This window comes from Lemur catta, chromosome 1 (assembly GCF_020740605.2).
Source record: "Lemur catta isolate mLemCat1 chromosome 1, mLemCat1.pri, whole genome shotgun sequence".
Lineage (NCBI taxonomy): Eukaryota > Metazoa > Chordata > Mammalia > Primates > Lemuridae > Lemur > Lemur catta.
In genome coordinates, this window is record NC_059128.1 from 42,502,338 (window position 1) to 42,646,516 (window position 144,179).

At 37.7% G+C, this 144,179-nt stretch overlaps 2 protein-coding genes across 4 annotated transcripts; one reads left to right on the plus strand and one right to left on the minus strand.

Moving 5' to 3' along the window:
- The first annotated feature begins 12,987 nt into the window (after positions 1 to 12,987).
- DDHD1 (DDHD domain containing 1) lies at positions 12,988 to 96,334 on the plus strand. Of its 3 annotated transcripts, none has more exons than XR_006738867.1 (13): positions 13,039 to 14,017; positions 40,571 to 40,744; positions 50,255 to 50,383; positions 51,461 to 51,608; positions 60,929 to 61,035; positions 65,544 to 65,650; positions 74,948 to 75,210; positions 76,674 to 76,749; positions 81,440 to 81,589; positions 83,738 to 83,990; positions 85,008 to 85,199; positions 87,708 to 87,901; positions 93,620 to 93,707. XR_006738867.1 is itself a non-coding variant. In XM_045566986.1 (13 exons), exons 1-13 carry the CDS (start codon positions 13,174 to 13,176, stop codon positions 93,799 to 93,801), a joined length of 2,709 nt encoding a protein of 902 aa, XP_045422942.1. In that variant the 5' UTR covers positions 13,039 to 13,173; the 3' UTR covers positions 93,802 to 96,334. The 3 variants fall into 3 exon arrangements, 2 of the variants coding, with proteins under 2 accessions (XP_045422946.1, XP_045422942.1); XM_045566986.1 differs by having other exon boundaries at positions 87,708 to 87,791; positions 93,620 to 96,334; XM_045566990.1 differs by lacking the exon at positions 87,708 to 87,901 and having other exon boundaries at positions 12,988 to 14,017; positions 93,620 to 96,334.
- Positions 96,335 to 143,043: 46,709 nt separating this feature from the next.
- On the minus strand, positions 143,044 to 143,653 carry LOC123649078 (60S ribosomal protein L17-like). Its single transcript, XM_045566998.1, has one exon. It carries the CDS (start codon positions 143,597 to 143,599, stop codon positions 143,045 to 143,047), a length of 555 nt encoding a protein of 184 aa, XP_045422954.1. The 5' UTR covers positions 143,600 to 143,653; the 3' UTR covers position 143,044.
- Positions 143,654 to 144,179: the final 526 nt, after the last annotated feature.

Sequence of the window (144,179 nt, forward strand, 5' to 3'; positions counted from 1 at the left end):
TTCGTGATTGTAGGCAGAGCAGTGACACTCTAAGGTTCAGTTGATAGATGTGGCTCAGGGTTGGGAAGAAGAATGGTCTTCCCTCCTCGATGCTCAGCGTAGCACTGCTTTGGCACCTGGATGGTAGAAACTTTGCAGGAATCAGAAGACAGCACCCATGGCAAGGCCACACCAATATCTGGAGGGAACCACACAATTAGCAAGGCAACAAAGAGTTTCCTTCAATACTTGGAGGCCAGGAAGGTCATATGGATAGAAACAGTGTTGCTAGACCAGAAGAAAAGGAGCATTGTGGGCTTGGATGATTATTGTAGTAGACAGACCAGATTGTGAGCAGATGTAAGCCATCCTTTTGGGGATTACAGGGCATATTTGAGAAATATTTGACTAGCAATCAAGCCAGTGGGGGCTCAAGTTATAACTGGAGCATTATAAAGTTAATATGACCTCATTTATATTTAGTGAAAAGCCTGACCATACCAGTTGCACACATTTTAAGAATACACATATGAAGACAATTCCTACCTTTGTTATGGGTATATGTCATACCAGGTAGGAAGGAAGTACCCTACGGAGGAAATATTTTAAAGCAGGTTGAGCTTTGTGATATCCTTTCCATCAAAATGAGAACAATGACAGAGGATAAGCCTTTGGTGGGACCATATAAACATGAGGATAATATCAGTACAGGTCATGGAGTGAAACAAATACCTAAATGTGCCCTGGTTCAACAACATGGACTGAGTGGCAATTGTGCGCAAGACCCTGTGCTAGATGCTGCGGAAGCTATCGAAGTGCTTACAGTGAAATTGATTTAAGGAAGGTCACATCTCTGATTATGAATAGGGACTTAAGCCCATTCTTTAAATATGTTATGATATGATCCTCTCAAAGAAGCTCATGGAAAATAACTTTCAATTTTTTTTCAAAATACATTATGCATCTGCAGTATCTAGATGACATTTTTTTTTTTTTAAGGAAAACATTCTCTTACCTTATTTTCACCTCAGCAAATGTTCTCATTTGGCACCTGACTGGCATTAAACCAAAGCCTCAGGCCAACAAAGCTGGGCCACTCACAAGCTTCGCATTTGTAGTTCTCAATGCCTGTGAGTTTCAGAGCACCTGTTCCTCTCTTCTGTCCCTTAGGAAGGCCTAAATATGTCTCAGGTGTGCTAATAGTGTCAGCCATAAGGTGGTGAAACTGCAATCTTTGCTGGGATAGAAAGCCAAGCAGCATCTGGCGAGCAGGGTTCTTTTCTCAGGTGGCAGATGGTAGGGCCCTAATTGTGCTCTTATTGAACATTCTTCTGTCTCTGCCTAGGCTGGGGTGAAGAAAGGGCCGTTCTCTCCCGTGGCCAGGGGAGGAGATACAAGCTCATTTACACTTTGTATCTCTAACAAAGATATCTAAATGAAGTCTGGTGTGGATCGATGAGCAGCGAGCTCTTAGATCAGCCCTGCTGGTGGGAGGAAATCATTGGGTCCTGTAGAAAGTCCTTTGCAGCCTTTGTACAGGAGCATTTTCCAAGTATCCATGGAAAATACTCAGACCCCATCAGGATATTTTACTTACATTCGGTTTCCAACTGTCAGAGAGTTCAGGACTGTTTGGCCTGGGGCCCTTCTTAGGATCTCAATTCAGGATGACCTACTCAAAACATGAAATAACAGGAAATATATTTTAAGGATTAAGGCTGCTCTTTTTAGCCCTGCTGAGGAAACAGTTTCAGATACTTTGGTACAGAGAAAACCGGGGACTCCATTGAGCAAAAGCTGGCGTTGCCTTCAGACCAAGACCTCTCCTCTGGTGCAGCACTAGCAGGGCCTGGGCTTGAAGGCCAGCACTCTAGCTATCCAGTGCTCCCTCTCAGGTCAAAGCCTCCAAGTCTGCTCCACCAGCTTCTGGCACAACAGTATCTCGAAGATGAATTTGAGGCTAAGGACCCTGAGGACCCAGAAAAGGTACAGCACCGCCAGCTGCTTCTATCTGTCCTGTTTAAGAGTCACACGGACAGAATGGCGATGAAGTAGGTGCTGAGCCAGCAAGTGATGAGAAAGGGCACGAACGTGTTCCTCCAGGAGAGGCCCTGGGCCAGGCTGTCTACATGCAGGGCCATCAGATGCACGGAGATCTCTAAGGTGACGAAGCCCAGCCACTGCACCAACTCCCCAGGGTGAGAAGAGCATCACCCCGGTTGAGCACAGGCTGACCTGGCTGAGCATGTCACCCATGGGGCTGCACCTCCTGTCTCTGCTGGCCTCTCCCAGAGCCTGCAGTCGCTACTGCAAACCAGAGGCAACCAGTGGCCCAGCCTGCCAGGGCCTGGGCCCCAGTGCACCGCTGATCCTCCACCCCAGCCCAGGACCCAGCACTGACTGCCCAAGGACACTCCTTGTTCGGATGCCACGCCCTTGGGTGAGTCCCTGATTTTTTTTTTTTTTTTTTTTTTTTAGATGGGGTTTCGCTATGTTGCCCAGGCTAGTGTGGAACTCCCGGGCTCAAACAATTCTCTCACCTCAGCGTCCCAAGTAGCTGGGACTAAGGCACACCACAAAGCCAGGCTCTAAATGATTACTGCTTTATGTTGTTTGGCTTTTTTAGTAATCTACATTTGCTACCTCCCTCCTCATTCTCTATTTTCTAGTTTTTCAAACTCCTTCGTGTCTGTGGGTCAGTAGGTACACAATTCTTTCTGCCTGAAATATTCTTCTGCACTCCACCCCCACTCCCCTTTTCAGTTACCTTCTATCCATCTTTCAGATCCTGGCTTAGGAATCTGCTATTGTTTGAATGTGTCCCCCAGATTTCATGTATTGGAAACAAGTCCCAAATTTACATGTTGATTGGAGGCAGGGCCTTTGGGAGATAATTAAGATTAGAGAAGGTCATCAGGGTGGGGCCCCACGATGGGACTGGTAGCTCTATAAGAAGAGTTACTGAGACCTGAGCTGACATGCATGCTCCTACCCTCTTGCCATGTGATGCCTTCCACTATGTTATGATGCAACAAAAAGACCCTCACAGAATGCCAGCACCATGTTCTTAGGCTTCCTGGCCTCCAGAGCCATGAACTAAATAAATTTTTCTTTATAAATAATTACCCAGTCTGTGGTATTCAGTTATAGCAAAAGAAACACAGTCTCTTTTTCTGGAAAGGCTTCTATAACTGAAGGTCCCCATTCTCACCCCCCAACAGATGAGCTGGACATCCACCTAACTGCTATAACAGCACCCTTCAAGGCCCTTCTCTTGGCTCCTTTCACACTTTACAACTGCATATTTAATTGTCTACCTTTCCTAGTAGACTGTAAGTTCTATTAGGGTCAGTCTATTACTGTCCCTAACAGAGTATAGTCAGGCCTCTGTATCCATGAGTTCTGCATCTGCAGAGTTAACCAACTGCAGATCAAAAATATAATTAGACCTATGATGGTCTGTACTGAACATGTATACTTTTTTTCTTGTCATTATTGCATAAAAATATAACAAGTATTTGTGTAGCTTTTTATATTGTATTAGGTTTTACAAGTAATCTAGAGATGATTTAAAGTATACAGGAGGTATGCATAGGTTATACGCAAACACTGTGCCATATTATGTAAGGGACTTGTATATCCCCATTCATGGATTTTGGTATCTGCAAAGGATCCTGGAACCTATGCCCCATGGGTACTGAGAGACTACTGTACTTGGCTCATACATAGTAGGTATTCAATACATATTTGTTCATTTGAGTTGATCTTTTGTCAGTTACCCCTAATAATTCATGACTCTTGAGAGAGAGGTCATTTCAGTTGTCCCTCATTTGACAAGTAGGAAAATATCGCCTGACCATTATTTGTAAGAGCTGAAAGATTCTACTGGGAATAAAATTGTATTTGTGTCTTTTTCCTCCCCAAGAATTATGTAATGAATTCTATGCTGTCACCTCTGATTTAGACTACTAAGTCATCAAATCAGAAAACTCCAAGAAACTTTCACTTTCCTTACAACTCATTAGTTCTAATGGGATTCTCATAGTTTTCGTAATCTTTGAAGGAGGTCAGAAATTCGTAGGCACCAAAGAATCTCATGGGTTCCCAGACTCCTCTAAACAAGATTTCAAAGTACATTGAAGAGTATGTTGGATTTTAGTTTTTAAAACCCTATGAATGGTGCCATGGGTATTAAGAAGGCCTGCAGTATTAAGTAGGGAAGAGCACAGTTGCAACAAGGACTGTGCGTGACCTAAAATGCAGGTCTGTGGACTCTCCAAGAAGTAGCATTAAGATGGAGCCAAAAAGTGTTTATGAACAGCTCTGGAGAAGAGGATAGTGATAATCACAGGCCCTTTGAGGACTAAGAGTGTGAGTCCCTTTCCCAGACCTCTGTGTGTATTAGCCAAGAGTTCTGAGAAGAACAAGATTAAGTAACTAAGGAATCACAGGGCTAGAAAGAAATGCAAATAAATAAGGTACTTTAGATGCTGAATCCCATTGATTCTAGTTTGTAAGACTTAAGAAAGAAAGAAAGAAAGAAAGAAAGAAAGAAAGAAAGAAAGAAAGAAAGAAAGAAAGAAAGAAAGAAAGAAAGAAAGAAAGAAAGAAAGAAAGAAAGAAGGAAGGAAGGAAGGAAGGAAGGAAGGAAGGAAGGAAGGAAGGAAGGAAAGAAAGAAGGAAAGAAAGAAGGAAAGAAAGAAAAAGAGACAGAAAAAAACCTTTTAAAATATAGGAAAGTCTTTTCTTGCATAACATGTTTGCTGCCAGCTGTGACAAGTGACAATCGTGGGTGGTACCACAAGGGCTTTCATACACATTATCTCATTTCGAGTTAAATAATCTTCACCACAACAAAGTGAGGCAAGTATGGTTATTATTCCCATGAAGCTGCTGGTGAATCTGAGGCTCAAAGCTCACACAGCCAGTCTTTGACAGGACTGAGAACTGAACCTAGCTCTGTCTGCAATCTACATGTGATTTCTATGGCACCTGTACATAATGATTTTATTCAAATATGCTAATTAGCTAAATAGATGTGGTCACACAAGGAGAAGGCTACTTGAAGAAGAGAAACCCCTAGAGCAGGTAGATGTGGTCAATATTAAATAATATTTTCCATTTTATTGTACTATTTTTAAAGCTATTTTTAAGTATACAAGTAACATACAAATGTATGCTCGTCATATAAATTTCAGATACAGAACTTTAGGTCTACCTCCCCACTACCCAGAAGTAACTATGTAGGGAGTTTGGAACTTATCCTTTCAGACTTTTACCAACAATTTACATGTAGGTAAACATACTCAAATATATACAAATATGTTTATGTATACACATGTATATGGTGGGTTTGTGTTTCTAACGTAAAAATAAGATCAAACCATCTGTAGCTTGCCATCTTCACTTAATAATTAATATGTCTAAGAGATCTTTCTGTGCCAGTACATTCTTTTTAACAGCTCTTTGCACAGTGTTCCATAGTCATAGATGTACAACAGGTTATTTAACCATTCTATTTTCTTTCTTATGTCAAGATATTATTTACAATAGGGTAGTTTTCTCTTTTTTTTTTCCAAAACAAAGATAATACAGTTTGGATTATATTGTTTATTACCTACATGTTTATCAGTAAGGGTTTAGGAATGATAATCTCTCTCCCATTGCACCCCCCAACCCAATTTTTTTTTTTTTTTTTTGAGACAGAGTCTTGCTCTGTTGCCTGGGCTAGAGTGCCATGGTGTCAGCCTAGCTCACAGCAACCTCAAACTCCTGGGCTCAAGCAATCCTTCTACCTCAGCCTCCCGAGTAGCTGGAACTACAGGCAGGCGCCACCATGCCTGGCTAATTTTTTCTATATATATTTTTAGTTGTGCGGTTAATTTCTTTCTATATTTTTAGTAGAGACGGGGTCTTGCTCTTGCTCAGGCTGGTCTCAAACTCCTGACCTCGAGCGATCCTTCTGCCTCGGCCTCCCAGAGTGCTAGGATTACAGGTGTGAGCCACCACGTCTGGCCCCCAAAAATGTTTTATAGAAAAACCTGGGACTTATTTGAGAAATTTCAGAAAAGAATATCTATAGCAAAGTATCACAATAACCTATTTATCCTTTAAAATTCTAAAGATGAAAATAAATAATTCCCTTTACTGAATAATGCTTTATTTCCTTGTTTACAAATAAAGAACAAATATTAATAACTAACTGTTTCATCTGATTGAGACTACGACTCACATAACTAATCTGCTGGAAAGCTCAGAACTTAATTGTGGCCCATCTCTACTTTGTAATATATGGGACTTCTAATCTCCATTTCCCCTTTTCTCCAATTTTCTCACTTATATTTGTTGTTTTGAATGTCTTTTTAGAAATCACTTTAAATTCTATTTGAATAAGTAAGAAGATGAACAGATAATTTGATGAATGGGTGAATAAATGGAAAGGGTTGAATGAGTCAAAAGGTACCCTTTTCTTGAAATGCCTTATCAAATATTATTTTTTGTTTGGTAATAAATCACTGCCTTTACTGTAGTAAACCTGTTACAAAAACTCCTTTATACCATATCCTTTTCTGTATTTGGAATATTGAACTATTATATATGTATTTATGATCTTTACATTCACTGTTTTCATTTAAATATATAAAAGTTCTCCAAGTAAAAAGTCACTCGGTGACTTTTTATATGTTCAACAAAGTAATTTAAACACCTATGCTTGCATATTCACATTCTCTGTCTGTAATGGGTTGAACAGCATCTCCCCCAAATTCATGTCCACCTAGAACTTCAGAATATTATCTTATTTGGAATAGAGTCTTTGGAGATATAATTACTTAAGATGTGGTGCTACCTACAGTGGGTCCTAAATCTAATGGCTGGTGTTCTTATAAGAAGAGGAGAGGACACAGAGACACAGGAGAAAAGGCCATGTGATGACAGAGGCAGAGATTGGACTAATGCAGCTACAAGCCAAGGAACACACTTGTAAGTGCTGGCAGCCACCAGAAGCTAGGAGAGAAGCATGGAATAGCTTTTCCCTCATTACTTTCAGGAAGACCCAATCCTGCTGAAACCGTGATTTCAGACTTCTAGCCTCCAGACCTGTGAGAGAGTAAGTTTCTATTGTTTTACGCCATGTGGTTTATGACAAATTTGTTATGGCAGCCCCAGGAAACTAATACACTGTTGCTCTATATCTTCCTTAAAATTATTTCAAGAGCACTCAAGGTTTATAATTTCTAACCTGAGAAGTATAGTACCATGAGTGATCAAAGTTTATGATTTTTAACTTGAGTAGAGTAATATAAATAATCAAATGAAGGACTGTGAACTCTCAGTACACAAAGAATGAGTTCCAAATGCAGGGCCATTGTTACTCATTTCTTATATTTAAAACACAGATTGCTTAATCTTGAAGATTAAATTTCTGAAGAACTTTGCTTTTTCACCATCCCATTTGAATTTATTAATGATATTATCCTAACAGCTGTCAAGTGTGGTTCAAAAACCCCATGGGAAAACTATGGAAGAGATTTGTGGGCTTGTGAGTCTAGAGTCATATTTTGTTCAAGCTGAAACCTTAAATTTGAAATGCTGACTTATGATGCAAGAATAAACATATTTTCTTAAGCAGCAGTTGCAAAAACAGAAATCGATTCTGCTGTTCAGTCCTTTAAACACTCAGCAAATTACCCAGAGTTGCACAAGTGGAAATCCTTATTGGAATACAGCTTCTCTTTTCTTTCCTTTTTAACTTGTTATATGAAAATCAGAATAAGATACACATATACAAGATGTTACCTCTAAATCTCTCAGCACAATATCATGATTATCAATTACTTTTATTGAAGGCTCATATGAGTTATATATTATACACTTTGTGAACAAATTCATACTTTCAGGCCGGGCGCGGTGGCTCATGCCTGTAATCCTAGCACTCTGGGAGGCCGAGGCGGGTGGATCGCTCGAGGTCAGGACTTTGAGACCAGCCTGAGCGAGACCCCATCTCTACTAAAAATAGAAAGAAATTATCTGGCCAACTAAAAATATATATAGAAAAAATTAGCTGGGCATGGTGGCACATGCCTGTAATCCCAGCTACTCGGGAGGCTGAGGCAGTAGGATCACTTAAGCCCAGGAGTTTGAGGTTGCTGTGAGCTAGGCTGACGCCACAGCACTCACTCTAGCCAGGCAACAGAGCGAGACTCTGTCTCAAAAAAAAAAAAAAAAACCAAATACATACTTTCAATTTACCTCTGGGGTGAGGTAGGAAAAAATCCTAGAGCACAGAAGTCATCAAATACATCTACAATGGATGTGTAATGTGGACCTCACAGCAGCCTATGGCTAAGGCCTAACTCACTTTTCTATAATGAAAGGGCAGGAATGTAGCCAAATCTTCTCTTTCTGATATAAACAAGCTGACGAGCATTTTGTGGCTGCCTCCACAGAGTATAGCATCAATATTGTATTGATTTGCATTTTCTTTCATTTGACTATGTACCTTCAACATCATTGACCTTTACTTCCAAAAGGAATATAAAAAATTTTTATGGGGTTTTGATTAGTATGGTTTTGTAAATAGGCCTCCTATAAATCTTTAAGTCAATGCATTTGATAATTCTAAATTAAGTGTGATTTCAGGTAAAACTAAACCATCTTTAAAATAGCACTGGACAATAAATATTTGTTGAATGAATAAATGGAAGGATGAATGACTTTATTCATTATGTATTCCTATATTATTTCTGCTCACCTAGCTTCCTTTGGATTGTAATTTGATGTCTCTATTGATCTGTCTTTAGGGAAAGAATGACGCCTGTGGTGGTGATACAGCTATACTGGCATTACGATTATATTCCTCACAGGAATTTCAAAGTTTGTATTACAGTTTTATTTAAAGATACCGCTAGGCTGTGAATGCTTCACTGTAGAGCCTAGCATAGTGCCTGAAGCTTTGCAGACAACTTAGATATGTATGTCCAATGACTGTCCCTGCTTCACTCTAGGTTGTTATTCTATTTAGTCAGTGCACCAAAGAACACACTCTCATTTTTAAGAAATGGGCCAAATAGTAATCCCAAAACTAATAAGTAAAATAAAATATAAAATGTAGTGGATGGCTTATCAAATGGGAGATGAAGCAGATGGGGGTATGGTTATCCTGCCCTTTTTTTTCATTCTAAATATATGTATATAATATATTTCATTCATCCATTATACACTTGGGTGAAGCTATTTCAAGTGAAGGTGTGGGGTGTTGGCTCAGAATAAATTACATGGCATAAAGCTATCCCTAATAATTTTTCACAGATGAAAACAGGTTAAAATGAACAACAGCGACAAGCTTGAAGGAAGAAGCAAAGGGAAAGATGGCATGAAATTCGCCCGTGTAACTTTTGAGAGGCATGGAAGGGAATATGTCCACTGTTACCAGATAGCCCTTGCCATATGTCTAATGGGGAAGGGAGGATGGTAGGACATGCAGATAAGTTCTTTCAGTGGTTTGTAGCACAAACCAGCTGGCTTTGCCTCTTTTTTTTTTCTCACACCAAGAACTCCCTCAGGCTTGGGTCCACATGCACCTGGTGGTTGCAGCAGCACCGCCCAGTAATGCTAGAAATCTGAATCAACCATACTTATTTGCCTGATGTGAAAGAGGCTGGTCTTGGGGGATCATTAAAATACAATAGAATGTTTTACATACAGCCACAGTAGTTCAGATGCTGCTGTGTCCATTGTACACGCTAATGATGTAGAGTGGTGGGGAGCCACCTGATTCCTGTTCCAGCAGGTGGGGATTGGAATAAGGGCCCCAACCCTTCCTCCTCGCCAGGATCATATGGCCTGAAAACATGCTTTAGAAAACAAAAGGAGAGTAGTAGCAGGAAGCATCACATAAAGCAAGACTTTTCAAAGCAGAAAAGAAAGTTGAAAAGAGCAACTTCATCAACTTGCCTTGATATGGCTAGGGAATTAAAAAAATGAAGTCATGTGAAATTAGATATTATGCTTTCAAATGTCTTTTATGGACTCAGCCTGGGCCCCACTACATGAGTCTGCCCTTCTAGCCCCAGCTCACTTCTAAAGGGTAAAAGCAATGTCAACTCCCAGAAATGCTGATTGATATCACCACTCATGAAGGTCTAGACCAAGATAATGAGGTCAGGAGAGAATCTAGGACTCCCTTCTCCTGATACCTGGATTATGCTGAGAATCAACATTTCCTTCAATAAAATTCATGCTATCTAAAAGAGTGTGGGGCTGGGTGCGGTGGCTCACGCCTGTAATCCTAGCACTCTGGGAGGCCAAGGTGGGAGGATCGCTCAAGGTCAGGAGTTCAAGACCAGCCTGAGCAAGAGTGAGACCCCCATCTCTACTAAAAATAGAAAGCAATTAGCCAAACAACTAAAAATATACAGAAAAAATGAGCCAGGCATGGTGGCCCATGCATGTAGTCCCAGCTACTTGGGAGGCTAAGGCAAGAGGATTGCTTGAGCCCAGGAGTTTGAGGTTCCTGTGAGCTAGGCTGACGCCATGGCACTCAAGCATGGGCAACAGAGCGAGACTCTGTCTCAAAAATAAATAAATAAAAATAGAAAGAAATTAGCTGGTCATGGTGGCACGCACCTGTAGTCCCAGCTACTTGGGAGGCTGAGGCAGGAGGATCACTTGAGCCCAGCAGTTTGAGGCTGCAGGGAGCCACAATGACACCACTGTCACGGGCAACAGAGTACCCGGGCAACAGAGTGAGACTCTATCTGAAAAAATAAAATAAAATAAAATGAAAGAGTGTGGCCTTACCCAATGAACCACAATAGGTAAATCCTCTCAACATAACCGAATAACCACAACACTTAAGCGATAGAAACATTCATTTAATAGAAGGCAGGGAGTATTTTTTAATAATATTCATTAATGGGAATTGTATAGTCTTTAAGAGTTAAAATTTGGTCAAAATAATCTAACTGGATAGCTATATGGTCAGGATATGTTCCATAAAAAAACACATAAAGGAATAAGGATATTTTAGATGTTATGATATTTCTTATTTTTAATTCTGTTTACAATATTTTTCACACTGTACTATAAAATATCTGTTTACTTGTCTGTGGGGGCTGGGCCTAGACGAAAGGATGGATGGATGGAAAGAACGTGAGTAGGGTGAATGAAGGGTCAGGCAAAAACACCTGCCCGAAGCTGCTTGTTTGCTGAGTGCAATGGTCAGCTGAAAACAGCTGACCTGTATGGAAGTTGTTAAAGAAATCAGCAAAGGGCCCTAACCTTTTGCACGTGTCCTTAGAAATAAATATGGGGAAGAACTTAGCTGAGGAGACCGTTTTTTCTTTCAGACTTTGGTCTCTCCCCTTTCCTGACAACACTATGTGTTTCGAGTAATTATTCATTACTTCACTACCAAGCTCAGGAGCAAAAAGCAGCCGCAACACTTGTCTGTATCCCCCCACTAGGCTGTAAGTTCCTTGAGGAAGGAACTTAGTCTCTCAAATTCTCTTTTTGTATTAGAAGTTAGCATAGAGGTGCCTGGCACATAGGTGGCTATGAAAACACTGTAGAACGAATGCTTTCATAGGTAGTAAATATATCAAAGCTTATACCCAATTTCATATTTTGGATATTGTCAGTAGAAATATTGGAGGAGAAATCGGGAAGTAGGTACTCAGAAAGCATTACAGAAAAGAGGGTTCTGATCTTAGATGCTCTGAGTCAGGACTGCAAGTATACAATTGGACAGGCTGTTCACTGCACAAGATTGTCCAGCTAAGGGTACAACACTGGAGCAGAAAATCCAGCCCATGCTCCACCTGCCAAGCCATGAAGCCCAAAACCACTCTGTATCTGCCTATAGGAAGCAATACCTTTTTTCAAATTTCTACAAAGGTGCTGTAAAAACTTGAGATGGTCCTAATTTAAATAATGATTTAGAGTAATCTCTGACAGGTTAGATCCCAGGAGCAAGAAAAATTGCCCTACCAATCTGATTCCACCACAAAGGGAATAAAAGAACGAAGATTATTCTTAAATTGAGAACACTGAGGTTGGAGGTTGTTTTTCTCTAGATTCTCAACGTTGTGGGATGAACTTATAAAATAAAAACTTTTTTTTTAAACAAAACCACATAAGGGAGCTTCAGTATTCAATTCGATCACAGAAAGTAAGTTACAGAATCAGCGATGCATAAAAACTGGAAGAAACCTCTAAGGTCACAGAAGTCCATTGCTAGCAGGAACTTTAGAGATCATCTGGTCCAATAATATTAATTTTGCAGAAGAGGAAACCAAAAAGATCAGGGCGATCTGCTCGTGGTTATTAAAGCTAAATCCAGAAGCTAGTTTGTTTTCTGGCTTTCAATCTAATAATCATCTTTCTACCACAGCTGGATGGCTGGATTTGCCGTCATTATAATTGACAAACATTGATTGGGCAGGAGAGGCTGACTTACAGACTTGGTTTCCACCAAGGGCCTTACAATGAAGTTGAGAAAACAGGAACTGTAAGTACGGAAAAGATAAGCAACAATATGAGATGGTTTATGAAGGGAGGTTTAGACTCGAGTTTCCGAGTGGGAGGAGTGACGCCAAGGTGAGTGTATTTTGGGTGGAGTGTCCTCACGTGGGCGACAATTCTGGAGGGACGAGAACCAGGTGGCAGAACGCAGGGGGGCCTAAGGCTCAGAAAAGCAATGTCAGGAGAATCCAACTTCCATGGGGCCCTCTCGACGTGTAGTTTAAGCTTCTGGGCTTATGACTCAAAATTGTAAGGATGAATGGAGGAAAGCCTCTTCACAGCCAGGCTCTGAAACCCGGAAGGGCCCGGGGCTGAGGCAGCCGAGCAGCAACAGCGGGACAGCGGGAAGGGGTTGAGGGGCCAAGGGCGCAGGGCGACCTGAGCCGACCCGTCTCTGGCTTCCGCGGCGGGGCGCGCGGCCGGAGGGGCGGGGCCGGGTCCAAGCGCCGCCTACGTGGGGCTGCGTGACAATGGGGCGGGCCGCGGGCCGCGGCTGCCGGCCTCTGGGGGTGGTGGAGCTGCAGCCGCCGCCGCCGCCGCCGCCGCATCACCTGTCCGGATTTGAAAGATTAAAAACTCCGGGTGGAGAGAGCGGCGGCGTTTAATGTGTGGCAGAAGCGCTGCGGGTCACGGGTTGGCGCGCGACCGGGCAGCTGGCGGGGTCTCTACACCATGAATTACCCGGGCCGCGGGTCGCCGCGCAGCCCGGAGCGTAACGGCCGAGGCGGCGGCGCTTGGGAGCTGGGCTCGGATGCAGGGCCGGCGTTCGGCGGCAGCGTCTGCTGCTTCGAGCACCTGCCGGGCGGGGACCCGGGCGACGGCGACGTGCCCCTGGCCCTGCTGCGCGGGGAGCCGGGGCTGCACTTGGCTTCGGGCGCCGAGGACCACAACCACCACCTGGCGCTGGACTCCTGTCTCAGTGACGAGAACTATGATTTCAGCTCGGCGGAGTCGGGCTCCTCGCTGCGCTACTACAGCGAGGGCGAGAGCGGCGGCGGCGGCAGCTCCTTGTCGCTGCACCCGCCGCAGCAGCAGCCGCTGGTCGCGACGAACTCCGGGGGTGGCGGGGCGGCGGGAGGGGGGACAGTGGAGCAGAGGAAGCGCACTCGGCCGGGCTGCCAGGCTGCCCGGCACCGCTACGAGGTAGTGACGGAGCTGGGCCCGGAGGAAGTGCGCTGGTTCTACAAGGAGGACAAGAAGACCTGGAAGCCCTTCATCGGCTACGATTCGCTCCGCATCGAGCTCGCTTTCCGGACCCTGCTGCAGGCCACGGGGGCCCGGCCCCAGGCCGAGGACCGGGACAGCGACCATGTGGGCGGCTCGGCGTCTCCCGCGGGTCCGGCCTCCAGTTCCGGGGAGGACGACGACGAGGACCGCGCCTGCGGCTTCTGCCCGCGCACGGCGGGGCACGAGCCCGAGCTGGTGGAGCTGGTGACTATCGAGCCAGTGTGCGTGCGGGGCGGCCTCTACGAGGTGGATGTGACCCAAGGAGAGTGCTACCCAGTGTACTGGAACCGTGAGTAGCAGGCCTGGGTTTGGGCGGGACGGGCTGCCCCTGCAGGGCTGAGACGCACCGGGGTGGGTTTGGGACCTGGCCTCCGCGGAGAGGGAGGCGCGTGAGGCCTGGGCTTTGGTGGGGCAGGGTGGAGATTGTGCGGGGAGCGCCGGCGGGTGAAGGGTAAACGAGCAGATGGCAAAACCCGAGCTGCTTGGGGTCAGGAGGAGTGGATACCGCAGGGGTAGCGCCTCCTGGGTGAGCGGCGCTGCTCCTATGCCCTGGAGCTGATCCAGGAACGGATCCCCAGCACGAAAGGTTCAATTTCGTGATCCTACCAAGCCTTGTCAACCTGGGGATCTGATTCGGTCTCATGTACCGCGAACTGCCTATGATTTAAATAGCAGCGCATCCCCTGGAGTGGTAAGGTTTGAGAGGATCTGCTCGAGAATCAACAGTTCGATCATGGACCCAGGAAAAGAAAATTAATCCCTGGCGGGAAGAGAAAGGAGATAGGTTACTCCCACTGGGTGTGTTCGAGAGAGGTGGAAAGCTCTGCATGAAGCAGTTCTGGCAAGTGGGTCTGCTCACACTCTATGGAATACTCGATTTTTTGTCTCTTAGGTCCTCATTTACATATTTTTGTTTTTGCCTCTTAACCTTGAAAAATTACTAGCCCTATTCCTCATCTTCCTCATCTTTAAATGGGGATAATTGTACTTATCTCATAGGGTTGTTGTGGAAAGTAAATGAGAAAATATACCTAAAGGGCTTGGAACTGTGTGTGCTTGGGCACTTAATAGTGATGTGAGTGTTAATATTTATTAGACAACAACACACAATTAGGTTTATAATTAAATTAGAATAAGCAGGAGGACAATCAGAAATATCTCCCATTACATGCAGCAAATATTACATATGTAATATATAGTAGACATTCAATAGTAACAGAAGCTGTTGGCCGCCAGTAGTTTGTAATATCAGTTTAATTTTCATGGCCCCAATGCCCTAACTCAAATGTCTTCATTGATTGTCACTCCCCCTAGGTTCTCTGTACATCTGCCTTGTATTATGTGTATGGATGACTTAGCTTCCTTTCTATTTGTTTAGAGGCTTATAGGCAGAGTCCATCACCTTTGTACTTTTAAGGCCTAGTGCAGTAGACGTACAATAACTAGGTATTGAATTATATCAGTGATTCTGATAATGTTAAAACATTCATATGTTAAGGATGAATTATTAAGGTAGCAATTCCAGTATGGGTCAAATCACCAAATAAAATAAGCATAGCAGGTAATTTAATTTCTTAATGCACTTTAAGATGACACTAAAGGCATTTGTTACTGTTTTTATAAGGTCAGATTCAGGTGGGATCTGTTAAATCACTCCTTTTGATTATAAACTCACAAAGGACAGGGTAATGTTTGTATTTGTTTAGTTCTTTCATATTTACTCAGTAGTTGTATGTTCATGACACAGTGCTCTTGTGAAGGCATGAGGAATGGTGGGGAAAAGGAAAATCCTTACTTTTCAGGAGCTTCCCACTTAGTATATTGTTCAAATGACTTAAACATCACTATAGAATTTTTTTTTTTAACTGAGGGTAGAAACACAAGGACTTATTGGAGCCAGAAAGTTGGATAAAAATGCAGGGCGTTCTTGGAGAGGGGACTGGAAACCAAGAGATAATTCTTAACCTTAGATTAAACTGAAGGATATTTGCCTAGAATACTGTGTACTTTTTTGATTTATGATAAAATTGCTAATGCTTGCATGGTGCTTCACTATTTACAAAGTGATTCTGATATCCATTATTTCACTGTGATAGCAAATTAATGCTAACATATGTATGAAGAAATGGGCTCAGTGAAATTAATGGACTTGTCCAATCACTCAGAAAGTGATCAAGCAGTTTATTAGTCTAGTGGGGAATCCACTGCCATGTCCAAAGAGCTTCTAACCCATCTAAGAGTGACAGTGTCAGGAAAGCTTCCCAGAAGATGTAAGACTGAGTCCTAAAGGATGAATCAGACAGAGGAAGCAGGGACATAGGGGAAAAGGCATTCCAGCCAGGAGGAGTAACATACATATATACAGGGGCATGAAACTGCATGGCGTTTTGAGGAAATGAGGCCTACACTCACAGGCACTGAGACACACAGGGTGAGTTTGGGCTTTGACCGCCGCAGAGATGGAGGTACACGAAGGCTGGTGTTTGGTCAGGAACAGGATGGAGATGTGAAAGAGGCACCTGCACATGAATGGTACATTTGGGAGAACAGCTGGAAAAGAAACAGGGTGAATGTGCAGTGCTAAGGAGTTTGGATTTTATCCTGTAACAGGGAACCAAACAATTGAAGGTTCTCTGTTACTTAGGTGTGGTTAGTGACAATGCAAAGGTTGAATTGGAGGGTTAGAAACAGAGTATCATTAGAATGCTAGTGTCATATATTAAGTGAGAAATGGTGAGGGCCTGTAAAAGTTAACATGAAGGTAATGTGAACATAGTCTTCTTAAATCTTTCCTAAAGCAGATAGCCATTAGGCCATTTATAGCTTGAAAATTAATTTTTATTAACTAGCATAAGAGTAATGCCTATTTTTATCTCTATTTTAGCATTTTCTAAATAGTTCTCTACAAGATACAATCCTTTGGATGTCCATGGTCCTCGTTTGAACTACAGTGAAAACCTAGTGGTGTTTTTTGTGGCATCCTGTAATTTACCATTTCTTACAAAATCTCGTGTGACTTTATTCTAATTGCTTCTTTAAGTTCTTTGTGTATTATACAAGTTTTCACACGTTGGGAGGTTTCTAATATGGTTTCTTCAGCGTTTTTCCAAATGGTAAAAACTCATACAAGACTGTGTAGCTTTTGGCCTTCCCCCCATTTTAACATTAACTTTTAAACCTTTCTGGAAACTTTCTAAATGGTTGTAATGAAAGGTTTAAAAAAACAAAAAAGTCTAATAAGTTCTTGCATAGCATGGTAGTAGGATTCCATTGGTCCTTTGGATTTTTGTTGCCTAATTTATCCTTTGCATCTGGGTGTCAAGGCCAACAAGTTAGCTATGCCTAGTTTAAAGGAAAGGTATTATTTTACTCTTCTTTTTAAACTTTACTAGCAGACCAAATTTGAACGAGTTTGGGGTACATGAATCAGAGAGGGAACAGAATTTATCTACTACAGCTAGAAAGCAAATATTACATATGAAAAAATTATTACTTGTAGGATATTTATTTTTGTTTTAATATATGTTTAGATATTATCCTGGCTAAATGTGGACATTTTAGATAAAAATTGATCATTACTAAGTGAACTCGTTCCTAGTGTTCTTCCTAAGCTGTTTGTATTTACTTCATAGGCTTGTTTTGAGGATTATTACATGTAACTTGCTTATACCAGTGGTTGACACATTGTACTAGGTAAGATACCTGTTAACTATGTCATGTGGATCTCAAAAAACTATACCCCTGATTTTTAAAAGCTCAAATAAAAGTGAATAAAGTTAAGCAGTGCAAAATTGAGTGCCCACAATTTGTTGTTATTGGCTTGTACCTCATCAGAGAGGAAAGAATGTTTGTAAAGAATATTGACAAGAAAGTGGCCAAAGAATTTAGTAATAGCTGATAGGAAGGCATATGGAACCTTCTAGAGATATTTCATGAGCTTAGAATAGTCTTATAACAATTCTAATGGCAGTGATGTGTGCAGTGTGCACTAGGAAGTATGCAATTTCCCTTCATTGACCAAATTAATAAAGTTATTGACCAAACTTTTATTTGAATATGTAATTTCTAGAAGTGGTTGTTAAATATAAATCACAGATTTCCCCTACTCTTACCCTATCTTCTGGTGTACTTATAAGGCCTACGTACATTATTATAATTTTAAACCATTTTCAGTTTCACGTACTTCAAAAATTAACTAGTTGTCTTCATGGTATATTGAAATGAAGGGAAAATTATATTCCCAATAAAATGATATTGAAAAATTAGAACTTGTCCCTTAATTATATGATGTTTATTAACTTTCCATAGATGTAAACCGTGTTATTCATAATAACAGTACTTTATGTGGAATAGGACATCATGGGAAAATAATGGAGCCCAAGGGAGTAAAAGGCACTGTTTCTTGATCAGTTTCTGCCTTCAGTAAAGCAGGAGGACAGGGAGTAGAGATGCCTGACCCTGAAAAAGTACTGGATACTTTTATCTTTTACTCTTTAACTGCATTATCCCCCACTAGCCCATACTGGAAAGCAGCCTTGGGCTGCATTGGAACCCTGACTGCTCAGGTTTACAGAACCATGGCAGTCTTCTGGAAACCCACCCAGCCCAGATCAAGTCTGCTTTAGGGTACATTTTTCAGTGACCTACTAAACAGCACAAGGATGGGAATAGCTAGTGACACCTATGGAGGGCAGGACTTAGCATTACCCGACAGAGGCATTTGGGGCTTTTCTTTCCCTTTGCAGTGTGCCATTAGTTTAAAAACTAATATCAATTATTGATTCCCCTTGTTTGTGCATGGCTCAAATGTAATAATGCATGTTGTGCTTTATATAAATGTTTAGGATAATCAATGGTGTTTTTCTTTCCATCTGTCTGTTAACCCCTTTTCTTTTCTTTACTATTTTGTTATAAAAGAGGCCTTTTGTACTCTTCTCTCTTTCAAATTTTATTTCCTGAGTCTTTTATCACCACACCACTCTTTATAGTTTGCATTTTGCTGAGATCTTTGATGTCTGGAACCTATAGTTGATCTTTTTTTGTAGAAAGCAAGAAAAAGCTGGATGTTGGTCAAGGAATCCTCTGAGAATTATGGACACTGGGGGAGGCTGTGGGTTAGGGAAGAGAGAGGGAAATGGGGAATGCATTTACAGGAAACCAAAGATGAAGATTATTGGCAGAAGAGATTGGGAAGTAGTAAGTACTTCTGGAATTCCTGATAACTGGGGAATCTGATTAGGACCTTTATCTTTTCATGAATGTGGTAGAATTTAAACTATGCATGTCATCAGGAAAAACTGTCAACACTAATAAAGGGTGTAAATGTACACAGTCCCTTCTTTTTTGCCACAATAGATTCCTAAAAGCTCAGTTAAAAAATAGAACAAGAAAAAACATTTTTTATAGCTGCTATACATAACCTACAGTTCTACTCTTTTGAGGCTGCGTTGGTAAAGGGAAATTGTGCGCACAAAAAAATGTTGAATCACTGTCAAATGAGTGGATTAATGGGATGAAAAGCATAATATAGATACTTTCTGATACACTGGGTTAGGAGACAAGTGAAATTCAAGGTAGTAAAAAATAGGAATTGCTTGTCAGAGAACTAAGGAAAAACAGTAGCAAAATAGATATGAGTACATAAAAGTAGTTTTATTTTATATATTGCTTTCCAGTTTTACCAGATTGTCAATGAGAATGACTTATATATTCATTAATGTTTATTCTAATGTCTTATTAGATTAAGCTATATCTAGATAATCTTTATAATCATTGTTCTTTTATGTTTAAATAAGCTCTGTTGAATGACTGTTGGGGGTCAGGCCAGGCTTTGAGAAATGACATTGTTATTGGTACTTCTATATCCCAAGGCCTCATATATCTGGTAATCTTAGAGGAGTATAAATTCCATGTGAGTGGATGGCTTCTCCAAATAGTTTAGAGTTAAGCTTTTATATGCTAGAATATAATTTTAACTGTGTGAATAGAGATGTCTCTGATATTACTGATTTTCCCTTTGGCTGCTTCTTAGTGGACTGTCCTCTGAACATTGATGCTTGATAGCCCTTGAGAAACATGATGTGAGACAAAGAACTAGATGAACTGTGCTAAAATTAAAAGATTTCTAAATCATATGCCATGGACTTTTCTGCTCAATAACTTTAGATGATGCACAGGGAACAGAGTTGGAATTACTTCTGAGCCTTAATATAGACAAATGCAATCCCACTCTTACCTTTTACTAATTATCAATTTTTGGTTCATATTTTATTGACCAAATCCACTATTTTCTTCTCATTCTATAGAACACCTTCTAGCTAGGCCCACAGCATCCGGTGTCTACCTAATTCACCCACTTAGACCTGCAGTAAAATTTGAATTTTAACATCTGATATGTATTTTAACATTAAGTACCCCCAAGTTTGTTTATAATTTGTAAAACAAAGACTTTGCTATGAAACAAAAGACACTCATAGGAAAAAGTGTACTTCAGAGTAAACCAGAAATTGTTGAACACCACCACTCAAACTGAGCAAAGCCCAGTGTGACTGCTCAAGCACTTACAAGGGCACTTACTCTTCCAATGTGGCTATCTCCTGCTGAAATGAACCCTTACTACCCTCACTAGTATGTGGCTAGCACTAAATGAGACCCGTGTACATGTCTGTAGGTTTATGAACAGATACTTGCTTTTGCTCAACATTGTCATTGTACAGCCAACCACTATTACACTTATTTAAGATTAGCACAAGTTACCCATTGTTCTGCTCCTTGCCTTTCACTGGAAAAAAATTGGGACCTTATGTTTTAGAATGTCTTTTTGGATATAGTTGCTGTTTATTCTTTAACCTGTTTACTGTTTTTAGCCTTTTATACTATTTTGTGTAAACTATGTTATCTATTACACATTTTTTTTTTTTTTGGTGGAAGAGAAAGCCGTAACTATTCCTCATCTATAGTGAATGCCCCTAATCCTGGAATACTGGATTGACTTATTCAGAATTCTGATTGCCTGGCAGGATTTAGTCTCTTATGGAAAGACCTGCATCCTGTCAAGAAGTATGACGGGCCACACATAAAGAGTGTACCTGGTTTATGATATTTATTTACAAATCACCTCTCACCCTACCACAGCTCATCAGTTTCATCTCTGCCAGCTCCCTTTCAGTGCTTACTAGTTTTTCTAGGGAGGCAACATTGCCTCGTGTTTAAGAATGTCAAGGACCACTGAAGCCAGACTGGGCCCAAATCCTAGCTCTGCCGTATACTAGCTGTGTGGCAACTTGAATTCTCTGTGCCTTAGTTTCTTTTGTAAAATGTGGATAACAGTATGTACCTCTTAGGATTATTTTAATAAATGAGTTAAAATATTTAAAGATCTTGAAATATCTTAGGATGAATAGTAAGCTCTATAAAACTGTTAGCTGCTACTATTTCTCCATTTTCCTGCCTCTTTTATCCTTCCAGATTTACAGTCCACTTGACATTCTTGGCTCTCCTGTTTCAATTTGTAGTCTCTTTCTTGACATGGCATTTTCTTGGCCTGTTATCTTGGTAAAAAACTCTAAAATAGGCACAACTCAAGAGCCCCTTAACTGTTGCCTGCCCTCATGAGAAGCCATGATGTTTGCTGGGTCTCTTGGCCTCAGAAAGATCTGTGCTGTCTTGAGTCTTCCTGGCTTGGACGTCAGAGAAGTGCACCAGTCATTCTCTTACAAATCTACTTCAGTGGGAAAGGAGGAATTCTTTCCCATAAAAGCATTCTAGGCAGAGTGTAGTGGCTCAGGCCTGTAATCCTAGCACTTTGGGAGGTTGAGGCAGGAGGATCGTTTGAGGTCACGAGTTTGAGACCAGCCTGAGCACGAGTGAGACCCCCATCTCTACAAAAAATAGAAAAATTAACCAGGCTTGGTGGTGTGTGCCTGTAGTCCCAGCTACTTGAGAGACTGAGGTAGGAGGATCAGTGGAGCCCAGGAGTATGAAGTTACAGTGAGCTATGATGATGCCACTGCACTTTAGGCCAGCAGAGTAAGATCTTGTCTAAAAAAAAAAAAAAAATGTCAAATTCTTGAGGATCTCCTTCTTTTTCAGTATGCATCTCCTGTCACTAAATGTGGGAGATACTGACTTTGCCGCCCAGCTCATTTAGAACATTTCTACCAACTACCAGAGTTTTTGAAACAATAGAGAACTTTACAGTTTTCTAAAAGACAGCTCAGTTTTCAGTTGGTGCATAGCCAGTAGTGTTCTTGGTTTTCTGCCATGTTGGCAAGAAAAAAAGGCCCACAATTATTCTTATGGTGAAGGAGACCTCAGCATAAAAACTGAGAGAGATTCCTCTTAATTGATCTACAGTTGAACCAGCAGTGTTAGGGATGGCAGCTAGGTTCTGGCACCTAGTGTAAGCTCTGACTTGAAATAATCTTGAATCTACCCTTAGTCAAGGGATTTGAGGCAGCCATCCCTTATCCAGCATTGTCAGTAAAAGCCACGTGGGCTCAGAGAACAGGTATTTGTCATCAAATTCTCTTAATTTGAATTCTTGATTTACCATAGCTGTGTGACTTGGGGTAAGTTATAAACTCTCTATGGTCGAGTTTCTCCTATCATTCCTGCTTCACAGAATTATTATCACGATGATTATTGTTAAGATTTAGTTGACATACATATATGTAGAATGCTTAGCTGAGTACCTGGTTCAGTATGTATTAATATTAGCTATCATATCTAAGCCAGGCTGTTATATTTGCTCTTGAACTAGAAGCCTATCTTTTGGAAATTAAAATGTGTGTGGTAGACATGTTTTATTTGGGAGAAAAAAAGGGTGGAAAGCTATGGCTCCACCAACATTACTTCAACCTAAACATAATGACCATATATATATACACGTACTATATGTATTTCCATGTGCTCATCTTAAACCTGTTTAATTACCCTGAGGGTTCTGGGAATCACAGTGCAGTTTCATACTTTAGGACCTTATTCCTCCTCTGGGCTCTGAGGTTGAACAAAATGAAGACTTTTCCAGGTGAGATGAGGACAGTGGAATACTCTTCAGCCACTGATCACCTCTGCTGGATACCTTTGTCTCTGGAGTGGCATCCTATACTAGACCAGTAGTTTGCAGATTTCATTGAACCTAACAGTTGCTGGGAAGATTGTTAAAAATGCAGATTCTCATATCTTATCCCTGGAGATTTAACTTATTGGATCTATGCTGGTGACAGAGAATCTTCCTCTGTAATAGGTATCCCAAGAATATCTGATGGCAGGGGTTTGTAGGCCTCACTTTGGTAATGCTATTAGTTCATAAATCTACTACTCTGAATGGAGGGAAGCTGCCTGCTCTTAGTTGTCTTCACTTACACTCAGAATTACCAGTTCAGGCCGGGCACGGCGGCTCACACCTGTAATCCTAGCACTCTGGGAGGCTGAGGCAGGCGGATCCTTTGAGCTCAGGAGTTCGAGGACCAGCCTGAGCAAGAGCGAGACCCCAGTCTCTACTAAAAATAGAAAGAAATTATATGGACAACTAAAAATATATATAGAAAATATTAGCCGGGCATGGTGGCACATGCCTGTAGTCCCACCTACTCAGGAGGCTGAGGCAAGAGGATTGCTTGAGCCCAGGAGTTTGAGGTTGCTGTGAGCTAGGCTGATGCCATGGCACTCTAGCCTGGACAACAAAGTGAAACTCTGTCTCAAAAAAAAAAAAAAATTTACCAGTTCAGCCAGTTCAAAGTTATGTTTCAAGGGATTCTAGGAGAATATCCTTGAACCCACGGATTGGTATCTTTGTTTCATCTTTGTTGTTCTTTCTACCTACCTATTGCTGCTCTGTCCTTCCAATTTAAAACTTCTATATCCTATTGATATTCTGTCTTCTATCAATTATTAGAATGAAATCTCCAACTATGTGGATTCCTTTATTTATCCTTTTAATAAAAGTTCTATTGATTTTTGCTTCATGTATTTTGAAGTTCTGTTACTAGATGTGTATACATTTAGGATTATAGTATCCTTTTGATGAAATAATGCCTTTATCATTTTGAAATGTCCCTCTTTATCTCTGGTAATATTCCCTGTATTGAAATTTGCTTTGATACTAATAAGCCACTCTAGCTTCCTTTTGATTAGTATTTGCAATTTATATCTCTTCCTGTCCTTTTACTTTTAAACCTATGTATGTCTTTACCTAACTGTTGGGTCTTGCATTTTAAGATTCATCATGACAGTCTCTGCTTTTTAATTGGCATTTTAGACCATTTATATTTAACATGATTAATGGTGTTTAGTTTTTTTAAATGAACATCTTTCTAGTTATTTTTTATTTGTCCCATTTGTTCTTAGTTCTTTTTTCCTTCTTTTCTTGTCTTCTTTTGATTGAGTATTTTTTTATGATTCTCTTTTATCTTTATTATTAGCTTAAGGATACTTTTTCATATTTATCCTGGTTGGTGTTCTATGAGCATTTTAGATTCCAGTTACACATGTTAGATCATTTGATAATGTCCCCCAGTTTTTGGATACTCTTTTTTTTTCCTTTGTGTTTCAGTTTAGGTAATTTCTATTAACTTATTTTCAAGTTCACTGATTCTTTGCTCAGCTGTGTTGATTCTACTGATGAACTTATCAAAGGTATTCTTTATCTTTCTTACCATGTTGTTAATTTCTAACATTTTTATTTGATACTCTCTTGTAATTTCTATTTCCATACTGAAATTACTCATGTGATTATACATGTTGCCCACCTTTTCCACTAGAGCCTTTAGCATATTAATCATAGTTATTTTAAATTCTCTTTCTAATAGTTCTAGCATCTAGGCATCTCTGGTCTAGGTCTGTTTTGTTGTTGTTTTTGTCTCTTGACAGTATGGTTTTTTCCTTCTTCTTTGTATGTTTCATAGTTTTTTGCTAGGCCTTTCATGTGGGGAATTGACAATCTAATTGGGAGTTGAGCTGAGTTTGAGTTTCATCGTTGAATAGTTACAATCAGTGCATGATAGGCTTCAAATTTCCATAGCATTACCTTGTATTTAGGGTGAGGACTGATTTGCCAAGGGTTTTCCTCCTTATCTGCTTTACCCTTAGCTTTAGGTCTTCCCTTACTACTTCTATCTCAGAGAAGGTCTTTCTTCATGCTTTTATCCTCCCCCAGCAATAGATTAAGTACTATCTTAATGATGATGGTGTGGGTGCCAGTAGGGAAGGGACGTTCTCTGTTGTTCTGATTCAGCTTCATTCTTAGGCACAGTGTCTCTTAGTGATTCTGCCCCTACCCCAGCTATGGAAAACCTCATGGTGTAGGCCCAGGACAGTTTCCTGCTTCTACACCAAGGGTAGTTTTGGGTTTTTTTTTTGGTTTTTTTCTCTATTGCCTTTTTCCAGCTACTATGGATCTTTATCCGTTGCTTTCCTACTTGAAGCAGCTTAAGGCTTTTGTTTCTTAAGTGAGATGGGAAGGAAGGGTCCAGGCAAGGCTTCATTCAAATCTTTACCACACCTGCCACTGTTCCCCTCCCCTAACCATGCACAATGGAGGAGATACTTTTTCAGGTTTCTCACCCTTCCCCCAGTCTTTCTGATGATCTCCTGGTAAGATTTGTGGAGAAGAACCTGCAAGAGGGTATCATTTCCACTTGTGTCTGAAGCCCCAGAATTTCTGCACTTTTACTGTAGCCCACACTTGATCTTTAGCAATTTGTTCAATATTTTAGCTGAAGTCTTTTTACTGGCTTGTATGGCATCCGCTGTCTTCCCCCCCAGTACATAAGTGCAAGTGCTTACTTACATCTCGTTTCTCCCTGTCTGCCTTAGATACTGTGTTAGTTGCCCTGTGACCTCAGCTTTCTGAAGGGTTCAAGAAAAATTATAATTTTACAAATCAAATGTGAGGGTTTTTGTTTGTTTAAGGATAGGAGCAATGCTCTTTCACCTTTCTACATCATGAGCCTAAGCAAAAGCTGGTATTGTTACACCTTTTTGTTTATTATTTTTGTAGTGGTTGCTTTAGGGTTTTTAGTATACATCTTTAGCTTATCATAGTCAACTTCAAAAATTATTGTATCACTTTGTATAGAGTAGAAAAACCTTATTAGTGTACTTTCATTTACCCCCTCACAGCCTTTTTGCCATTGTTGTCATACATTTTACGTCTATTTATGTTGTAAGCCCCAGAATGCATTCTTATTTTTGCTTCAAGCAATTTTTTTTTTTTTTTTTTTTTGAGACAAGAGTGTCACTTTGTTGCCCTGGCTAGAGTAAGTGCCGTGACGTCAGCCTAGCTCACAGCAACCTCAAACTCCTGGGCTTAAGCGATCCTACTGCCTCAGCCTCCCGAGTAGCTGGGACTACAGGCATGAGCCACCATGCCCGGCTAATTTTTTCTATATATATTTTAGTTGGCCAGATAATTTCTTTCTATTTTCAGTAGAGACGGGGGTCTCTCTCTTGCTCAGGCTGGTCTCGAACTCCCTACCTAGAGTGATCCACCTGCCTTGGCCTCCCAGAGTGCTAGGATTACAGGCATGAGCCACTGCGCCCGGCCTGCTTTAAGCAATTTTTAAAAAGATTTCTTTAAACTCTATTTCTCCCTCTTTTTTTTTTTAACAGATAAGGTCTCACTCCTACCCAGGGTTGAGTGCAGGGGCATGATCATAACTCACTGTAACCTCAAATTCCTGGGCTGAAGAGATCCTCCCACCTCAGCCTCCCAAGTAGCTGGGACTACAGGTGCATGCTATCATGCCCAGCTAATTTTTCTATTTTTTGTAGCGATGGGGTCTTGCTATGTTGACTAGCCTGGTCTCAAACGCCTGGCCTCAAGCAATCCTCCTGCCTCAGCTTCCCACAGTGCTGGGGATATTACAGATGTGAGCCACCTTGCCGGCCTCTCCTTCATTTTTGAAAGATATTTTTGCTGGATATAGAATCCTAAATTGACATTTTTGTTTGCTTCAGAACTTTGAACATGTCACTCTATTGTCTTTTACTTGTACAATTTCTGATGAGAAGTTTGCTGTTAATTTTATTTTTGTTCTTCTAGGTGTCATCTGGGTCTCTTTCTATTGACTGACTTTTCTCCTGGGTGTGTGTTATATTTTCATGCTTCTTTGAATTACCTGTTAGGTGTATTCCTTGGATTTTGTAGGATTCCTTTAATGTTGTTGGGCTTTATTCTAGTGCACAGTTAAGTTACTTCAAAGTAATTTGATCCTAAGTCTTTTGAGCTTTGTGAGGGTAGCCAGACAACTTTTAGTGTAGGGATAATTTATCTCCATTATTAAGGCAATGTCCTTTCTGAGGACATTGCTCAATGCCTCTTGGGTTAAGTCTTTATATTCTGACTGATTAGAACATGAACTGTTCCCAGCCCTGTATGGCTCTGGAGATTGTTCACCTACTCTTTTCCAGTGCTTCTTTTCTCTGGCTTCAGGTAGTTTTCTCCTGTGTGTGCATAGGTCAGTGCTCAACCAAAGACTCCAGGAAACTCTTTGACACTGTCTTTCTGTATAGCCCTCTACTTTCCAGTATTTTTCCCCACAAATTCTACCTACCTTAGCCTCCTGGAACTCAGCAAGATTGCTAGGCTTTGTTCCTCTTCCTGCACTGTAGCCTGGAAACTCCAGTGCTAAGCTTGGACGGTGGTGGGAATTCTCTCAGTGATCACTGTCCTCTTCTGCCTATTGTGCATACCTGAAAATCATTGTTCCGTATGTTTTGTCTGATTTTCTAGTAAATCCCACCTTCCATCATTGTATGTGTTCTTCTATCATTGCTGAAGTATTATAGACATCTGTTCTTCCAGTTTAGCTAACTGATTTACTTTCTCATTCTTTATCTTCTTTCTTTCTTTATTAGGCACAACCCAGTGCTCTCATATCCTACATGCCTTCCTGCCCAGCATTTTTGGAATGAATAACAGTAATATCTTTAGTGAGCTAATACAGATCAAGTGGCTGTTTGCTACACAGAGTAGAATTAAGATGTGTTCTGCAGCAGGTTTTATGGGCCGTGGGGGAAAAGTGATTGTTAGATTTGTATATCAAACTGTTTGTTGCTGCCTCTTTTTTGCTATCATAATACCTGTGGCCTAACTGAACCAATTGCTGCATTTAATTGCTTTGCTCCTACAATAGACCGAATGTTTATATCTCCCCAAAATTCATATATTGAAATCCTAACCCTCTAGGTTGATGATATTGGCCATCAAAGGCTCTAGCCCTTGAGAGGTGATTAGGTCATGGGCCAGAGTCCTATGAATGACATTAGTGCCCTTATAAAAGAGGCTTGAGGGAGCTTATTTGCCCCTTCTGCCATGGGAGGGTGCAGTGAGAAGGTACTGTCTATAAACCAGAAAGTAGACCCTCATCAGACACTGAATCTTCTGGCACCTTGGTCTTGGACTTTTCTGTCTCCAGAAATGTGAGAAATAAATTTCCATTGTGCATAAGCCACCCAGTGTATGGTATTTTGGTATAGCAACCTGGGTGGACTAAGACAGATCCCTAGTCTCCACCTTTCTTTTTCTATCTTGTTTCTTAAAACTCAATGTGAAAACAGATTCTTAGGGATCTATTTTCACATCAGTAGACCCACCTTTTACTGATATCACCAGGAAGTAAATCAGAGCATTGGATTAATTTGCCAAGTCACAATGTGCCTGCAGTAATCTCATCTTCAGTTTTTAGCATACATTTGTTGATTGGTTCTCTGGACCTGCTTCTCTGGTTGTCATGGCATAAGGTTTTCATTTTGGAAGAGATGAAAATGGGGGCTGAAGATTCCAGAAGGTTAGTCTTGATGTAGCCAGGTTTAATTACTGCATGTGGTTTTTAGAAACTTCAAAAGATATTCCATAAATTAGAATAATACCTTAATTTGGAATGGGATTTTATAGTTTACAAGGTACTTTCACATACATTATTTTATTAATCCCCATTGTAACCCTGCAGTGAAACAATATCCTCACATTATTAGATGATAAGCTGAGGTTAAGAGATGGAACTGCAATTTTAGCCTAGGCCTTCTAAGGCCTTAACCAGTTCTTTTTCTACTGTGTACCCTCTATGACCTCACAGTTTACACCATCTGATCAGATGGGAAGGTTAGATTAACAATGGTACCTAATATCCTGGATTATTTTGTAACCTTTGTAAGATTTCCTTGCCCAACTTTACTGCCACTTATTCCTCAAATAAGTTCCTTATAACTTTAGTTAGTCTTAGGAGTTTCATAAATGTTTTCCTCTGCTGCTTTTTGCATATTTTCAAGCTTTTGCATGTGTGCTTGTTAGTATTGTGAATTTTGACCACACAAATCTATCTTTTCTCCTTTTTTCTCCCGTTCTTCTTTTTTAAAACAGATTTTACTTTTTCTTTTGATTTCAACTCAGTTTAGAGCTTAAATTCTGATATGATTATGTTTCAATTATAGCTAATTTTCTTGAGGAATAACTACCTTGAGAGTCTCGCATCTGTTTGCCATCTTCCTAAATGTTGTGCTTCTCTTTTATAATGTGGATTATTTTCTTTCAATACATTTTTTAAAAACTTTAATTACTTTAATTCAACAAATATTCATCTAGTATTACTAGGCAAAAGATTGAAGTGATCACCTCTACCTCACGTAAAAAGCTTTCCAGAGAAATTTATGCTTGACTTGAGTTTTTAAAGAAAAGGGGTGTTGTAGGCAGAAGGAATGGCATGTATAAAAGCACGGAGTCACAAAGGAAGATAACGCATTCAAATTACTAAAGAGTTTCTGTTTGACAGGAGCATTGGGAATAAGGCAGAAGAAGGTAGAAGAAGAAAACTGGGTAGGCAGGCAGGGACTAGATTGAGGTGGGCCTTTTCGTACTGAAGATTTGAATTTTATCATGTGAGAATGAAGCACTGGAAGATATAAAATGGGGAAATAATTTGGATCAGATTTGCATTTTTAGATTATCGCTCTGGCAGCAGTGTGAAAGAAAAATAGAAAGCTGGAAAAGTGAGATCATAATCAGAAGACACTTTAGAGAGTTATTACAATATTCCAAATGAGAGACAGTGATGATCTGGGGTGGCACTCTGTGAATGGTTATTGGAGGGGAGAGGAGAATGTTAATTAAGGAAGTAGGATGTCTTAATGCAATATCAGTGCATGATGAGTAAGAGGAAGTATAGTCCAAGTTACCTTTAATGTTTTGACTTGGTTAAACTGTGGGAGAAAAACAGATTTCTTACCCAACCCCACCTTGGGGTGGCAGAGGGAAGCTAAATAATAGTCTATTTTGACATATTGCATTTAAGGTGCCTGCTACCTACCCAGGTAGAAACATCCAGTGGGCAGCTGGATATATAGGTCTGGAGTTCAGAAGAAGACAGTGCTGGAATCAAAGATGCAAAGATCCTCAGTAATTTAAATCAGTGGTCTCCAAAATAGGGTGTGCAAACACTGCATTTGGGGGTGTTACAATGAAAATGTTTGAATTTATATTTACTTTCTGTTTCATCATTTCAATGTTTCTATTTTTGTATATCTTATAATGAATAAAACATTTTAGAATAGAAATACACATACATAATTTATAAATATGTATACATGAGAATGTGTTCAAAATATTTTTTCCTTTGGCAAACAATCAGATTTGGAGATTTAACTGATTTAAACTGGTTGGGACCTAGTGGTCACTTGTGAGCATTTTGCTTTATAATATATAGCTTGGAGAACTTTTTTAAAAAATACATATTTCTGGACCCTATCTCCATAGACTGATTTATTAAGTTGTTTAGGAAGGAATATGAAAAATCCATCTTTTAATTTAATTCTTCAAGTGACTCTGATAATTGGCCAGGTTTGGAAACCACAGGTTAAAAGCATGGGGAAAATGTAGAGAGGAAAGAGAAGACAGACAACAAATTTGAATGACACTCTGCTGATAATGAGAGTTCCAACTATGTTAATACATAATCTTTTGATTTTAATAATCTGATAGAATGTCTATAGTCAATATGGAATTGATGATCTCCACTAAGCTAAAATTAACTTTGAAAATTCAGATATCTGTTTTAATGTGTATATTCCATTTTTTGGCACAGGTTTCTCTCCCATATCTATGCAGATTAGATCAAATTTTTTTTTTGACTTTGCCAAGTACCAAGAGAGAATTTTTTCCCTAAGCATGGAAAGTTCTGCATTGCCTAGATCCACCAAAATATTAAACTTGAAAGGCTTAATATAAAATGGCCTACAATTTAAAGTCTGTTCTCCAAATTGGAATAGAAGAGATTGCTAAGAACATCTAAAATCTGCCTTCTGTGAATTGAAATTTGCGAAAACGAGGAGGATATAATGCGATATGCCTGAAAGAATCGTGTAGTAAAAACTTTTGAGTACTATTGTGGGCTGGACTGTGTCTCCCCTAAGATTCATATGTTAAAGTCCTAGCCCCCAGTACCTCAGAATGTGACTGTATTTAAAGCCTAAGACCTTTAAAGAGGTGATGACATTAAAATGGGACTGTTAGGGTAGGCTCTAATATGCTCTAATCCGATCTGACTGGTGTCTTTACAAGAGGAGGAAATTTGGACACACACAGAGACACCAGGGGCATGCATACACAGAGGAAAGGCCATGAGGACACTGCAGGAAGGTGAACATCTGCAAGCCAAGGAGAGAGGCCTCAGAAGAAACCAAACCTGCTGACACCTTGATCTTGGACTTCTAGCCTCCAGAACTGTGAGATAATAAATTTCTGTATAATAAGCCACCCAGTCTGTATGGTTTTGTTATGGCAGCCCTAGCAAACTAATATAAGACCAGTAAACCATTTAATTAATTTTACAGCGACACTGCTGAAGCACTAAGACATGTATGCTGGTTTTAAAAACGCTTACAGCCTTGTTTGTTGAATCAAAAAAAGCAGATAATATTCAGGATATAATTGTCCAGAATTTCTTATTTCTATAAAACTAGTTTTAAACTTGGTCAGTGGTAGATATTACTGACATCATCTCTTGTCTAAGCATAATTTAGTATTCCTCATGTGACTGTTACTTTCAAATATGATCCCAGGTATATTTTGAAAGATAGGTATTTTTTTCATAAGGTAGAATTCTGTATAATTGCTAACTACTAGTCCAACTTTACAGTTACAACATTGCAGCCAAGCTAAATGATGATTAGGATAATGGTTAATTATCTTTGTCCCACATTATTCCTTCAGATTACAGTTCTTATCTAGTGAATGAGCAAGTATTCAGGTATTCTAATGCAAGGTAACATTTTGGTACTACTTCCTAATTTACTATCTTTCATGCCATTTGTTAACGGAACATTTATTCATTTTTCACTTAATATAGTTTTATTTATCGCCTACCTGAGTACTGTCAGTTTATTATTTTTAATTATTTATTTTATTATGAAATATTTAAAACATATAAAAATGTATAAATAACATAACCAACAATTAGTACCCCTTTCACCTAGCTCAAATAATTAAACTTAATGAATATAATCAAAATCTCCTCTGTGACTCCTCCCATTCCCCTTCAATCTAGAAGTAACTACCATTCTAAATTTTTTTTCTTTTTTGAGATAGGGTCTCACTCTGTTGCCCAGGCTGGAGTGCACTGGTGTCACTGTAGCTCACTGCAGCCTCAAACTCCTGGGCTCAAGTGATCCTCCTGCCTCAGCCTCCCGAGCTGGGACTACAATCATGCACCACCATGCTTGGCTAATTTTTCTGATATTTGTAGAGATGGAGTCTCGCTGTTGCTCAGGCTGGTCTGAAACTCCTGGCCTCAAGTGATCCTCTCACCTCAGCCTCCCAAAGTGCTAGGATTACAGGTGTGAGCTACAGTGCCTGGCCCACCATTCTAAATTTGAGTGCAGTGGCATAATCATAGCTCACTAGCTCACTGCACCCTTGAACTCCTAGGCTCAAGCAGTCCTCCTGCCTCAGCCTCCCAAGTAGTTGGGACTATAGGTGCGTGTTACCACATCCAACTATTTTCTTTTTTAATTTTTTTGGAGACAGGTCTCACTAATGTTGGCCAGGCTGGTCTCAAACTCCTGGCCTCAAGCGATCCTCCTGCCTCAGCCTCCTGAGTAGCTGGGACTACAAGCATGAGCCACCTTACCTGGCCTATCTTTTTTATATTCAGGAACTATTCAGGATTTTCAGTATCATGAATAGCATACAAACCATTCTGTTAAAGTCAAGCAGGGCTTAGAGATAGGCATGAAGAAGGTCTGCCATCATCTTAAAATAATAAAGAATTTGAAAATTCCACAAATCATACTATTATAGATGACAGATACTGTAAAGACTATTCCACATATTACTTATACAAATGAGAATAGAAAACATTAATAGTAGATGAGGTAGATGTTTTTGATAAGCAGATTGATAGGTAAATTATTAGTAATATAAAATAAAAGATAAATGTATTGAATATCATAGACATTGAAAAGCATAGTCACCATAGATGATGGTTTTATTTACGGTAAAGATATCACTTGAGAAAAGAGATGTTTCCAAAGATTTTGACATAGCAATGAATTTTACATAGCTCTGTGTTGTACTAACCTGTATAACTTCTTATCTGAGAGTGATACAGATTACCAGTAAACGAAGTTAACAGTAGAGACATAGACAGTGTTTAATAAATCCTCCATGGTCAAAACCCATTCAGTCCCATGCTCCCACTGGGACATCTGTAGCTTCCCCAACAAAGCTCCCTTTCGTAATAAATTAAGGTGTCAACTAGAAAATGTAAAATTATATTTAGCCCATTCAACTTACTAAGGAAAATGTTAAATGCTTTAGAAAGTTTTCTGTGCTTTAAGGTTGTAGAGTTAGCTTAATTATCGCAATACTACATTTCAGTAACTAAGGTATTATTGCATTAGATTAATTTTAATTAGGTTGTCAATAAATTATATCTGAATAACTGACACTTTGTTTTTCTATAAAATGGATTTTAATTCAGTATATATTAAGCATCAAAGTGAAAAATTCTTAGATTGGCTGTCTAATATGCTTTTTTTGGTAATCATATTTAAAAATAATTACCAAAAATCAAGATACCTAGTCTGTCCTTTTGCATGACCTATATGGGAAAGTCAAAGTCCGTAGTGCACAAGTCCCAAGGGAATCAGCTGCTTCTTGGCTTTCTAATTCAGAAAGAGCCCCGATGCCTTTGCTGTAGCACCTAACTACAAGGAAGAAAGGAGAGTCATTATCACCATTACCTACCCAAGCCTAGCTACTGTTAAAAAGATACACATGTTTATGGGATATAGTTTTTGCCCTGTTGGAGAAATACATGGCTGTTGGCCTGAATTATAACTTAGAATGTGTTTTTCTACAAGAAAACATTATGAAGTATGGTTTGGTGGAAATAGCACATTAGCCTGAATTATAACTTAGAATGTGTTTTTCTATAAGAAAACATTATGAAGTATGGTTTGGTGGAAGTAGCGCATTAATATGTTGGGTATTTAATAGTTTAAATGGAGCTCAGACCTTAGCCACCATTTATAGCATTAATTCCATGAGAAATATATTCAGAGTTCCCAGATAGTTAAGTTTACAACAAACCTTAAGAATGAACAACAGCATTTCCTTAATTTTCCACCTCTTTCTTTTCTATCCTCTTTGTCTCTTATATCTCCTTCCCCTTTTCTTGTGTCTTTTACTTTCCTTATTTCTAAACCTTGCTGATTTCCTCTCTTGAATACCAATACCCTACCATTCCTATTTTCCCTTGCTCTGTGACTTCCTTCCTCTTTAAGTCAAGTATGGTCTGGTTTGCCCTGTAAGTTTCCACAGCAGTGAAGTGTAGGCATGCCTTGGACCCTAAGTAGGTAAGGCTATAGGGGCATGGCTAAGCTGGAGAGAAAAGGCCCTTAGGGTTTCCTCTGTACATGTAATATGGATATAAATAGTTCTCAAAAACAGACCTTTAGAAATCTTATACATAGTTGCTCCCTTTGCCTCCTGTAAGTATAACTTTTTATGCGTAAATATCTGTATTGTAAATTTTTCCCTACCCACACCTAAGAGATCTGTTCAAGCATTTGCAGAAGTGAAATGTTCATAGTGGAAAATGGACCTTGGAATTATTTTCCAGTCAAGAAGAACCCATGTTCTCTTTTTGATTCTAATAAAGGCCATTCTTTATTCATGGTTTGCCTAATAGTTATGATTAGGGTAATGACTTAGTTATTTTCTGATAGGCAGTTAGCAATGATAAGTGCTAGTCTTTACATTAAGTTTAAATTGACTTTAATGAATATTGTTATAAATGAAAAACAATATTTTGTTAATTTAGTTCCAACATATTCTTTATATCCATTAACCCTGTGAAAAGTTTTCCTCTGGTCCCTTTCTACATAGTTAAAGAACTATGCAGATGCGTCCCGATCTTGCCATTCTGTAACTACAAAGTGAGATGATATTTAAAAACTATATACATACAGGTGTATATCAGATAGTATTAGATTCTTTTATATATAATAAAAAAGCCAAAATAACAGTGGCTTAACCACAAATGGGTATATTTTTCTCCACATTGAAGAAAGTATGCAAGTCTAGGGTCCAGAGCTATGTGGCAGCTCCACTGTAATAATCTATGTTATTCACAGAAGGAATAACCATCCTTTGTAAGTGACTTGGTCCATAAGAGCTTCAAGAGCTCAAGACATATAGGTGGCAGGAAAGAAAGAGGAAACGTTCAAAAAGCTGTACGACCCAGTAATTTCTGCTTTATTCTATTACCCAAACCCAGTCACATGGCCAAACCTAGCTGTAAAGGAGATTAGGAGATTAGAAATAGTCTTTCAGCTATTTGAATTAGTATTCTGTTAGAAGGAATTGGGGAGAATGATAAAGGATGGTCATCTAGCAGTTCTTCCAAAATATGTGATATTTCTTTTTCCTGAATATAAAACTAATACATATGTATTATAAAAATGTCAAGTACTATAGAAATTTATAGTGTAGAAACTGAAAGTTCCTTGTATTCCCATCTCTCATAGATAACTGTTAGTAACAGCTTAGCGTACATTCCTTCACTTTTTAGAACATATGCCAATGTACGTTTTGCACAAAAATAGAATTATACTATATGTACATATACACACATATACACATGTAGTACTATAATTTATTTTTCATTTTTATTCTAGATGATAGTCTATGTCAATAAAAATAGACTGACTTCTTAATTTTACTCCACTGTGGATGTTTTATCCATTTATTGATATTTTTATTTATATAATGAATATTTTTTATTACCTACTATGTAACAAGCAACATGTATTTATCCATTCCTCTGTTGATAGAAATTTAGCCCATATTCTGCTATTCTTTTGTTTCTATTATAACAGTGCTAGAGTAAACATCTTTATACTGTCTCTGGACGTTTTAGTAAAAGTTTCTATAAAATACATTCTGGAAGTGCAATTGCTCTGTAAAAAGGTATCAGTGTTTTAGGTTTTAAAGCTAGCTCAGGGTTTCTCAACATCAACATTGTTGACACTTGGGGCCTTGTAGGTCTTTGTTGGGGGGAATTGGGGGAGGGAGGAGCTATCTTGTGTATTGTAAGATGTTTAGCAGCATTCCTGGCCTCTACCCACTAAATACCAGTTGTGACAATCAAAAATGTCTTCAAACTGGCCAAATTACCCTTAGGGGCCAAAATCATTTAGTTGAGAATCACCACACTAGCCCTTCTCTCTTTTCCTCCTACCCTGCCTGGCAGGCAGGAACAGCCTGTCCTGGGGTGAGAGAGCCCAAGCTGGTGAAGACAGCGTATGTTCTCATAAGGAGGGCCAAGCATGGGATATTGGAGGCCAAGTGGGTTGATGGCTTAGTGTGGGATATCAGAGCCTAGGCTGGTATAGGAGAGTATCCAGATATGGGGGCAGCCTGGCTTGGGGTGTTCTAAGCTTGAGCTAGGTAAAAGAAGATATCCATGTTGGAGAGGTGAGGATGATCCAGTCCAAAAAAGCGGGTTCTACATGTATATGACTAAAGTACCATTTAGGGTGGTTTCCCAGCATTAGAGATGGAGATTCAGTCCCAACTTGATGATTTAATATCTGTTACAGCATAAAATTAGGAATTTATTGGCTGATGTCTCTACATTATTTAGAATAATTTTATTAATGGTAGAAGTATGTAGACCAAGAACATAGCTCACAGGTATCTGATGTTTAACCTGCTAACACCTGGCAAGTATTTAACCATTAAAATAATCCTGTGTTTATAAGTGGCTCTAACAAACATAATGTTGAGCCAAAGAAACCAAATAAAAGACTACACACTATGTTGTGATTCCATTACATAAATTTTTAAAAAGTAAAAGTTATCTGTAGTGCTAGAGGTTAGGATTGTGTTTACCCTTAGTGAAGAGGGAAGGGGGGGGATTCTGTGGTGCTTTCTTGGTCTGGCTGTAGTTACGCTTGTAAAAGCCATTTGGCTGGCTGCTTATGATTTGTGTGTTTCTCTGTACGTGTGTTATCATTCAGTGAAAAAGTTCACCCCCCCAAAAAACCCCCTGTTGTTTCATCTTTAGAAAACAGTCAAGCTCTTTCTTCTGAATCAAAGGATAATTATCAGAAAATAGACTGTTAGTGGCTGGAGAGACTGCTGTAGCATAAATCAACTAAGCAGATTGGCAGGCACCCCTCAAACTGAGGAAGGACCCTGTTTGGAGCACTAATGAAAGTACTCAGGAAACCAAACTTACCAACCAGGGGGGTAATGCTGAATAAGATATACCTTGTTCAGCATCATTCAACACATATTTATTGAAATAACACTTTATGGTAGTTATTACCTGCATTAATACAACAGACATATCTAAAATACAGTGGTTCAAAAGGCTAAAAATAAAGGATTGTGCAAAGATACCACAGACAAATAGGAATAATATGAAATCAGGGTTGCACTCTTACTAGACAAAGTAGAATCCAGGCAAAAAACCCTTAAACGTGATTGAGTACACTTACAATGTTAAAAGCTGTAATTCACAGTGATGTTATAATATTTTTTAGTGTCTATGTATCAGAGAGCACAGCACCTAAATTTACCAGAAATACACTATTTCTGGGATTTTATATCAGTATTTTATATGACATTGGAAATAACCAAAACCTTGCATCAAACTACCTTAACCCCTTAGCCTACTAATTTTGGTTAGGATCTCAATTATTTAGATAGCTATTCATCTAAATATATCAGAATTGCTATAGCAGAATATAGGAGAATGCAAGAAGCAATAGAAACACAGAATAGGAAATTTTTAATACATCACAGTATAAATCTGATATGACAAGATGTTTCAAGATCATCTAATACATTTTCTGTCCCAAACCTGGAGTTAGCCATTTTTTCAAAGACACTTTGTTTCTTCTAGTGGGAAATGATATTTAAAGATCACAATCTTCATATTAGGAGTCCTCACTTATACTTGGGTTGGTCTCTGTTTTTAGGCCTTTTCCAGGTAGGACATTTTTAAAAGAGGAAATACATCATTAATTCATGCTGATATTTCTAATTAAAATTTTACAATTATAAGAATTTTATTTCTTTGATTTTTGTATTTGTATCTCTTCTGTCTTTTGCTAAAAATCTGGTTTCCTAATGATATTAACAAAATTAATACATTCATCTTAACCTACAGTTTCAAATTAATAAAATATTATTATTAACACTGTGGTTATTGCAAAAGGTTTAAGATATGTTTGCAGTTCTTTTTGTCCATAGGATATTTCCTAATATGTATGTTCAAATGACTGTTATAAATTCATTTGAAATAATTTCTCTTTATGTGGTTAAGCCACCAGCACGCTACATAATTAGATTCATTTATTTCATTTTGTTTTTTACTTTAGGGTTTTGTTATTTTTATTTTTATTTATTTTTGCTTTATTTAAAAAACTTTTTAAAGGATATAAGATAGCTTACCGTTGTGGTTTATTTTAAATAAATAACAACTAAAAGTCTGTTTCTAAGAACAGTATTAATCAGAGAAATATTAAGTTATTCAAGAAAATTTTTCTTGAATTTTTTCTAAAATATGTGAAAATATTAATATTATAATATTACCATAATTAACAGTTTCATTTATTCCCATATACTAACTAGTAGCCCATAACCTACCTCCAAGGCAGCCATAAAAGGTGCAACATACTACTACCACACTCAGTGTTTTTAAACACTATTTTGGGGATATTATATCAGTATTTTCTAAGACATTGGAAGTCACCAGAACCTTGCATGAAACTTGTCTTAACCCCTTACCCTACTAATTTTGGTTGCTCAGGATCTCAATTTTACAGATAGCTACTCATCTACCTTTCTAATGCTAAAGTAAATTTAGGTATAATATTTAATATAAGTAAAATTATATGCTGTAGAAAATGATGTACTCTGGCTTGAAATTTGAATTTTAAAAGTTTAAATGATTGTATTAGGTCATGAAAATCTGTTTTTGCAACAGCTAAATATTAGGTCATTAAATGTGAACTGTCTGATTTAAAATCAAAAGTATAATTTATTATATCTCAAAGAAGCAGTCCGATTAATCAAAGTATGTGCCTAAACTATCGACACAGTTTTGCCATCATAATGGTAGCTTGTTTATGCCAACAGCGAAGAAGCCTGGAGAGCCAGTGGTGATGAAATCACAAAAGGAATTTTCCACAGCTTATTGAGAACTGAATATTTTTCCTGGCAAGAAGTGATCCAAAGCCTGGAAGAAGTGGTAGTCACTTCTTCTAGTGAATGTGGTGAATGACAGAGAGTTTCCAAGTGCAGCTTCTTTAGTTTGAGCAATGTTGATTGTGCACCATGTGGTCAAGCGTTGTCTTACAAGAGTATTAGCCTGTCTCTATTACCAGTCTCAGCTGCTTAATCATAAGCATCCTTATTTCATCCAGTTGGTTGCAGTAGACATCCACTGTAATCGATAGAATAGGTTTCATGAAGCCGTAGTGGATAATCCCAGCACTGGACCACCAAACAGACACCATTAGGTTTTTTGGATGAATATTCGGTTTTGGGCTGTGTTTTGGCACTTCAGCTTTATCTAACCATTGTGCCAAATGCTTGTGATTGTCAAAAAAATCCATTTTTCATCACATAACAATATGGTGTCGAAATGGTTTGCCTTTATGTCATGACAGCAAAGAAAGGCAAGCTTTGAGACGATTCCTCTTCTGACGATTGTTTATGTGGAACCCATCTATCCAGCTTCTTTACCTCACCAATTTATTTGAAATTGTCCAATATTGTTGGAATAGTAATGTCAGGCCTATTGCTAATTGACCCATAGGTTGAGATGGATTTGCTTTCACTACAGCTTTCAGTTCATCATTTTCCACCGTGGTTTCAGGTTGCCCATGTGGCTCATTTTCAAAATTAAAATCACTGGAATGGAACTTCTCAAACCATCCATGTACCATGCGTTCATTAGCCACGTCCTTCCCAAACACTTCATTGATATTTCGAGCTGTCTGTGCTGCACTGGTTCCACGAAGAAACTCATATTTGAAAATAACATGAATTTTTTACTTATCCATGGTTTCACAAAAATTGCTCTAAAAAAATTTTGAAAGATAATAACGAGCCAAAACATGCATTTGAAAGACTGAGGATGTACCTTCACAATAAAAATAAAACAAGAAGTATCCAAGTGAAATGTCAGAGATATCATAACTGTCAAATTTAGTACTTAAGGAAATTGGACATTTCGTACTTACTAACCTAATATGAGATGGTAGGTACTATGTCTCTTTTTAGGAGGTTGAATCCTAAAATGTGTGACTCTGTGATTTCTCTTTTCAGAGGCTGATAAAATACCAGTAATGCGCGGACAGTGGTTTATTGATGGTACTTGGCAGCCTCTAGAAGAAGAAGAAAGTAATTTAATTGAGCAAGAACATCTCAGTTGTTTTAGGGGTCAGCAGATGCAGGAAAATTTTGATATTGAAGTGTCAAAATCCATAGATGGAAAAGATGGTAAGACCAATCAACATATTTAATATATTCTATAAACCAAAGAATTATTGATAAAATTTAGAGTAGTTCATAAGTTTGACATAATAATTCAGGAGGGTTAGAATTTATAAAATTTGCTTTTTAAAAACATTATTCTAGAATTAAAAACTGCTATGAATTTCTGAACTATCTCAATTTTTAATATGTATGTTCAATGGCATGACACTAACACAATTTACTATAAGTGTACACATTGTTGTAATGTGTTCCCTGAATTAGTCCTTTTTGGTAGTTTTTTAGTTATCAAAGAAAGTTGAACTTACCAAAAAGTTCCTTGTCATTATATCCAAAGGACAGTTTTGTAATATTTTAATGTTGGTTCTTTTCCTGAAGTCAAAAAACAAAAAACTTTAATTACCTATGTATATCTCTTAGCTGTCTCCCTATTGATAACCATATCAATTTTTAATTTGAAATAATCTACTCCTTAGATTTCCTTATTCAGCATTTGGATATGCTTGCAATAGTTAAAAATATTGTATAATAGCCAAGATTGCCATGTTCTCACTATGTGTCTGAATCTTGAGTAAACTTCAAAATAATGTGGTGAAGTTAAAAATACTTCTATTGTTCCATTTACTGCAGGCAGTGGGATCAACTATTCTGGTGAGTATAACTGTATAGGCTGATTAGAATTTGTAGATTTCTCTACAGTTTTTTTCTGTTAATAAAAGCGTTTCTTCATCCATGCTTGCCTTTATTTGGGAGGTTTCTTGGCAAGCCCTGCTGAATCCAGAGAATTAAAATAAGAATTAAGTGATTTTTTTCCCCTTCCCCTCAGAAAACAGCTCTAAAGCAGAAAAACTCAGTATTGAGCAGGTAATTCACAGAATGCAGTTTGAAAAAAAATGAATTATGTGTTTAGAAGTAATTATTATAACATAATTAATGGCAAAACAGTAAGCTTTAAATTGGGGATTTTGTCTTCTCAGTAACATCCCACATTTTTTCTCTCTTCTACTTTTTGTGCTCTTAATCTCTCTCTCAACATATGTATATACCTATTTATCACAAGCAAGGAAACTGTATAGGTTAGCTTATATCAAATTAAAATATATTTTCTATCTAGTTGGTTAAAAGTCTACATAACTGAAGAGACTTGGGACTTCTGAATAAATTGGCAGTTAAAACTAAGAAATTTATGTAATAATAGTTGTCTGTTATGTGCCAAATACCATACTCTAGGAGTTTTAAAAATACTATCTCATGTAGAGTCAAGTATGTCCTTATTTCACTGAAAAGTTCAAGCTAAAGGTTCTTACATGTCAATGTATAAAGAGCAGTTCAGTATAAGAGCTGTAGCTACATTCCTACAGATTGCCATAGAATCAGGATATTTCAGTTTTCCTCAAAGTGCTTGTCAGGGATGGGGACCAGATGTCAGGTCCATGTTCCCTAGTTCTTGGTTCCCAATACTAAAGAATGGTTGCCGACACCAAGTCAACAGAGCAAATGAACAAACCAAGCAGATGGAAGCAAGCAAAGTGCCAAAATTTACTAAAGCATTGCACATTGAGGAGAAGGAATGGGTCAACCCCCGTGAGTGGAAGAGACCCTGCGTTTAACAAGATTTCCCCTTTTATGCTGATTCTCTAATTTAATATTAAGTGGGTGGTGGAATATTCATGACTTTTCTTGGAATGGGTTGGAGAATTCCTGAAAAACTGGGAACGCTCCCCATTTTTAACCTTGTAAGGCAATTTCTAGGGGTTACCATGGTATTTGTAAACTGTCATAGCGTGGGTGGATGTGATTTTTACTATGTTAATGAGGATAGGTCACTTCAGGATACTGTCACCCTATTTGTATGCATGTTCCAAAGAGCCTCTTTTGTGGCCTTGGTCATATCTCCACTTTGTGGCCTTTCTACCTCTTTTTGGTTGGTCAGTCCTTGGAGATCTTGTATCACAGACCAAGCATCTGTTCAATCCTTGGAAGCCCCCTTGACATGTCATCTGTTCTTTCTTGGAAGCCACCCTTCTCGTCAATTTGTTCCTCCTCTTGCAGACAGAGCATCTCTTAGTGCCATCTATTTCTCAGTGGAAACCCCCTGGACAAAGCATTTGTTCTCCTTCGTTGTCCCAATTTTGGTGCCCAAATTTAACTAAGACTGATATAAGAATATGGTTTGTGTGGTAGATTTTTTTAGAATGTCTTTGAGTATGTGTGTATGTCAATTCTAGTGTATCAAACTGGGATATTATGGTGATATATTTTGTTATCTTTAAGGAAATACACTGGTAAAATTTTAATTTGTAATGGAAAATTGTTCAACTGTTAAAATACTTTTATGCTGTAATCTGTCAAAAATGATTCTTTGAGGTTCATTAGAAGAAAAAATTGATTTTTTATCATATATTGTGGCATAGGTAAATATTCAACATGTTTTGTTATTGACAAAGATAAATTCAATTGACTATATATACTTTTGTCACAATTTGCAATCATTTTATTTGTTATTTAGTATTATATCAAAATACATTTATATGTCAAGATGTAACATTTGACCTTGAAGATTATGGGAAATTTTGTGGTACATTTGAAAATTATAACTAGTTTTAAGGAAAGAATATTTACATTCAAAAAGCTACCATTATTGGGAAAATAACCTCAAACTTATATCCTCAAAGACTTAAAAATATAATATTTTGATTAATTTTGCTCTTACCTCTAAGTTTGTGAAATTTTATATTTCTTTAGTTTGAAGAGGGGAAAATACCTTTTTCACCTAAATTTTCTCATGTATATATGATAAAGCCTTGACTCTTTATATTGTCAGGAGATTTGGAATGATAAGTACAGCATAACATAGTAGACAGTGAATATTATACATTTTGAAAAGATATTTGGAATATCCTTTGGATATTTGGAGAGAGTAGGTGATCACAGTACAGTGGAGTTATTGAAATATGGCCTTCTAGAAAAATCCCATTTAGTGACTAAAAACATTTTAAAATACTATATTCAGAGACTTATTAAGTTCTCCAGGGGATTTCAAAGAAATTAAAGAGTTCTTGCCTTCAGGCACATTAAAATGAATAATAATTCCTTTTTTCTTCTGACCTTGTTTGGTTAGGATAGGTGTTGACACAAATAGATTGGATGTATAGTCATCCCTTGGTATCTATGTAGAATTGGTTCCAGGATGCCCCATGGATCCCAAAATCTGAAGATGCTCAAGTTCCTTTTATATATGGTATAATATTTGCATATAACTTATGCACATCCTCCCATATACTTTAAATCATCTCTAGATTACTTATAATACCTAATGTGATATAAATACTATGTAAATAGTTGTATACTGTATTTTTTAATTTGTATTATTTTTTATTGTTGTTTTTTGTTAGTTTTTTTCCTGAGTATTTTTGATTCGTGGTTGGTTGAATCCACAAATAAGGAGTGCTGACGGTATTCAGTATTTTCCTGATTAGTTTTCCTACTAATCTGAAAATGAGCATTGAGTTAAAGAGACTGATGGAAGTTTAGTACACTGTACAACTCTTTAGCATGCAAATAAAGATAACTCACCAAAAGATAATTATTTCTTGTGACTTACATACTTTAATCTAAATTTAGTTCTCTCTCAGAGTTAAAATGAAAATTAATTCTCTATTCACCTCACCCGCTAGGCCAGGAAATATTTATCTAGCAGTTTAACAAATGAAAACCTATTGTTTAATTTAGGATGAATGATACAAATAAAATCAGGCCTTCAAATAAGTGATTTGGTAAATACTTAAATCCAGTACTAGATCGCTATTTCACTCATTTTACAATTTATCCAGGCACATGCAATAATCAGTGAAAAAGGTTGAACTGAATGGGCTAGTGCTGCGCGTCACTCTGGTCAAAACATGTGTAACCTCAATTCAATTGTGAAAAAACAAACTCAGATAAACTCACATTGAGGGCCATTCTACAAAATAACTACCAGTATTCTTCAAAACATCAAGGTCATGAAAGACAAGGAAAGATTGAGGAATTTGCCCAAGATTAGTGGGAACTAAGAAGACATGACAACAAAATGCAGATGATATCCTGAATTGGACCCCAGAACAGAAAAAGATATGAGTGGAAAAACTAGAGAAATCTGAATAAAGTCTATATATCAGTTGATAGTGTTATGCCAACATTAATTTCTTAGTTTTTATAATTATAGTTGTGCAAGATACTAACATTAGGGGAGGCTCAGCCCGATCCGTCTTCCCCTTTCCCAGTCCCATCTATCTTGTTGCTGCCTACAGGGCCCCTTTCTTTGGAATTATGAACAAATCACAGGGACTTTGAGGGCCTGGGCAGTCTTGTGTTCATAGTATCATACCCTTGCTGCTGTTTGATACTTGTACCAATAGTATACTCCTTGTACTATTTTTGCTACTTTCTGTTGAGTCTAAAATTATTCCAAGATAAAAAGATTTTTTTAAAAAAAGGCCAATAGAAGGATTAAAATGAAATACTAAAAAATAATTAACCTGACTAAGAGAAACCAGGAAAGAAGAAATGGAGAAACAAAAAACAGATGGGACAAAGAGAAAAAAACAAATAGAAAAATGGTAGACCTAAATTCACCTATATCAATAACTACAAATATATTTGTAAGTATAAGTCAATTAATATTCTGATTAAAAGGCAGAGATTGACAGATTTGATAAGAATGCAAGACCTGACTATGTACTGTCTGTAAGAGTCACACTATCAATAGAAAGTCACAGATAGGTTGAAAGTAAAAGAATGGAATGTTTTACTGTTCAAGCTAATCTGGGGTGGCAGCACAGGTGTTGGTGGCACTATAAGGATTTATGACACTTAACAATTTAGTGGGTAAAGTATGTATTCCTGTCACTGTTGCTGAATAAGAAAAATCCCATACTGGGAATATAGCATTTCAAAAGTCAATTAAAAAGATGGGAAAGTTACAGGGGAAGGGATTTGCTAATAACATTTCTAACCAGCTTTCCTTTTCTTCTCTCTTTGGTAACTAAGAAGATTCCCACCTTCTAGCTTTTAGTTACTACTTAATTTTTATAAATTTATCTAACTTTATTTCTCTGAGGTCCAAGGAAGATTGCCTGCAATTTTCTTATTATAGTTGGCAGGTTTGAGACATACAAGGCTGCTTCCCTGTGGTTGGAATTTTTCAAGTTGCCAGCTTTTATAAAAAGAAAGGTTATTAAGTTTTTCTATTCTAGGGAATAGTATGTCATTGTCATCAGCAACCCTCTTTTGTGATACTCTCTTGCTTTCATAATTATATAATGAAGAAAATTTCCTTAAGAGGTGAAGTAGTAAGGAAATTTATTGAAAATATTGTTAGTATTTTAGATCTTTTTCATTGCTGTGTAAGACTTTAATATATGAAAGAACATTTTTATTAATAATGTTAGCATTTAATAAATTAGCATTTACAGTTATATGTTGAGTTTATGCATAGTTTTGCTAATACTACATAAGAATTTCTAACTAAAACTTTATTTTTAAAAAAAGAAAAAGTTAAATAGTGCTTTCTGGCACATGAATTTCCTTTAACAGTGATCTCTGTTTGAATTGATAGTAAATTCTTTTTTCCTCTACTATATTTATGGTAGTAACCCTAATTCTATGCTTTGGGTTGAAAAAAATTAAGCTCTCTAACTGTGCTATAGGATGTATAACAAATAAAATGACTCTCAAGTGAAAATTAAAATTAAATTTGAGAAGAAAGTAAAGAACCATTTATGTCTGTTTAATTTTTGTGAAAATGTGAATATGTTTCTCTGTTTTGGGGGTGAGAAAATGTTTTTTGTTGTTTATCTGTATATTGGGATGTTTTTTTTTAATCCTTAAATTATACCATTCTTTTAGAAAAGAAAGCCTTCATTTGTATATCTTGACTAGCTTCTGAAAGTGTTTGTATAATTTTAAAATGTAGTCGTATAGTCCATGCATTTCCCATTTAGCAAATATGGAATTAGTTCATGTTAATTTTACTACTAGAGTTACAAAGTCTAGTTTTTGTTCTTTAATAGTAAAGTCTCTAGTTTATGTCAGTTTGATCCACTTTGATATGTTAGCAGTTTTTTCGTATTGAATTTTTTGTTTAAAACTGTTCCCTTGTCTAAGTGGTATATCTACTCCTCAGTAACTGACCAGAGGCACATGAAAGAAGAAACATTTTCAGTGAAGAAAATTGCTTCAGTTGTCATTTTCCGTCTCTCTGTGACAATGAAATGTTGTTATAATCTGGATGTAACAACCCAGCTTTTAGTCCTAGTCTATAGTTTTTATAGCCATCTAGTTACCTATAGATATAGGTATTAAGTGCATTGTAAGCACCTCTCAACTATTTTTGTTGTACAAATCTTTGCATATACTTCATCTGTATATACAACAGATTTGTTATATTTTTAGTACTATACAACAGGAATTAAATACTTTTATATTTGAGCAGTATTTAACCTTTGAATGTCACATTAATGTAGAAGGGAGTGAGGATGAAAATCAAATGTTTTAGAACATCAATTTGAACTAAATCATAAAGGTTCTATAATTTATTAATGAAACTGATTTGTAAGGTTCAAGTGGACTTTTAAATAATCGCTTACTTAAAATGAAAAGAAATTTATTGATATATAACTAGCAAGATTTGACAGGGAAAATGTTGACTTTAAGGTTATCTACTGATTTGCCAAATATCAAGTCTGTGCCTGGCTTTTGCTCTGTAGTCTGTTTCATGCTTACAAGATATCACAGCATACAGTCTTACTAATGATTTTTTTTGTTATTATTTCATCACTAATAAATCTTTCCCAAAGGACAATTAAAAGTAGACCTTTGAATTTGATTTTTTTTTCAGTACAAGTTTTATTCTTTTTAAAAATTTTTAATTTTTTTGTTTCTAAAAGTTTTATTCTTTAAGGTCTTTTAACAACTTGAACAGAGTTGTGAAAAGATTATTTCGTTTCAGAGGGAAGTCTCCATTATACTTCAGTAATGAAAAATATCAAGTGGAATGTATACCGTGATATCTTAGGAAAGCTGCCTTAGATATTTAAAATGTTATTTCTTGCTTTCTCAATTTGTATATCAGCTGTTGGCTATGTCAGAGTCACAAATTTGGTGAGAGTAAATAACCTTAGTATTGTAAAGATGGAATTTATAAATCTCTTAAGCATTCAAATATGCTATGTTCTATTTTTTATTCTATTTATGCAAAGGCATTAAATGTGATAATCACATAGTTGTCTTTAATAAATTTAGATATCATTTGCCTTTTTTCATTCAGTAAAAGTAAAGCATGTATTTGATAAACATTAAATTAATGTTTTGCTTTACTGACTTTCAATTAGAAATTATATAAATCATTTAGAATAATGTTTGTCAAATACAACTCATTTTTTAAAGTTAATACTACAACAAAAAGGCAAAATGGCAAACCTCATTTAAAATTTACTTTGAAGCTCAGTGTTTTTGCTTTCTTAGTTGTCTACCACCTCCCTCCCTTCTCCCTCCCTTCTCTGTTCAAATGGAGAGGAAATAAGGAGAGTACAGATGCGGCAGGTCTTAAACGAAAGCGTTCCCAAGGTACAGTAATTGTAGTTTTATTTCTCCCTGTAGTTATATTTCTGGCTTATAGCATTCAGTTGTGTTTAAAGCATAGAAATCATTAGTTTTATAAAAACTGTGTCCGTTGTGCTGTTTTGCTTAGTGTTCCTTTATTATAAATGTGTATAAACGTTTGTAGAGTATGTGTATACTCCAGTACTACTGGGATGTTCACCAGTATTTTACTTTAAGACAACATGTGGATGATTTAAGGAAAAACAAAATTTTGCTGGCTTAATGCTATTCTCTAAATATCTCAGTCTTGTAGTTTCAATGTTTTAAGCAAATGTTGCTCAAAACTGTTTTAACAAAAATGTGATTTAGAAATGTTAGATTTAAGTAGTGACTTGGATCAGATATGAAATTATTGATAGAAAAGTAAGTAATTGTTAATCCTTTGCAAAAGATTTTTTTTAATTTATGAAAAGTTCTTTTATTTAAAAAGCTAACCTTGTACATTATTTTCTTTGGAACTGAAGATATTATTCATGTTTATTATATTAATTGAAACTTGGTCTTGTGTATAATTTTAAGTAATATGTCCTGGCAGGTAAGTAAAATCTAAATTGGTTTTTCATACATTTTTGAAATTACATTTGTAACATAACTAAGAAGTACATTTTCTCGTAATATACTTTGTATTCTAGTAAGGAATACGTTTTCATAAAAATGTCTTAGGATCTTAGATCTTGACCAGGGCATATATCTTTTTATATTTAACTTGAAATTATTTTCAACCCATCCTCAAAAGAGTTAGACTCTGCCAAAAACAGGCTTTGTCGCAAAGTCACTTAATCTCTTTGTACGTCTGTGTCTTTATACATAAAATGGGGGATAATATTTTGCCTTAAAAGGATTTTAAGGAAAAAAATCAGGCATAGTGATTTGAAGGTGCCTGGTTTTCTGAGGATGAGTATGTGAATTTTTTCTATTTATATACTAGAGATGTAGAGGAAAATTTAAGGCCTTCAGAATATAAGAATTATCAAATTATGAAATGGTGAATATGTTGTATAAATTTTTTCAATTCATTGCTTCCACAAACATTACTGAATTTGTGATATGTGCCAGACACTGTGCCAGGACACTATATTTGGTGCTAGGTTACAAAAATGATCAAGACAGCAGTCCCCAGCTCACAGAGCTTATGAATTCCTGAAGATATAGGTTTGGATTTTTTTTTTTAAGACCTCATTTTCACCAAGCATACCCCCAGATACAGAAATGCAGTGACCATACTGATTTGAACATAATAGAAAAACATTTCCTTAATTTTTTATTATTATAATAAAATATCTTTCAACTTTGGATTTTTGCTATGATGAGTAATATCTAGTGGTAATTGACTTTACTATACATTCCGAAAATAGCTTACATTCTAATAGATTATTCTCTTGCCAGTTTAAAAGTAAATTTTTTTCCCTGTGAGTTTAATTTTGTCTTGCACTGAGTGAAATTTTTACAGATCTTTTGATATTTTTGGTATTAATAAAATCAACAGAAAAAATAGAACTTAAGTTTCTGTGTCAAAGCTGTTGAGGTCTTTCTTCAAGTAGGAAGAAAAGTCAGTCACATCACCTGGGAAAGCAATTCTTCAATCATGAAAACATATTAACTACATATTAGAGATTAATATTATGGCAGTTAGAACAGTTACTCCATGTTGTAAGTTATCATTCCCTGTAGCCTGGTTAACCGTTTATAAAATAAAGTCCCTACCTATTACTTGCTTCACATATAACTTTTTAATATAATATTTTTTATTGAACTGGGTTACATATCTGTGTTATTAGATAATATTGATTCCAAAATATGAGTATTACAATTTTTCACACAAATGAAGTTTGCCTCGGAGACCTTCAAAGTAGTTTTTCCTTTTTGCAACAGCTATTCATAGTTTCAAGTTGAGTCGAAACCACGTGGACTGGCACAGTGTGGATGAGGTATATCTCTATAGTGATGCAACAACGTCTAAAATTGCAAGAACGGTTACCCAGAAACTGGGATTTTCGAAAGGTAATTGTTCAGTTTTACTGTAGGTTGTCAAAATTTTGGGAATCTGACTTTTTCTCTTATATCCAAAATAGACAATTCAAATTCTATTTTTAGTATATTTTAAATATGTATTAAATGTAGTGATGGGTTCCTTGTTGAAATGAAACTTTTAAAGTGGTTGGATTGACATGTATTCATCAATGAATAATTATATATTTAGAGTGATCCGATAAGATTATTTTATGCTTATAAAAGCACAAAAGCAGTCAAACCTGAGGCAGTGAAAATAATACAGTACAATTGAAATATAGGGTCAAGGTAGATGAGGACTGAAAATTTTTCATTGGATCTAGTGACATGGAGGGGCCTTGGTGACTTAGATAGATTGATGGAGCAGAAGCCAGATTGGTGTGGGCTGAAGCTGAAATAGAAGGTAAGGAAATGGAGGCAGTGAAAATAGAGAATTCTTTAAAGGAGTTTAACTAAAAGGAAAAAAACAACAGGGAACAACCTGGGGATGATGTGAGGGCATTATCAAAAAATAAATTTAAAAAAAAATTTTAAGTCTAATAAAATTTTACTGTCGCATTTTTTAATTTCTTTGATAATGAATGTGCTTGAATGTCTTTTTATATGTTTGTTAGCTAGTTGTATTTAATTTATGAATTACCTTGTCATATCACTAGCCCATTTTGCTATTTGAATGGTTGTCTTTTTACTTCCTGATTAGTAAGCTCTCTTTGTATACTTAGGTAATTAACTCATAATGTATCATATTTTGCATAATTTTTTCGAGTTTGTCATTCATCTTTTGTCATTGCTTCCTGGTATTTTTTTAATATAGAAGTTTTAAATTTTTAGGTATTCAGTTTATCCTTCCTTTTCTTTTTCCTATAGTTTCTTGCTTTGGTGTCATATCCAGTTTACTTTATATCAGAGCTGATCAATATACATCATCTTACAAATTTTATTTCCTCCTCCTACCCAGTGAAATTTTTTCTTAATATTCCTTTTACTTCTTTTTTTTTCTTTAAACATATTGTGAAAATACTATTTCTCAGGGTAAATAGTAAGCTTAGGATCATAATTTTTCTACAGCATCAAGTAGTGGAACGAGACTTCATAGAGGTTATGTAGAAGAAGCCACATTAGAAGACAAGCCATCACAGACTACCCATATTGTATTTGTTGTGCATGGCATTGGGCAGAAAATGGACCAAGGAAGAATTATCAAAAATACAGCCATGTAAGTTCTTTGAATACATTCTATATCCAGTCTGTAATGCAAACTTTTGTCCAAAATATAAGAGATATTAACAGAGTTTACTGATTTCACTGCATGTTTCTTGAGTGCCAACTATTCTAATATCTCTAAAGTTATAGATCAAGTGTCCAGACCAAATTTTGAGAGTGCCTATACTTAGATGTTTGATTCCTACCACAACCACCACCACCACCCCAGTATGGAGAAGAGAAGGGATAAAAAAGCCTTTTTTAACCTACTATATTAAGTTATATTTACATTAATCTAAGGTTGAAAGCAAGAAAAAGATCTAGGCTTTAAGTTTATATCTTACTCTCTGAACTTCAGAAACTGAGAATACTACAAAGTTGCACAACTCTGAAAAGGCTATGTTAGCAGCTTTACCTGTCCAATTAATTGCTACGAGAGAAAACCAAACTGTAAATTTTACACAGAAAACAGTGGATGCTTTACCAATACACCAGGCAGGCTATTTACCTCATAAATTTGTTTATACTCAGCTTTATTCGAAAAACTCTTTAAGACACTAATGGGAAATGTGTATGTATGTGTATGTTTAAAAAATGTTAAGGACTGTGTTAAAAGAGAATGTTAGGGTCGGGGGTTCCACCACAAATTTGAATCTGAAGGAACAACTAAAGAAAACTCTGATCAGTTACACATTTACAATGAGAACAAATCAGTTGCTGTTGAGAAGCACAGTTTATCTGATTCTGAGGCTTCAAGTAAACATGTTTCTTGAGTCCTTATAAAGCAAATAACGTGTGATACCAGAAACTGTCCTAGAGCAACATCTCTATAATAATGCAGTGTTGAGTTTTGTTTTATTAATACTTTTTATCATAACATCTCTTAATGCCAGCTGATGGATTAAAGCAAAAGTACAATTCAACCTAAAAATAGAAACCTTGTCAGATAGTTCCAGGCCCCCCTTACCCTTTTCAATCTCCATAGTGAGTATTATAAAAATCTCTCTCCTCTGATCCCTGCTTTTATTTTCTGATGAGTTGTCCATTACTTCCCATGATGTTTATATGTCAGTGTGCAGATATTTTGCTTGGAGATCTAGAAACCTGAGAACTAGGTTTACTAGAATATTCTCTCTGGAGCCATTGATAAATGAGAAGGTTATTAGTTTGATTTCTTTGGTAAGAGTGAGAGAAATCCTAACCCAAAAAGACTTAAGCCCAAAGGAGAATTTAGTAACTCTTAAAACTGAGGAGTCTAGGGAGTGATACTGTCAAACATGTCATCAAAATTCAGATTCTATCTGCACTACCTCCTTCATTTTGGAGCTATTCTCGGGCATCTTCTGTGGTTCCAAATGTAGTTTATATCATCTTGTGTTCAAATTCAAGAGAAAAGAATAACTAGCCTGAGCAACATAGCAAGACCTTGTCTCTACAAAGAATAGAAAAATTAGCCAAGCATGGTGATGAATGCCTGTAGTCCCAGCTAGTCGATAGGCTGAGGCAGGAGGATTACTTGAACCCAGGAATTTGAGGTTGCAGTGAGCTATGATGACACCACTGTACTCTAGCCTCAGCAACAGAGTAAGACCCTGACTCTAAAAAAGAATAAGTCTTTTTTTCCAGAAGTCCCAGCTACTCTATGCATTTCAGTAACTAATGGTGTTGCATCCAACTACCTGAACCCATACATGTGGCCATGCAGGGTCTGATTGGCCAAACTTGTAATATTTCCACCTGAGAATCATGTGAAGTTGACTTCATCTTAACTGTAGGGAGAGGTAGAGCCACAGATAAAAACCAAGAGGATACTATTGGAAGTAAAATGAATGAATCCAAGGTAGCTCAAAAAAACAAATGTCCATTACAGCAAGGATTGCCATCATTCAGAGACAGGTTAATTTAATGGGAAAGTCTCCACATAACAAAGTAATTGATGGAAAATATTCATACAAAAGCGAATTCTGCTTAGTAATGAATGGGAAAATCCAGAGGATTTCTTACTCTTTCCGTGCTTCTACCATTCCTAAGCTGGTTGTCCAGGCCTAGAAAGAGAGTAAAATTAACTTCCTCTGTATCAGTGCCATTCCGAAGCTGGTTTGTACTTAGGATTTGATTTGTGAGACTATAGTGGAGATGAACAAAGGGGTTACCACACTCCATTCCTTTTATTCTCTAAGGATCTCTTGAAATTATGTCTCAGATGCCTGGAAATAGAGGTTTTTTACCTTTTACCTTATTTTAATGAACTTGCTAATGAATTCAAACTGGTTTTAATCACTTTTATTCAGCAAAATATGTTTATTATTTACATATGTTTAGAAAAAGTTTATAGACAATGTCTGAGAATGTCAGAATTGTTTTACTATTAATAAAAGGAATGAATGTGCAGTATTTTAAATACAATTAGATTTATTCTTTGTGGAGTTTTACTACAAGGGAAATCTTCATTGAAGTTACATATCTAATACCTAAATTAGTAATTATAAAGCTATAATTTTTTAGAATATGAAGAGATTTTCAGTTAAACACAATAGGTTGAACACATGCTTATCTTTTTTTTTTTTTTTTTTTTTTTTTTTTTGAGACAGAGTCTCGCTCTGTCACCCTGGCTAGAGTGCTGAGGCGTCAGCCTAGCTCACAGCAACCTCAAATTTCTGGGCTCAAGCAATCCTTCTGCCTCAGCCTCCCGAGTAGCTGGGACTACAGGCATGCGCCACCATGCCTGGCTAATTTTTTTCTATATATATTTTTAGATGTCCATATAACTTCTTTGTATTTTTAGTAGAGACAGGGTCTCACTCTTGCTCAGGCTGGTCTCGAACTCCTGACCTCGAGCGATCCACCCACCTCGGCCTCCCAGAGTGCTAGGATTACAGGCGTGAGCCACAGCGCCCGGCCACATGCTTATCTTAATTCCCTCCTGAAGCCTCACTAACGATGATAGAAAAGGAATTTGAAAAAGAAAAAGGCATAAGTATAGAAAAAAGGGGAGAAAAAACAATAGCAGACAAGAATGTCAACAAAACTTATGCTTTTGAATGGGAAATACATTCACATGGCTCACAAATCAGAATATTGTATCTTGGATCACTTGAGCCCAGAAGTTCGAGGCTGTAGAGCACTATGATTGCACCTTTGAATAGCCACTTTTTTAATGAAAATCCTGAGACAGAATAGAAAAAACCAACCCCCCTACCCCCTAACTGAGAGGGAACTGAGAGACCAAAGAATGATTCAGACAAGACCAGCTTGATGAGTTAGATGTGTTTATTTAGAGGTTGCTTCCTAGGGCACTCACTCCTGGGTGGCACAGGAGCTTTCTTGCCTACAAAATCCACATCTGCCCACCCTGTGTCCTGGCCTTAAATCTCTTCCCAATGAGTAATGCAAAGTTTTTACATTGTATCTTTGCTTGTTCACAGTGAAACATACCACACAGGCACAGTACCACCATCACATGCTGTCATGTAACCCATGTTATGTTAATGATATTACAGTTTCCCACTAGGTGGGGAGTTTAGTATTACAGTTACCTAAAGGGCACTACAGGACAACCAAGGCAGCTCTAAACCAGTAAGGGCCAGTTTGAGCTGGCAGTTTCAGGGCAAGAAAGTGCTGAGGCACCCAAGAAAGTGCTGGACACTTTTCCTAGGCCTAGCAGTTAGTTTAGTCTCTTTGTAACAATTTTGCTGAGTACTCCAGGCTAGCACAGTGTTTCTGTTACCTGATGGGGAACCTGCATTTTTCCCTTTCTAGTGCACTCCAGCCTGGGCAACATGGCGAGATCTCCTTTCTTAAAAAAAAAAGTTTCTTTGGAGATCATTGTTTATGAGTTTATATTTCCCTCCTTTCACACACACATATATATATCACGTATTTTCTTAAAACCAGTTCATTTATCGATTTTTTTTAATTGAGAGGAATTATGAGATTTATTTTTTCAGAGCTATTTAATGATCCTTAATTGGACAGTAGTTCTTAAATACTATTAATCTCTTTCTTCCCTTTTCAAAATATGAATTAAACATTCATTTCCTAGCAGGAGAACATGGAAGTTGAATAAGCTTACAACAGAACTGAAAAGAAATCATGATTTTTGGATATGGCAATGTAGTGGCACAGTAATGGGTCATACTCTGACCTATAATATTATAATATTTTTAAATCATTCCTTTTTCTCATTTCCCCCGGCTCCTGTTGGTCTCAATGTTTCTCATGCAGTCAAGACCTATATATTTAAGAAATATATTTTACCATTTTTAGTAAGGCAGACTTGGGGACATAACCACAGCATATCCATCTTTCCATCTTTCACTTCTCTCATCTCTTCTCTCCTCTCTTCTCCTCTCTTCTCTTTTTTTCTTTTTCCTTCTCCCTCCCTACTTCTTTCATCTTTTTTTCCTTTTCCCATTCTTTCCTTTTTTTTTAAGAGTCACTTCAGTTAATTACTTCAAGTGATTCAGTAGACATACTTGCTTGACTAATCAGTATGTGATCATTTAAGAATTACAACAGCGATCCTGTGGAGTGGAGGATTGTGTAAATTTGCTTGCAAAGAGAACAGCATTTTAAGCAAATGTAGTGTTTCTGAGTTTATAACCCAAAATTAAGGTTTCTCAGCCTCATTACTCATTACTATTGAGATTTTTGAGTAGATAATTCTTTGTTATGGGGAACTGGCTAGTGTATTGTAAGATGTATAGCCATATCTCTGGCCTCCTCTCACTTGATGCAAATAGAACCCTTAGTTATGACAGCCTAAAATGTCTCCAAACATTGCCAGGTGTACCCTGGAGTACAAAATTGCCCATGTTTGAGAACTAGTAGTCTAAATGAACTTTTTTCTTTTGTGAATTCAGACAGCAGCACACATACTACTTCCTAATTATCATATCATAATGAAATATATAAGAACTACGCAACCATCAAAAATGAATGAATGGATAGAAAAATATTGGAAATCTTAAAATATGTTCTTTCTTGCATACGCTCATATTTGTTAAAGCTGAACATTTGAATGGATGGCAAAGAAGATTTAAAAATATTTCTGTGACCATTACTTGAGTGTCTGCTGTAAAAAGGGAACTTTTAGACTCTGGATAATAAAGAGATCCTGCCTTCAAGTCTGAAGTTTTGGCTAACATCTTTATTTTCAGTGATGATAAGGGAAGAAGATTTTTATTTTGGCAACCTAAAATCAGTTTAGACTTCTTAAAATGGCAACTTTGGGGATATGCAAGCAATAAAATATTATTATATTGTAAATAATGCCTTTTTAAATATGCTGGAAACAAAGAAAGACTTTTTAACAAGTAGTGTGGGATAACTAGATTAGCATATGAAAGAAATCATTAATAAATCGGATCCATTTCTCACAGTAGGATAAATTTCAGTTGGATCACATTTAAGTGGAAGAAGTGAAACCAGGATACAGTGGCATGTGCCTATAGTCCTGGCTACTCGGGAGGCTAAGGCAGGAGAATTAGCCTTGGCAACATAGTGGGACCCTGTCTCTAAAAAAAGAAGCAGAAGAAAAGAAATGAAACCATACAAGTACTAGGGATTTTTTAAAAGGAGTTTGAATTCTTCTAGAACTTAAGAATAGAGAAAACTGTCCTAACTGACTTGATCCAGAAGCAATAAGGAAAAATACTTATAAATATTATATCATCAAAAAAACCATATGGCAAAAATAAGACAAACTGAGAAAACATTTGCAATTTATATCACAGACAAAGGATCCCTAATATATAAAAAAGTTCCAAAAATATGTCCAACTACCTTATAGAAAAATGGGCTAAAGATACGAACAGCCAGTTCCCAAAAAAGGAAATGTAAATGGCTCTTAAACATATAAAAAGATGCTTAACCTTGCTCATAAAATGTAAACTTCACTAAGATGTCATTTCTTGACTATTAGATTACCAAAAGTCCAGAATTTGAAACATACTCTTTTGGCCAGGGTGTGGGCAATAGATATTCTCAAAGCACTAGTGGAATGCAGTCAAGAAGGCAGAATGTGGCAATATCCATCATAATTACATATGTATTTATCCTTTAACCCAGCAAACCTACTTCTAGGACTCTATCCCGAAGATAAAGGAGACATGCACAGGGTATTCATTGCATCATTACTTGTATAGGAAACTATTAAATACTTAAATGTTCACCAATAAGAGACTGGCTGATAAACTACAGCTATTATTTATATGTTGGAGTGGTATGCAATTACAAAATAAAATGAGGAGGATCTCTATGTATTACAATTATTCTTTGAAAAGATGTACAAAATTAAGAACCCTTTTACTGACCAAATGAAAAAAAGAATACTCACTAAAATCAAGAATAAAAGCGAGGATATTACTACCAGTCTTATAGAAATAAAAAGGATTATAAGGAAATACTATTCATGATTCTGTGCCAATAAACTATATAACCTAGATAAAATGGATAAATCCCTAGAAAGACCCAAACTATGGAAACTGTTTCAGTAATCAGTTTCCCAGAAAGACACAAACTACCAAAACTGATTGGGTAATGAGTAAGAAGAAATAGACTATCTGAATAAACCTGTAACAAGTAAAGCATTTGAATTAATAATCAAAAAACTTCCCACCAGGCCAAGCCCAATGGCTCATGCCTGTAATCCTAGGACTTTGGGAGGCCGAGGCAGGAGGATCACTTGAGGCCAGGAGTTTGAGACCAACCTGAGCAACATAGCAAGACATCCCCTCTCTAAAAAAAAAAATATTAACATTATCTAGGCATTGTGGTACATGCCTGTAGTCCCAGCTACTCGGGAGGTTGAGGCAGAGGATCGCTTGAGCCTAGGTGTTGGAGGTTGAGGTGAGTTAATGATGACACCGATACACTCTAACCTAGATGACAGAGTGAAACACTGTCTCAAATTTAAAAAAAAAAAAAAAAAACAGCTTCCCACCAAAACAAAAAAGAAAAGCCCTAGACCAGAGTCCTCACTGATGAATTCTACCAAACATTAAAAGAATTAAGCCAGGAGCAGTGGCATGCACCTGTAGTCCCAACCACTCAGGAGACTAAGGCAGGAAGATTGCTTGAGCTCACCAGTTAGAGGCTATCGTGTGTAATTATTGCACCTGTGGACAGCCACTGCACTCTAGTCTGGGCAACGTAGACCATCTCTTACAAAAACAGAAAAAGAGGAAGAATTAGTACCAATTCTTCTCAAACTCCAAAAAATAGAAGAGGAAGATTTTCTAACTCATTCTGAGTCTGACCCTGATCCCCAAAACAGATAAAAGCATTTAAGGAAAAGAACACTATAGACCAATATTCCTTGTGAATACAGACCACAAAAATTCTCAACAAAATACCAGCAAAGTGAATCCAGCAATATTTATAAAGGGGTCATACATGACAATTAAGTGGGATACATCCCAGGAATGCAAGGTTGGTTCAACATTTTAAAAAAGTCAATCAAGGTTATACACCATACGAGTAGAATGAAAGGGAAAAGAAACACCTCATATGGTTTTTGGATGCAGAAATGGCATTTGACAAAATCCAGCACCCTTTCATAATAAAAACACTCAGGAAATTAGAAACAGAAGGGAACTTTCCCAAGCTGGTAAAGGACACCTACAAAAAGCCCACGGCTAAAATTATACTTTAATGGTTTCCCCTCCTACTTCTATTCAGCATTGTACTGTACATATCAGCCAGAACAATGAAGAAAAAGAAACAATAGCCATCCAGATTAGTAACGAAAAGTAAAACTATCTCTGTTTGCAGATGACATATTATATATAGAAGATCCTGGGGAATACACACACACACAGAGAAAACATGAAGGCTGATAAATGAACTCAGCAAAATTTCAGCTTACAAAGTTAATATACAAAAATCAGTTGTATTTATATACTAGCAGTGAACAATCTGAAAATGCAATTAAGAAAGCTATTTATTTTACTTTAGCATCAAAAATAATAAAAGACTTAGGAGTAAGTTTAACAAAAGAAGAGCAAGATTTGTGCACTGAAAAATACAATACACCATTGAAAGAAATTGGAGACCTAAATAAATTGAAAAGACATCCTGTATTTGTGAGTTAGAAAACTTAATGTTGTTAATGTGGCAGTATTTCCCAAATTGATGTACATGTTGAGCACAATCCCTATTAAAATATCACCTGTCCCCCCAAAAAAATCTCACCTGTCTTTTTTGCAGAAATTGATAGGCTGATCCTAAAATTTTACATGGAAATAGAAGGGACCCAGAATAGCCAAAACAATCTTGTAAAAGAACAAAAATGTGGAGGACTCACACTTCCTGATTTTGTAACTTGCTACAAAACTGTAGTAATCAAGACATTGTGGTTCTGGCTGGCATAGGGATAGACAGATCAATGGGATAGAATTCAGAGTTCAGTTGATCTTTGACAACAATGCCAAGGCAATTCATTGTGGAAAGAATAGTCTTTTCAACAAAGGGAGCTGCAACAACTGGATATCCACCTGCAAAAGAATGAAGTTGATCCCTTATCTCATACTGTATACAAAAATTAATGAATTAATTCGTTAATTCAAGATGATTCAAAGACCTAAATGTAAGACCTAAAACTATAAGACTCTTAAAAGAAAACATAGGTATAAACCTTCATGACCTTGGATTAGGCAGTGGTTTTGGATATAAGACATCAAAAGTAGAAGGCACAAAAGAAAAAAATAGATAACTTGGATTTTGTCAAAATTTGAAAACTTTTGTTCTTCAGAGGCCACTACAAAGAAAATAAAGACAATCTTCATTCAGCATGGGAGAAACCATGTATCTATTAAAGGTCTAGTATCCAGGATATATAAAGTACTCTTACAACTCAAAAGATGAGAAAAAGAAATAACCCAATTTTTAAAATGGGTAAAAGATTTGAGTAGACATTTGTCAAATAGCATATACAAATAGCCAATAAGCATATGAAAAGATGCTCAGCATCATGAGTTATTAGAGAGTTGCAATTCAGAACAGCAAAGAGATACTACTTTACACCCACTAGGATGACTCTCATCAAAAAGAAGGAAATTAACAAGTGTTAACAATCATGTGGAAAAATTGGAACCCTCACATGTTGCTGGTGGGATTGTAGCAAAAATTTTGTAATGAATATTTTGTAAATAAAGGTATATTTAGCTACAATTTCCTATTTTCCCTATGTATGGAAACTTTTGGGACACCCTGTATAATTGGATAAAGTTATAAGCAAATGGAAGTGTTATAATTAAAGGTATTTTATATAAATGCATATGTGAAGTTACTCTCATAAAGTTTGTTTTGCATTTATTTTATTTTTTTTTTTAGGATGAGAGAAGCTGCAAGAAAAATAGAAGAAAGGCATTTTTCTAACCATGCAACACATGTTGAATTTCTCCCTGTTGAGTGGCGGTCAAAGCTTACTCTTGATGGAGGTATATTTTTTTTAAAAATTGAATAGTTTATCCAATGGCAAACTTTTACCAAATATATAATAGAAAATTTTAGAAAACACTTTTTGCTCATTGAGAACAAAGTATCTTCAGTTTAGTTACTCTCTGTTCTGTTTACAAATCCACTGATTTTTAAAATAATTATATTATTTGGACCACCATATATAATAAATTTCATAGATAGCACTGTTTCCATGCATGTCCTCTGTGGATTGGGAGGGGATGTGCATGTAGAGGGAACAAAATGTTTTCTAAAGTTTTTAACACTAACATGATTTGTCAGAACTTTTAAATCATTTGTTGTCTATAATTCCATATGAGCATACATTTTCTACCTAATGCTTTTCCTCCCCTATACTTGGAAGATAAAAATCTCAGGGTTGTTTTGTTTTGTTTTTTGTTTGTTTGTTTTCATTGTTGTTATTCATGCATTCCCTGGGCTGGTGAATTATAATCTAACACAGAATTTGTACATTTGTTTAAATAAAATCATTTTAGACTTTTTTCCTTAAAGAGCTATTATCAGCCAAAATATGTATCTTTCTTTACACAAAGTTGTGTCCTCTAAATATTAAAACCACTAAAACAGAATGTTTAGGTTAATTATTTATATATTCTGGAAATTGAGAGAGTTATATTAGACATAATAGCAATTGCCTTCATGGAGCCTTTACTATGTGCCTGGCACTGTGCTGTGCATTTTACATGGAGTATCTCATTTAACTTTCTCAAAAATCTATGAAATACCTACTTTATTTTCTCCATTTTACTGATAGGGAAACTGAAACTCAGTAAAAAGTAAATTTAAGAATGTCAGGCAGAATCCAGGTGTGAATGATGCAAGCCAGAGCCCATGTTCATCACAGTGCTAAACTGCCTCCCTGGGTGATTTCTGAGGATTCTTCCGGGTTTATAATTCTGTCTCATGGACAGTTAGGAATGTCAGGTATAGCTTATCAAACCAAAATGCCATCAAAAATAGTGATGAGTAAAAAAAAAAGTGACCGAAGAAGAGATCTCAGCAGCAACAGTTCATATGTAAAGTTCTAGTGTAATAACAATGCTATTCTTTGGGCTTTTCCCATTCATGCAGATAAATTTCTTAGGTTGCTTGGGAATGTACACAACATGGATGAATTAGCTTTAGTAAAACCCCTGGTTTTGTAATTTTTGTTAGCTTTAAACTGTGGTAGTTTCAAAGGCATTGTGATGAGTTTTCAAAGGCAGTCTTGCAAGATTACATACTTTATGCTTCCATTTACATGACATTCTGGAAAAGGCAAAACTTCAGAGACAGAGAACAAATCACTAGTTGCTAGGGTTGAGGGGAAGGGGAGGGTTTGAATTTATTGGAGCAGCGGGTGGGAGTTTTTAGGGTGATGGAACAGTTCTGTATCCTGATCATGGTGGTGGTTACATAAAACTATACATGCATTAAAACTCAGTCAATTTTACTGTGTATAAATTTAAAAATAATAATAAATGTATATCTAGCTATAGCAAACATTATTGTGCTCATTGGTAGTGAAAGGCTAAAAACATTTCGTTTAAATCAGGAATAAGCTAAGGATTTTTTTCTTTTATAACTTAAATATTCTACTTGAAGTCTGAGAAGTATAATAAGAAAAAGCAATAATAGTTATGAGGAGTCAAACATCTGTTTTGATTTACAGGTCATATAGTTGTATACTCAGAATATACAGAAAAATTATCAGAATTAATAAGATAGTTTATCAAGGCTATGAAATAGATGGTTCATATATAAAATAATTGCATTTTTGTATACCAGCAACAAGCAGAAATCATATCAAAAATACAGAGTTCCAAGAAATAAATCTAACAAAAGATGTATATTTATATTAATCTTTAATTAAAACTATTAAGGCAGGCCGAGCGCGGTGGCTCACGCCTGTAATCCTAGCACTCTGGGAGGCCGAGGTGGGTGGATCGCTCGAGGTCAGGAGTTTGAGACCAGCTTGAGCAAGAGCGAGACCCCATCTCTACTAAAAATAGAAAGAAATTATCTGGCCAGCTAAAAAATATATATATATATATAAAAAAAAATAGCCAGGCATGGTGGCGCATGCCTGTAGTCCCAGCTACTCGGGAGGCTGAGGCAGTAGGATTGCTTAAGCCCAGGAGTTTGAGGTTGCTGTGAGCTAGGCTGACGCCATGGCACTCACTCTAGCCAGGGCAACAAAGCGACACTGTCTCAAAAAAAAAAATTTTTTTTTAGAAAAAAATACAAGGAGTATCTTATCTTTATGACCTCAAGGTAGAGAAGGAATCTTTAATACACAAAAACATAATTTTAAAGTAACATGGATAAATTTGAGTAGATTAAAATTAAGAACTTCTATTTATCAATAAACCATAAACCATAAAGAATAAAAGATAAGCCACACGCTGGCAAAAGATGTTATAACAGAGCATCAGGTGTAACCACCAAAGCATTAATATCCAGGATAAAGAGCAGGAAATTTAAATGGGAAAGAAAAAGGAAAAAATATAGGTGTATATATATGAGTGAAATATACACCACCCTACTAATCAAGCAGATGTAAATTAAAACCACAGTGAAATACCATTCACACCCTTCAGGCAGATGATTAAGAAAGTGACAATACCAAGTATTGTTGAGGGTATATGGCAGTGAGGATTTTTATTCACTATTAGTGGGGATGTAAATTGGTACAATCACTTTGGAAGATGATTTGACATAATCTTGTAAAGTTGAATGTGCATGTGCCCTAGGACAGCAATGCACTCCTACAGATATACTCTAAAGAAATTCTTACACATGTGCAGCAAGGACACAGGTAAAACAATGTCAGGATCATAGTTTATAATAGCAAAAAACTAGAAACAACCCAATGTCTCTCAAAGGAGAATGGGTAAATTATAATATATGTATAGAGTGAAATACTATACAGGGCTGAAAATGAATGAATTACAGCTATATGCATCAACATGGACGAATCTCAGAAGCATATTTGGAGGGGGTGCAAAGCATAGACAGTACCTCAATTTACACAATGTTCAGAATCAGGCTAAATGAAATAAAATATTTTGGCTCTGGCACATAGTAAATGTTGTAGAAGTAATTGGCTACAATTACTAATATTATTGAACACATAGTAAAATCAATAAAGAAAAGGAATGCACGATTAGTAAAAACACTCTTATTGCTGGTTACTTCTAGCAGAGAGGGAGAGGGCTCTGATTACTTAGGGATATAAGTTACTGGCAGTATTCTTAAGCTAACTGGCAGGAACATGTTTTTTTTTATATATATAAATTATTTTTCAACTGCCTATATATATTATAAACCCTCTTTGGTATGTCCATGTATTTCACAGTAAAAACTTTTTTTCCAAATACATTAAATTGACATGTAAGTCACACCTTTCACTTTTACAACTTAAAAATAGGCACAGGGTATAAATATATTGTGCATCCATGAAAAGCCACAATATTTCCCTTTACATCTTTGAAAAGACCTTTAGCCTTTGCTTGTCATTGCCTTCCAGTTATTACTACATTGTATTAAAGTAGGGAATAAATAAAAATAAAATAACCTAGAGTGCCAACACAGTGAAAAACTAGAGGGTAATAGAAATTGTACTTAACTAAAATCATAAGCTTTCTGTAGCCCACCTTGTTCTTTCAAATAATATTCCTTAAATTATAGTATTTCTTTGTACTTCTATAAGAAATGTAAAATTTTTTGCATCTCTAATAATTTTATTCAGTATCTAATAGAATAATCTTTCCAAGGTAGAAATTCCACAGGTTAGGTGCAACTCATCAAAGACTGTACTGGTTTGTAACAGTTTATGTAAGTTTTCTTTCAGTGCAGTAAATTATAGCAACTTTATCTTGTTTAGTGACGAGGTCCATTGCTAATTTATTTGCCTTTGTGCATATTTGTGATTGACAGTTCTTACCCATAGAATCTTGGTACACTAAAGATACATGCATGTAAAGTGTGAGGAACTTTTTTGTTATTGTTGCTGGTTTGCCACCAGTGGCTCCAGGCATTCCACGTGGGTATTGCCAAGCCCAAGTTTCATAGATTTAAAAAAAAAAAAAAAAGAATTAAAAGGAAACATAAAAGGAGGTACAGAAAGAGTTGGATTGTGTCCCTTGATAACTTGTTTCTGTATATGGCCTAGTTTTGTTCTGGGTACCCCTGAATGTCATGCAAAAACCAGTACATATAAAAAAGGATGAGGCTTTATGGATTTGATAATGGCCTTCTTCCTTAGTGTTCTTTTCTTTTCCTGTCCCCTTTTGTACTGTTTTTTCTTGCAATATTTTGCAAGAAGGGAAGGACCATAAGAGCCAAACCTGGTCTTGAATATTTAAATGTTAACTTAAAGAGCTGTTATTTCAGGCAATGTAATTTTTTTCACATTTATTTTTTCCCTAAAACAGATCTTTTATTATGATTTTAATTTTGTTGTTGTTTTACTTTTTTTGTTTTGTAGACACTGTTGATTCCATTACTCCTGACAAAGTACGAGGTTTAAGGGATATGTTGAACAGCAGTGCAATGGACATAATGTATTATACTAGCCCACTTTATAGAGATGAAGTAAGTTTCATGATTATCTTATTGCTGTTGGGTATTTTTTAGAGTGATAACAATATAAATGTCCTGAATTTTAATATTTTATGCTCTTTTCTAAAAAGCAAATGAGAGCCAGGCGTGGTAAATCACCCTGTAATCCCAGCACTTTGGGAGGCCAAGACAGGAGGATCACTTGAGGCCAGTTCAAGGCTATCTTGGGCAACATAGTGAGACCTTGTCTCTACAAAATAATTTTTTTTAAATTAGCTGGGCATGGTGGCATACACCTCTAGTTCTAACTACTCAGGAGGCTGAGGCAGGAGAATCTTGAGCCCAGAAGTTTGAGGCTGCAGTGAGCTATGATCTTGCCACCGCACTCCAACCTAGGGTGACAGCAAGACCCTGTCTCAATAAAATAAAATAAAAGCAAATGAGAAATGACAGGAATTCATTAATCTGTAAATAGCCTGTATTTAATAGTGAATTTGATAGTCTTCCAACTAGATGGTGTGACCCTTAATAAAATGAATGGTCTCAGGGATGGGGGATTGGTTAGAAAATAGCCATTTAAGAAACATCAGTTTTCATAAATCTGATTAATTACACCTATGATTGTTGCCCTCACAAAACAGTTTTAGACACAAAATTTCCTTTACATTTTTTGTATATAGTAGACTTACTTTTATTGCCTCACTCTATAATGGATTAATACAGTTCTCAAATGGTAGTGTTGCTGATGCATCACAAAGATAACACTGAAGGGGTGAGAGGTGAAGGTTTATTCAGTGGAATAAGAGAATCTCCACCATGCATTTTGTCACTTTATTGGTAAGAGGGAAAGGAATTCTGTTTCATAGGAATAACTAACATTTGTTAATTGCCTAATGTGTATTAACTTGTTTAATCTTTATAAAAACCCTATGAAGTAGATATGATTAGTATCCTCCTTTGAAGAATGAGGAAACTGATGTAGAGAGATTAAGGGACTTGCCCAAAATATCCCACCCAAGTAAGTGGCGGAGCCAGGATTTGAAGCCAAGTGTTATAGCTTCACAGCTTGCACTGTTTACCACTCCTTTCTTCTGTGTTCACAGTATGATCAGTCTGTCTTTTATTTATTGGCTGAGTATTTTTACTATCTTGGGCTTTTAATTTAATCAGTAAACATTTAGTGAGCACCGACCTACTCTGCACCAAACACTGGCTAACATGGGGTCAGTTTGCTGTAAACTGTTACCCCCTTGTTAGTAGGAGGACAGGGAAAATCAGTACAGGTGTTTGAAAGTAAAATCAGTTGCTTTGGTAAAATTTCTTTATCAGGAATGCCAGGTAAGATTTGATAATATGTGTATGCTGAATCAGCTGATTAAAGGTGTTTTGAACTAAGGAAATTATCTACATGTTTATTGAAAATTTGTTTATTGAGAACTTACTATGTATAAGATACTGTACAAGGATATGAGTCCCTGCCTTCCAGAAAGTTTAAAACATTACAATGCATAGGCACACATTTGTGAAATGTGGTATCTAAGGAAAAGAAGTCCATGGAAATTTTTGAAATTATTTTTCCCCCTGGAAAAAAAAGTGTTTAGGCTTATTGCTAAAATATTTAAATAAATTATATTTTTACATTTCTCCTTAATCATATATGGCCCCAGTTTTTTTTTCTAAAAATCATTCTGAAGTTGTTTTTTGGAAATTGTATATGGGCTTTAGAGACAGACAGCCCAATTCCAATCCCACTGTAACACTTAATTTTTATATGTCTTCTCCATCTGCAAAGTGGGTATTCTGACAGTAGCTACTTCGTAGGGTTCTTGAAAGATGAGTTGAGATAATGCTCATACTAACATGTGGCACATAACAGTCAAGAATTATTAACTGTTATTACAGGTACCATAATAGCCAATCATTTTAGTTTCTGAATCCTGAGTAAAATTCTCCAGTGATGAAGCAGGTGCATTGCTGCCTGTAGACACCTCTGCTTTCATAAGAGGAGGAAGGGTTTGATGTTTTCTGTGGGAGCTTTCTTTCATCAATTTTTTTTAATCTAAAAATATTACTAAGCTTTGAAAACTAAGTATGGAATAGAGCCTAGCAATAGGCTTTAAAGTATGTGCTTTCTAAGTAAAGATCATAGATTTCTTGAGGTTCAGTAACCTGTGGCTATCTTTATAATAAATATGTAAAGCATTTCAAAGTTAGCAAGTTTATTGTTTTTATATGTATTAAATTAACTTTTAAGTTTAATTTGCTAAGTATTTTCTGAGTACTTTTTGACAAATTTTCATTTTGATAAGCTAATAAATTGGCTTGGATTTAGCAAAGGCAGATAGTATTCCTCCCAAATATTTTTAATTTTCCTGAGAGGAGGGAAATAGGAAAAAATAGCTCTATCGCACACCCCATTTCTATCTTCATGAATTCGAGCAAGAGATAACAATGGTCTAACCCAAAGTAGTGTCTATAAGAATAAAGGGAAGGAATGGATTCAAAATATAAGTATGAGGTCAAATTAAAAGGTCTTAAAGTGATTTGTTATGAGTGAAACAGTAAGGGAAGAGACAAAGATGACTCTTACTATTTCTAGCTTAGGCAACTGGTAGATGGTTCCGATAATAACTAGAAATGGAGGAAGCAGAACCAGAATGTCTTGTGAGGAAGGACAATAGAACATAAAACATAATGAATTACACTTATTAAATTTTAGGCATGTCTAAGATTTCCTTCTAGAGTTGTGTAGTACAGAGTATACAATAATATTGCAAATGAAACCAGTGGAGGGGGGAGGATGGCTGAGAGCATGTTACCATACATGTGCACGCACATGTGCACACACACGCGTGTGCACACACACACACACTCTCTGTTTCTCATACATGGTCGGTGGTATCCTTAAGAGCATAACTCAAAGCTCTGGTCATCGATGAGTCAGAAAGGAGTCACTTTCTGTTTTGCTCTATATATCTGTAAAGATAATTATCCTCAAAATGCAGTTGAATAAAACAGATATTCAGTAGGAAGAGGGAATCTATGGCTAGGACAAATGAGATGCAAAGAGAACATGTAGCCCTTTGAATTAGTTTGTCTGGAAAGCACTGAAACTTGTGACTGAGATTTATCAGTAGACTTTAGCAGTGTTTTGCAGGCATCCCTTGTTAGAACGATCACTTGGGGTGCTCATTAAAAATACAGGCAAAAAGGAACCCTATGGGGAGAACTGGAATTGAGAGTACCATTGTGAACTCAGAATTCCTAAAATGTGTGTGTATAGGTATTATGTATATATGTAGGTGAATATGTGTATACATAGGTGTACTTTGGGTTTAGTTCCAGATCATCGCAATAAAGTACCACAATAAGCAAGTCATGCAAATTTTTTGGTTTCTCAGTGCATATAAAAGTTGTGTTTACACTATACTGTAGACTATTAAGTGTGCAATAGCATTATGTCTAAAAAAAGTATATACTTTAATTAAAAAATATTGCTAAAAAATGCTGGCACAGAGACACAAAGTAAACACATGCTGTTGGAAAAATGATGCCAATAGACTTGTTCAACCCAGGGTTACCACAACCTTTAATTTGTAAAAAAAAATAATAATAATTTGCATTATCTGTGAAGCGCAATATAGTGAAGCACGGTGTGCCTAAACATGCATGCATTTCCTGACTTTGTCCACTGAAATGGCCAAGAAGCAAAGACACCCCAGTCACAGGGACCACACCTAGCACCCAGATCTTTGCCTCCAGTATTATTATTTCCACTAAGAAAAACTAGAGTTCCTTAGGGAAATGGCTGACTCTGGGCTTAGACAAGTTATTATGATAGAAGGTAGGAAAATGTTCGAAGGAATCATGAGGCAGATCACAACACAGGAGCCAAATTAATGAAGCAGCTTCCACTGGCCAAATCTGGAACAATTTGGGCATCAAAATAATTAAGTAATTATTACCACTTATTGTAAGAAATTATTAGTACTTTTAATATGGAATTATATTAAGGATATAATAAGGAAATAAATCATTAAAAAATCGTAAGCCCACATTCGTTATAAATATACAAATACATGTGGGAGAAGGGAGATCCCTTGCTTACAGCGGAATGCTGAAGGCTGAATGGTAGAAGGAATGCTGGAGTTGGAAAATCATCATTTTGCAGCTGTCATGGTAGGATCAGATGAGAGAAGACTGGGCACCTATCATCAATGGATACGAAGTCGAAGGCAAGGTTTTGATGAGCAGGATATTTGCATAGTCTTAAAGTATATCCCCACAGACTTCATATCAGTTTAAAAGGAGAAACAGTAATTGTACACTGGAGAAATCAGGCAATACCTAAACTGGGTGTTCCTGAGAGACAGATAGGCATTAGGTGCTTCCAGATGGGATACCCAGAGGAGGACACAGCATCACTTATGCAGTATTCTGATTATAAGGAAACGTGAGACACAAAATGAAGACACTGTAATAAGTAGAAATAGGACTGTATTCTTTAAAAATAAGAATGGCTGTGGAAAATGTTCCAGATTAAAGGAAGCTAAAGAGACCTGATAGCTAAATGTATCTCATCCTAGACTATGTCCTATGCTGGATGGAAGAAACTACAGTAAAAAGGACATTATTGGATCAGCTGACATGAGTGGGAACATGGATGGTATATTAGATGAAATATTGTATCAAAATAAATTTATGAAGTTGATAACTATGATTATAGAAGAGAATATTCCTAGTTTTAGAAAAGATGCAATGAGGTATTTAGGAATAAAAGACCATGGTATATGTAATAAATCCTTAAATGATTCCCCAAAAGGTTGGTGGGCGGGGTGTACGCACGCACATGTGTGTGTGTGTGTGTGTGTGTGTGTGTTTTACAGGAGCAGAGAGAACAAATAATAAAGCAAATGGGATAAAATGCTAACAATAGGTGGATCTGAATAAAGGATATATGGATGATCTTTGTACTATTTTTATTTTGCAACATTTTATAAATTTGAAATTTTTTTTCAAATAGTTAAGAAAAGGAAATGAGAAAAAATAAGTTTCCCAAGTCCGTCCCCCTGGAGATTCTGATTCAGTGGGTCTGAGATGGAACCTGTGAGTTTGTATTTTTAACAGTTCTCCCAGGCCACACCATCAGGGAATTTTGGGAAACACTGCTTGTGAAGAACAAAAGGGGTGCTTCCTAAGTGAGAGATGGGCAAAAATTTTTCTTATTTTTTAAAAAAGTTGATTCTGCAAATTAAAATCCATATAACTTGAGTTTGGTATTAGGCAATATTCTAGAATAAATTATTTAAAAGTATATCTTTCCTTGGATAAGTAGTGATTAGGAATAAGTCATGCCTGGTGAATGAACTTCGTTTGGTTTATTTGACAGACATTTGAAAGACCCTTTTTTTCTCTTCCTCTCTGAGCCTTTGGAGTCACATAGATGCAGTTTCAAAACCTGCTACTTAACCAGCTATGTGACCATAGACCAAATTTCTCACTTTCTTAGCTTTTCTCTTATAAAGTGATGACAAAATACCTAATAAATGTTGTCATCAGGGTTAAAGATGTAATGTGTATGAAGTTCCTAGTACAATTTGTGGTGCTTAGTTAGACATTCAAGTTGTGATTGTGTATATATTTGTTTTTATGTATTTCAGGTGCTACCATGTTTTTAAAAAAACAGACTGACTTTGTTAACTCTAGAAAGCAAATATCAGTGAATAGAAATATGGGAGGGAACATGTTTGTTTACTATAATGAAGAACTTTGTAATAACAAAGCTGTCTTAAAAAAATAGAAGTGAACACTTCAAAATGGAGATACTCACTGAAGTAGATGCTGAGTGACCACTTATGGGGATGCTGCTGAAGGGACTGCCAGCTTCACAGCAGTTAATCAGATCATCTCTGAGGTCCCTTTTAACTCTGAGATTCTGACATGCTCATGGGAGGACCCTAATTAGTGATTTGATAATAATCACTGAAAAACCATGGTTAAGGAAAAAGTGTGCATCAGTCAGTACTTCCCAGGTCATACTTCCTGAAGACCAATTAAAAAAAGTCAAGCAGAAAAAATTAATTCCAGAGTATCAAGAGATCATTAGAGAGCCTTTGGCTCTTACTTCAACCCTAAATAAAGTAACAGGAAATCCAGAGAGACCTGTGCATCTTGTATACATCTGAACTCTCTTTTCAATGGCTTTTGAAAAATGAATTATAAAGAGAGTTGTCATGGCCATGTCTTGTTATTGCTGTTTGAAAATTATTTAATTGATGTATATGGCTAAAACTCTCTAAAATTATTTTTTCTCATTAAAATTTCTTGAAGCAGGAAGGACAAAGGTCTAATTATATTCCTCAGCCATATTTTGTGTGTTTGGATTCACTCTTGAAACTGCTGAGATTTTTCTCCTTGAGTTCATTTTTGTCATAAATTTTAACTCTTGAGCAGTGGTTATGAGAATTAGAAACTGTTTTAAGCTTTTGAAAGCCATCCAATGCTTACTCTGTAAGAGGTTTACTGACTTGATAAGATAATATCATAGAGCTAATAAAGTTAATATCATAGCATGTGTTATTAATCTTGGCTCAGATGTCCCAATTGAATATCCTTGGTCACAAAGAGATCCTAGCTGGGAGAACATAATTGGATCAGAAAGGAAAAGGAACAGGGGGGGAAAAAATCCTAATTAGAATAAACTTTTTGGATATAACAGAGGTGAATTTCTCTTTTTGCTGCGGAGTGAGTTATAGAAGCATTTAAAGGTAGTGCAAAGCTATTTAAAAAGTTGGCTTTCAAAACTCATAATGTCCTATGACAAATGTTCCTGTATATATGTATAAGAAATAGGCAAGATAGAAAATGCTGCCATATGTAGATATGTTCTAATAAGGAAATACAAAGGCCATTTCTAGTTACGTGTATAATTATTAAAACAGAGAAAATCATCATGTGTTCAGAAACTATCAACGCTATGCTCCATTCCATGGTGAAATATTTTAGAATCAAATCGACTTTCTCGCCTTGGATATTTACCCTTGTTTTGTTATACATGTATGATTGCCAGACTAATGAAGTATTTGATATAGTGAGAAATGCTTTAAATTTTTTAATATAGTTGGGTGCAGTGGCTCATGCCTTTAATCCTAGCACTCTGGGAGGCTGAGGTGGGAGGATTGCTTGAGCTCTGAAGTTTGAGACCAGCCTGAGCAAGAGCAAGACCCTATCTCTACTAAAAATAGAAAAATTAGCCAGGCATAGTGGCAACCACCTGTAGTCCCAGCTACTCGGGAGGCTGAGGCAGGAGAATGGCTTGAGCGCAGGAGTTTGAGGTTGCTGTGAGCTGTGATGATGCCACTGCTCTCTAGCCTGGGTAGCAGAGTGAGACTCTGTCTCAAAAAAGAAAGAAAAATATTGAATATGAAATAGGTTAATCACTGATAGCGTGCTTTCCTTTTTTTAATTTTAATTTGGGGGATGGGCTGGTATTTTTTAAAACAAAAAGATTGGATACTTTTTGTCAGAGTACGGAAGTATATACCTTTTAGTGCTTCTAGATTTACATGGTATGAGTCTTAAAATCAAGGCCTTCAAAAGTACAAACTGTTAAGGAGTGTTGTTCTTAAGGGAATTTATCTAAGTATTAACTTTTTCTGCAACTCTTTCATGTAAATAAACCAGGAAAATTATAAATTTTAAAGATTAGTTGATATTCTTATCAAAGCCAAATTCAAAGCATTACATTATAGTTCCCTTTGAACAAAGCCATGGAATACCATATCACATTGCATACTCTTTAAACTATATTAACTAGAGTTTTACCTATAACTCATGTCGTGGAAGGTTTTTATGTACATTTGCCACTAAATCGGTAGTTCCTAAGGTGTGATCCCCAGGCCAGCAGCATTAGCATCTTCTAAGAACTTATTAGAAATGCAAATTCCCAGGCCCCGTCAGAATTTCTGAATCAAAAACTCTGAGATGGTGCCTAGTGATCTGTATTTAACAAGCCCTCCAGGTGATTCTGGTGCATGTTGGAAGTTGGAGCACTATTGCAATATACATGGAATTCTTTTTATTTTCTGGGGGGAAAAAAATAAAATGTCTAAAATAAAACTTTTGCATTCCACCCCAGAGGAAAGGCAGTTTATCATCCTTCCACATGTTATGAGCTGGTCTTCCTTTTCTTCCTTCCTTGGCTGAATATATTTCATCGGACATAATACACAATTTCCAAGCTTTAACTAGACACAGTATTGCATTATAGAGCTCTGAGATGTCAACAAAGAGTATTATGCCCCATTTATGTTACTACTGACCCTGCCAATCATAAAGTACTCAAATGATTTTCAGTTTATGTCAGCAAGTAAAGAATGTTTAATAAAAGTTGATGGAAGCTAGTTTTTCTCTTGATATATAACAAGATTGAAAACTGAAACAGCAAATAACTAATATTTGTGTGTCACAGTAGTAGTTGGCATATTAAGAAGTATTGAAATGAGAAATTGATCAAGGGGGAAACTTATAATCAAACAGGCAATGCTAGGAACAAGAGGGGACTGTCTTAAAACTCAGGTGAGGGCCTAGTATGGGTTTGAGTAACAAAAGAACCTTATGCTTCTGACGTTGTGGGATATTTCAGTAATATTTGTTAAAGCTTAATTTCAAAGAAAGCAGCTTTATAAAGAAAAATTACCAAGACACTTCCTACATATTAACCTCTAAACTTAAAAAGGCCCTGCTTTCCAGTCATAGAAAATAACTTTTTACTCATATCTGTATTACTAACTTAATGGGAATTTAGAAATATCAAGTAAATCAATATTAGCTTTCTCCTCAGTTATACAATAGCCTTTCATTTTATTACTCTATCTAAATGCATAATAATATATGTTAGTATACCTATTATCATAAACTCTGATATCCTTTTTCTAAAATTTACTATGACTAAAAACCACAAGGTACAAAATTTAGAATTGCATATGGGTAAGTTACAGTGAAGAAATTCCAGGAGTCTTTGGATATCTTACTGGAATCAACATGGAACTTTTTATTTTTAAACTGTGGAACTGCTAGCTCATACAGTTGGTTTAAGGACTAGGTAAGGATTTATGTGGGTAATATCTGCCTGTATTCTTTAGTGATGATATGCATTAAAATATATATACTTCATTCTTGCAAGGTTTTGAAGTACTTGAGTTAATTTTAATAACAGGTATATTTGGTCAATAATGTATGTCTTTCTCCTTAATATATTGGAGTTTAGAAATGAAGTTTATAGCAGTCAATGGTAACTCTAATATGATAACATTTTCTTATTTCAAACAGCTAGTTAAAGGCCTTCAGCAAGAGCTGAATCGATTATATTCCCTTTTCTGTTCTCGGAATCCAAACTTTGAAGAAAAAGGGGGTAAAGTCTCAATAGTGTCGCATTCCTTGGGATGTGTAATTACTTATGACATAATGACTGGCTGGAATCCAGTTCGACTCTATGAACAGTTGCTGCAGAAGGAAGAAGAGTTGCCTGATGAACGATGGATGAGCTATGAAGAACGACATCTTCTGGATGAACTCTACATAACAAAACGACGGTAAAATATCTGATCTTTTGAGAGAATTTTAAATGTCTATATGGAATTATTGGATCTTTTAGGAGAAAAGATCTTAAGATTTTCATGATAAAGAAAAAATACATTGTTTAGGATAGAAAGTTACTAGATAGTATGCCTAATTAAGCTAGAGACTATTTGTTAATTTTCATGCTAATTACATGCATCTTCCTGTAGTATTAAATAAATTGTTTTGTATTCTCCTTTTTTTATTCTGCCTTCACAATTTGTTAGGATTGAAATCTAAAATGTATTCCAAGCTGAGTCACTGTATAGAATTCTTATTGAAAATGTTTACCAGTTTATAATCCTTTGTAGTTTTACTGATCATTAAAAGTGGGTCTCTATCTTTCTTATTATTCTGAAAATAATTTTAAAACCTTCTTTGTTTTTCTTGGCAAATGTGTTTTTTACATGTTATATATGAACATAATTATGTGTTATATAATTATAAACAGATTTTATAATCACTTGATTATTTATGGCCTTCCTGATACCATCTTTTAATTCTTTGCTACCTTCCTATCTTCATCTATAGTTACATGCCTTCTCTTCATTGTCCTCTTTAATGATATTTGTTCATCTGATCCATTCCAATAGAACAGTGAAAAATCACTCATTTTGATAGTTTACCATTATATAAAGATAACCAAGTTAATTGACTAAAGTTTTTACTCAAGAAGCCTTGGTTTTGTTTTAATCTAATAGAGCTCGTCTAATGATTTCATTTAGAATTTTATTAAGTACCATAGACTAGTTAAATAAATATTATAGTGTCAAAATAATTGATAGTTTTAAAAGAAAATGTCATGTTTGACAAGCCTTGGAGAAGCATTTTAGATGAATAAATCTAGTAAAACTTTTTTTAAAATGGTCTTAGAAAATGAACTGTAACTTTTTTAAAAAATGTAACTGAATAGTTTATTAAATATAAGTAGATAGGGAACATTATAATGGAAAAAGATGAAATAACCCAAATGTTCATCAGCAGAGAAGGGTTAAACTGTGGTTCGTCTGTATGATAGTCAGTTATACAGTTGTTACAAAAATTGAAGTAGGTCAGGAGGCAATGAAATGAAAAGATCTCTAAGATTCTTTACTAACTATCGAAAGAGGCATAGAATAATATAAATGGTATTAACTATTTGGTGTAATTTTTTTAAAGGGATATATATGCTTGTATATACCTCACATTTTACTTTTAAAAAAAGCTATTAACAACAGATATCATGAGGAATAGGGATACTTTTACTATTACTAATTGTTTTATAAATTTATATAGACTTTCTGTACTATAGCAAATGCATTTGTTTAAATAGCGTCAACAGAGATTAATGCGAGGCATGGATAATGGCTCACTGCTTCTTGGCACTTCAGTAAACTAGTAAGCAGCTAATATTTTTGATGTTGTAAATACATGTCTATAATCTCATATCCCTTCCTAGGTTGAAGGAAATAGAAGAACGGCTACATGGATTGAAGGCATCATCAGTGACACAAGCACCTGCCTTAAAATTTAAGGTAAGAGGCCAGGCGCAGTGTCTCATGCCTGTAATCCTAGCACCCTGGGAGGCCAAAGCGGGAGGATTGCTTGAGGCCAGGAGTTCAAGACCAGCCTGAGCAAGAACAAGACCCCATCTCTATTAAAAATAGAAAAATTATCCGGGTGTGGTGGTGCATGCCTGTAAGTCCCAGCTACTCGAGAGGCTGAAGCAGAAGAATCCTAGGCTTAAGCCTAGGAGTTTGAGGTTGCAGTGAGCTGTAATGATGCCACTGCACTGTAGCCAGGGTGCCAGAGCAAGACTCTGTCTAAAAAAAAAAAAAATTTAAGGTAAGAAAAGAGCAATGAGTTTTTCATTATTTATCTCAGTATTCTTTTTAAACATCATTTGAAACATGCCTTTAGGATTCAAATAAAAGTTTATTCTTTCAAATGGGTATTTATTTAACATATACTATGGTTGGACACTGCTTGTCTGGGTTCTACAAAGAAAAGAATAGAAGTGACAGTTCTCCAACCCTCAGGAATACACAGTATTATTGGTGCTATTAGCAGTATATAGGTGATATATGCACAAGAGAAGGAGGTTTTACTTTTGCCTGCTAAAGGTTATGAAGGAATGGTATTTGTACTTGATCTCAGTAAATTAGATATTGCCAAGTGCAAGAAAGGGGAAATGCTATTCTGTGTAAAAGGCACAGCATAAACAAAGGCATGGAGGGGTGTAACTTCTTAGGCCCTCAAGAAACACCAAAAAATTTGGAGTAGTAGAAAAGAAAAATAGAAACAGATCTGGGAAATAGTTACTATTTGGAATTAACAAACCTTCATGACCATCTAGTTGGTTAGTGGTGAGAAAAAATAAGAGGAAGTATATCAGCAATGACTCCAGGGATGGAAAGCTGGCATTTCAATGAAAAGTGTATGACAAGAACACAAGACGAGGGTGCACAGGGTTGGTTTGGAGCGGGGAGAACAAACCAGTTTGGCTAAATGGACTCAGCGCAGGGGGGCTGTGGGAGAGTAGGAATAGCTGGAATATGTTTGATATGGGCAGTAGGAAGCTTTTCAGTGTTTCTGAATATCAGAATGACCTGTTAAAAGTACCGGTTTAGGAAAATGTAAGGTAGCAGAGAGATGTCAGTGTTGACTAGACTGTTGGAAAGGACACACCCTTTAGCTGAATAACAAATGACGTGTTTGCAGTGTTAAATGAGGGGTGTCATAAGTTCCCTAATACCCATTTCCTGTTGAATATATATATGTTCATGTCTACTATATAACCTCTTCTTGAAATGTGTTTCTTTTATCATAAGAACTGAACACGCAGGTTAAGATGTGGAATGATGCAGAAATTTTTTTAAAACGGGAAGTTTTTTTTTTTTTAATTGAATCTGTATGACTTACAAAGTTTTTTCTAAAACACTTATACGTTAATAACCATATAATAAGCTATAACATACATTTAAAATCCATAAGAGCATGGTCTTTGGAGTCATCCCACCCTGGAATTTGAGTTCCATCTTTACCATCATTATCATATAATTAATGCTAAATGTATAGAATTGATGTAGTAGAAAAAAATAAACTCTTCTAGTTCACATTCTGGGTTTTTTATTGGAGAGTTGGGTATGATCAACTAAGATATATTAGGATCTCAAAATTTAATATTACATTACTAGAACTTCTTACACTATAATTATGTATCTTTTCAGAATATAGGGGTTAGAACTATCACAGTTGGCCATTAAACTTAAGAAAAAGAAGAATATTGAGGGCCGGGCACGGTGGCTCATGCCTGTAATCCTAGCACTCTGGGAGGCCGAGGCAGGTGGATCGCTCGAGGTCAGGAGTTCAAGACCAGCCTGATTGAGACCCCGTCTTTACTAAAAATAGAAATAAAAATTACCTAGACAACTAAAAATATATATAGAAAAAATTAACTGGGCATGGTGGTGCATGCCTGTAGTCCCAGCTACTCGGGAGGCTGAGGCAGTAGGATCGCTTGAGCCCAGGAGTTTGAGGTTGCTGTGAGCTAGGCTGACGCCACGGCACTCACTCTAGCCCAGACAACAAAGTGAGACTCTGTCTCAAAAAAAAAAAAAGAAGAAGAAGAATATTGACAAACATTGGTGTGGAGTATGGGAAATTTTTGTTCTGATTGTGAGGCTTTGCCACTAACTTGTTATGTAACATTAGCCAAGTCATTTAACATATCTGAATTCATCTGTTTACTCATCTCTGAACGAGAAGATTAGCCTAAATATCTAAAATACTCTTTTAACCTTTAAAATTCTTTAATGGAAGCACGGGTAATATAGAAAGACCCCTGTCACCACAAATTTTTTTTTAAAAGATTAACCAGGCCTGGTGGTGCACTCATGTAGTCCCAGCTATGCTACTCAGAGGCTGAGGTGGCAAGAGGATCACTTGAACCCAGGATTTCAAGGTTATAGTGACGAATGTTGGGCCTGGGAAACAGAGCAAGACCCTGTCTCTAAAAAAAAAAAAAGGAAATAAATAAAATTCATTGATGGATATAGATATCACTAAAGTAGTCATTACCCTTTTCTGAAAGAGAATAATTCCTTTATGTGTTTTTCTGTCAAACTACAATCTCATCATAAAGAAAAGCTGCTTATTACATGGACATAACAATTTAGCAAACATTTGTAGAGTGCCTGACCAATGCAGAAAGCATTATTCTCGGTAGGGTGTGTGTGCACACGTGCATGCACACATGCTTGTGTATCAAGCAGAAAGAATTTATGTAGATTTCTCTTCTATCTCAATTATTTTTGTATCTTCCTCTATTCTGTTTTCTTTTCTCACTTTACAGAAGAAATGACCTTACTCCTTTCAGAAATCAGTATTTTCATGTGTCCCTCTTTATTATTTAAGATGCTTTCTTATATTTTTAATTTTTATTGATACAAGTTCATTTTCCTCAGCCTTCATGCATGTAAGTCACCCAATCCTTTAAAAATTTTTTTTTCAAACCTTCTTTAACATAAAGGTACCCTTTCAAAATGTATGTTCATTCACATATATTTTTTCAGTTTGATAAAGAAAGAGAAATCATTCTAGAGGCACCATGGGGAAGGGATTAAAGGTATATAAAATTGGAGGCAGGGACACTCGTACAATATAGTCCAGGGGACAGGTGATGAAATGTTAGAATTTGTTAGATTGACTTATTGGGGATGGGAAGAGAAGATGAATTTGGGATCTCACTCATCAAGATGGGACATATGAGAGGTGGGGCAGATTTAGGAAGACAGGATACTCTGTATATAATCCAATGCTGTTAACCACCCTATTTTTCCATTTTGAAGCCATCCTCCTCCCTTGACTTCCTTGATACTCCTTTATCTCGGTTCTGTTTTTCCTTTCACTCTCCTTTCATAGCCCTACCTGTTAATTAAATGTAGACCTTCCTCATAGTTCTATATAAAGCCCTCCTTTTATTCTGTGCACTTCCTGGGCAAACTTACTTACTCTCTTGGTTTTACATGTCACTTCTATGATAGTAACATATAGATTTAGATGATGACATATCCAATTCTGTATCTCTTGCCCTAAATTCTCAGCTACATATTATATGTTACAGATACCTCACACTTATGATGAACAAAAACCAGAATGTTCTAATTAGTGGAGCCACTAACTACCCTCCTAGTCAGCCAGACTAATCCTGTGAATTGTCTCTGACACATTCCTCATCCCCATCTCCATTCAGTCATGTTGATTCCACCCTATCCTCTCACATTTCCATTTCTGAATTTGTTTGTCCTGCATAGTTCAGATTATTTCTTGCCTAAATTCTCTCAGTAGATTCCTAACTTGTCTCCAGGTTACCAGTCTGTTAATTTTCTAGTTCATCCAAATACTATTACCAGGTTTAACTTCTAAACTATGGAGCAAATGCCGTCCTCTTTCACTGCCTGTGAGATAAGTCCAGCTTTCTTAGTCAAACAATCAAGGTCTGAATATTGTCATTCTAAGCTACCTTTTCTCCACACCCAATTTTTCAGCCATATCAGACTATTTCTGTTCTCAAAAATAAACCAGCTTCTTTTCTGCCTTGACTTTAATTCTCGTGGTTCTGTCAGTCTGGTATGTCATTCTTTCTAGCCTCAATGTCCTAACCTCAACTGTGAAAATCCTTTTCATTTTTTACTGGCCGATACAAATACTACCTCCTCTGTCAAGCCCTCAGAGTTGTAATCAATTATTCTAGTCTTCACTCTCTTCTAGCACTCTTTCCCTCTGTTGTGCACTCATTTCATTCTGCCTCCCCACAGGATTGCAAACTGCGAGCAGAAACTCTGCCTTCTCGGTCTTTGTATCCGTCACAGCACCTGGCATGTTACTTCACACAAAAGAGTAGCTCAGTAAACCTCTGATTAGTGTATGGAAACACACAATGAAATGATCCTTATCCTCCTCCTCTTGTCATTCTTCAACTTCTATTAGATATAAAGATAATGAAATTGCTCCTGGAAATAGATTATTCTAGAATAGTTAATAGTTGTCATATAATTAACAAATAATGCAGATACCATCTGGACAAAGCTCATTTAAAAAAGACAAATATACTTAAAAATGATTTTATTATTTGTATTTTACTATTATGTTATGCCCAAATTCGGTTGAAAAATTAACACTTCACCATTTTTAAAATTTAGGATGACTTTGTTATCATTTTAGGTTGAGAATTTCTTCTGTATGGGATCCCCACTAGCAGTTTTTTTGGCATTGCGTGGCATCCGCCCTGGAAACACTGGAAGTCAAGACCATATTTTACCTAGAGAGATTTGTAACCGGTTACTAAATATTTTTCACCCTACAGATCCAGTGGTGAGTTGCAATATAAACTTTATTTTCTCAATATTGTTCATAAAAGAAACCTTGCAAGGTGCCATTGAATTAATGAGAAAGATTTCATTTATCTGATTATTAAAACACTTGTGTTTTGGTTAATTTAAAGGCTCTTGAAATAAAATACCTTAGAGAGGATCTGTTTATGTTACTTATAATATAAGAACATAATGTAAATGTATTATCCCTGGACAATTAATACAAGAGACAGGAGTCTACTGGACTTTCAAACCTTAACCATTTATAATACCAATAACCTAGCAACCATAAATCTTAAAAATCCCACTTTAAATATATTTTTCTCTAAAGCTCCTATATTATTGAAATGTGTTTTATAGATCCTCTTAAAAATGAAAATACTCAAATATATATTAAACATGATAGAAAGGGTAGAACTGTTTATTTTAGCCTAGTAGAATTGTAAAATGTTGGATTTTTCCATATTCTATCATGTTTGTGCTGTAAATACCTTTTTAATGTAAGCACTCCAAGGATTTTGCATCCAGACAAACAGTGTAATGCCAAGTAAGATTTTTAGATAAGAAAAATGCTCCCTTAAATTCTTTTTGGGACAAGGCTAGGTTGAACTAAATATTAAGATGAACTGTTGTAAATAGTTCTGAAAAAGTAGCTTTATATAATTGTGTGAAGTCTTTTGAAGGATGTTTTTAGCTAATACCAAATAAATATAACTGACTAACGATTAGAATTTTAGGAAATCTCCCACATGTTAAAGACTCACAACTGCTATATTTAAGAAATAAACCACTGAACTGGAAGTCTAATATTGGATTCAAATACAGCCTGCACAATCCTGGCCAAGACACTTCTGAGACTGAATCTTATCTGTATGGTGTCAATAAAATTTTACATCCTAGGGTTGTTAGGATTAAGTAAAATATGTGTGAAAACACCCAGCAAGACAATAAGCATTTAATTAATATACACTCATTGTATTTATTCTCTAATAATTTGAAAGTAAATTTGAGTTCATAGGTGAACTCTGAGCCCTGTCCTTTGTACATGTTCAACTTTGTTGTATTGTAAAGGAAGATTCTAAACTCAAAAATTTTTATTACGCTCACACCTGTAATCCTAGCACTCTAGGAGGCCGAGGCAGGTGGATTGCTCAAGGTCAGGAGTTCGAGACCAGCTTGACCAAGAGCGAGACCCTGTCTCTACTAAAAATAGAAAGAAATTATATGGACAACTAAAAATATATATATAGAAAAAACTAGCCGGGCATGGTGGCACATGCCTGTAGTCCCAGCTACTCGAGAGGCTGAGGCAGGAGGATTGCTTGAGCCCAGGAGTTTGAGGTTGCTGTGAGCTAGGCTGACGCCACGGCACTCTAGCCCAGGCAACACAGTGAGACTCTGTCTCAAAAAAATAAAAAATAAAAAATTTTTATTCATTTCATAGTTTTTCTGTGATATTTTTTAATGGTTTATGTCAGAACTCTGCAAAACAATTTTTACGAATGTTACCTGTTCTTCCTCACGTCTGTATGGAAGAGAGTGTTACCTCCTTTCTACAGCTCAGGAAACTGAGGCTTTAAGACCTTGTGACCTGACAAGCATCATATAGTTAATAAGTGACAGAAGCCATAATATGAATTTGGAGAATTCTCACACCATATTCATTGCCTTTTCTGCTATATCATCCCTACTTCACATTAGACAAATGATCCTAATGTTGGCATCTAATTTATGCTGTTACTATATGAATCTATTTGAAAATAGAGTTTTTAATAAGAGCTCCTAAAATATTAAAAATTAACCTTATTTGCTGTTTTCTAGATTACCATCTATTATTAATACTTCAGCTTTGCTTGTGAGACCAATATAAATCTAATTGTTACATGATATCAGAACATAATAAAAATTAATCTATTTCTCTGAAAACCTAATTAATAGACACTGTTAGCCTAGATTCTTTTTTCATCATCTCATCAACCACATATTGTTAACAGTAAACAAATAGAAATACATGGTTGAATTATCCGTTGTTATTTATTAAATTTCTTCTCTAAGGCCTACTTAACATGCAACAGAATAAGAACATTTTACTGAAATCTATACATTGTGCCTTAATGTTGTGTTTCTTTGAATTTTTTTTTTAATCAAGGCTTATAGATTAGAACCGTTAATACTTAAACACTACAGCAACATTTCACCTGTCCAGATCCACTGGTACAATACTTCAAATCCTCTACCTTATGAACATATGAAACCAAGCTTTCTCAACCCAGCAAAAGAACCTACCTCAGTTTCAGAGAATGAAGGCATTTCAACCATACCAAGCCCCCTGACCTCACCAGTCTTGTCCCGCCGACACTATGGAGAATCTATAACGAATATAGGCAAAGCAAGCATATTAGGTAATGTCTCTTAAAGTATTCCTTATCTATGAATATAAGTACTCTTTGTATAGACATTAAGTTTTGGAGACTTGGAAATGTTCTATGTATTGCAAAACTTCCAGCAGTTAATCCCTGTATCTAGAATTTACTCTCTCACTGTTTATACTTGAGAACCAAAAAGTGCTAAAGTTCTCTGATTAGATCAGATCCTATAGTTTTAAAGTATGAGATAGCTAGATGAACCAGAAAAAGACATTATTCTGAGAATAAAGCCCCTCATTTTAATCTTGGTCCTACCACTTACCTAGAGATCTCGAGCAAATCACTTAGATTTTAATGCTCTACTTGCTCATCTGTGAAATGAGAAAGTACTTGTGTTCTGAGGGTGCCCTCTCCCCCAACCAGTTCTCCAGTATGTTCTAAAAGTCTCTCAAACTGTGTGTTTCCTGAGGGCAAAATGGATATTTAATTTCTCTTTGAATGATCTCCAGCACTAGCACGTTTGGTGTATCACTAGAAATTATGTGCCACTTGAATTTGTCCATTGCTTTTGGTTACAAGTTGCCTTAATATAGAATGCCACAAGATGGCACTATAAATAGGCTTTATCTGCTGGACTTAATTGCTATTATATTTTTCTTCTTGGTCATACTCACACATGGTTTGTTGATGGTTTTTTATAACATATCCACTTAACTTCAGTAGTAAGTATGTTAATAGTAAATATATACCCATGTCAATGGCATGGTTCTTTTATTAAAGATTTTAATCTTACTGAATATTTTAATAAACAATGATCACTTGAGTAAAATAGAATCTTTATTCCTTTGTATATTCCTATAAGTTATATTCTTCTATTCACCATTTTTATTTGGAAACCTACAATATAAATTGTAATTTTCTTATGTTCCCACCCTGGAAAAACATGGCTATGGCATGGTCCCTCTGCCAATTGGCTGTAATTATGGGTGGTGCTCTTGAGCTTGATGTGTGGTGTAATTCAACAGAATGACTATCCTGTTTTGTGAAATACAGGGGCTGCTAGCATTGGAAAGGGACTTGGAGGAATGTTGTTCTCAAGATTTGGACGTTCCTCTACGTCACAGCCATCTGAGACATCAAAAGATTCGATGGAAGATGAGAAGAAGCTAGTCGCCTCACCTCCTGCTACCACCATAGCAGCACAGACCCTTCCACACAGCACTTCTGGCTTTCTCGATTCTGCATGTTAGTGCTTACAGTTCTTTCCTTAATTTTATATTATGCCTTTTTAAAACTTGGGGAGGGCAGGGAGATCTAAGATATTAACACTAGCAGTTAACTCCAAGATCTAAAGTATGCTTAGCTTTTAAAGAAAAAATACTTCTGTTTACATCTTTAAGAATAATTTCCAGGTAAATGCAGTTTTATTCTCTGAATTGGTGAATTAATAGTTAGAACATTAATAATCAAAGCATTGTGGCACAGGGGTCTTTAACATCAAGCATAAAACAAATCTCTTTGGGGTAAGTACCCCCTGATTTTTATAAAGTAGATTTTTACTAACATGGTCTTCTCAATCTTAAAAATTCGTGTAATTGCTTCAAATCTGTGCTGTATGTGGTCTTGAGACTTTTTAAAAACTGCTATGTCAAAGCCTTCCTACTTCTAATCCCACAGTTGCCTTCATCCAACCTAATTATAAGACCTTCAAAGCTTAGAAATGTTATTGGATCTGCTGTATAGTTTCCAATGCTATCGCAGCTACCTAGTGTAAAGCAGGTATTCAAGAAATGAGTAACTGAGTGGATAGTTATGTTGGACTTAACATTATAACAGACCTTTCTTTAACTTTTTCCAGTGGATTTATAAAGTTTAAAATCTTGAATAGTTGTGAAATATTATGACACCTTCCAAGAGTCTGAACTTGAACATTATTTTTAAGTGTCCAGTAAAATAAAACGAATAAGTCCTGTTTTTCCAATGATGTATATAAGGAAATAAAGATTCTGAAACTAGCTACTTCCTTTCTGTAACTACAGGAGGAAAATTTTGCTTTCTTTCTCTGAAAATTTTTAAGCAGATTTTGTTTCTTATAGCATTGTGTTATTAACTGTGCTACTCTAAATTTTAAAATGTCTGGCATTCATTGCCATCCATAAAAGTAAAAAATGAAGTAAGTTCAGATATGACACTGCTAGAGGTGGTTGTTTTCTCCGTAGTCAACCCCACTCCAGGATGAGTATCAGTAGGGGACGTTCCTATTTGGGCCAACAGCATTTTTAATTTGATTGTGCCAGACTCTGAGTACTGAAAATTTTATAACTGCAAGTCTTTTGAACACTAGACTTTGATATTTGTATAAAACTCATACTTTAGTTTTCCTATGAGTTACTACATTGCTAGTTCCTATACTATTTTTGACCTAAATTTTCCTTTCTACTTAATATCAAAACTGTGATTGTGAAAATGCAAAATTCTGTTGTGACATGCAGATATCAGAAGAGAACTAACTTCTGAGGAAAATTAATTTCAAAAGAGTTTTGTAAGGTGGCAAGTAAAAAGTCACCGTTCATTGTAATGTTAATGCACAACAGGATGTTAGTAAACATTATGGTGAATAAGGGAGCAGGAAGAAATGGTGGGATTGAAGCCTCAGAAAAAGGATAATGAAGACACATATAGATTTTATAGGATCAGAGAGAAGAAAATGTTTATTATACTAAACACAGTAATTTCAAAATAATAATAGAAAATTTTCCAATTTCTTCTTCCAGAACAGCAGTAGTAGAGGTATATGGCTGTACTGAATCATTATATTTTGATAGGTTAACAAAATACATATGCTGTCATTCTTGCATATAAATTCTTTGATGGTCCAAATAATAAATTTCTTATCAACTAGGCTCAACTAAATTTGAGGTTATCATGAGTCTTAGTTACACATATTCGTCTGTAGGTGTAGATGTAACTATTAAAATTGGACTATTACTACAATAGGATTCTGCCTTTTAAATCTGATCCCCAAGATTTGCTTTACTAATTATTTGACTTGCTTCAATAATACACTCTTCTGTGTAATCCTGATTTAGACAAATTTCTTATGTCATAATTGCTGTCTTGCCTATATCTTGCAGATCATAAAACTTTTCTTCATTAAACCTTTGTTGTGAAATTTGGTCGTTGTGGTTCGGTGATTCTGGCTTCCTTCCTTCCTTCTACTCACGCTAATTGCCTCAGTCCTTCTGGATAACCTTTTCTCTAAAGCTACCGACTTGGATTCTCTTGCCATTTGAGGGTTAAATGGGACACAGACTTTGAAATCTTGATCAATCAGTCAGGGTTTCTTTCTTTGACAAATAAGTGTTGTCAGTTGAAATCTTTATTTTCATCAGGTTGAAGCATCTTATAACTATTCTTCATTTCTTTCGAAAAACCTAGGCTTCTTTTCTGTGGTCTTACTGTTTCATTTCTGTCCCCTCCTCCCATATTTGTAACATATTATGAAAAGACCTATTTCTTTTAGCATTTTTTTGCCTCTAGGTTAGAACCTAAATTAGCTATAAATTTGGGGCTATCTGGGTGTTAACATTATGAGAAAGAACTCCTCGCAAAAAACAAGGTGTGTACTTCATGTATGCTAGTTTTAAACAGCTTACTTGGGAGTATTGTTCTAACTTTTGGCCACTACATCATTGAAGGCCATTTTTAACCATCAGCCAGTTCTTTACAGCATCTTGTGTTTTTTTTTCACAGATTTCAGACTTCAGGAATCGTTCTTTAATCTCCCACAACTTCTTTTTCCGGAAAATGTAATGCAGAATAAAGATAATGTCCTCGGTATGGTATATGTCAGGAATAGCACTTAGAATATGATGAAAATGATCTGCTTAGAGTTCTTCTGCTCATTGAAAAATTGGATCAGTTCTGCTATGAGATCAGCTTCAATGGTACCATTGCAGACTATTTTATATGTATTTTCTTCCCTTATTTTCTAATCTTAAATGTTAGTGGTCCTGAAACCTTAGTATTGATTAGCTACTTACTGTGCTAAAATATATGATATTCCTGCACATTCCTATAAAGAAAGAACCTTTTAGAAAGAAGAGAAAAGCATTAGGCTATTTTCTTTTTTCTTTATTGTCGTAAAGGCTTCAAATACTTTCACTGTTCTTTTCATGTAACACACCTAGATATAAAAGGGTTTCAGAGTACAAAGAATTTAATCATTCTCAGTTATTTCAGGTATCAGTAACTTTACCACTTAGGGTTCCATTAATAGATACGCCATAATGGATATCTGGTTTCAACACATATATTTAATTTACTTTTGGGAGGGTAGATTCACTTTTTAAAAAAATAGTATTATTGGATGCAAGAGATATTTTCAGCCTCTTTTAGCATATTGTAAATGTATCGCTAAGGATTAATTTTATCAGTTTAAAATTATTTTTATAACTAACTTCTCATTCCCTTTTCCACAGCTTCTCTGTTTTCTTTTTTTTTAACATATATATACATATATATATACATACACTAAATTTTTGCCTTTGACAAAAAACATGATTTTCTTTGAATATTATAACATTTAATTTTACAGTTTCTTTATTTGATTACCAATTTTCATAAACTTTTTCAATTAAAAAAAAAATTCTTACATTACTTGATACAAGTTCCAAAACAATGTTTTAGTATAATAAGCTGGGCGTTTTTTTGTTTTGTTTTGTTTTGGGGTTTTTTTTTTTTTTGGTCCATAGCAACAGTTTGTGTTGATTTAACTCAGTGAATTCCGCTTAAGAAATTATGTAAGTTCTCTCTCTGGTCCCTGCCCATGTTAATAGCCAATTACTTTCATAAAGAAATAATTTGATTTATTTTTTTGCATTTTTGGTTGGAGGAAGGAAAATTAATTTGCTCGTATATTTGTCATGCAATCAAGTAGCACGTATATCCCCTATCTCAGAACCATCCTGACATCTAAACAGTTAGACCACTGATCATAACCACACCAAACTGATTTAGATGGCAATATCTATATGGGTTTTATTTTCTCTTCCCCTGTTTGCATTCATTCAGCAATTATTTATTAAATGTTTATCATGAGCCAGGAGACCATGGTAGTCACTAGAAAAGATACCAAGATGAAACAGACTTCAGTACTGCCTATAAAGATGTTAGTATGAAAGTTAAGTATTTTCTAGAGAGCTTACATTCTAGTAGGGAAGGTAGATAACTGCATAAATAATTATAATAATATATGGGAGAACGTGATGAGCCACTTAACAGAGGTATGTAAAGGGCTCTGTCAGTTTTAAGGAATGAGAAATTGCTTTCACCTGGATAAATCATAAAAGACTGTTGAAGAAGTAGGGCATGCAGGATTTGGACATTGCAGGGAGAAGAAACAGCATGAGCGAAACCACAGAGGTGGGAACCATGGGGTATGTAGAGAACTATAATTTAGGTTTCTTGAGAAGAACCAAGGATGATTAGAAGGGAGAAGTTCTGAATATAATTGGAAAAATTTGTTAAACCAGATTATAAACAGTCCAACAAATCAACAAATCTGGCCATTCATTTGTTGGAGTTTTTGGTATTCAAGAGTTACTCATATAGCCTGTTTGTTGTCAAATGTTAGGTATTTAAATGTCTTTCAGGATAAGTTAGTTGGGAAAATGTTTTTGGCAAATATGACAACTGATTATAAAACTTGTTTTAGAATTTTTGTTGTTACTTTTTAAACATAAAGGATGGTTTGAGAATATTCTCAAATATATTTGAAACTATGATAATTCACAAAATATAAATATTCCTTGAATGTCAAACACCCACATGAAATGTACAGTGCTCTGAGGCAGCAAGATATAACCTGCCAACAAGAACTTTAAACATAATCGTTGTTATTGTGAGTGAATCTTTCACCAGTCATTTGGAAGCACAGGGTATCTTTGCTAGTACTTTAAGTATTTTTCTTGTTGTCCACCTGGAACCAAACATGCAATTATGAACACAGTTTATTATTTACAAATAAGATAGCATTTAAGATTTATTAAATTTTTGAAAATTCCTCTCCAGGGAAGTTGAGATATTTCCATTAAATAAGAGAAATCCATCCTCACACCTGTAATCCTAGCCCTCTGGGAGGCCAAGGCGGGTGGGATCGCTCGAGGTCAGGAGTTCGAGACCAGCCTCAGCAAGAGTGAGACCCCCGTCTCTACTAAAAAAAATAGAAAGAAATTATCTGCTCAACTAAAATATATATAGAAAAATTTAGCTGGGCATGGTGGCGCATGCCTGTAGTCCCAGCTACTCGGGAGGCTGAGGCAGTAGGATCGCTTAAGCCCAGGAGTTTGAGGTTGCTGTGAGCTAGGCTGACGCCACGGCACTCTCTCTAGCCCGGGCAACAGAGGGAGACTCTGTCTCAAAAAAAAAAAAAAAGAGAGAGAGAAATCTGTCCAATTAGTACACATTGTAATTCAAAGATGCTTACTTTCTATTCATATATTTTTTTCAACATTATATCCATGTTGACAAGCCTCGTGCACAAAAGAATTCTTTGATGAAAGCACAGTAGTGATGACACTGTACCTTGACACTACCTTTGCACTGTGGAGGTTCCTTGAGTGTCAGACACTGAACCGCGTGAAATGTAGTATAGCAGACATTCTACTTTGGGGAATTGGGAAGGAAATATGCCCATGTGTGACTCCCCAGAAAGAAAATAATCCATGTTTTTAAACAGTGTAAGCAAAGCGCTGGTGATTATTAATATTTAAAACCACAATTTCTTTTCTCATTTTTACTTCTCTTCAACTGTTCAGGAACCTGATTGCTTTTCTTTGTGGATAGAGGAATTCTAGCACTGTGTCATTCAAGAGAGAGAAGGAAGAAAAAGTGATGATTTTATGTTCCTCTTTTTCTTTGACTTAACTCAGCTAAAGAAACTAGGAAAAAACTACCAGCCTCTGTGGTACCACCCATTCTTGATACAGTAATAATGAGAGAGTAGGTCCAAGGCAACTCCATGTAGATTTGAGCCTGCTCTGGCCAAGAGCAGATCTCATAGCACATACAGAATAGTGCTGCCATGTAGAACTTCACTCCCTTGGAAGTCCTGTGGTCTACTTGAAAGGAATAGAAAAGATGGGACATAGGCCCACCTTGTCCCATCCGTCTACCTACGTAATCAACACAAATGTGAGGTCAACTGCACCAACAGCCACACTGGGATAAACCTTCTGAGAAGGATGAGAGACCAAAACAGGAATGTAAGCTGACTCCCTAATTCCCATTTTGATGGAGACAACCTGAAGATAAATAGAAAAGGATAGGGGAAGCCAGTCTAGTTAGTGGCACTGATTAAAGTCCCTGCAGTTGATAAGAACAGGGGCACATAACGTGATAGGACAGTAATTAAATTTAGCATTTGAGTGTTTACTACCTGAAAGATGGCATTGTAAGATAGTAATAGCATATTAAGAATAATTTCAGGGACATAAAATCAAAGGGGAGCCAAATAACACCTGTTATAACAGGAAAAAATCTCCCTTTCTTCGACTTTAAAACAATTATAGCTGAAGATTGTTGGACTAGGAAGACATTATGCTGTAGCATTTGAAAGTAAATTCTTAAAAATTACAACTTTGTGGTCTTCACCAATGTTAACACATATGTTTCCCATCTCTTCTGTTTTTCATCTTTTTTCTTTGTAATTAACTTTACCTTGACCTCTCTTCATTGTGCTTGAGAATTCCAGTTTGCTCTTCTTTTTTCATCTTCCCACCTGTTGTGCCAGAATGTAATGTACCCATAAATCTAACACAAATGCCTCATCAAATACAAAAGACAAAAGATCAGGACATTACTACCTCACAGGTCCACCCATGGATTTCAGCTATTTCTGATTTGTTATGGATTAACCTATTGTAATTTAAATGAAAAAAAAAGCAACTACAGGCCAGGTGCGGTGGCTCACGCCTGTAATCCTAGCACTCTGGGAAGCCGAGGCGGGTGGATCGCTCGAGGTCAGGAGTTCGAGACCAGCCTGAGCAAGAGTGAGACCCTGTCTCTACTAAAAATAGAAAGAAATTATCTGGCCAACTAAAAATATATATAGGAAAAATTAGCCGGGCATGGTGGCACATGCCTGTAGTCCCAGCTACACGGGAGGCTGAGGCAGTAGGATCGCTTGAGCCCAGGAGTTTGAGGTTGCTGTGAGCTAGGCTGACGCCACGGCACTCACTCTAGCCAGACAACAGAGCGAGACTCTGTCTCAAAAAAAAAAAAAAGCAACTACAAAAAACTTACTAAAAAGCCTGTGTCAGTGTATTTTGCAAGTATTTTTTATCCTAATTGGTATTTATACCTCTTAAGTATAGACCTTCTCTGAAAATGTAGAGATTTCTAAACATTCCTTGTTAGAAAAGCATGATTGAATAGAAAAATAACAACTGTATAAGCATTTTTAAATTACCAAATGATATTGTCACAAAATACCTATTTAAAATAAGCATTAACTAAGCATTTATACGAAATCTCTCCCTAGAGTGTTATAATTTCCTATGTGTGATTACCAATTCCCAGTGTAAAGCAAAAGCCAACTTTTTCTCTAACCTCCTTAATTTTTGCCAACTTTACTATTAACATCCTTTGGTACTCTGAACAAAAAGCAGACTTTAAGTGTCTGAGTGGTAGTGATTTGGGTGGCTTTGTTTTGTTTGTAAGATAAGCCTTTCAAAGTACTGTATAGTTCATTGATGGTTTTAAAGGCGTTCCTGAAGATCAAAATGTCATTCTTTAAGTGTTTATCTCTAAGGATTTTTTAAATGAGTCTATTGAAATTCTCTTAGAGCCTTGATTTCTTAAGGTGATTTTTCTCTAATAGGTATTACAAGACTTTCTGTGGGTTTTAGAAAAGACTTGATTGAATTCACAAAATTGTTTGAGGACAGCACTATTGTAAGCAAAGTCCTTCCTCCCAAGAATTACCACTCTTCCTCCCAGTTTAACTTTCCCAGCCACCCAGTAGGTTCTTCTTTTGTTGAACAAACACTTTAATGAGCACTTGTGTGTCCCAGGTGCATGTTAGACCCTGCTGACTGGAAGGAGATTAGGGTTTGTGGGGGTTGCCTTTGAGGCATTCAACCTAGTGAGGAAGAAAACATTCTAGGACTGTAAAAAGATGGTTATCTTCTTACATATACCCCACAGGACCAGTTGATACATGGCGCCTCCCTAGTCTGGGAGCCACTGAGTGATCCCTTGCACTCCCACAGGCATTGTTGCACGCAAGCCTGGCCCATAATTCTTCGAGAGGGATGTTTTCCTTATTTTACAGATTAGACACAAAGATTGAGTGATAATGCCAGGTTTTGAGCCCAGTTTGTTTTACTCCAAAAATACTCTATGATACCAAATGAACTTTTGTTTTCTTCCTTTATTATTCCATATTGACTTCAGCATACAAAGGAGAGGAACCAAATAGAATCCTGAGCTACTGAGGCTCTTTTGAGTGTTTTTCTGTTAAGATAGTGGGAAGTTACTTTAAAAAAAAGACGATTAGAGAATCACTTCTACTAGCTAAATTTTTACTCTCAACGCTAATGAGTCTATATAGAACATGTCTTATTGTAATCTATATTCATTTGTTTAACTTCTTTTCTTTTTAGTGGAGTTGGATCACAGGATTGATTTTGAACTCAGAGAAGGCCTCGTGGAGAGCCGCTATTGGTCAGCTGTCACGTCGCACACTGCCTACTGGTCATCCTTGGATGTTGCCCTCTTTCTTTTAACCTTCATGTACAAACATGAGCACGATAATGATGCAAAACCCAATTTAGATCCAATCTGAACTCATGACAGACATTAATGGCCCAAAACTGATTTTTTTTTCTGTTAAAAATGTGTGTCAAGTTACAGAGATTTTGGGGTTAAGTATGTTTCACTTTTGTTTGGGGTAAGAAATATTTTGAATTTAAAAGCACTTTATTTTATTTTTTTAAAAAAACATGTTTTCAGTCCTAAAGAAGTTATTTACAGTTTCCATTCATTTTGATTATGAATCTGATAGCCCCCTGCAGAGAGTCAAGCAAGCCTGGAAGTAAGGAAAGTTTAGGTGAACTGCATGTAAAGGCTGTAAATCACGATCTAATTTCTCCCAAATATAAAAACATGTTAATGAGTTGAATCTAATGTATTAACCAAAATATGTTATAAATTGAAAATGAACTAGGTCCAGTATATTCTATGTAAAGATCACAAGGTGGTATCATTGTTCTAGATTTCTATAAAAGCTTCCATATCCACATCCTTTTGAAAGAATAGAACAGATTTAAAATGTTTTGAATTTAACTTGTTTAGAAAAACTAATGCTGAAGAAGAAACAATATTTGAACTACTGTATTTATAATTTATTGCCTCTGACTAATTGCTTTATTTCAGTGTATGAAACATTACATTTTTAATATTATAATTTAAGAACCACATTTATTTTCTATACTGTTACAACCCTTTTTTCTCAGAACTCCATCTTTGTACTCTTCAGATGAATATATACACACTGTGGCATACTTGCAGTATTTTTTTTTTCATTAAAAACTTGAGGTTTCACACAAATAACGCTAGTTCAATTTTCTTAATGAAGTTTTTATTGTCACATGTACCTCAGAGAAAACTAAAGTTTTTCTAAACTTGACACAGAGTACTCCATAATGGGTACATTTCATTAACTTTATTAGAAAATTACTAAATGTCTTTAGAATAGGGAGTATGACAACTATTTTAAATGTATAAACATTTGTGTGCCAAACAATTAACATATATGAAGGGATGGAATGCCACTAACAAATTTTATTTTTAAAGTGCTTGAAAAACCATTGAGATTGAAGGCACAATAAGTCCAGATTCTGAGGCACTGGAAGGGTTTTCTTCAGCTGGAATTGTTTCCACAGTGCTTTTCATCTGAGGGGCTCAAAGTATAAGAGGGATACATTCAATAATCTATGTAGTAGCTCCTTGAGGTAAGTAAATTAGTGTTATTCTCATGTTACATGTTAATGCACAAGGCACCAAAGCATTTAAAGTGCCTTGCATTAGATTACATCGCAAATCAGAAAAGCTTGGATTGAATCCAAACTACTCTTTTATATGCTTTTCAGTGAATTTATTCACATATGACCTCCTAGTACTTTGCAAACAATAATAACAGAAGTTGCAATTCATAATTTGGAAAAATGACCATGAAGCCAGTATGTTACCCTGCTGCTTGACTTCTACATTCTTGGATTTGCACACACAAAGCAAGAGTTACGTAGAGGTGATCAGTAGCCATCTCTGCCACACCCAGCCCTCACTTCTGAGTGGTTTCCACTAGGCTCCACTTAAGGTGCTGTCTTTGCTTATCCTGCAAGGAATTTCTTAGCTTCCCAGTAATTACTGTCAAACTGGAAGCAAAATTGGCCAGTTGTGTATCTCACCTACTCCTTTCTTTGTAAGATAGTGGGGTCAGTGGCTTACTTGTAGGTTTTACTGAGCACCATTAGTACTGTTGGCTATTTTGGCCTCCTTGAATTTGCACAACATAAAGCACTTCTTTTTAGTGTTTTAAAAAAATCCCAAGACTCCATGACCAAGTATATGACTCACTAAGAAACCCTTGCTATAAAAGGCTTTTGATGCAATCTCAGCAAAGCTGAAGCAATCTCTTGAATTTAGAGATTCCTATGAACTCAGGTCATTTTCATAGCCTGTTTATTTTGTAGGTCTGATTTAGTTCTCAGGAAATTTAAACTCATGTTATATGACTATATCATTAAAGGTACTTGAGCACATGTTGCTGTAGGTGGTGTGACGCTCAAATAACGTAAGAACTTTAAGGGATTCATTCTTAACCACTGGATTGTGAAGAGCCCTTTTTACCTGAGAAGAGTGAAATTCATGTCAAACTTTTTAATTTGCTATCATTGAGGAAAAAGAAAAATATGTTCCCGTAGCCATAAGAAATTGCTTCCCTTTTTTATTTCCAAATATTGAGAAAACAAAGTCAAACTTAACTACTTTGAGTTGATTTGAATTCTTGGAAAGAACAATATTCAAACCCCTTTTCAAAATAAGATGTTCTGGACTACTGGACAGGTATTTTGTTTTTAATTCATTATTTCATCAGTAGAGATGGTGATTTTGGTTTTATAGTATCCTTGTTTCTATGTCTCTGCATGTTATCATGGGATGTACTTGTATATACTCATTAATATACAGAGTATGTGTAATTCTGGCTTGATTTAGAAGCTAAGTCAGTTACTGAGTAACATTTTGCAACTTTATTCCAGCAAGTACTAAATTGGCCAAAAGTTTTGTTTTTGATACCATTAAAATTTTATTCTCTATTTTGTGTACATGCTATTATGATTCTCCTGGGTACTTATCAGATCATTCAGCTTTAATCCAGTTAAGTTCCCAAGTTATTGAAAATTAAGGAGAATTTCTTGGATTAAATCTTGCTTTATTTTTAATTTAAAATTAGCCTTGCTAAGGCCTTTTGTTAGTTCATAACTTTATTTTCAGCAGTAATTTTGCTCATAGTAAATGTTACTGTATTTTAAAACATGATTACAAAATATACTGGGTTTTCCAATAACTACTCTTTTATTATGTGAAGCAAGCCTTAGGAATCTTATGTTTTACTTCTTGCTATTAAACAGCATCTGTTAGCTTTGTTAAATGCTCACACTGAACATGCTTCATACTGAATGCTCACACTGAAGGTCTCAGACAGAGACCTATAAACATTCATCCTCAGTCTCTTTTTCTTTTCCTTATTGGGAGCTGAAGCATCCTAATATATAAGGCATTTAACATACCATATCCCAGCTTTGCGTCGCCCAAAGAGTAAATGGAAGTGAACTGGTTAGTGCAGTATCAAAGCTAGTGCCACTATTTGTTCCAACAAGAGTACCTGCACCCCTTACATTGAGTCAAACCAAGCCGAGAGATTGTACTGTAAGGTCTGTAGTAGGAGAAGACAAGTAATTTTGATCCAACTGATTGATATTTCTGTCTTCTCAGTTACGAATGAGTAAGGCATTTGGACAATTAAGAAAACTAAGTGTATGTGTTAAAACTGGTTTTGGATAATCTTTCGTTGTTATGGAAATGGGGCTAAAGAAGAAACATGAGATGTTAAAGGTCACAGCAGAGCAAAAAAGAGAATGTAGCAATCATATGCAGGAAAAAGAAACTAGAATTTTACTAAACGAGTGTTGAGGAGTTGAGCTCTGTCGTTATTCTCAAGTGTTTTCTCTTACCTGTATTCTGCCGTCATCCCTGCACTTCAAGCCTCTGCCAGAAATCTGATGGTTCTCTGAATTTGAAACACGTGAATCTCCTCTCGAAGGTCTCGTTAGTGAACGTTAGTGCTGAGATGGTGACAGCTGTTTCAGTCGTCAGTAGATGTTTGTGATAATTTTCAAAGAACCCTAAAATTTCAGGGTTTGTACATATTTTAGGGGTCTAGTCCAACCCTAGACTAGTATCATGTAAGTGACAAAGGAGGGAGGTGGGGCAGTCTGTAAGGAAAAATATTACGGTAGAATTTTAAAGCTGGAAGGTGTGGAAAGATCTTTCTTTCCTAAAGCATGTTCTGCAAATGTTAACAGGTGTTGTGTCAGAAAACAAGTTGGGGAGATTCCAGATTTAAAAGGTTCCTTTACAGCAGGGCTTTGGGAGCTTTTGCTACACTAAATGCATTGTGAATGTATCTGGTGCTGCACAGGGGTTCCAAATTTATTTAACCATTTTTTAATTTGGAATATACATAGAGAAATGCTATCATTTAATCCCTTCATTGTACAGAGTTTCACCCCCTCATGTGATTGCTTCATTTTAGAAGTGACCACTTTCACCCTGTACGATCACATGGCCAACCAATGCCATAGTCAGAATTAGAACCTAGTCCACTGATCCCAACTATGTCTTATACCAAACTCAGTTTCCCCTAAGAGATAATGAACTCCTTCTAAAGGGCAGAAACTTCTCTCTTGGTTTTTGTCCCCCCACCTCGCCTGCGCACACACACCCCTTTTGTGTAACCAGATGCTTTACAGCAAGCTGTTGACAAATGTCTATAGGCTTGAGTTTCCCAGTTGTTCCTTGTTCTCCAGGCCCTCATGAAAGAACGCCATAGCAGGCCTCGACAGACTTCCTTTCATGTCTCAGATTCAAAATACCCAGGAAAAAAGAAAAAGAAATGCAAAACAACAAAAAGAAAATTAAAGCCAGGTGTGGTGATGCATGCCTATAGTCCCAGCTACTTGGGAGGCTGAGGCAGGAGGATCGCTTGAGCCCAGGAGTTTGAGGCTTCGGTGAGCTATGATCATGCAAAGGAAAAAAAAGAAAAAATTAAGAAAATATCCAGGAAATATTTTTATTTTTTATTCTGATGACAAATGCAAACTTAGTAAGGAAACAAGTTGCATGGTGTTAAATAATGTTTAACATTCCTTTCCGTAGTGTTTATATGTTGGCTTTTTCTCAATTCATGACAAATTCGTCACTTCTGAAACTGTTTCAACATAGGTTAACTCATAGAAATTTAAAATTTTAAGTACTGTACATTTTGGAGACTAGAAGAGTTTACTGTTGTTTTGTGTGTTTGTGTGTGTGTGTGTGCACGCACAGGTGTGTATGTGTGTTTTCCCCCAAAATAGTCCCTTGGCAGATCGTTAGCATGAACTTTTCCTACGCCTTTGTGTTTGAATAGGGGCGGGTGCATGCTTAGCATTGTCTGTAACCTTATGGTTTTTCATTTATGCATTACAGGGTGCAACTTGCTTCCTCCCCACCCTACAGTTGTCAGGATATGTTGGGAAGTGTTCTTTAGGGAGATTACATCTGGTCTTCTGTTGGAGTCAGATGAAAAACAAGTATGTTAATACTTCACCTTCAGTGCTTTCTGCTGGAAGACATCTAGCATCTAGGAGCATCACTTATTCCTTCCCTTGACTACACCCACTACCGTCTCTGCTTGATCTCTAAAAATATTTGGTTCCCTGTGATACTTGAAAAGTATAACCCATTTTTTGGTTCCAAGGCTGTCATAATAAACCTAAACTCTGCCAGTGAGAGTCTGGAGAGTTTTTTGCTTTTTGCTCATAGGTAAATGTCTCAGAAGCAACTAGCACCATGCCTCTCCTGAGACCCTTAATCTGTTTCCTTTCTTTCAGCGCCTGTGAACTCCTCTTATATTCACTGTCCCTAACAGTACTAATGCTGTCAGTGACCACAGTAACAACCTTCAGAAGGCAGCCTTTTTCTTTTTCCTTTTCTTTATTACGTCTCATTTTCAATAGCCAAGGCAGGTTAATTTTCTCAGAATCTTCAGTTTCACTGAAGCATGCTTTAGTCCTGTTTTATCTCAGCAGTGATCAGTTTGGATGACAGAAAACTCGAAACTTTTATTCTAGCATTGTCCAGTCCTGATTTTTCTCACCTGGAACTGGTGGATGCACATTTAATAATTTCAGAGAAGTGAGAGGCAAATGTGTTTTCTCCAGGATTGCACTACATTTCTCTAGCTGAATTGATCTATTCAATATCTTGCTCACCAGGAACAAGTAGTTGTGCCCTACAGTGAACAACCTCAAAGACTAGGCTGTTCTAACCATTCTTAAGAACTAATCCTCCTGATCCTATAGTTTGTGGTAACCCTCCCAAAAAGTTTATGACAATTGAAAGAGTAAAATTTATCTATTCATCAGCTATGGCTGCCACACCCTGTTCTGCCAGGAAGATTGGTGACCACAGCTCCCTCAAGCACAGGAGAGGATAAAGTACACATATAAGAAAAGATTGGCACATTCTGATCTTATAAATGATGGTCTATTCACAACTTCTCAGTCCAGGGTTCAGAAGATGACCATAGTTCTCAGGTTTTCAGGCTATCCTCAAGAACCTGTGCAGATTGGGACCAACTACTACGGTTCCACTCACCTTCCCATTCCCCACCCTTGGTGCCAAAGTGACTAATAAGTAGTTTTAGATGTTTTTTAACAGTCCAGGAATTTCAGTGCTGGGCAAAAGTAATTCCCTGAGGTGGTATCGATCTTAGGTTGAGAAGTAAATGGCCAGGATATAGAGAGTGCATGTAGAATTAAGATGAGAAAGTGTGTGGACTGTTTGGAGAATTAAAAGGTGTGGGGAAGAAAAGAGATTAGCACATGGTCATGACAGTCTGACAGCTTAGACATTTCAGAAAAGTTAGCCAGAGACAATGTTACTGAGAAAAGGGGGATAGAGTTCCATAGGTCTAATGACAACATTCCCTCAACTGAAGCCCTATCATTCAAGGCTGCCCACAACCTAGCCCAATCTGACTCTCCTGCTTGATCTTCCACTGCCTGTCTTTAGAAATCAAACTATATTTTTTCTACAGCAACTAGATGCCATTTTTCTAAAAATGCTTGCATTTTAGTTACCGTAGTGGCTACCTGTTTTTGTCTACCCAACATTCTATTTCCCCTCCTTTTGGGTCCTCTCCTAGCCAATTCCATAAATCTTAAAGCCTTTCCCACTCCTAGTTAAAATTATTTTTGCTTTGTGTAAGTCCCTGTTAACAACAACAGCTCAGTCATGGCACTGTCTATACCATGGCCAGAGGTTGAGTACGGGACTCAGGTAAGAGCTTATTTCCCACCCCATGAGCCGCAGTGACTAGCTGGGAGATAGGCACATGACCCAAACTAGACAGAGCAAAGCCTTCCATGGGATTTTATTTGCCGGCCCTGAAATTCAGATACCCTTCTGTGGCTGTCAGACAATCCACTGGCACCTGATGTGATGTGAACATGGAGCCTCTTGTAGCCAAATTCCATCTGTTCATGTGATGTAAATAATGTACATCTGCCATGGAAAGAAGAAAGCCTACACACATGAGTGGGCCAAGAGTTCTGGAGAACTGAGGCAAGTGCCACCTCCAGCTTTCCCAGTTGTACTTTTATTTCCTTAAATTATTATGAGATGGGTCTTGGTTTCTTGGATCCAAAAGATTTCAAATTCATAATCATTTAACCAAAAATAACCTCTGCATTCCTAATGGAAATTGTCTTTGAGGACAATGTCTTACAAAGCCTTTCCTCAATCCACTAGTTGAAATTAATTACTGTGAGCCCCCGTTAATAATGTATTCCTCAATAATTGCACTAGTTTCATTTTGCCTTGATTTGGGGTTTGGTTACATGTCTCCCACTTGTTTGTATAAGCTCTTTAAAGGTAGGGAGAATATTTTAATCATCAGTGGACCCTCCACAGTGGGTCATAGATGTTTAAATTTATTGAGTTTATCTAGACTGGTACTATGTACCAGGCTGTAAGTGCTAGAATAACCATGAATCTTAAAAATACAAAAATCCTTGCCTATATGGAAAATTATGTGACCAAAATTCATAGGAATTGCTAAATTGAGGGAAGCCTTGAGAAAAAGCAAACCTTGCCTGGAACCAAGAGGCTCAGACAAAGGAGACGTTCCTTTTTCCACAATCAAAACAAAATTAATAGCTCTCCAGGGTAGTGCAGGAGGGTAGGAAGTATCGATCAGGATGAACTTGAAAATAGAATTGGAGTGTACTATTTAAAAAGCCTGATTGTTGTATTAACCTGTGTCAAACTGAAATGCCTAACAAGATAGAATTACAGGCACTCCCCAACTTGTGCCCCAGGGCAACTCAATAGCAGTTTCCTGCAGAGAACAAGTGCTTCTTTCTTGCCATGTGCTGGTCCCTAGACATAATAGTGCATATTCACCCCCCTCTACCTTTGCATTTTCTGTCCCCTCACCCTGGAATATGTTCTATTTTCTTTCCATTTATTGAGCTTTTATTTGAAGTCAGTAATCCCTGCATTTGCAGTTAGAAAAAAGACAGATTCCCAATGTTTTCTCAATGCCTTCCAGCTGCAGACTATTTTCTCTCTATATCAGACAGTAATTTACAATTCACTCACTCTGCAACAGAAGAATAAGAGGAGGGAAAACAAGCAAAGGAGAAAAACATGGGGTTTATGGGAAATGATTTTTGGTCAATTAGTTTGTTTTTGTGAGGGACACTAACATTTTGTTGTTGTGCTTTGTTTATAAGTAAAGAAATGTATAACAAGTTTAAAATAAATAGCTATTAACTTTGGGAATGCAACTGTTTTAAAGGCTAAGGATCACCAGTTTCTCCCTGTACATGAATGCATCCCAAGGTCACTCCTTACACAAAACTTTTGCCTCTGATTGTTGACTGGTCACAGGTATTAAAGATGACTTCCGCGGAGAAGGGACAGCACCACAGCACAGTAAAGTGGAAGGACTGTCTGGGAGAGAAACAGCTCTGCTGGCGATGACTGCAGAAAGTTACTTAGGCACTGGGATCAACTGGAGTATCTTGTTTGGGGACTGAGTCTGGCTCCTCATACTGACACCAAATTGGAGAACACTCATTTCTGATACATCAAAGCCTTGGGCATTTTTCTCAACTAGATCTGTAATTTTGAGCATTTGCTATCACCACCTATTTCAAAGAATTCTCATTTTTCCTTCTATCAACTGTAAAAAGACTTAAGGATAGGGCTGCGTACATAGTGGAGTGGGAGCTTACTAGCTTGCCAAAATTATTAAATTCCCAATCCAGTGGCTTTTATTATATTAAGATCACTGTTAACATTTGCCAAAGGTTTGCTCTCTCCCTGGCACCGAGCAAGGTGTTTGAGATATATTCCCTCAATTAATGTGCACAATACCCCTATGAGGTGAATACTGCTTTTAGCCTTTATCTTTCCACAAGGAAATCAAGGCACAGAAAGGTTAGGTAACCAGACCACAGTCACACAGCTATGAGATGGTGGAGTTGCAGTGTGTCATGCTTAACCCTGTGCTCTGCTGCTTTTTCCAGTTGGAATGTGTGGGCACACCTTCTAGCTGGGCCTTGAAACCAGACTCCACATAAACTTATGTAGAGGCCTGAGAATTGTAACTCTGTCAAAACTCTAGCCTACTCCCCTGCTACTGGTCTCAATTGCTAGTGAAAATAACCACGACATTCGCAAGTGGGATTGAGATAAACATATTTGACGTGGAAGAAGAAGCAATGGCGGTCACTTCCTGCTTTGCCTCCTTCTGGGCTTTCAGCAGAATGGCTGGTGTCTTGACAAGTGAGTTGCCCAGTGAGTACAATCTTACCTGTATTTATTCTTTCCAGTGTATACAACAGCTAAATATTCTTGCCTAGCAATAAAGTGGTCCTAGGAATGGTCAATCCATAATTCCTAGGTTTAAGAAGTCTGAAAGCATTAATACTGTGCAGTCTTCCAGAATTCAGACCCTGAAATCTTTGAAAGAGCTCTCTAGAATCATTTGAGATATATGTGTGTGTGTGTGTGTGTGTGTGTGTGTGTGTATAACTAAGGCACGCAGATTCTCAGCTGTACAGAGATTACCTAAGAAGTCCATAAATCTTAAATTTAAAAAAAAATTATTATCAAAAGGAACTGGAATACCCTTTAGTTTAAATCATACTTTATATTCTCTGAAAGACTTGTCAGATTTCTATATTCTGAGATTTGCTGAGTCTTGTAACCACAACATTTAGTAATACTTAAGGCAAATTTTAAGATTCAGGAGCACAGTCTGTTTGTAAAAAATAGTCCCCATATAACTTGGTTGAGACAAATTCTATTAATATAGGGAGAATCGTGAAATTTGTGTTAGGTCATTTTCCTAGACTTGAAAATGCTCTCTTAACAATATATGCCATATGCTTAATTTATTGTAACAGTTTCCTTTTGCTGCTCATTTTGCCTAACCATTCTTTCATTTCTCACATACAAATAGTTTATAGCCTAAGGTGTTGCCATTAAAGAGGGAATAAAAGGCAAGTGACAAAGGACACCATCACACCGTTGCTAGTCTCTGTTCAGAGGGGTCTAATTTCATAATTTTGGCAACATTCTTAATGCTCAACAAACAAATGAGATCATTGAATTGAGCAGCTATCTCATTCACAGCTCATCTTTATACTTTTACTAGACAGATTTTACAACCTGGTCTCTGCCTTGACAATTAAATATTTCATCATCCATATGCCTTTAACTTCATTGCTTAGAACTTGCCCAAGTTTTTGCCTTAGCCTTTGTCCTACTTTTTGATTGTCACGAAACAGGCTGAGCATTCAGTAAACTCTATGCTGTTTAGATTCTTGCATAACATTCTCCTTTAGAACACAGTAGTCTTTTTGTTGCAGAGGGACGAGCTAAAGAATGTTCTTCTCATGTATGTGGTGGCAGAAAACTCAGACATTACCTAGGTATCTATATCATACTACCACACATCTTTTTAAGTGAGTCACCTCTTAATTACACATGGCACTAAGGAGAAAAGTGTTCACTAAAATGAAATGATGAATACATCATTTGTTTTGGAAATATAATCCAAAAATACACTCAAGTCAACACATACTTGTGTCCCAAATAATTCAGTAACTAACACAGGCTCTTTCTCAGCTCTCCATGTTAACTGCACTAGGGAGATGGTAAGAGGTGCTCAGTTTATCAAGTTTTGGCTGACCTTTACTGAGTAGCCATTTGTCAAGGGAGGTAGCAAAGGAGGTTTCAATCCATTAGACCTTTATTTAAAGACTTGAAGATCCTCCAGCTGGAACACCAGTGTGCCCAGGTATGCAAGTCAATATTCACAAAAGAACATTTTTTCAAGATCTTTGCCTTCCATAATCAGTTCACAAACTCCTCTTTCTGTTTGCACCCTTGTATCAAGGCTTCCTGAACACCAGTTCAGTCGAGAACTTAACTACAACTGCAATAGGTCTAAAAATTATAGTCCAAAAACATTTGGGCAGACAAATGCCATTGATCCCAGTGTCACATTCAGGAAGTCACTGATCCAAGTACCATATTCAGCAAATTCCCAGGCATGACCGAACTTGCTAGAAAACCAAAAAGGGAAAATCTGGGAAGTAGGCCAAGATCTTGGGTGTCATTGTACAACATTGAAGCCAATTCTGGTTTCAAAATTCTTTTTGAGATTGTTACTCCATGATTGGAATACATTCCACAGTGCTTGGCCACAGATCATCACACAAGAAATACACTGCAGAATTGTGCTTGCATACTGCTAGCTTTTTGCAAAAGGAAAATTTAACCCTTAGTAGAAAAGTTTGTTTTGTTTTTTAATTTGCAAAAAAATCTACTGGTAAGGTATTACCAAATAGTAGACATAAAACTGGATTAGGGCCAGGCACAGTGGCTCATGCCTATAATCCTAGCACTTTGGGAGGCCGAGGTGGGAGGATTGCTTGAGGCCAGGAGTTTGAGACCAGCCTGGGCAATAACGAGACCCTGTCTCTACAAAAAAATTAAAAAATTAGCCAGGTGTGGTGGCGTGTGCCTGTAGTCACAGCTATTCAGGAGGCCTCAGCAGGAGGATCACTTGAGCCCAGGAGTTTGCTATGATGATGCCACTGCACTCTAGCCCCGGCAACAGAGCAAGACCCTGCCTGTCTCCAAAAAAAAAAAAAAATTGGATTAGGACTTTCTATCATACATAATCTTGAGATAATCCCTATCTTCTATTTACCCTTCCTGTTTCCCAAGGTTGTTGTAAAGAATAAGATAACATTTTACTTAAGGCATCATTGTTATTGTTATAAGCACAGGAAGATGGACAAAAAGCAATATGCTTCAATGATAAACTTTAAAAAGTAATAGTATCCCTAAATAATCTGCTAATATGCTACAATATCAAAAATCAAAAATATTCACAAAAGAACATTCTTTCAAGATCTTTGCCTTACATAATCAATTCATAAACTCCCTGTTTGCAGAAAGGAAACATAGTGTTATATAATGACACTATGATCAACACACTATAGTAATAGCATATGAAGAGACAAGAGAGACCAATGGAATACATGAAAGGCCTGAAATATATCAAATACATAGCCAATTTTAGTGTATGATAAAGATGACATTTCAAATTATTCAGTAAGAATCTATTAATAAATTAAAAGTACAATGAGATACCACTTTTCACCTATAACATTGACAAAGTTCAAAAAGCTTGATAACACGCTCTGTTGGTGAGGGTAGAAGGAAAGGGTTACTCCCAAACATTTGCTAATGGAAACATTAATAGGTACAACCTCTCTGGAGGGCAATTTGGCAATATCTATCAAAATCAAAAATGCCCATAGCCTTTAGTGCAGCAATTCCTCTTCTACAAATTTGTCCTTCAAATATTCTCACCCCTGCAGAATGACCTACATATCATATAATTAAATGCAGGATTGTTGGTGACAGCAAAAGATTAAAAACAACGTAAATGTCCAGCAATTGAGATTAAATAAATAATGGTACCTCCATAAAAGTGTAATGATGTGCAGCTTAAAAAGACTTAAAAAAATTAAGAATAAGGCAGTCCTGACAGGTGTGGAACGATCCTCAAGTTATATGGTTAAATGAAAACCTGAATGCACAACAGTGTGTATAGAATGTGGAGTGTAGAGTGTTTAGGATGCATACCATGGGGGTGGTGATAGAGGATGTTGTAGAAAATACCTCTGAAAGATAAACAAGAAATTAGTCCTAGTGGTTTCCTCTGCAAAAGAGAATTAGGTAACTGAGGGACAGGAGTGGAAGGTATACTCACTTTTAGCTATATATAGTTTTTTGTGCCTTTTGACTTTTTAATTGTATGCATGAGTTACCTATCCAAAAGTGTGTCTTTTGTTCTTTTTTAAAAAACAACACTGATAGCAGAAATAAAATAATATAAGAATAATCTCTGATAAGTTTACATATTACAGTCTAAATACCAAGGAATGTAAATGTTCCTTGTTCTTTTGAGAGTACTGAGCACTACAAATGTGATGATTATCCCAGAGGCAGACATTGGGAGTTGCAGAATGTGGGAATTAGGAAAGAAATGCCTTACTCAGACATTAGAGGAATAAAGGATTACAACCTTTAAAAGTAAGATGATTTAACTATCTGTCCCTGTGCCCTGAAAGAAATTCAGTAACTGGAGTGTTGGCCCAGACATGGCTTTATGTCAACCTAACAACCTAGACAATGTTTTAAATCATAACACTTGCCCGTGAGCCCTAGCCTTTGAGTAATCCAAACACTTTAGAAATAGTACTGATGCTCACTAGCGTTCAGACGGAGCACTTTCTCACAAGACCTTGGAACTCCATAATGAGTTTGTTTTGTTTTGTTTTACCTTTGAATTATTTCTTTGTGTGCTGAATGAAATTAGGCCGGGGGGAATCTAACCCGGATAGCTACTGTCAACCGAAGGATCACGAGGTTTGTACATTTGGAAAGGAGAGCTTGATTTCTCAGGAGAGTCGCGGCCGGCAGGCTGGCCATGTCGCAGGCCGGGACGCACGGCCTCGGCAGGGAGAGCAAGCTCTGCCAGGGCAGGCTAAAGGGAACAGGGACTTTCGCTGAGCAGGGTGGCCCTTATACGTACCTAACAGGCTACAGGAGCCGGCATGAATATTTATTAAGAGAAACACGCACATGCGCAATTGAGCTTCATGCCCTTCATGGGACACATGTTCAAAAATGGGTTAGCGTTGATCCGAGGGTGGAGTCACAAGGTGAAGCAGAGGACACGAAAATCCTCACTGCCCGTCCTCGACACGCTGCTCAGAACCATTCTGTGGTCTGGTCTCTTACCAGGAAGGAACGCCGGGCAGCTGTGCGGAAACCGCTAACGGGGATGGCAGCAGGTCTTTCCAAAGGGCCGCTTTCTGTTTAACCCTTAGGGAAGAAAGCCTAATGGAGGTTAATGTGGGAGGCGGTATAATAAGGTGAGTCTGACCACCCCCATCCTGTCATGGCTGGGATTTCAGTTTTTAAGGTTTCCCTGGGGTCCCTTTGATCAAGAGGAGGTCCATTCAGTTGGTTGGGGGGCTCAGGACTTTATTTTTATTTCTCACTGTGAAAGCTGGTCCTTTCTATAATTGAGAACAAGCAAATTGCGTAAGATCCAAACTCACTGTAGCCACTTCTGCCTTGTAAGGACAGTAGACTAATTCCTTCCAGCGGGGAAATACCTACTCCCTTCTTCAGACACAGAGGCTGAAAAGAAAAGCCTTTGCCTGCATTTCTTGCAGCTCAAAGTTCACATTTCTTAGATGAGCCCTTGTTTTGCAAAATACACTAATGAGTTCTGGGATAGGACAAGGCTGGGCTGGAGAAGAAAACTCAAAGTAGTTTTGCATTTAAAGAAAGAACTGAACTGAAGAATAGAGGACCCTGGAGCGTAGGTAAGTTCAAGATTGGGAGATGTGAATAGAGAAAAGATGTGAAAAGGGAAAGGGAAACCAAGCAATCTTCAGTAAAGTTTGCTGCATAAACAAATGCTTTGTGAGAGTGTTGTTTTGAGGGCAGATGAGGGAGGGGGAAAGGGCTGAGCCCTCAGTTGGGACAAAGCAATGCAGAAGAGTAACAGCACTTAGGGAGGCACAACAGCCAAAAAATAAAATTAAAGCCAGGTGGTGGTGCACACCTGTAGTCCCAGCTACTTGGAAGGCTGAGGCAAGAGAATTGCTTGAGCCCAGGAATTCAATCAAGTACAGCCTGAGCAACATAGCATGACTCCATCTCCAAAATGAATAAAGAAAAACAAAATTAATTCTCCAAATCCTGAGGTAACTAGAAAATGCATAAATTGCCCAGAGTTCCCTGAGAACGGACATAAGAGCTCAAGTTAATTTCCTTTGAATTTCAAAGAAGGTACATCAGCAGACAACTGGGTTATACCTTCCTTTACTCAAGACCTGTACCATGAGATTGTGAAATAGGCAATAAATTTGTATATCAACAGCATGAAGAAGACACAAGGGAGTGTTTGTAATTCCCACTCCTTCCTCTAAGAATAAACTTTCGGAAGTTTAACCCAGTCTCCAACTCTTGGTTAGGAAATCAGTCTTCTTAAGACCTCCAATTTTTCCTGAGACTTTTTTAAAACACTTGCTTCCTCCAGAGAACTTCCTAAATTCCTTCCCCAAAGAACTTCCTAAGAATTTACTTGTAAAAATCTTCCCATGTTTTTGTTTAGTACTTTTATGAATGAGTTCGTTTACATTTAAATCTTTGTTGCTTTGTCTCAAATTTATTTTGGTACTGTCAATTTTACATAATGAGATTCAGAAAATATGTTTAAATATAGGGCTTATTCGAGTGCACAGCTTGGTGATGACCACCAGGAAACACAAACTCCAAAAGAATGGGTCAGCATTCCAAAGTGGGGAAGTTAAGATTTCACTTCTATAGGTGCAGACAGAAATGTTTAACAGGGTTGCAACACTTTCCATACAAGGTCAGTACATACATTATAGCAATTCGATTGGTTACAGCTTGCTATGCTCCAGGGAAGATTGCTTTAACATTCTGTTTTTCATTTTGTTGGGGTTTTTTTGTATTTAATTTTTCTTTTATTTCTTCACTATTATATGGCTTGCTCAGTAATGCTTTAACATTCTGTAAGGAGGGGTAATGGTCTCCAGGGGTCTTCTCTCTGGTGCCATTTGGTCCTTCCTAATCATTTACAGGACAAGAATGAGGAAGAGATTTAATCTATTATTGAAGATGCAGAAGTTGCAACTACATACCGTGTGGCTCAGGCCACATAGCCACATTCCTCTCAAGGCTCAAAATAATTTAAAGTTCCAACAGACTTAAGTTTGAATTATTTAATTTCACAACATGAAGAGTGAGGTAGGGGGATATGACTTTATTTATTTATTTATTTATTTATTTATTTATTTTGATAAAATAAATAAATTTTTTTGTTGCCTTTGTTGCCTAGGCTAGAGTGCCATGGCATCAGCCTAGCTCACAGCAACCTTAGACTCCTGGCTCAAGCAGTCCTCCTGCCTCGGCCTCCTGAGTAGCTGGGACTACAGGCACACACCACCACATCCAGCTAATTTTTTTTTTTCTATTTTTAGTAGAGATGGGGTCTCACTCTTGCTCAGGCTGGTCTAAAACTCCTGACCTCAAGTGATCCTCCTGCCTTGGCCTCCTGGAGTGCTAGGATTATAGGCATGAGCCACCATACCTGGCCTGACCTCATTTTTTTAGATGGTCACTCAGTTAACTCTCAGCCATTTTTTATTGAATAATAAATCTTTTTTTGCCTAAAAGCAGAGCATAACTTTGCCTTTGTAAAAGTAACATAAATTTCTCCTGTAAAGGTATCCCCCTTTCCTGTACCAAGAATAGGAGAGCAATCTTATCACCAGAGATGAAAAGTCAGCACAAAGATAAATCTGCAAACATGGACCTTACTAAACCCTTATCTTCTGTTAGTTCCCCCATAAATTTCTTAGTCACTTTTCACCATGTACCATCCCTGGAAGCCCAAACCCCCTTTCTTTTGTCTAGTCACTTCACAATGTACCACCCTTTGTTAGAATGGTCTATAAGCTTCTAAGTCTAACTGCTTCTTTGGGTTTTCACTTCTTTTTTGTGAAGCTCTCATGCACATAAAAATATTAACATTAATAAAATAAATGCCTTTTCCCCTGTTAGTCTGTCTATTGGCCAGGCATGGTGAAATGCATGGAGGCTCTCCATCATCAGGAGGAGGTAGTAGAGTAGCCGGATATAAAGTGTTGCGATGATGTCAGATGATGGAGGGGTTGGGTAACAGGGAGGGCCTGTTGGCAGATGATATGTCATCATGTAAAGATGCTCTGTGTCTTAAAAGAGAGCAGACATAGCACAGGGAACACAGAAGTGAATGGAGGAGTCTTTGTCAATTAGGGTGGCAACTGTGGCTACTGCACACAGACACGAGGGCATGCCTGCTGCCACAAGGTCCAATTGAGTGAAAATATGCTACAGGACATATCTGAGATGCAAAAGTTTGTCCTAGAATATCTGAAGCAATCCCATTATTTTCACAGCAATATAGGTGAAACGGTTGTCAAAGTTAGGTAAGCCAAGAGAATGGACAATGCGAATTTTAAGGCTTCAAAGGAGATTAATGCCACTGAGGGTCAAAGAATAGGCTCTGAGCTAGCATCTGGGGAGGAAGGCATAACGAGGGTTAGCAAGGACAACAAAATTAGAAATCCGTTGGTGACAATAACCAGCTGCCCCTAGAAATGTATGCAGCTGTTTTTTCATTTGGGGGAGAGGGATGGATAAACTTGACTCAAGGCATTTAGGGGTGAGTTTCTGAATGCCTGGAGATATCGCCCATCCTTAGAAGGTAACAGTTATTTGTACCCACTGACGTTTAGATAGGAAAGCTTTATGGCCTCATTCAGCTAGAGTTTTTAGGTGAATGCAGCAGTTTATAAGAGCACCTGTTTGGTTTACAAAGGTGGAGCCTTAGGTGAAAGCTACAGAGTCTAAGTGGGCTTTACAGACTTGGGAAAATACTGAGAGAGACTCACAATATCCCTAAGGTATGTGAGTCCTGTGAGTCTGTGTTGCCTTCCTTTAAAAATGCAAAGAGAAACTTCAAGTCAGGGTGCAATGGAATCGAAAAGAAAGCTAAGCATAGGTCAATCACTGTAAACCAGGCTGTGTCAGCAGGAATTGACGTAAGAGTGGTGGCTGGATCCGGGACCATGGAGTGGCAGGAATTACAGAGGAGTTCATGGCCCTCAGATCTTGTACAGATCCATAGAAGTGATTCCCATCTGAATCAAATTTCCTTTCTTTCTTTAGTGTCAAGACCAAGGTGTTACAGAGTGAGGAAGTAAAGACAAGAACCCCTTGCTGTAAAAGAGAGGCTACAATGCATTGGACTACCCACACTGCATCTCATGAGAGAGGGTACTGGGCTGCTGATGGGAAAAGTTTGCTCTTTTGCCAGGCAATGTGCACAGACCCTGCACTTACTAGCATTCCAACCTCATTTGCATGTAAGGCCCAGAGACTAGCAGGGACATCTATTAGGATTGCATCCTCTTTAGAGGATTTTAACTCGAGACAGGTTTCCATTACAGAAAATGGGAAGTTTCATGTTTGTTCTGAGGGCAGGGAAATAAAAACACCTTTCTCACTACATTATATGCTTGCATTAAACTTACATTAAAAATATCTTCTGAAAAGATTTGCTGATGAGGAGTCAGAAATGAGAAAGGTATAGTGGGTGTTAAGAAGGCCTCAGTATATTGAGGTGGTCTAAGATATGGGCAGTGCAAAAGGTTACCCAGAGACTGACAACTGGAATAGAATCAGAGGTGACAGGAGGAATTAATCATCTGAGTGGTGGTATTGAAAGTCAAACCAATGTCAGTTAAGAAATCCAGTTCCCAATCCTCTACTTTAAGTTTAATGGTGGGTTCTGGGGTGTGACTGAGGATCAACTGACCCCTTCAATTAATAGAGTATTGTCCCACAGAAGGGAACAAAACTGAAACTTTTGAGGATAGGGGGTATGGGGAGTGTGCTTTTTAATCTTTCCTTTCTTTGAAGTACAGGACCATTGTTTCTCCAGTGTCCTGGCTTCTGATAGTATCTGCAAACAGGGAAGGCTCTGTGGTTGATGAAAAAAGTACGAGGACTTTGAGTTTCTGTTAGAGTCAGACATTTGTTTCTGTAAATACTCAACGTGGAAGGCAAGAGCTGTTGATTTGAATTCCTTTTTCCTCTTATTTTCTGCAAGCTATTTTCAAAGAATTGCATAGCTGCTTCTATAACAACACTCGGAGACTGACTCACCCAGCCAACCACACTATTTTGGATTTGCTTCTTTATATCAGGGAGATTTCCAAGCAAGGCAAAAAGTAAAAGATTTCTATGCTCTGGGCCTCATGGTTTCACACAATGTGCCTTTTAAAAGTTTGTATAAAGCATTCCAGAAAAGCCTTAGCAGGTTCTCCTTCCTTCCAAGAGCATCATTCAACCTTAGGCCAATTCACCTTACAGGGCAGGCCTCCGTTATCACGCCTGTTGGCCTCCATCTGAGCCATTTCCTGGTCATTTGCAGGAGGGTCTAGGAGAAGTTATGGCCACCTGTTTTCTCTGGGGGACTGAATTTCCCCCCAGAGGCCATTTGGCCTGCCTAATAACTACAGTATAATCATCGGTGGCCAGTTGAGGTCTCTATGGGTAGGATTGTGAATGGCCAGCAATCTCTCTATCTCCTCTCAATTTAAGAATTTTCTGAAAGTGGGGACAAAAGGGTTTTGTAATTTAAAAGATCTGCTGCGACCTGGAGACATGAATTCTCTGTGGTGGGGGATCCAGGATAACATTGGCAGGGGGCACTCACTGCATAGGAAGGTCTGGAGTTGACCGAGTTTGATGACAGAGCCCGAGCAGTGGGAGCTGTAAGGTACAGCAAAGTGTGTCCCTGGAGCCTGTGCCAGATTTATTTCCTAGCTGTCAGCATTTGCACAAGTAACCTGTATGCCTGCAGCCTGGAGATCGGGCCAGAATGCTCTCCGTAAAGTTTGCAGGGAAAAATAAGGTAAAGCAGGCAGCTGAAGGTTTAATGGATTTTCTGGGAAGATTGGAAACGTGTTAGAAGTTAAAGGATTTTGCTGAGGAGATGGGGCTGGGTTTTGAGGAGGGGAATTTAAGCCAGGGGCTCAGAGATCCAAAAGATCTTCTGGAATGTCAGGGACAAGGAGCTGGGGGTATAGGGCACTATAGGTGGGCGGAGAAGGAGGATTTGTAGTGGGTGTAGATTTTAAGTTTTGTTCTAAGTCTGATTTCTGTTCTTTAATCTTGCTAAGGAAGTCCTTAAGGCCAACTGTTACACTTCTCTGTGTCCTCTTTACAATTTGATCTTCCCATAGGTATCAATAAGATAGTTGTTTTGGATGAAAGCACTCTAAAATTTTTTTCAAATATAGAAGTTTTTCCGATTCAAAGGATCCATTGTCTGGCCACTGACAAATAGGATCTCCAAGGGTGTGTTTATTCCAACAGCAACTCAAACCAACAAGCTTTTTCATGGAAAGACTGGGAGGTCACTGTCCAGGCTTAGAATAAATCTTCACCATGGACACAAGAGGCACCCCTAAAGTGAGTGCAGCAGATGCAGCCCCATGACTCTAAGAAGTTCACTCCCAGAGATAGCCTAGGAAAGCAAAGACATTTGTTGTCACAGGCTGTAAGAATAGTGTTTATGGAAACAGCGTCTCTGGTCACTTACAAAACATGAGAAGCCTCCAGCCACAGACCTACTAATCTGTGGCATCGTGTGGGCAATGCTAGGATGGGGTTTTCCCAGTACTAATAAGACAATGAAGGTTGACACAACGGTCCCTTATGGACTGAGACTTCTTATGAAGACAAACACCCCTGAAAGCTGGCATGCTCAGAGAGAATGCTGCTTGTCACCTCTTGTCTGGGGTTTCCAACTTGATTGAGCTGGCCACCTGACACAAGCCCCCATCTCCATAAAAAAAAAAAATAAAGAAGATTCTTATCTAGTTTTTGTCTCAGGGACCCACATTGTCTAAACAGACACAGGTCTGGGGAGAACCATGAACTCACCAGTGTGTGAGGCCAGCTCCAACAATAGGACAGTAGGACCTGTCAACAGAAAAGAAACCAAACTCTATAAAGTAATTTAAAGAAGTTTATTCTGAGCTGAATATTCGCAACCATGGTCCAGAGAGCCACACCCCCAAAAGCCTTGAGCAAGCGGTCTTGCCGTGGTTGGGTTACAGTTTGATTTTATACATTTTAGGGAGACAAGAATTACACACAAAGACATAAATCAATACATGGAAGGCGTACATTGGTTTGGCCTGAAAGGCAGGACATCTGCAAGCAGGAGATTACAGGTTATGGAGGGGGGGGTTAACGATTCTTTGATTTGTGATTGGTTAAAGAAACAAAACTTTGTCTAAGGCTTGGAATGTTTTGAGTTAAGATAAGGAAGTCTGTTAATCAGAGACATGCCACCAGACATATACCCAGACTCAGGTGATCTGTAGTAAGTAAATTGATGAACTGCAGGTGTGGTTTAAGCTTTGTCTTGTATAGCCTTGGGCCTGTTAATGAGCTACAAAGGATATCTCCAAGAAGGGAAGGGGGCATGACAAGGTGCATCTGAATGTCCTTCTCATGGCCAGCAACTCAGCTGTGGGGTATTTCTGGGGTCTCCTTGGTCAAGAGGGGGTTCATTCAGTCAGGTGGGGGGCTTAAGATTTTATTTTAGTTCACAGATCTATTCCTGAGTTCCACTCTATGATTCTCCCCCTTATGACCCATGACACAAAAGATAGAGACAAGGGGCCGGGCAAGGTGGCTCACACCTGTAATCCCAGCACTCTGGGAGGCCCTGGCAGAAGGATCACTTGAGGCCAGGAGTTCAAGACCAGCCTGGACAACAGTGAGACCCCGTCTCTACAAAAAATACAAAAATTAGCTGGGTGCAGTGGCACACGCCTGTAGTTCCAGCTTCTCAGGAGGCTGAGGCAGGAGGATCGCTTGAGCCCAGGAGTTTGAGGTTGCTGTGAGCTATGGTGATGCCACTGCTCTCTAGCCTGGGCATCAGAGTGAAACTCTGTGTTTAAAAAAAAAAAAACAAAAACCCAATAGATAGAGAAAAAGAAAACAATGACCATCTCTGGGAGGAAAGGGATCAAATAGGAAGTAAGAGTACTTGAAATAGAAAATGCCAAAGTTGAAACACCCAAAGGACTACTTCACACAAAGGTTCTTTCCTGCTTATTTAAATTTAGAAAGGGAAAAGACGGAAGCAGCTCTTTGCTCTCTCCCTTCAACCAGACCCTGCAGGCCACGATCTAGGAAAAGGAAGCAGTAAGAACTTTCACCTTCTGCTGGCTTTTGTCAGAGGACCCAGGTCTCTCAGCCGCAGCAGCCCTGAAGCAAACGGAGAAATTCCCTCCTCATTCCCAGCATGTTGGGGAGGGAAAAGTTCTCCACCCTCTTAGGCTCTCCAGGTAGGCCTAAGAATTAAAGTGACATGAGACAGATTAACAGGAGAAAAGCACACACGTATTAAATTTTTACATGCACTTGGGGGCCTTCACAAGAGAGCAAAAGCCCAAAGAAAGGAGCAGAGCAGAAGGCTTGTATACCTGCTAGTCAGAGCAATGGTAAATTTGTGAGGAGAGGACAAGACAAAGGGATTTGGGCTACGAGCAGTAAATTGTGGGGAAGTGACTAGGAGATACATGGGAAGGGGGATAAAACCAGCGGAAGATGAGGCTCATTTTAGTACGTTTGTACAGATCCGTGTCAGTCAGTGTTGATTCCCGGTGTCTGGTGTGAAGGATGCTCTTCTCTTCCTTACAGGGAGGGCTCCTTTCTCGTAGGAAATTTGGTGGCCGGTTCTCAGGTAGAAAAGCACAGGTCAGAGAGCCCTTTCTGCATCTGCTGTTTCTCAAGTGCCTTCAGCTCAAAATAATCAACATGTCAAAGCAGCATATTTTGAGGTGGCATGTCCTTAACTTCTTCATTAAGTCATCCTAAAGTCAAGAGTATTTGTTCTCCCAGACCACACCACCCAACCATAAGAATAGGATATAATCTCCAACTGGGTGAAATAAAACTGGTACAAGATATTTAACAAAATCTTAGAGAAGCAGAGCCCAAATATCTTAACCAGGACTGCATATTGCCTCAGTTGCTGTCTGTCTCCTCCACCTTCTGTCATCACCTCAAGTCACAGAAAAGTGTGAAGATACAAATGTCCAGCCCTCAAACCATGGTGTAGAAAGGAAAACAAACTGGAACAAACTGGTTTTAGATATATATAGACAAAAAAAATCCTGATTCAAAGCAACTAAAAAGTAGAAAATCTAGGTAGAATGTCAGCCAAATGAAAAACATTGCAAAGCAATTTTATAAATATCCTTGCTTTCCTTAAAATTCAAAGAAAGGAAAAGAGCATAAACATGATAGATAAAGGAGTCAACTTAGGATAACCCTAGACACAGGGGAATTTCCTATAAATGTTTTATACTACAAAACATTTTAAGAACACGAATTAAATAAAACAACCTCAAAACAACCTTCTAATTTTAAAAAAGAAAAAAGAGAAGGAGATGGATGAAAATGAGGCCAAAACAACATAATTATAAAACTAATAAGTACATTAAAAGCAGCAAGGAACAGAGTAGAAATAACTAAAACTTGAATTACTAACATACAGCAAAGTCTTGAAGTAATCTTGGTAAAAGCAGACTAAAAAAAAAACATCTCTAAGAGATTAAAGTAAGTAGTGTAGACCAGAAAATGACACCCAAAATATGACTGTATGAGGCCAGAATATGCCACCCCAAAATATGCCTTTATGGTGTAAGGATTATTTTGAGCAACAGCTATAAAAGGAGTAGCTCTGAAAACAGCACAGAAATTACCTTTTTGGCAAGGAAAATTTGTATCTGTAAAGGAAATCTTTATTTGTAAGGGTGTCTTCTTACCCTTGTTTACTGTGCTTTTCCTGGCTACCTCTCCATAACTGGCCTTCCCCACACTTTTATTTCTTTGTTTCAGTGGACAATGGTATTTAAGACTGAATTTAAAGCCACTTCTTTGAGATTTATTCGTTTCTCTGGGTATCTCCCATGTATACATGAGGTATACATGTTAATCATTAACTTCTGTTTGTTTTTCTCTTGTTAATCTATCTCTTGTTACCAGGGTCTGTCTCACTAAGAACTGTGAAGAGTAGAGAAAAAATTATTTTTCCTCCCCTTCAGTAGAAAGAAAGTAGGTGGAAGGGCCTAGATAAAGATCTGACATTGTGATAAATGGTGTCCCTGAAGTAAAAAGCCCAACAAATTAAACAGAAAACTATTCAGGAGAATATCCCTGAAACAGAGAAAAGTGAATCTGCATAATTAAAGAACACATTGTGTTTCAGAAAACTTCAACATGGAACATTCAATACTGAGACATAACTTACATATTGAAATTTGAAAATAAAGAAAGAATTCTTGAGGCACCCAGACAAATAACACCAAATTATCTGTAGGGGACAGGCTGACCTCAGAACTCAATGGCAGAAGACAGCAAAGCAATGGCTAATGGGGTGTGACCCAAGGATATCTTATCTGCGGAAGTTCCGGTATGTAGGCAAAACAGACTTTCCCAAACATGAAAAACATCAGGAAACACAACACCCATGAACCTCTCTCAAATAAACTACTTAATGATGATATCCTGGCAATTAATAGAAGAATTAAAGAAAAAAAGGAAGGAGCAGAAGCCATATAAAAGGCTTTTGGTGAACACCAAATCCATTTAAATATGGCTAGACCAATATAAAACTGTTGGACTATCGCTGAAGAGAATGTTAATGTTATAAACTTGTCAATATAAAAATAATACTATAAAAGTGGGGGAGAAGGGAATGTGAGGAGGGAGAAGGTATGGTAATTATTTTTTTATAGAAGCAGTCAATCAATGTATATTGAAATATATGACTCACAAAAAAGCATCATGACTTTCAAAATCTCTTCTTAATCTTAAAAGAACTGTTAAGAGCTAATATTTCTTACTAAGAAGAAAAATTTACCTGAAATTTAGCAATCCTCTCCATTTCACTTCAATTTTGTTTTCTGTTAAATCCAAGTTGTTTTCTTCTATAAAATCCAAGTAAAACTCTATTCAATATTATTTATTTGATAGCAAAAGAAAGGAGCATTAACATGTGATGATGTTGCACCCATGGTGTAAGCACAGTATAGGTGAACATGAATATGTTAATTCCTCCCACAAAAAAAAATGTACATTTATTTCATCATGTTCACATCTACTAAGCCAGTGGTGTTATTGAAATCACAAGGGGGTTTCAGCCTAGATCCAGTTGCTTACCGCACAAAGATCCAATTATTGAGACAAGGAGGATTGCCAAGGAATAAAGGAATTTTAATGTGAAAGACATCTGTCAGGAGAATGAGAGAAATAGTCTCAAGTCCATCTCTTCAACCAACAGAGATCATGGGCTTTTTAAGGAGGAGCCACATGCATTGGGACAGGTCACACATACTGGGTCAGGTTGTGGGGGGATGGTGATTCTTGGCACAAGGAATCTTGCTCAGGGGCCTTCAGAATCACAACTCCTTTGTCTTGTAAAAATTCCACCATTTCTGGGAAACAACTCAAAAAGTTCAAATAGTTAAGGGGGGGGATTATAAAAAGAAAACATGTATAAGGGTCATTGAAGTTTGTTCATAGAGCCAGTTACAGTGGTCTCAAATTATGCCTTAACGTGGGTATATACATTTGCAAAATTCATCAAATTATACACTTAAGATGGGTATATTTTATTATATGTAAATTTATCTTGATAAAGTTTATTTAAAAGGTTTTTTAAAATTATGCCCCATTGGAATCTCCATAGAGGATCAGGGAAGAAATGTAGGTAAAGGTGAGTGGGCAGGACTTTCCGTCCCCCATGTCTATTGAATTAACCTGGGCAGTTGGACATTCATTTCTTTTGCAGAAAGACATTCAACATAGGGTTCCATAGCTTTAAGGGGCAGGGGAGATCACTTCTGGTTTGTTTGGGTTTTTTGAAACAGGGTTTTGCTCTGTTGTCTGGGCTAGAGTGCAGTGGTGTGTTCATAGCTCACTGTAACCTCTGACTCCTGGGCTCAAGCAATCCTTCTGCCTCCGCCTCCTGTGTAGCTGAGACTACAGGCATGCCACCATGCCTGGCTAATTTTTCTTATGTTTTGTAGAGATGGGGGTCTCACTACCTTGTTCAGGCTGGCCTTGAACTCCTGGCCTCAAGTGATCCTCCTGCATTGGCCTCCCAAAATGCTAGTGTACCAGAGGGAATGGCCTGGAAAAACTGCAAAAATATTTTCTGTCTCTATAAAACATACTCCATTCCTTTTTGAGAACAAAAACCTGCATCCCTGCCTCAGCCAGTGTTTGGGAGGAGCAGGGTAATGTCTCTTATTCTTTGTGCTATAGGAGATGGCTCAGGCCAGGAGATGGCTCAGCCCAGACCTGGCAGAGGGAGGCCCTGGGTGGAGGTCATGGGATTGTCTTCAGTGGAGATGGGACATTAGAATCATCAATTAGAGTTAAACAGCAATCACCTGAAGCTGAAAACCCACTTTTAAAAGCTCTATATTCCTGCTTATTATAATATTAGGATGATGACATTATAGACAGGAGTCTCCATTTTCCTCCTTTGCTGACAAAGTAATAAACTTCTCTTTCCTTCTCCTCAAACCACTGTTCTTGTTCTTCTGATGCGGCCTTGAGGACAAGTGCCGAGCTTTTGGTAATACTAGGATTATAGGTGTGAGTCACTGTCCGGGCCAGAGCACTACTATTTTAAAAGTAGATGTCAATTGACCTGAATATAAACATAAATTGTGTACACCTAATGATGGTGGGAAAGAGAAATAAGCTAACAAAATAATTCCAGTGAATTAAAGGCAAACTAATACTTAAGACAACACTTTTAGATGACACACACATGTCTGTTTTCCAGAGTAGCTTCAACTTGGTTCGTCATGGACAGAAGGAGATGGTCTCCAGATGGGGTGTGGTGCTTCTGGAACTGTGAATGGAGCCTGACTCAGCCTCCACGGAGCTGTCCCCTAGTCCTGCTCCAGTTACAAGCAGGCCCAAGCCAGGGAGCTGCTGGCTGGGATCCTTCCGGCACAAAACCTCTTCAGTCTTGCTAACAATTTCCCTCTCATCCCTGCAATACTTTGGCAGCTGTAAGGCCTCTTTTTCTCCTCCCTTTCAACTTGCCTGGTGATTCACGCCACAAGGGAGACCCCAAAGCCTGCAGAACATCCCGGAATGCAAAGCATTTGTGATGAGTCACAGCTGCAGAGGTGCCAACAAGGGTTGTTCCAGCCTGAGAGAGGGAACGGGGAGGAAGGGTCGGTGGCCTCAGCTGCAGAGCTTATGTCAAAGCCTGGACCCAGGAAAGGGGAGCGGTAGCCCTGGCTGGAATGAGGAAAGAAAACAATGAGAAAATAGCCGTATGGGGACAGTCCTCTGAAGCTTCACCACCTGCTTTGTGTGGGGCTGTCAGCTCCACCGGCCACATTCTCCAAATTCTAAAAATTTTCACAGGAAAAACAACCTTCTGGATTATAGAGGATTACAAGTTGGCATTTGGAAAATGATCCTTGACTGTCCTGTAACCAACAATCATAAAGGGCTGAGCCCTCTGAGCTTTGCAACACACTATTTTAAGATGTACTTTAAAATGCAGTGAGCGTTCTCTCCTTTTGCACCAACAGAGGGGGCATTCACTGGCTTTCCCTGCCTGAAAGGACACCTCCTTTTTAGGTCCTGGAAAAGTATTTGCATGTCAAACATTACCTCTATTTAAGTTTTTTTAACAATTGTGAATAGAGGATATATTGATAATGTTCACCCAAAATATTTTAAAATCTATGAAATTAGAAGTGTCCATCTCACTTCTGCCCACCCCAGCCACCTAGTCCTCCTTCCTAGAAGCAAGCACTGTCACTCGTTTCTTGATTTTTCCAGAAACATTCTTTGCATGTATAAGCACGTGTGATATACGTAAATTTTTTGTACAAATAGCATACATTATATGATGTTCCCTCTTTGCTCTTTTTTTTAAACAACTTTAGAAACTGTGTCATGTCAGTACAAATAGAACTGCCTTGTTTATTTGTTCATTTTAACTAGCTATTTAAACAGTACCCTGTTTATACACATTTGGTTATTTTCAGTCTTCCCTTATTACAGACTACTTCAGTGAATATCTTTGAAGATATATCATGTGTAGGTAAAATTTCTAGAGGTGGGATTGCTATGTCAAGTTTTGATATTTTGAAGGATATTTTGGAAAATTGCCCTACACAGAGATTACACCAATTTATACTCAACATACACAAGAGTGCCTGTTTTCACTATTCCTTAGCACAAAGTATTCCAACTTTTTTTACCTTTCCTAATTGATATGTTTAAAAATGGTATCTTATCATAATTTTAATTTGGTTTCATCTTATTCCAAGGCTGAGCATCTCTACCTGTTTGCGGGCCACTTGCATTTTCTGCTCTGTGAACTATACTCTGCCCATTTTCTATTGCTCTTTTGTTTGTTCTGATATGTTGGACTTTATATATTAAGGAAAATAGCACTTTGACAATGCATATAGAGAAATTTTTCCACTTTGTTTCTTCGTCCCTCCATACTTACTGTTTATTTCATACAGAACTCCTTTTAATTTTATATTATTGAATTTATCTTTTCATTCTTGGCATCTAGAAAGTTTAGCATTTAGGCAGCATTTCCCTTGAAATTACAAAAAATTTCCCCAATATTTTCTACCGGAAGATTTATCATTTTGTGTTCTGCATTTGAATCTGTGATCCAGCCAAAATTTATTGTAGTAGCGAGACAGGAGGGCTCTGCTGATGTCTTTCTCCAGCTGCCATCCAGTAGTGCCAACACCATGCACTGGGTCGGGAATTCGGGCACAGTGTGGCCGATCCCCTGCTTCAGGGTCTTTCACACAGCTGTGCAAGCTGAAGTGTCATCCAGGGCTGGGGTCTCATTAGAGAACCTACTGGAGGAGGATTTGCTCTCAAGCGCTCAGGGCTTCATTGTCGGTTGTCAGATTCGGAGCCTCAGCTCCTCGCTGGCTGCCTCCCAGAGGACGCCCTGAGGTCCTTGCCACAGAGCCCTCTCCACAGTGGCAGATTACTTCAGCAAAGCCAGCACGGGAGTGAATCAAGAGTCTGCTGACAAGACGGAAGTTACAATCTTATCTAACATAATCACAGAAGCAACATTCCATCACCTATACAATATTCTTTTTTTTTTTTTTTTTTTTTGAGACAGGGTCTTGCTCTGTTGCCCAGGCTGGAGTGCAGCGTGCAGTGGCATCATCACAGCTCACTGTCACCTCAGACTGCTGGACTCAAGTGATCCTCCTGCGTCAGCCTCCTGAGTAGTGGGACTACAGGTGCGCACCACTACACCCAGCTAATTTTACCATACCGTATTCTGTTGGTTAGAAACAAGTCCAGGTTCCACTCACACTCCGGGGGAGGAGATCATACAGGGTGAGAGCACAGAGGTGGGGCTCACTGGGAGAGTCCGCCTGCTGTGGTCCACCTTCCCACCCCCCTGATTCACGTCCCTCCCACAGGCAAAGTACATCTACCCTTTCAGGTTCTCCAAAGTTCTAATCCCACTACAGCAGCCCTTTGAAGTTCAAAATCTGGTCATCTAAATCAGAACTAGGTGTGTGGACGAGGCTCCTCGGGTGTCACTCGTTAGGTTCAGGTGTAACTCCTGGGGCACAACTCCTCCTCATCTATGGACCTATGGAACTAGTGAGACAAGTTGTCTGCCCCAGACACCCAATGTCCAATGGAGGGGCAGGAAAAGGATAGCAGCTAGAGACCTTCCCCTTCAAAAAGGAAGAAAATGGGAGTGACACAGACACATAAAGAGCAGAGCTCCATGTGAAGACGGATGCAGAGATTGTGGTTATGCCAAGGAACACCTGAGGCCAAGAAGCCGGAAGGGGCAAGGAGGGATCCACCTTTCGAGCCTTCAGAGAGAGAGCGTGGCCCTGCCAACGCCTGCACTTCACACCTCTGGCGTCCAGAACTGTAAGAGAATACATTTCTGTTGTTTTAAATCACCCAGTTTGTGGTAATTTGTTATGACAGCCCTAGCAAACTAATACAGCATTTAAGCATTTCTCTGAGACCCTGTGCCTTGGGCCTCCGATTATAAGTGACCTAGAAGGATCATTTCCATGACTTACATAAAATTTAAATTTCATGATCCTATATGCCAAAGAAAAACCCTTTAAAGTCATATTGTTAACTACTTATGTAACTTTTAAAAACCTGCTTATATATGTTTAGCATTCTCTCTAAATTCAGGATATACAAGAAATTATTTAATGCTTCTGGTGAAGGGGACTAGAATAGAGGAACAAAGGTAGGAGGGAAGCATTTTAAAATATATACCCTCTTGTGCTATTTGAGTTTTTATCTTGTGCCTTTCTTTTCTTAAACACACACAAACACACAGTTAAGCAAAAAAAAAATAGCATAGCATTCCTCTTGTTTAACCTATAAACTGTGACATAGTTTGCATAGAGTTACATAAAAGTATCTTTTAACCACCAATTGCTTAATCAAAATCAAACTATTAATTTGTTTATATAAAGAATAGGGTGTTACTAATAACGATATGGCAAACAGTTGTGACATTTTCGTGCTTTGTTATGTTGCTACTGCCTGAAATCTGTTTGCATATCAAATTTGTTCTTTCTTCACTTGTTTAGTTTCTTTGTTGTAACTTTGTTTGAATTGTTAGGGTATGTTTGCACCTTCCAAAATACAGTTGAATAAAAGTGAAGGCATGCTGTAGTGATTGTTGCCATAATGATTGTTACAGTTAGATTCTCTTAAAAAAAAAAAAAAAAGTGATCCCAGGATATAGGCTGTTTTTCAGTTGTTTTTTTTCTCCAAACAGAGAGCTGACACAGGCTTATGTATGAATGTTAAGTTAAAGATAATGATTATTACTTCACCTGTCAGTATTTTTGGAGACCCAAAGTAAAACTGCGCTCATTAATGTTCATTCATTCTTTCTTTCTTTCAAATGGATTGCCTGTGTGTGCCTTGTAATGCAATAGAGGCTAAGGATAAAAGCCATAAAGCAGGGAGCCTGCTTTCAAGATGAGGATAGACTAGTAACTGAGTATGTGTGTATGATTCACTCTGGTGGGCACAATAATAGCACACGGCAGCCCACGTGAAAGGGCTGAATTGCTGTGTCCAGGAGCTTTTAGAGGACATCATATAGAAGCTTATGTGGTAAAAGTCAGAGAGATAATTAATGTTGTTAATGGATCCATGATGGACTATATTTCACTTCCATAACTGTAGTTCTCGGCCATCTGAGCAGACTAATTTTTGCCGCTTACATTATCAACTTCTTTATTATTGACAGTGTATGTTCTTGATGTACTCTTAGCATAGAAACTTTCAAAGACCTGACTGGGCTCATTCACATAGGTGATGTGAGGATGACAACCATCAAATAAGTGGAATAAACTGGAAGCAGAGAGGGGTTTCACTGTAAGGAAAGTAAAATAAAAGAGTTATAAATTTTGAAATTGAAAAAATTTTACATTATCAGCTAATTCATCTCCCTAGTGATTTGGTCCATGCACTGCACTACACTTGACAATTTCACTGTTAGGAGATGGGCATAAAGTTCATAAAACCATTCGGAGCAATATGGTTCCATCATGAGTTTAGTCTATTACTTAGTACAAGCCAATTTTGCTAAAGGACATGATTTTACATGCGATGGCAGAGATGCTAGCTGCTTCCTTGCCAAGTTCTCTTCTTCCTGGGCACATGGCTAGACCACATGCCAGACCATTTGGCAGAGAAGTGTGCCCATGTGACTGAGTCCAGCCAACTGGGAGAGCCGAAGTGATGTGCACCACCCCCAGGCCTGGCCCATTAAAACCTCCCAGGCTTAATCCTCCTTGCTCTTTGCACCTTGCAGCTGGCTGGGATGGGGATGACCCCAGGGCAACCTCGGAAGCCACCAGTTATAAAAAGCAGAGCCCCCATCAGCCCAGGTGCCCAAATGACTACATGGAGGAGGCACCTCACTGACCTGTTGTGTGAACAAGAAATAAACTCTATGGTATTTGTGCTGTTATACATTTTAAAGTCAATTTGTTATAGTGGTTGGCTTTTTCTAACTCATATACTTGACTAGCAAAATTTTTCTCTTTTCCTTTTTTTGGTGAGAGGGGTGCACAAGAAAGGATACATTAAGGGAAACGTAATTATAATATTTGTGCTAGGTATCTTTCAAGTGCCCATCTAGATCCATGCTCTGTCCTTCCGTGCCCTGAAGTCTGACCTACATCTCTGGGCCTCTCAGCCCTTTGACTGCCTGGGAGATGAGAAGGAGTGGGGAGAGTGAGGTCAGGGTATTTCTTGACCTGGTTTGCTCTCTGCAAGGTCCCTGGGGCTGCCTGTATGTCCTAACAGAAGTTCATTGCTCCTCTCCACTGGCCTGTCATACAAGGCTCTGTCTCTCCTTCTGGGCTCAAGTATGGGTTCTCTGCCCTTGTCTGTTTGAGCCTAGACGTGTGTTGTCGGCCCAGGCTGCTATAGACCCAGGTTACTACAGCATCCCTTGTGGGGAGTCTATGCCCACACACTGTCTTGTCCCTCTGTAGATAAACTCTCCTAGAATTGTCCCACTTTGAGTGAGCCATCTGTTTTCTGTTAGCACTCTGACTAAGACAATATTGCTTTGTCTTCATTCTCAAAAATTGTAGCAGATCTTGTGCATATTTCTAGAACGTAGTAAGGCAGTTGTAGATTTTAGGGCAATCAATAACAATCACAAGCAATAATTCAAAGGCAAATCATTATATCTCCCTCTTCAGTAGTACCTTGAATTTTTGGCATCTCCATGTTCACCTCTCTCCACACCTAAACCTAATATGTAAGTCCCCTTAGCCTTTAGGTCAGAATCCAGATTTCTTAGCCTGGCATTCAAGGTCCTTCATAATCTGATTTCTGTCTTCGCTGTTCGCCATTTTCTCGTCCCTCATGCTCACACCTCCTCCCACCTCACAAGCCAGGAGGATGGTGACTCCATGACCCTGTCTCTGGAATCCCTTCCCATTTTCCTTTTCACTTAAGTCCTGGTAGTCTTACAAAACTCAGCCCATCTGTCCTGCTGGGAGACCCCTTCCCTGACACCCAACCCACAGCCCACAGACACACACCTACATGCCTTGAAAAACTGGAGTAGGTGCTCCTCTATGCTCACATGATGTTGTCCTGCCTGTGCCACACAGCTTGACTACCTGCCCCCAATTCCTGGACTGGGATTCTCTTAAAGACTGGGATTGACTACTATCAATGTCAATCCCCATACCAGGTAGGTGCTTGATAAATGTGTGTTGAATACACACATCTTCAATGGTTTCAGGCTTTTGTTAACAACTTGTAAGAACACTGGAATTCCTGCAGAGGACATAGATAAAGCAGGGATAAGGAAAGGGGCATGGCCCTCTTCTCTTCCCATTCACTTGTTTATGAAAGTTGGAGACTCTCAAGGAGGTCCTGCTTCTCTTCTGGAGTCTGTGCACCTCCCTCTTCCCCATGGAATGAGGGGATAACCCATCACCCTGCCTTTAACATGATTGACTCACCATAAATTCCCAGTGTGTATAACCTGAATTACTGAAGTTTGTCATATACATGTGATTTTTTAATTTAGTATTTTTAATAGGTAATACATTCGCTGAGTCAAAACAAAAATGCATAAAAAATTATATAGTGAAACCCACCCCAACCCATGTCTCCCATTTCCCCAGTTCCTTCACTCCACAGGTAACCACTTTTCTTAATTTCTTACACATACTTGGTTCCAGAGTTGTTTAATGCACACACAAATTGCAAATATACATTTTTCCATTTCTCCTTTCTTTACCAAAGTACAACATACTTTTCTGAACTTTGATTTTTTTTTACTTAATATGTTTCACAAAACTTTTCTTACCTATTCATTTCCTTATCTGTTGCTTCCTCATTCTTTTGTACAGCTGCATAGTGTTCTAGTATGTGGATATATCATAATTTATTTAACCAAGCCTTTATTGATAGACATTTGAGTTATTTCTAATCTTTTTTTGAAAATAATGCTTAAATTATGCACATTTCATCATGATATGATGTAGTATGATTCAATGTATAATTCTTTTAACTTTTCGACTTTCACTTTATTTCAAAAAATGTTTCTTTTAATCTATGAGCCAACCAATATGTGATATTTGCTAAAGGATAAATTAAGGTTAAACCCTAGATCAATGGCCTGAAAAGTTATTCAACTTTATGAGTTCATTTCTGGGCATTTCTCCATAAGAATTTTGGATGATATAGCAGAGTATGAGTTCATTTCACTGGAGCAGGCAGTGTATGTGTAAACTTCGCAGTTTCTGCCAAGGTCATTTGGACAAAGCAGCATTCCAGAGTTCCCCTTGGGAAAAAGCTCAATCATCTTGGTACTTTTGATGATCAGTAAAATTTTAAGTTTTATTTGGGATGCTAGTGCAGCAGAGGTTTACAAAAAGGAGAAGAGTTCAGCATGTCTATCCACAACCAGAGTACCACAGACCTTTCGAGGAAGGCATAATGCATCAGTTTCAAGACTCTTCTCATTCCAGAGGCTGAGAGGTCAGTTGTTGGTTTTCTGACTGCTCCACTGTACAGAACAGACAAGTGTGGATTCTGTATGTTTATCTTGTACATACCTGCTACTGCAGAGGCTGGCGTTGCATTTGGCCAAAAGGGAAATTCCATCCATCTGCCCCCTCCTATGTGGCTTGGCTGGCAGGGCTGTATAGTGGGGACAGCCCTCAGGCATGGCATGTGCTACATCTGCTGGAGGGCAGAGCGATGGGTGGGAAAAGGCCAATTGAATATTACTGGGACTCACTAAAGGCTTATAAGGGCACATTTCCTCAAAGGGAGATTAGTAGGGGTCATTATGGAGCTGCTCAGCCTAAACAATATCTGGGCTCAAGACCAAACCTGTAAGACACACACTCATCTCCAATCTGGAAGCCTGGGCCTCCAGGCCAGCTGAGGCAGATCCAACCCTGGAAGCTTGGTGAGGCCATGATACCCTCTCCAAAGCTTTCTTGCAGGGCCTGGAGACCTAAACTCATTTAAAGCAAAGAGGTGTGAACAGCTCTATCTCTTCGATCTCTTTACGTGTATATTTTAAACGTAATCAATTTGAAGATCGTTCTCCAATTTAAGAAGATAAGACAAAAGAAAAAGATGCAGGTAAGATTAGAGGTCCAAATTGGAAGGAAATATTGCTGAAGAATATAGATTTAAAAGCCCTTTTGTGCATAGTGTTCACAAACCTTGGCTTTCTTTGGATTGTTAGCCTGCCTAACTCTTTTTGAGCTTTTGGTAATGTATTATATTTATTTGATAGGTTTCTGGAATGCTCTCCAATTAACTCACTTCCCCTCTTCTCATCAGTTTGGAAACCCTAAGTTGGATGAACTCTGTTACATTTCCAATATATATTTGGCAAAAATTTTAAATTATATTGCTGTTTTCCTATGTGTTCATTTCCTGACAAAAGTTTTCAGTGAGCACCTACGAGGCAGGTCCAGTTTCAGTCCTATGGGGTTGGGTCAGAGAGAAAAACTGGCAAAATCAAGTTCTTGCCAATTTCTATACTGACGGATGTAGTGGCAGGCGAATGATGTTGTATGAGCAATGGTTGAACAAGGGTTAGTTTCATGAACTTATTTCAGTGCTTCTCAGGTTCAACGCCCTGGGCTTGGCATGTGGACCTGAGAGAAAGGTGCTTCCTCCTGATGACTGCTTTTCCTTTCCTCCTTTCTTCCCCTTCCATCTTCCCAGACATCTCCTGGGCCTTCCCCCAACACACAGACACATAGACACACACATACACAACTTGTCTTTATCCTGTATTTAATCTAAATACAGTAATTACTGTATATCTCAATTCCACGGTTTTCTTCCCCAGTCTAAATCTCTTACTTTTGTGCTTAGGAGAGTTGTTTCTGCTGCAAAGTAAGTCCTGGTGCACATAGCTTACACACACACACATACATGTCTGTCTTTGTATGTCTGACTGAAACTACATGCAATTAAGTGCTCAAGCACTAAATTTTTATTGTGACAATATCTGTGTGTTTAAGTTATCTGTTGCTGTATAACAAAAAAAAATTTAGTAGCTTGAAACAATAATCATTTTATTAGCTCATGATTCTTGGATCAGAAATGTGGACTGGGTTCAGCCGGGTGGTCCTTCTGCTTCACAGGACATTGGCTGAGCTCACTCATGGGGTTGCATTTAGCTGTGAATTTGGCCGGGATTTGAATGTTCCAGGTGTCTTCAGGCCTTTCTCATCTGATCTCTCTCCAGAGGAATGGGAATTTTTACATGGCAGTTGGCTTCCAAAGTGGAGACCCAGCCTTGGAAATGACACGTCACTTCTCACATTTTATTGGTCAAAACAGATCACAGGGCTAGCCCAGATTCAAGGGGAGAGGAAACATATGCCCCCTCTTTTTGGGGAGTGGCAAGGTCACGGTGAGAATGATCATGGACGACGGGAGATATTGTTGCAGCTGCCTTTGGAAATATGAGCTACCACACTAAACAGACTTGTTTTATGTTATATTATTAAATCCAATATAAATCCAAGTTAGGCAGTAGTAATGAATCTAGTATTGTTTGTTTTCTCCCTGTATGTCCAAATCCTTTTTATTAGTCAGCTCATTAGCTGGTAAAGGATGTTTTGAATTATAATCCTGAGTTCCATGGGTATCAGTCAGTATTTTTGGCTTGAAGGCACAAGAAGCAATTTTGGCTCACTTAAGCAGAAAGGGAATTTTCTTTTTCTTTTCTCTCTCCCTCTTTTTTTTTTTTTTTTTTTTTTTTGTATGTGACTTTCAAACTAAGAAAGGGGATTTTCTGTTGGTTTATCAAGTAGCTTACAGAAGACAGGAAGGTTGGAGAACTAGACTCAGAACATGGACAGAAACTAAGGAAGGCTGGGCAGGAAGGCACCTCCCTGCTGACACCACAAGGACACTCTGGACAGGGCACTGCTGCTGGTGCTGCACACACTGGACAGTGGGCACTGCTGCTAAGGGGCTCTTAATGCCACATTCCTGTGCCTGAGGCTTTGATTTTTTTCCCCTATGGCTCCAAGTCCTGGGCAGGAGTAACCAATTGTCCAAATCTGTTTGCTCCCTTATCAATCAGGAAGTGGGGAGAGGGTCCCTTCCACTTGAAAGGTTGGGGCTGGGCGTATTCTACTTCCTACCAATACTTACTTTATGGAGTATTCCCTCCGAGTACAAAGAGCCACCAAGTACTAAACAACCAGTAGTCATAAAAACAGTAAATTGTCATGATCTGACCCCTGCTACTCCCCTGACCTCAACTCTTCACTCTGTTCCAGCCTCAACACACAATACCAGACATGTACCTGCCTCAGGGCCTTTGTACATGCTATTTTTAATGTCTGAAATGCTCTTTCCAAGTATCTGTATGACTCCCTTTCTTACCTATTCAAGTCTCTACACAAATATCACCTTCTCATAAGGCCTTTCTATCTAAAATTGTAGCACTTTGCCGCATACTTTTTGTCTCCTTTACCTGCCTTCTTTCCACTCCTTAATGCCTAACATTATCTAATATATCATATTTATATTTTCCACTCCCCCTCTGGCATGTAAGCTCCATGGAAGCAAGGACTTTAGTCTTTTTTGTTCAGTGCTATGTCCCCATTATCTAGAACAGTCCTTGAAAAACAGTAAGTTTTCAATAAATATGTTTTGCATAACTGCAGGTGGAAGCAGTAGAACATAATCCCTTTGAAATCCCTTTGAAACACATTTGTTATGTAGTTGACAATGACTTTTTCTCAGAATTTAGTCCTCCTACCGATATATCTGCCTCGAATATGTTTTTCTCATTTTAAATTGTCATACAAGACAAAATGAAAATTTTGGCAGGTTAAAAAAATTGTTTAATTTATTGTTCCCTTTCCTTCAACCAGGCTTACACAGCTGCCTAGAAGGAAATTAGATAAGTCAGACAAGGATCATTTATTACAAAACCATGCCTTATGCTCTGTTCTCATCTTAGCATTTCTGAATTGATATTTGCTGATTTATTGCACTACCTTTCAAGGTATTGCTGCAAGCTTAATAATTTTCAAGGTCATCGGTTTCATCCTTCATTCAGAAAGACATTAAGTTGGCCTTTTTCCAGTTTTCCGTCAAAAGCTGCTGCGAGCAAGGCAGCACCCTAGTGACCTTAACTAATTCATGATGTGTACCAGAAGGCAAAACACCAGGCACCGTAGATTTAAATATGTTGATACTGTTCAAATTGTCATCAGTGAGTCAAAAACGTTTACTGAGCACAAAGCTTGTGCTAGCTGTTCCCTCTCATGGTTAGCCTTCTCCTTAGCATGTGTGACACGCACTGAGGAGCTGACCGAGCTCTGCCATTTGTGCAGCTCAGGCAAACCGGGGGCAGAAGGGAGAGGATCCAACAGGCTTCAGCCAGCTCTTTGTTTTATTTCACATTTGAGACCTGGCAGGTGGCACAATTTCAGCAGCTCTGTTTCAGTGGAGAACATATTTCCCTATTGTATAATAACTGACGAAGATGATCTTTCATGTATTCATTCATTTACAGGACACGTACTTACGGAGTCCACAATGACGCACCAGCCATTGTGGTTATAGCCATGAACAAAACAGAGTTCCAGCTCTCAGGGAGTTTATGACTAATTGTTTACAACTGTTGCTTTAATAACTACAAATAAATATTAGAAGACAGTGTTGATGGCTGGTACTTTTACCACCCCAAAAAAACCTTTGGCCAAAAATGAGCAAAAGAGACAGAGTAGAGGCTATGCCGATTCTTACTCATATACCTACCAAGAGCAATCCAGACACAACAAGAAAGATGAGTACATGTCACTCTACCTGCCTCTGTCACACCATGACAAGCCCTCATGTGGTATGACTTCCCCTAAACCAGTGGTCCCCAACCTGTTTGGCACCAGGGACTATTTTCATGGAAGACAATTTTTCCATGGACAGGGGAGGAGGGGATGGTTTCAAGATGATTCAAGGGCATTACATTTGTTGTGCACTGTATTTCTATTATTTTTACATTGTAATATATAATGAAATCATTATACAACTCACCATAGGTTGGGGACCCATGCCCTAAACGATGACACCCTGCTGTTCTGAGTCATGAACTGTTGGCACCAGGATATCCACAGTGAGCAGGTACCCAAGGGCTGTCATTATTATAACATTTGTAGCAGCATCACCTCACAAAATCAAATTCTTAAATGCAAAACAGAAAATATTTGCAAACTTTTTTTTTTTAACCATTTGCATCCTGTCCATTGGTACAGCCCATCAAGTTTCCAGAGCTTTGGAGCTTGCTTTCTTTTCCACCTATGGTTTGCCCCTGAGGAACCCTGCCTGTAAGCTGCAGGAATTCACTCTCCTTCCCAAAGTGGAGGAAATAATGCTAAACAAACCCCAGGATATTCAAATAGAGTTGGCATTAGTAAACATCGAACACACAGAATGTGAGGCAAGATATTTTCCAGCATAGGTAGTGCTGTGATCTGAATGTTTGTGTCTCTGCAACATTTATATGTTGAAACTTAATCCCCAATGTAATAGTATTAAGAGGTGGGGACTTCGGGAGGTGACTAGGTCAGAAGGACTCTGCCTGCATGAATGGGATTAATTCCCTTATTAAAAAAAAACAGACCCAAGGGAGCTTGTTTGCCCCTTCCGCCATGGTAAAGAAATGGCAAGAAGCCACCATCTATGAGGAATGGGCCCTCATCAGACACCAGATCTGCTGGTGCCTTGATCTTGGACTTCCCTGCCTCCAGAACTATGAGCAATAAATTTCCATAGTTTATAAATTACTCAGTCTAAGGTGTTTTGTTCTAGCAGCCTGAACAGACTAAAACAGGTAGGATGCAAAAATTAAAGCAACCTCTGAGAACCTGGACATAAAAGGATAAAAATTAGAATGAATGGTGTGCAGAGCCATTTGTTAGATACTCAATTCAGTAAAACAAACATGCTCTTGAAACACCCTCTTTCCGTGGCTTCCACACTTTCCTGCTTTTCTTCTCCCCTCTGTGGTTGCTGCTTCTCAGTCTGTTTTGTGGGTTGCTCCTCCTCTGTCTGACCTCTACTTGTTGGAGAGCCCCACAGCCCGGTCTTGGGTCGCCTTCCCTTCTCCATTTCTCTACACATTCTTCCTAGGTGATCCCACCACACCCTTGTCTTTAATTTGTATACTGTGTGCATATAAATATTAATATATAGTAACACATAGTTCTATATATATAGTATACAGTGACTTGCAAATGAATGCATAGTTTCAGCCTGGTTCTCTCCTCTGAACTCCAGATCCACACACCTAATGCCTTCTTTACGTCTCCACTTGGATGTCTCAAAGGCACCACGGACTCAACAAGTCAGAACTGAACTCGTATTCTTTCTCTCTCAAAACCTGGTCTTTCTTTGCTCCTCCTAACAGTGAGTGGTGCTTCCCATTCACTCAGTTCTGTGAGCTGAAACCCCAGGAGGTATTGTAACACTTCCATCTTTCTAACCCTGCCCACATCCAATCCATCACCAAGTTTTGACCAGTTTGCCTCCTAAATATCTCTTAAATCTGTCCTCTTCACATCGACCGCCATCACTTCAATCCACACAGAGATCATAAATCCTCTCGATTTGACTCCTACTTGTCTACCCACATCCATTTTGGTCTCCTACAATCCATTTTCTGCAGAACAGCCAAAGTGTTCATTTTTCAAAATGCAAAATTCTCCAGCGGCTTTTCTGCTGCCCTTAGGATAAATGTGGCCCCTGTTGCCTACATCGGCCCCTCTGAGATCTGCATCCCCCTGGCTCCTCCATCCAGCCCTGCAGTCTTCTTTTCAAGCTCTCATGTCTGCATGTCCCCCTAGCAAGGGCTTTTGTTCTTCAAGCTGGAAATCCTTGCCACATCTTCTTGGCATTTAACTCCAATTCATGCTTCAGACCTCAACTGTCCTTTCCACGGCACTTACCACAAAAAGATTTGTTAAATGACGTTGGGGTTGGGGCGGGGGTGGGGACCTGTAAGTAAAACTTTTTTCCCTACCCGGGTTTAGAACCAATTGAAAGATAAGATATGGCAGAAACAGTCAGATGAAGATCAAAATATCAGTTTGATGATCAACAGAGTTGTTGAAAAATGAAGCTTAGGTGTGCAGCAACATTGGTATCCCCAGTACAGACCTCAAATCAGGCAGCTTCATTCACCCGGTCTCTGCTGTGCTGGAAATGCCACACACATTCCCACGGGAGATGGCCCCCACAGAACTTGCCCCCAAGAGGAAGAACAGAATATGTGTCCAAGAGAGGAGAAGAGAAAGGGGCCAGGCTGAACCCCCCCAACCCCCTTGAGATCCTTCCCCAAACTTTCCAGCCAAATGACCCAGATCACCTCCAAGGGGAGGAATAAGAGGAGCTGTGAGAGGCGGAGCCTGTTGGGAAAACCCTTGTTTATAGAAACCAGAGAAGTGGGTAAGGAGCAATCTACCCCTAGCAAATAAATGGTTGGATAGATGGCTGAATGAATGAGTGAATAAACATTGACCAGACATCTACTGAGTGTCAAGCACAACACTATGGATTGGACATATGAAACTAACCTTTATTGAACACATACTACATGCCTAGCTCTCTTTTAAGTGTTTCATATTATTTAATATATTAAATATATTAATTATATATTTATATTATACTATTTAATTTGTTAATATAATTTATTTTATCTTAATATAATTTAATATTAAATATTAATGTATAAATTATAATTATATAAAATATATGTGCTATAGTATAAAATATTTAACATTTTATAATATTTAATGTTTAATATATTTAATCCCCATAACAACTCTCCTCCACCCTCTCCTTTTTGCCCCATGAGAAGGTCTGACTGGTGTGATGGTGAGTTTTGTAAAAGAAATTGTACATGCCTACCTCAGCACCTTCTCTCTCTTCTGCCTCTGCCTGCCCTCAGAGGGGATGTGTTCACCTTTTCTCTGCCTTATGCAGTAAGCTATGGGTAAACCTGTAGTTCTGAAGACTTTTTTCACTTTCTTAGTCAAGAAAATCCCAACAGATTAATCAAGATTTCAGATTATACTGACATTGAATAAAAATCTCACTGAGCATTGGCCAAACATGATTCTGCAAGCTGGGGCCATTGATAAAAAGTTAGCTCTGTCCTCTGCAATATTTGGATCTTTGGTAGACAGCATTATAACAAGTTTTGACAATTATACTTTGAAAAGATATAGTGTGTAGAGCAACAGAGACTCTCATTCACTGCTGGTGGGAATGCAAAATGGCACAACCACTTTGGAAGATAGTTTGGCAATGTCTCACAAAATTAAACATACTCTTACCATGTGATCCAGCAATCAGACACCTTGGTATTTACCCAAAGGAGTTGAAAACTATGTCCACACAAAACCCTGCACATGAATGTTTATAGCAGCTTATTCATAATTGTCAAAACTTGGAAGCAACCAAGATGTCCTTTGGTAGATTGAATGTACAAATAAACTGTGGTGCATCCAGACAATGAAATATTGTTCAGTACTGAAAAGAAATAAGCCATCAAGCCATGAAAAGACATTGAAGAAGCTGGGAACAGTGGCCTGCGTCTATAGTCCCTGAGACTGAGGCAGGAGGATCACATGAGCCCAGGAGTTTGAGACCAGTTTGGGCAACACAGTGAGATCATGTCCCTTCACAAAAAAAAAGACATGGAAGAAACTTAAATGCATATTGCTAGCCAAAAGAAGCCAATCTGAAAAGGCCACATACTATAATTCCAACCATATGACATTCTGGAAAAGGCAAAACTATGGAGACAGTAAAAAGATCAGTAGTTGCCAGGGATTAGTGGGAAGAGAGGGATGAACAGGTGGAGCACAGAGGATTTTCAGGGCAGCAAAAATACTCTGTATGATACTATAATGGTAGACAGATGTCATTATACATTTGTCAAAATCCGTAGAATGTGCAAACCCAAAAGTGAACCCTATGGACTTGGAGTGATAATGACATGTCAATGTAGGTTCATCAGCTGTAACAAATGAACCCCTCTGGTGGGGGATGATGGTCATGGGGAAGCCCATGCATGTACGGGGCCAGGGAATATGTAGGAAATCTCTGCACTTTCCTCTCAATTTTGCTGTAAACCTGATAAAAAAATAAAGGTCTCAAAAAAAGATATAGTGAATGTGCTTAAGGTTCTAAGAAAGTGAAAAAGATGATCAAAGCAATAGATAAAGTATTGCAATGAAAGTTTAAATTAAGATAAGGTAATTTGGCCAGGTGCGGTGGCTCACGCCTGTAATCCTAGCACTCTCGGAGGCTGAGGCAGGTGGATCGCTCAAGGTCAGAATTTCGAGACCAGCCTGAGCAAGAGCGAGACCCCGTCTCTACTAAAAACAGAAAGAAATTAGCTGGACAACTAAAAATATATACAGAAAAAAATTATCCAGGCATGATGGTGCATGCCTATAGTCCCAGCTACTTGGGAGGCTGAGGCAGGATTGCCTGAGCCCAGGAGTTTGAGGTTGCTGTGAGCTAGGCTGACGCCATGGCACTCTAGCCTGGGCAACAGAGTGAGACTCTGTCTCAAAAAAAAAAAAAAGATAAGGTAATTTAAAGTTTCATTGCAATAACTTATTATCTATTGATTTGATCATCATTCTATAAGCTTATAGAAGAAAAGGCTAAGAAATTATTCAATCACTCTTTTCAAATAAATGAAGTGTTTCAGTAAGTAGGATGGTTCCTATGTCCACAAGAAGAAATAAATTAAATTTAAACAGATGGGTTTTTGGTTTTAGAAATTATAATTTTTAAAACTTCAGAAAATTGCAAGCAATACCATAAAACCTATATTCCTACCACCTGGAATTAGCAACCACTACCATTTTGTTTTATTTTGTTTCCAACCTTCCTTAAAGGAAAAAGAAATCATACAGTGAATGACAGAAATATAGAAATTAGAATAATATCACAGGGTTTATAGTAAAAAGTAAGTCCTCTATTACTAGACACCTAATCCTTTCCCCCAGAGGCAACCTCTGTCACAGGTTTATTTTATTTCCTTACAGAGGTATTCTTTGCACATATAAATACATATGCAAATGTACTTCCCCATTTTCTTTTTCACAAATGAAAGAACACACTATACAACATTCTGTAACTTGTTTTTTTCATTTTATATATCTTGGAGACTGTTGAAACAAAGTTTTGAATCTAACATGAGAAAGTCTTTTTAATTGTCATGATGATAAAATTCTGGAAAAAGTCACTAAAACTGACAATATTAGTTTCAGCTCTCTCAAGCCACTTCTGGCACCAAATGCACAGGTTGGGGTTCCTGAGAGGCAGACTCTGAAATGGAGTTCATCATGCAGGAATTTTGTTATTAGGAAGTGCTCATGGGCTCAACACCTATGAAAGAGACTGGAAGAAAACCAAGCAGAATTGAGCAGAGAGAAAGTTTGGGCAGCAATGCAGTCTCAGCAAAGGCCTCAGCTGACACCACGGGAAGCTGAAGTTGGGAGGGCCCGTCAGAGCTTCCTGAGTAAGAAAACACCCCAGGCCCTTAGACCTCCCCAGCAATCAGTCCTTGGATGTGTGGCCCTGGGGAGGGTGTGACCTTGGGCTACCGGGTCTCTTCAGCCAAGACAATTTCCAGAGAAGGCCCACAGCTAAGGGTTATGTGCTGGTGGTATTCCAAAAATATGGGGGAATAAGTTCTTCATTCCTGAAGGGGGATCTGGGCAGAACATCATAGGTATCCACTAGCAAAAAAAAAGGGGGGCTTGTTTTTAGCATACACTATATTTAGAAGTGAAATTTCACGATATGTACAGCTAACTTTCAATGGTTCGGGAAAATATATTTGTGGGAGTGTGAGGAAGAGATAAAGCAAACTTATAAAATGGTAACAATTAGTGAATCTAAGCAAAGTATACATGGGTATTTGTAGTATTGTTCTTGCAACTTTCCTGTTGCACTGGTAGCATAGTAAGAAATTGTATCTGGTACCCTAATGTTAAAGGTGGACGCTGTAACTATCTAAGATTAGATTTTGTAACTATCTAATGCCGGAGTTTCAGGGTGACATGATTTGGGGGTATAAAAAATTTGGTCAGCCCACATTCAGGTCTTCTCCCAACCTGTAGGGACCTCGTTCCAGGCAGGAAGAATTTCCCAACAACCCAACATGTCTTTAGTAAATACAGTGGGGACATTTGAGAAGCCATGTTCTCTATGTACATTTTAAAGAAAAAGCATTAAAAACTCACAAATAAAACAGAAAGTACCATGTGTCCCTTTGAATATTATAATACAGCCTTACCTAACAAGCCTGCCTAAAAGTCATCTGATTCTCTAGAAAGTGTAATTTTGTTTGATTTACCATTTACTGTTGATTAAAGCCTAGACTCTGTAAAGTTAATTATTACCTTGCAGAAAATTTATAATGACTTTTCTCCAGTTAATAAAATAACCTCCAGGGTTATGGTTGTATTGCCCTGTAGGACATTTACCAGTTTTGGATTTAATTTTGCCATCTTATCCCAGTAATAATTTTCTCAGCAGTCCTAGATATCAGCTTTCTAGATCCTCTTTGGATCAGCTTTACCATCCTGCTGTCTTACTGGTTAATGAGTTAGATACATTTTTGACATGTGCTTACTATATATTTGTATGAAAATCAGGATTTGAAAATTAGACTTTGACTTCCCCCAGACTTCTGTCTCCTCAAATCCTTTGTAAAAATGTGTTCCTTTGGCTTATCACCATAAATTCTAGCTCCTATTAGAATTTACAGATTGGAATGCTTTTTGTGCCAAGTCTTCCACCCTGTCATCCATGGGACAACTTCAGTGGAGTTCTCTGTGTCTTGCCACTGACAGCATTCTCCTTGACATACATGTATATATACATAGAGAGAGACATAGTATATGCCTCTTCCTCACGTACTTTAAGGGATTTACAATTCCATTAGATCTGCAAAATATCCAGTGAGTCAATAAAGTCAGCTGTACAATTATTGCATGAAAAGAAAATATCTAAAAATGGCACAAAGCAAATAGCAATATTAGAATGAGTTATGTAACAGATGAAGGATTGCTGTGCAGCTGTGAGCAGTGGTCTGGCCGTGCTGTCCTTTACCTCGTTCACCCACTCTGGCCAGGCTGGGCTTCATTCCAATCGCCCAGTGCCCGTGCCATGCCAGTTGGTAAATATTTTGAGTATCACCCTTGAACTAATACAGCTATAATAAGGTTATTGTTATTTCTGTCATTTTAAATCACTGCATGTTAGAATCCAGAGGTATTAGTTCTTTTGAAAACACAGTAATGAACTTATATAAAGTACCTAGAAAAGTCAAATTCATAGAGACACAAAGTAGAATAGTGGTTCCCAGAGGCTGGGGTTGGGGAAATGGGAACGTATTGTTTAATGGCTCCGAGTGTCAGTTTGGGATGATGAAAAAGTCTGGAGATGGATGGTGGTGATGGTTGCACAACTATGTGAATATACTTCATGCCACTGAATTGTATACTTAAAAATGGTTAAAATGGAAAAATACAGGCTAAATATTAATAATATTTGAAGCTGGATGATGGTACTTTATACTATATTTCAGCTTTTGTATCTATTTAAAAATTTCAATTATAAAAAGCTAAAACAACCAAAAAATGGTTAAAATAGTAAATTTTGTTATGTGTATTTTCCCACAAAAAAGCCACCATAAAAAATAGCCAATTAAAAAATTATCATGATAAAGAGAAAAAAAATTTTTTAAATAGAATGAGAACACAATTAGAAAATGAGTTCTTATAGAAAATAAAAGTATAGAAGAAAATGATATGTGTTCAGAAAAGCAATAAAAAGAAATGGTTAAGAGTATTAATTTCTTTGAACAGAGTAAAGAAATAGATTTCCTGCTGGGAATTGTTGGTATACTAATATCCTATTTGAAAAATTTAACTTTTCACAGAGAGGGAATATTTAATCTCCGAGAGAACAAGATGAAATTTAAAAATTTGAGCTGATTACTGGAAACACTCCCTGGTCTGGGAGGTAAATATTAAATTATGAAATGGCCTCCTCAGGGAAATTGTGAAAGTCATCATCCAAAATATTAAAAATTAAATCAGATAAAGCATTTGATGAGCCTAATGTAGGAAATGATCCTGTTCTGGTTTGGGGGAGACAGACTGGAAGACTTATTGGGGCTTTTCTATTATTTATTATATTTTAAATATCCTGCCAAGAAGCAAAACCCATATGGCACAAGCTCTGAAATGACTATTCAGAGTTTCTAAAAAAAAACAAGGTAAAGTTCTGGTCCTCTTTTGAGTATATTAAACCAGAAGCCCAGAAATGCCCGGATCCTGCACTGCCAAGCAGTCCTCATACTCAGCTGGCTCTAACCACAGGAAAAGAAAGAGCAGCCTGTGAAACAAAGTTCTCCTTCATTAAGAGCTGAGCAAGCACTTGATACTCCCACAAAGAGGGAAGGGGTCCTTGGCTGGATTGGAGAATGTAGCTTCTGCGTAAGATGTAGGTGAGATTTCATTTCTTTCCTCCAAATAGGAGGGGCCTGAGTCTCTGGAAGCCACATGGAATGAAAGAGACAAAGGCGTTGAGCCTGCCCTAGGTATAGGATACTTATCACAAAAAAACATGCTGTATGTAGGCACAAATTTTAAGTATAGTAACCCTGCCCACTAGCAAAACTATCCCAGCTACATAATCTGGGCTCTAAACAAGAACATTATCAACTCCTCTGCATTATCAACTCCTCTGTTGAATGCAGGCAACACAAATGGGCAAAGACTTAAAGGTGTGGGGAAAAGGGAACATTTTCTCTCTCTCTCTCTCTCTCTCTCTCTCTCTCTCTCTCTCTCACACACACACACACACACACACACACACAAACGTATTTATGAGAGCTGACTAAATCTCAGAAATGCAAAATTATTTAATATGTATTCATATGTCCACTTCGTTCAGGAATGAGAAGGCCAACGGAAGCCTGCAATTAAAAACCTTTATAGGCTTTGAGGATGGATGTCAAACAGAATGTTATGGCTTGAAATACAAAGTCCTATTCCAAAAGAACACTTTTCCATAGTTAGAATATAAAGATGAATGTTTTAGTTGGAAAGGATATACTTTAAAAGATAAACTCAGACAAAATTAAGGGAGAATAGTGTATGGTATTACGTGGAGAATGCCATTTTCCTAAACCTGAAATGAAGAAATTGAACTTTATGAAAGGAAGGAGGAGAAAACTAGAAGGGATGTAAAAGAAAAATGTATTGAAATGTAGATGGCACGAAGATGATGAAAACCTGAGCATTCCTCATATAATCCTGGAGCAAATCATGAATGAAAGGGTACTAGCCATTTATTCAGTCATTCATTCAACAAACATTTATTGGGTGTCTATTTTTGTGCCACACACAGGTAAGTGTTGAGGATAAAATAAGAGTTGGGGAGTGGGTGGGATAGACATTGTTCCTTCAAAGTGGGGATGACATACATTCATCTAAGAATCATGCAAATATCTAATTCCAAACTGTGGAAAATGCTGTGATGCAAAGAAAGAGCATGTTGCTGAGTGAATTGATCTAGTTTGGGGGGAGAGAAGGCTTCCTTTACGTAGGGTATTTGCATTGTGTGTCTTAATTTGGGTTTCTCCAAAAGCAGACCCTAAAATAAAGATCTGGGCACAAGTGACTTATGGTTATCCCAGGAAGCTCTGTGAAGGAGTAGAGAAGAGAGACAGGGAAGGAAGGAAAACCAGTAAAAGGTCCAGTAATGTGCAAATTACCACCATGGGTAACTGGGACTCAATCTCATGGGAAACTCTCTAGACCACCATGGGGAGGGCATCAACAGTATCTGCCACATACATATATCTAAAAGATAATAGTCACTAGGTAGAGAAAGAGTCAGAGGGAAACTTGAGCTGTTTAGGTGGAGGAAATCTTGAACAAAGACCCTTCTACAAAGGCAGGAGGGAGTCTGTGGTGAGAGGACCTGAAAGAATATGCTGAAAGGGAGGGAGAGTAGAACAAAATGAGCAGGGATCAGATCAGTTAGGGCCCAGGGGCCATGTTAAGGATGTTGGTCTTTGTCCTGAGAGGAAGGCAAAGGCACTGAATGATTACAAACAGACCTGATCAGATTTACAGAAGACTGGAGGACAGTATCTATGTCCTCATCTTTTTATAGTGATGCTTAATACACTTGTTTACAGCTCAAATATACTTGTTTACAGCTCAAAGATCAGAGGTACCACACTACTAAATATGCATGTGGGCCTGAGAAATACATCAATATGCCTATGTGGTGTTTTTTTCTTTTTTGTTACAGTTATTTGCATTTATTTTATGTTGTATCTATTCCCATGCCATAAGTTTTTGTTTCTTCAGTTTCTTCAGGGATATCTTTTTCTTCTGTGCAACCTCTTCTTCTGGTTTTGGAACAATTTGTTCCTTCTCAGTGAGGATCATCTCAATGTGGCAGGAGGAGCTCATGTATGGATTAATCTGACCATGAGTTCTGTAAGTTGGGCGACCCATCTTGGGTGCTTTGTTCACCTGGATATGCTCAATGACCAGAGAATCTACATCCAAACCCTTAAGTTCAGCATTACTCTCTGCATTTTTAAGCATGTGCAGCAAAAATTCAGCACTCTTTTTGGGCCACCGACCCTGTGTCCAGCCCCACTGTTTGGCCTGGGCACACCTACCAACTCCACCATTGTACCGTCGGAATGGTACACATTGTTTCTTTAGAGTGACATCTTTCAGATACTTGGTGGCTTTTCGTATATGCATACCCTTGATGGCCTGGGAAGTTTCAGGAGTGTTCTTGAAGTGAACACGAAGATTTGAACCTCTTGACTTGCATGATTTTGTGGGGTTTTCTGGGTCAAGTGAATAGCGAACCATTTTCACAGATCACCTCAGGCCGCTTGAGGGGAAGAGGAAGAGCAGTGGCTTCTGGGAGAATTTATGTCCTATGTGGTGTTTATACTCTTGGTTCTAATAGTCTTCTAGAGTTAACTTTCTTGGAGACATAGATCCCACATGCGTTCTTTCATTCTTTCATTTGTTCAGTAAGTATTTCTTGAGCACCTGACACGTGCCAGCCACTGTGCTAGGTGCTTGGGGGATATGGCTATGAACAAAGCAGACGAAAGCAGGGAGCCGTGGGGATCTCCATTCACAATGACCATGATGTGAAAATGGTGCCCATGGATGGTACTGGAAGGTCCCTCCCTCAAGGAGCTCACATAATGGTGGAAAGGAATGCTGGCTGAGTGGGACAGAGACAAATAAGTTAAAAAAGCCAAATATGTGACGATTTTAAATTTTTGATAAGTTTTATAAGAGAAAAAAAGCAGATGAAGAAATAGAAATTAACTGGGGGTGGGGGGAAGGAGAGCAAGGACTACTACAGATTGCATGGCCAGGAGAAGCCTTTCCGAGGGAGGATGTTGGGGCTCAGAAACAGAGAGCCACAGGAAGA

Bases quoted from the DNA above. Each gene is read 5' to 3' on its own strand.
- DDHD1 (XM_045566986.1), top strand. From the start codon at position 13,174: ATGAATTACCCGGGCCGCGGGTCGCCGCGCAGCCCGGAGCGTAACGGC. The intron at 75,211-76,673 runs GTAAAATATCTG...ATCCCTTCCTAG, and splicing joins CTCTACATAACAAAACGACG to GTTGAAGGAAATAGAAGAAC. The intron at 87,792-93,619 runs GTATGGTATATG...TTTTCTTTTTAG, and splicing joins GAATAAAGATAATGTCCTCG to TGGAGTTGGATCACAGGATT.
- LOC123649078 (XM_045566998.1), bottom strand. From the start codon at position 143,599: ATGGTTCGCTATTCACTTGACCCAGAAAACCCCACAAAATCATGCAAG.